Source organism: Crotalus tigris, unplaced genomic scaffold (genome assembly GCF_016545835.1).
Source record: "Crotalus tigris isolate CLP2741 ecotype Arizona unplaced genomic scaffold, ASM1654583v1 scf7180000017801.1383879, whole genome shotgun sequence".
Lineage (NCBI taxonomy): Eukaryota > Metazoa > Chordata > Lepidosauria > Squamata > Viperidae > Crotalus > Crotalus tigris.
In genome coordinates, this window is record NW_024096646.1 from 50,295 (window position 1) to 155,647 (window position 105,353).

Consider the following 105,353-nt stretch of genomic DNA (forward strand, 5'->3'; position numbering starts at 1 on the left):
GAGGCTTCCAGCCAGAGGGGAAGATGTTACCCAGCCACATCTGGAAGGCCGCAGGACCCCCAACTCTTCTATACGTTAAAGAGGGGCTTGGTGGGGGCACAAGGGAGTCAAGGAGGGGCTGAAGAAAGAGCTCACATTTGGGGAAAGGAGATGGAAAAGGGGGGGTCTTGTTTTGGGGGGGTGACCCCAGCAGGCAGCAACATGGCTGCATTGGCCTTCAGCTCTTATGTCCCCCAGGGTGGCCCACTTTGGGGTGAAGGAAGACAGACAGCCCTGATCCTGAGTGGGGAGGGAAGTCCCAAGTCTGAAATCTCCCAGTGGGGCTTTTTGCCTAAAGCCAAGTTCTCCCCCAGGAAAGATTTCCATTTGGGGCCTCCCGGGTCAGAGAGAGAAGCAGAGAACTGCAGCTGGTTCCATCTGTCTCTGCCCAAAGTCTCCCTGGAGGATTCGGCCAAAGAGCAGAGCGGAAACTTTGAGGATAATAATAATAATAATAATTCTCCCTCTCACCAGAGATCCCGGCTAATTCAACTTGTTCTGGGACTCAGAGTTTGTTGGGCCCTTCTCTGGAGAGGAATGGAAGGGGAATAATCCCCAGAGGATTCAAAATGAGAGGGCAGAGCTAGAATTAAACCTTTCAGCAAGAATTGAGAGGTTGGGAAGCTCCATGCTTGAAATTGGCCCCAGAGGGAATACACGGCACCTGTGGCTGAAGAAAAAGAAAGCTGATATTTGTGGGCACAGCGGTTAAAGAGAAAACCCCGGGGACGACTTAATGCCTGAACATGTCACAGAACTGGAATAGCTTCCTACTGAGTTAAAAACAAAGTTTACTTTATTTTGAAAGTTAATGCTGAATATAAAAAGACTGATACAATAGTGGGACCAGGATAAAATAAAATAATTAAAAAATCTGCTAGTTAAAAACTAGTCATCAGGACATAATTAAAAAGAATCACACCCATGTACAGAGAATGAGAGAGAGAGAGAAATGAGAGAAATAAAGGATGTCTTTCAGCCCATGTAAGGAAGAGAGGGAGGGGAAGGACCCATGTTCCACTGCCCCTCCCTTCCACACATGGGGCCCTGAGGGGGGAAAGCAAAGCCCAGACGTGTCACGTTGCCCATAGAAAAGGCTCAGGAAGGAGGAGGGGAACTGGGGGAACCCTTCACTCCCCCCATTCTGGGAAGAGGCTAAGGTGGATGATGGGCTTTGGAGTTGCATTTCAGGGGGAGAGGCAGCCAAGGGGGGTTTGTGAGGCTCCGGTTCCCCTTCGTGTCTTTCCAGGAAAGGCTCCTGGGGGGGAGAAGCCATGCAGGGCCTGGGTCTCCCAAGGGGGATCCGGCTTTGCTGGGGAGGGAAAGGCCGGGGGGTCTCCCTGGAGGGGCCCTCTGGGGCTCTGAGGAAGGGGCATCCTGGGGGTCCCTCCGGCCGGGCTCTCCTGGGCAGCCCCTGCCCCCCCCCTTGCCCAAGCCCCCCCCGGAGGAGAAGCCCTCCATTGCAGGGATTTCTGGGGGGGGGGAAAGGCCCTTCCAGGACTCCAACCTCCCCTCCCTCTGCATCTCTGGCAGTTTCTGTCTCTTTCTCATCACAGGAAAAACTCTCTAATTCTCTCCCCTTATTGGACGTTTTCCTCTCCCCCCCTTTTTGTCTTTGCTCCTTCAGCCTCTTCTCCAGGAGTCTGATTGGTGGCTGAGCTCCCAGGCAACCCTTGTCTCTTCCCTCCTGCTTGATTGGCTGCTGCTGGGTTGCCACGACGACAGGGGCAGGCCAGGACTAGAGGCAGCCACTAGGGAGAGAGAGGGGCGGGGCTTTTGTCTTGGCTCAGAAGTGGAGGAGTTGAAGGCGAAATCTTCTCTTTTAGGAAACTCTGATCAGATGCAGCCCAGAGTCGGAGAAAATGAAAGAGTATTTAAATATATATCTATATCTCTATATCTCTATCTCTATCTATCTCTATCTATATATATCTGTATCTGTATCTGTATCTCTATATCATGTTTATCTATATCTATCTCTATATCTCTATATCTATAGCTATATCTCTATAATTAAAATGAAGGAAAAATTCAAGACTTTGACAGAAGGAAAATATGAAATGGAAACTAAAAACAGACAAAAAGGAGGAAGACGCAGTGAAATTGGATAGAATAGAATAGAGCTGGAAGGGATCTTGGAGGTCATCTAGTCCAACCCCCCTGCTCAGACAGGAAACCCTATATACCATTGCGGACAAATGGCTGTCCAGTCTCTTCTTAAAAACTTCCATGTTGGAGCATTCACCACTTCTGGAGGCAGGTGGTTCCACTGGTTAATTGTTCTAACAGAAAATTTCTCCTTAGTTCCAGGTTGCTTCTCTCCTTGGTTCATTTCCATCCGTTGCTTCTTGTCCTTCCAGGTTCTTTGGAGAATAGCTTGACCCCCTCTTCTTTGGGGCAGTCCCTGAGACAAACCCCTGACATTAAAGGAAATAGAGCGGATAAAGAGCTTATAGAAATTAGAGAGCTGAAATAGAAAACACTTTGCATTAAGATTAATTTTGCTATTAGTTGAAAGCACTTATATTTTACCATTCATTTTTGAAGAAATGTGAAAGCTTTCCTTGTGTGAAAGGAAAATGTCTCCCCAGCCACTGTGGAGAGAATAACAGAATAACAGAGTTGAAAGGGACCCTGGAGGTCTTCTAGTCTAACCCCCTGCTCAGGCAGGAGACCCCAGGCCCTTTCAGACAAATGGCTGTCCAGTCCCTTCATGCTATGGAAGGATTGGGGCTCTTGGGGCCTTGCGGATGTAGTTCAGTAACAACTCTCCCTCTGGCTGGAAGCTGGAGCCATGGGGGGGTCCCATGGAATAGCAGGAGGGGCACCACTAGGCACCCCAGCCAGGGTGGTTAGCAATTATGATTCTACTACACAATTTGTGGTAGCTCTGTGGGTGTCAGTCTAACACTTGCTGAAGTAAGAAAAATAATCAACAATCGAACAAGATAAAGCAGAACACAGGGACACCAAACTATAAGCACATGGAAGTGTTTTAGGGAAGACAAACAAAGCCTCAGAGATGGGAATGTCACAGGTTCCGCAAAACACCAAGTGCATCTACACAACCAGAGGAACTGCCACCAGGTCCCCCTAAACCAACTTCTGGGTGGGTGTGGCAAGAAATCAGCTCACACCATCCAATGCACTGCGGGTGCTGCCACCATCTCAACTGCAGGCCTAACAGCACAATTGTTTTATTTAAACCAAGAAATACCAAAATTTAATGGTTCTCATTGTATCAGTATGGAAAGACAACACAGAAAGAATCAAGGAAACTAAAACTTCTACTCACTCTACAATTTTCTCTCTCTGTGTCAATGGTGCTATCCCAGGCTGTCATTTTCCTGCCTCTTAGCCAGCTATCATGCAAAAAATGATTTTTCCAGAAAAGGTAGAAAATGAAATTTCACTTCAGTTACAAGGAATTATAAAATTATCTCCAAATTAGGATTAATACATGGAGATCTCATTGAAAAGAAAATCCCAAACTCTTAACATTGCGCTGGGTTCAAGGATACTGAGGGCTTTCATGGAGCTAAAGCACAGGCAGCCCTAGCGTTAAGGGTCACCAACATAGAATGGCACCAAAGTCCATAACTCTGGGTGACCTTCCCTAGCAGCCTCTGGAGGCAAGACGCCCCATTGAAGGACACTTTCCTGGCTGTTGACCTATCTCCATACATCATGACTTTCTGGACATGTCCTAACAGGAAGGACTTAGACCACTAGAGAACACTGCCCCAAGGGGTCTATCTGTGACTTTTCTCTAACGGGCTTTTCTCCAGCTACCCCTCCTTACATGGAAGAAGCTCAGGGTCCCAAGAGCAGAAGCTCCTTCTCACTGCAATCATCACCATCCCTGTCTCTGAGACCTCTTCTCCTAGGTCTCCAGTGACTGCCCTTGATGTAAATATCAGACTGGAGCAACATGGAAGGGATCTTGCATCAGAAAAGGATAAAAACTACAGGTTATGCTTTTTGTGGCTCACATTACAGGAGAGACAGGAGCTGTGCTCTTGAATATATTTTCTCTCTCTTTTTCAGGTGAATCTTGGTTACTCTGTTTGAGTCAGGAAAGCCACAGGATATTCCACCCTGTCAGAGTGCTTTGAATTCTTCTAATTCTTTTTTAGAAAGAGGAAGGAGATTGATTCCACCCTATGAATTATGGACCTCCTGCTTCTGCTTCTGATGCTGTTGGTGTCCCAGACGCTCTCTGGGAAGCTGAGAATGAAATGCCCACTGAATTTGGACCACCAGGATGGAGAAAAGCCATGGAGCTATTATAGGCCAGGAGATCTTCTCATTGGTATAGTCACCACTGCATCAGGAATAACACCTACCACATTACCTTTCACCAAGGCTCCTTCTAGTCAGATTCAGTTGTAAGTCATGCGATGGATTTTCATTCCTTTCATTTGCAGTTCTAACACTCTTCTCCTTTTCTTCTTTTTTTACTTGCTTTTATATTGCAGGATCTGACAAATTTTTTGAATCCATTTGATTAACACAGGCTCTCCCTTTTGCCTTACATTCTGAGAGTAGAAACATGAGGCAAATGAAACCTGAAAGAAGTCCACATTATTTTCCTCTCTCTATTCAGTCCTAAATTCATGACTGGAATACTTATTTTGGTTGAAAGTAATGATCAAAATGGTTCTAATTTCCTCTGCCCAACCATTTCCCTATTTTTATAGCCGATTGATATGCAATGTCTGATATTTAAAGGAATAGAAGATGACTTGTTTTTAGAACAGCTTCTCTGGGTCACTTATCAAAAATCTCCTTCCTTTAAAGGTGGTTCTTCTTTAATAACTGAATTAGTCTTGGCTATGAATATTAGTACTGCTAAAAATAATTGTATGTTTCTGATTTCTTAAACCTTTTTGAGGACTATACCCATCATCAACACTAACATTATTAAAGGGTGATGGGTGACTTTCATTTGACTCTGGTTTTAGATCAATATTGTCTTATGTTTCAGCTACTTTGTAGAGAAAAAAGACGATTAAATGGAGAAAAAGTATTATTGTTGTTGCTGTTGATGATGCTAATATTAACATGATCATTGTTTTACACTAGTTTAATCTATGGATATGTATTAATACTACGCATGATTTGCAATATTGAACTGATGAAGGAGAATCCCCAGTTGCTGCATAATCTCACACTTGGCTACAACATCTATGACAACTATGATAACACCCTTGGCACTTCAGATGCTTTGCTGGATATGCTCTCAACTGGAGAAGCCAATGTTCCCAACTACAGCTGTGGAAGGAAGGACAACCTTTTGGCTCTTGTTGATGGAGATATCAGAGACAGAGCCATCCAGATGTCAACATTAGGAGGCATCTACAAAGTCCCACAGGTTTGTGTTTGTCCTTCCCTTTCTATAAAGTGAGTGGGGTGTTGGTGTGAAAGCGATAAATCCAACTGTGTCTTCTCTAGGTAATTCAATATTATTTTGAATAATAATATTGATAAGTCTATACTTTGAAAGGCACTTTGCTCCCTTCCAAGAAAGGGCACCAAGTTAATAACGCCCATCGGACCGCAAAACCTTCTTTCTCCCAAACAGCCCATCTCCTCTCTGTTTCCAAAAGCTTTCATGAATTGTAGGCATAGGGCTGCAGATCCCCCCCCCCAATTATTTTTGTGGGAGGACTGTACCCACTGCAACATCACTAGCATCAGGTTGGATGATGAAAGTTTCCTCAGGATCAGGGTGTTTAAGACCTGGTTCTGTGGCAAATAATCTTTTCACCATGGCATTTGTAAGTGTTATAAATAAGGATTGGGATATACTGTTGGGAGGAAGCAATGATCAAAAGAGACCTGTCTTTTCATGATATCATCCTAATTGCTTAGAGGCTTCTGCTGCATACTTGTGAAGGGGAGTAGAGGCTCTGTGTCTAAACAAAGAATCTTCTGTACAATAGGAATGTGCAGTACTGATGGGAAACTCACATTTTTTTTTTCATGGTCTTAGCCAAAATAATGATATCCTCAATCATGAACAAATCTCAGATTTTTAAACAGAGTCTACGGGATTACCTTTCCTACTGATGATAAAACATATATGTATTATGAAACTTTTGGGGCCACTAACATTAACCAACCATTTTATTAAAAATCTACAAATATGTTAGGCAATGTATCAACTTTTTTTTGCCCTAAAATTCTCATGGTAAAATTCATCACAAAAGGTTTGAAGAGCAATATGGCCTCTGGAGAGGATTTTTTACCAGCTGAACAATTCAAGAAATATCTCAACAGGTGGAACCCTCCATTGACAGATACATTTACAAATATAAATAATATCTGCCATGCCCATTTGGGTCAAGGGTGGCAACTGTAATTCTTTTATAAAAAGGGGAATAAAAAGGATCCTAGCAATTCCAGGCCCATTTCTCTAACAGATCTTGTGACCAAAATATCTGCAAACTTCCATTTGAAAATAATTGATAGTAAGTGGATGAAAAGTGCATTCCTTGTAGAAGAACCAGCAATCTTTAGGCCGATGTGATCCACTCTTGACAATTCTTTTGTCTTGAACCATCTAACTATAAAAATATAAATCAGAGGAAATAATGATTTGCTGCTTTTATAGCATTTGACACAGTAAACAAAGAAATATTATGGAAGAAATTGACTGCCCTTAAGATGGAGCTCAGGATGTTGACCCTGCTCACACCTTTCCTTACCTGGGGGAACTTTAGAAGGCACAAATGAATGCACTGTTAATTTCTTTTTAAAAAATCATAGGTATGCGGCTTCCTTAGACTGAATAATTAAATACAAAATACCAATGTTACCATTATGCACTTATATTGAGCTGAACTTTGGGATTTAATTTATATCACCAGTAGAAGAAATCCAATCACATCATCTGAGAAGTATCTTGAGGGTGGATGAAAGGACTTCAGCTGCTGCCCCCAGAGCAGAATTGGGAATTTATACAATTTATAAAATTGGGGCATATAATTATTTTTAATAAAATTAATGGGATGGAAACAACTACTATTACTATTACTACTAATAGTAGTAGTAGTAGTAGTAGTAGTAGTAATAATAATAATAATAATAATAATAATAATAATAATAATAATAATAATAAGTTGGAAGGGACCTTGGAGGTCTTCTAGTCCAACTCCCTGCTCGGGCAGGAAACCCTATACCATTTCAGACAAATGGCTGTCCAATCTCTTCTTAAAAACTTCCAGTGTTGGAGCATTCACTGCTTCTGGAGGCAGGTGGTTCCACTGGTTAATTGTTCTAACTGTCAGGAAGTTTCTCCTTAGTTCTAGGTTGCTTCTCTCCTTGGTGAGTCTCCATCCATTCCTTCTTGTCCTGCCTTCAGGTCCCTCTTCTATGTGGCAGGCCCCTGAGATATTGGAAGACTGCTATCATGTCACCCCTCATCCTTCTCTTCATTAACTAATAAGAGTCCCCTAGCACTATTAGAACAAAGAAATTTCATTTAAAACATTCTTAATTTTATATTACAAACTTTTTTGCCACTCAAGAAAACAGAAAAAAAATGCTTCACAAAGAATCCAAGGTGGTCAAAATAGAGAAAGGTAGGGCCATCTTCAGTAAGGTTGGCACACTGAAAGGCATCAACTGCTACAAATGTACTTCCAAGTATTGAGTTCAATCTTCCAAACTCCTTACAATGAATATTCTTGTATTTGTGGAGCTCCAGAAATAGAAGATGTAATACATCTCTTATTTTGAATGACAATTATTTAAGAAAGAGGGAGATCAATATCTTGGACTGCACTTTAAAGAAACAATTTATTATGATCCTAATATTTAAAAAATGTATTTCCTCTGTGCTCAGAATTCAAAAATTATATATAATAAAGCCTTTTTTGGAAGGAAATTATGGTCTGATTGTGGTAAATTCTGGGGTTATAAAGAAAATGTCAGGGCCCACTTCAAGACCTCATCCCAAGGAAGCAGAACTCAAGGAAGCAAACTCTTCCAAAGGAACTTTTATTAGGAGAAGCTGATGGCAGGCATACTAGACAGGATCTGAGGTTTTCCCTTACAGATCTGTAGGTTAAAGTGTCCCCAAGCAAACCCCACCCCATAGGTCATCTGGATGGTTCAAACCGGCCAATCCCCAGGTGTTAAGTCCATTAAGTCCATGGGAAAGGGGAGATAACATCAGGCCGGCTCTGGTGATAACAGCAATGTTTAGGCGGTTCTTCGCACCTTCTCATGAAAGCGGAGAGATAAGGCAGTTGCCGGAGGTTGCATTCCTTTCTTCCTCCCCCCTTTGCTAGCTGACAGCTAGGGAGAAGAAAGTACACAGAAAAATAATGCAGGAAAGCGAAGTGTTACATTGTAGTGATAGAGGAAGCTAAGGTAATAAACCCGCAATCACTCCCCCCTCCCCTCCAGGAGCATGGCAGAGCCCAGGGAGAGAAGAGAATGGAATTTGGGTCAGGGAAAGAAGGAAAACATGAAAACAGAGAGATATGGGTTCTGACAGAAATACTATTTTCATTCTTTATGCTTATTCTATTATAATTATGTTTCTAAATTCTATTTTTACATGCAGTTGTTAATGTTCTGTGTTTTATATTCTGTATCTTGATATGGCCTAATGACTAATCAACCGGAAATGCTCTAATTTGTGCATGAGAAAAAAGTTGGATTCATTAAAAGCTAAAAATTGGGACTAGGTAGGACCCCAAATATCACACAGAAATCTTCATTGGTTTTTAGGTCAATGATATAATTGCTTCAGAGGCTCTGGGTGATAAAAGTCAATTCCCTTTTTTCCATCCGATGCTCCCCAAAGAAGGGATCACTTATCCAGCAATTGTCCAACTGCTCCTTCATTTTGGATGGACCCTGATAGGTCTCTTTGCTCCAGACACAGAGAAGGGAGAGAATTTCATGAGGACTTTTACTCCAATGCTTGTCAAGAATAGAATTTGTGATGTTATATCAAAACGATTCTCAACGACTGGACGTAAAGAATTCCTCATGGATGCCCTCTCTCAGTGGAGACAAGTCAACGTCTTTGTTCACTTCACAGAACTTGGTTCCCTTTGGGACAGGATTCTTCCCTTCCATTCAGCACTTGAAGGTTTGCCAGGACCCATTGAAGGGAAAGTCTGGATCATGACGACGATTGGAGTATCTTCAATGAGAAAGGGTAGGCATCTCAAGCACATCCATAGTATTTGGAACTTTCCCTTTCAGTGGAAAAAGAGTTGGGAAAATGCCTATAAAACAGATTTCTTTGTGGAACCTGAATTTCAAGCTGAATATTTTCACTGTTCTCTTTCAAAACACACCTTTTTTGTCAAAGGCCGGAGAAGATGCACCCAGAAAGCACCAGTGGAGACACAAAAGAAAAAGAATAGGATGCGGATCGCAAATTTCAGTGATACTTATAGCGTCATAAAGATTCTGGCCCATGCCTTAAGTGCTGCATCCAAAACCCAGAGGAGAAGGAAGAAGGGTGAAGAGAGGTTGGGGGCTCCAAGGCTGCAGCCATGGAAGGTATGGGGCCCCAACAAGGATCCATCAAACTAAATTAAGAGCCGAGGTGGCGCAGCAGTTAGAGTGCAGTACTGCAGGCCACTTTAGCTGACTATGTTCAGCAGGTCAGCAGTTCAAATCTCACCGGCTCAAGGTTGACTCAGCCTTCCATCCTTCCAGGGTAGGTAAAATGAGGACCCAGATTGTTGGGGGCAATGTAAATATATATATACATTGCTTACTGGTGTACACCGCTTAGAGAGTGCTTGCACTTAAAGTGGTATATAAGTCTCATAAATAAATAAATAAATAAATAAATAAATTCCTTTTCAGGGTCTTTTGTGCTCTCTGGGCTTGGTGGTTTAAGAACATAAGCTTCTGTACAATATCTCCTACTTATCAGAAGAGTGCTCCGTTCTCCCTTCAAAAATCAAGGCCTTTTATAGATTAAGGAGAAACTTCCTAACAGTGAGGACAATTAACCAGTGGAACAGCTTGCCTTTAGAAATTGTGGGCACTCCATTACTTGAGATTTCTAAGAAGAGACTAAACAATCACGTGTCTGAGATGGTATAGGTTCTCCTGCTTGAGCAGGGAGCTAGACTAGAAGACCTCCAAGGTCCCTTCCAGCTCTATTCTATTCTATTCTATTCTATTCTATTCTATTCTATTCTATTCTATTCTATTCTATTCTATTCCAACATGGCTCTTCTGCTTGATGTCTTTCCTGAAGCCTTAAAGCAGCTCCTTCCACTGGATCATTAATGACATTATCGACAAATTAATAATACGGTTATTATCATAAAATTAACATATTACTATTTTATGATAATCAGTAACCATTCTACGCATAGAATAATGTAAAAAAACTACAAATGAAATATTAATACAGATTATAGCTGCCATTCATTACATTCATACAATCATGTATCAAGTGCTGAATGTTAATAATTAGTTAATTTCCTATTTAATTTTACTCATGCGCCTCTCTCTAACACAAAATCATATTTTTATTTTCTGGAAGCTGTAAGGCCCTGCCTCAGCTGAATCTCTCAAGAAAGCAGAACTCTTGGAACTGGCATTGTTTCAAGAGGAACTTTTACTGAGAGTCAGTGACAGCAAGAGAAGGCAGGCAGAATCTGAAGTTCCTGGGTAAAATTGTTAGGCTAAACCCCATTGTTCAAACCCCCCCCCCCAACTACCCAGTCCATAGGAGCCAATCCACAGGTGCAAAGAGGTTGAGAGAACTCCAGAGGGAAACTGGAATAAGATGGTCCCAGGCATCTCTTCCTTGGTGAGGTGAGGTAGATGACATCGACCAGCGGAACTGAGTCAACAAAGCAAATCTAAACACATCACAGGAGAGCTCCAAAGGTCCCCCCTCCCATCAAGATGGCAGCATCCTGACAGGGATCTATAGGGACCTGAAAGAAGCTGGGAAATTTTAAAAGAGACCAAAATAACTTTGTCCAAGTGTTATTATAATTTTTGCATCACAAAATCATGATTTATCTACTTCCTTTATTAATGATATATAGAAGAAACAATGAGCAAGGTCTAATTGTTTTTCATAACTCCCCAATTTTATCAGTAATATTAATATTTATTTAAGAACAATTTTTGAGACAGTTTTCTCCACTTAATTATCTCATACTATCCAGCACTCAATTAACTAGATCCCCACTGATCATACCATGAAGCATTTTGTTAATTCTTTGCTAAAAAGAAGTTATACTACCAGCACTCACGCAATCTGTTAAGGAAGTCTAATGATAGGTGTGAATGAGTTCAGAGGACCAGAGAAAGAGATGCAGGGAAGGGGCAGATAAGATGGTTGGGAGGGGGGCAATCCACAGCTGCGTAACTAGCAAAGAAAGAAACTCAGAAAAAGTCCTCCCTAAATTTTTTGACTGTCAAAAGAGATGGTGAAAGATTTGTGCTTCCACACTGCAAGATTTTGTTAATATAGCCTTACAATAAAGTAGAATTACTTCATCTAATCATTTTTCCTATCTCCTCTGCCTGAATGAAGATTAGCCTTGCAACTTTCTTCTTAACAAATCCTTGCTTTCTGGTTATCACCCTAGTGTTTGTAAGGAGTTTATGAATTCTCTAGTTATTTGTATATTTTGTTTACTTGATTGGTGACCTTTGCTAGATTGTTATATATGATGGACAGTTTTTGTCAATTACATTTTGACAATATACATTTTATCAGTATACTACATGATTTAGAAATATTGCTGAATCTTTGTACTTTAATTTTGAAGATAATGGACAGAATTATAATCTGGATGTAAGTAAGTAAGCAGGGAAAAAAATTAAACTGTGGCTTATCCATGGTTACTATAATGAGATCTGAAAACCAAAACCAAAAAAACAAGCCGCACACATCTCAGGAAACTTATAAAATATTTTTCTGCAGACTTGTTTAGGGTTTTATGTTTCCACAATAAATTGGACGATGTTCCTGAATCTTTAAACTTAGAAGGCTAGGGGGGAAAAAACAGAAATTCTGGCTCATCTGTAGTTATTGTCACTCTAGATATTCATGGAATGATAAACACAATTGTTTAATATTGTGTTAAATGATCTTGGTCTCCAAAAAAGGAACTCTTCTTCTGCCAAAGCTTGCACACATTAGTATCTTTGTTTCTAAGTTCAGTTTCATTTATTAAAAAATAATGTTCTCCTTAAATCCCATTTAAAATTCTTCAAAAAGAACTTGAACTTTCAGTGTACTTTGAAGATGTAATTTTTCTATGTTACTGCTGGAAATGGTATAGAATATCATCAAAGAAAATGAAAAGACTCCAGATTTGAGGCCTCATTTCAGATAATAAAGGGCATTTAGCCAGTTTTTTCTTTTTTTATCCCAACATGATAGGAGACAGTTATAAGACTTTGCAGGTGTGCTTTCAAAACAAAGACAGTATCTTATGAGGGGAAATGCCAACATTATCAAGTAGAACTTATGATAGAAAGAGTTTTGCTTACATTCCTTAATTAGTGTTCATTCTTTTATGGTGTTTGGAAAGTTTTACAGAGAGAGGTGATACCAAAGGGAAGACGCAAGAATGGAAGAACAGCAATATTTGCAATATGACAGAGATTAAAAAGAAAGATACTCAAATTTGGTAAATGTGGCCAAAGAGATAATTCTGCTTTCATTTGCAGTATTGGTAACACTTGTTCTCCCAACTCACAATATTTCCAGTTAAACAACCATAGAAGAAAGATTCAAATGTAAAAATTGATAAGAGATAAGAACCCAAAATTTCTGCTTTTAAATTCCTGGATGTTTCCATTCTAGTTCCATCCATTTCTAGAGAAGAGGAAATTGTACAATCTTTCCCTGATAAAAATGTACTTGGATCAGAATGGAGACCTAGTAGCAGATCTGATAATCGTTAGTAGTGTGGTTCTTCCCAAGGAGGATCCCATCAACAAGCGAATGGGGAGTTTTGAAAGACAAAGACTTATAATCAACCAAGATGCTTTGTCACAGTTAAAGTTGCTCAACAAGGTGGGGAAAATATTGATGTCTTTTGTCTTTTTTCCAAAGCTGTTTCAAGTGGGCTAAACCCAGTCAAAAAAATGGGTAACCTTCACTGAGAATTGAATGTATGGAGTAAAACCTCTATAATTTTCTTAGGCAGATAAGCATGCTTCAGTTCTATTGACCAAGGCTTCCCTTCTGATGCTGTCATGCTGAACCCTGTTGTAAGCTGATCCAAAATGAGAGATGGGGTGATTATTATTTAGGACACAAATCATTGCCTTTTAGTGTCTTTCAGCAATTCAGTTTTACCATAAAACTGGTGAGACAGGGACTCATATGCTGGAGATTTTGGTATTAATAGCTTTAAGTTCGCTAGTTTTTTGTCTTCAAATATCAAAGGTAAAGGCAATTCTGTTGACCAGTCCCTCTGATTTGGACTGAATCCAATGAAATGGAATCAAGACTGGATGAAGGTCCTGTTGGTCCAATAGTAAATAAGCTTCATCTTGCCTTGATTGGAGTCAGGGGTCTCCCAAAATTGCAGGCCCGTTGTTTGGAGTGCTTTTAATCAGCTGAGAACATGCTTATAGCTGCCTATCTCTAACCCCAGTGGGATAGTGGAATTTAGGAAGAAGGTCCAAAACTTCAGTTCACATGAAATAATAATGACTGATATGATGTGAGCGCATTTATGGTTAAATTTATTTGCTACCCTTCTCACCATGATAATGGCTTGAAAACTGAAGTACTGAAACATGACTTTGGTGAAAAAGAAATCTTGATATCAGAAGTAAAAAATGGCAGTTTTGAGGGAAATATTACTTAGATTTGGGTGCTGGCTTGTAAGAGTGCACTTCATCTGAAAATCCCTTGAATGCAACTGTTTATCTTGATTGTTAGCTGCCTTAGGACACATTGAGAGGCTACAAATCAAACTAATAATAAATATGACTGTGTATATTTACACAGTCAAATTATGTCACGTAATTGTATTCTCTCAACAGAAAGGAACTTGTGTTGGATACCTTGTGTTGAATATCCCTATCCCCACAGGGCTCACACTCATGACCCGTGTGGTGCATCAAAAAATGCCCGACTCACCCTTATTGTGGAACACATTCTCACGACCTCACCTCCATCTCACCTTATTATAGTTTTAGAACCTAGTCAGCCAGTTTTAGTTTTAGTTCACCAGGATGGCAGCCATATAAATTGAACAAATATATACATAAATAAAGAGCATCTTTAAGGTCGACAGCCCTTTTTTGTGAGGAAAGTTCCCTTTTTATCTTAACTGGAGATAATTTTGGACGGCTTTCAAAGGGAAGCAGCTTTGCAATGTTTTATGTACTCCAGAAGAAACCTTTCCAGATCCTACTGGTCAAAAGTTTCTTTCTTCATCACAGTTTTATTCTAGTATAATAGATCCAATGAAATAAAAATTTGATATAGATATTGCAATAATGTTCATTCTAAAATTTAGTGTTTGTGGATATTTTAAAATCAAGCATTTATGAAGAATGGAGGAATGCATGTTAATTCCACAATGAGGAGGAACCCACCAGTTGCCATTTAATGCTTAAATGTTTTCTCAGTTTCATCCCTCCAGACTTTGTTAAGTGGAAAGGTATTTTATTGTAATCTGATAAATCAGAAGAAAAAGGGAGGAACTGAATGAGGCATCTGCCTGCAATTGTCTCTCCTGCAACCATTTGGAAGTGGTCAGAGATTTCATATTTGCCTACGTGAAGCCAAGAGACGACTTGGCTGATGTTCATGTCTACCTCCATCTTACATGGATGGTGAATCGTAACATATTTTCTTTGGCATTTCTTCTTTCTCTTTCAGTCTCTGCCTCAGTCTAAATGTGCAGAAAAATGCCATCCTGGATTTGTCAAGCAGGCTCGAGAAGGAGAGCCATTTTGCTGCTACAACTGCATTCCTTGTCCAGAGGGGACCATCTCCACTCAGGAAGGTGGGTGACGCCATAGGGAAACTTTGATCAATATGCATGTTAAGGACACATGTAAGTTTGATTGTTTAGTTTTTAATTTTCATGGTGTCTAATTTCTTCCATAATGGGAAGGATAAGAAAAATATCTTGAAGGATGAGGTAAGAAGAAGGATGCTGTGGATTGCATGGGAAATCTCTTTTTCATTTTCCAGTTTGGATGTTTCCGTCCATATTTAACTTTCTTAGAAATATCTGTATTCTTTGTAACTTGAGGAATTATTTTAGATCAATGAGTTTTGTTTACCTAAACCAACTTTACATTACAGGCTGATAGATGCATCGATCAAGCATTCATTTAATCAGTTAATCTTTAGTAAGCTCATATATCCTTATAAGCTGCAATATCTAATTGGGAGGAACAATAGAGGGAGAGATGTTGGGTTAAAGGAACAATGAAAATCAAACAGAGGATTCAGGATTCACCTGGAATTTACAAATAGTCCAGAATGCAAAGGCATGCACAGTGTTGAGTTTCCATGTGTTCTTCTATAGGACACCCCAGCTGTGCAGGCTCCACAAAATCCCAGTTTCTTTCCAGGTGCAATTAAATTCAACTTTCAAACCCTCCATGAGACAGAATCGGGGTATCTGCAGGGCTCTCTTCTTGAGGATATCTGGTTCTCCCACCAGAGCATATAACAATTGGCATGCAAACAATCTGTTCTGTTAAATGATTCCCACTTTATGGATCACCAGAAGCCTGCCTTTTATGGAGCACTTCCTGCCTTATTGGACCCACTCCCCCTTGAAATTGAATAGTCCGCATCCTCTTAAACCTCTGGAGACTTACAATTTCTCCCAACCATTTTATAAGGTAAGGTCAGTGCAGGATAAGAATCTGGTGGATTACCTCAGAGAAGGGAGGATGCAGCACCAGATAGATTTTCTTTTAAATTTATGTTGTTGTTGTTGTTCTTTTTATACTTCTATGTATTGGGGATTTTTTTTGCTCTTGTTGTGTAAGTATATTCCATTTACTGAGACTTTTCTGTCTCTCTGTATCACATCTTATCCAGATTTTCTTGAAATTTGAAAGACTATAAAAGAAATGTTACTTTCTTTTCTCAGATACCACAAAATGCACTAAGTGCCCAGATGATCAATATCCAACTGAGAACCGAGTCCAGTGTATCCCCAAAAGAATAACTTTCCTGTCCTATGAAGAACATCTCAGCATCATCCTCATCTCCTTTGCTCTACTCTTGTTCCTAATCACAGGCTTTGTTTTAATCATATTCATTAAATACCTTGAAACTCCTATTGTCAAAGCCAACAACCGGGACCTCTCTTTCATCCTCCTGGTCTCCCTTCTGCTTTGCTTCTTATCCTCCTTGTTCTTCATTGGCCGACCAAGAAAAGCCACCTGCCTTCTCCGACAAACAGTGTTCAGCATTGTCTTCTCAGTAGCCGTGTCTTCTGTGTTGGCCAAAACTATCACAGTAGTGCTGGCATTCCTAGCCCCAAAACCAGGTAATAAAGTGAAAAGATGGTTGGGGAAGAGCTTGGCCAACTCCATCATCTTTTCTTGTTCTGCTGTCCAAATTCTCATCTGTGCCATGTGGTTGGGAGTTTCTCCCCCATTTCCTGACTCTGATCTGCACTCCCAGCCTGAAGAGATTATCCTTCAATGCAATGAAGGCTCTGTCACCATGTTTTATATTGTTCTTGGCTACATGGGCTTCCTTGCTACAATTTGCTTCACTGTGGCTTTCTTGGCCAGGAACCTGCCTGGAGCTTTCAATGAAGCCAAGCTGATCACCTTCAGCATGCTGGTCTTCTGCAGTGTCTGGGTCTCCTTCCTGCCCACCTACCTGAGCACCAAAGGAAAATACATGGTGGCCGTGCAGGTCTTCTCCATCTTGGCCTCCGGTGCTGGACTATTGAGTTGCATCTTCTTCCCCAAGTGCTACATTATCATCCTGAGACCAGATCTAAACACCAAGGAACATCTAATGGCCAAAGCAGGGGAATGATTGTGAAATTGTATCTTAGGCTGGTAACTTCTAATTATCCATTATTATTGGTTATATATTCTTTGTTTGGATTTGCTTTGCAACTTATGCTTATTAAAACTGAAGGAAATAAATATGTGAAGTTTGTTAGTTAAATTAAAATTCAAGATAATCATCAAATACATTAATAAATAAATAATAAACAAACAAATGAATGAATGAATAAATATGTTTTTTAAACTATTGGTTTTCCTCCTTTTCCTCAGCACACATGTCAACCAATATTTGGCTTAAGCCACTCCTCAAGACAAGACCTATATGATTCATTTCCTGGGCTTTATAATGCTGTAAGCTTGGCGGATATCTTCAAAGATAATTAGTGAGGTCTGAATCTCATCTCTTTCATAGTTCTTTATGAATTGGTATTTCCATTCCCCCACATTATGGGTCCTACTGGAAAGAAGAGAGTAAGTGAAGATGACATGGCTTCCTTCTTCATGGCTTCCTCTCTCTCACAGCCTCCAGTTCCAGCTTCTCTGGGCTGAGGTGTGGACAGACTTTCTGACTTCTGGTGAGGAATTTCCAGTAGCAGACATTTATTTATAGCCTGTAACTTCCTGACAGGTTTGGCATATGGGTATTTAAGACAGTTGGATTGAAGAGGATTGAAGATAAAATTTATCCTGGTCTGGCTTGGAGAGTCAGTAGCTCAACCAAGCTGAGGCAAGTACAAGAAGGCCATGGATCAACTCCCGGATTGAAATGAAAATCAACTTTACTAAAGGTGTTGAAAGAAAATACTGTAAGGTTGGAATAGAATAGAATAGAATAGAAGGACCTTGTAGGTCTTCTAGTCCAGCCCCCTGCTTGAACAGGAGAACCTATTCCAGTGATGGTGAACCTTTTAGAGACCGAGTGCCCAAAAACTGGCACTGCCTCAGCTCCACCTCAGCCCTGCCCTCAACCCGTCCCCCACCCTGCCTGCCCGCAGGGCCACTCACCACCTCCAGGGTCCGCTGCAGATTGCCCAGGCAGCCCAGCAGCGCTATGGCGGTCATGCCCTTTGCCTGCACTCTGCAGCATCAACTGTGCACGATGGGGTGTGAGGGAAGAGTTTTGTCTATGCTGCTTGGCTGCCATATCATTGGCTGTGCTGCTCCGTGTGGGTCATACTCAGGGGCGACTCTCCTTCAGGGTGGCTTCTGGAGAGGAAGGGGTCACGGGGGAGGTGAGGCTGGGGCAATGGCATGTGTGCCCACAGAGAGGGCTCTGAGTGCCACCTCTGCTATGGGAGCCCAAAGTGACCGAAATAGAAGGAAAGCAAAGAGGCAAGCTGTGGAGGAGCAGCGGTTGGTTTGTTGGGACTGAACGGCTCTGTATTTCTGGAGATATTTGTACCCCTTTTTGTTATTCAAAATAGACATTCGTTTTGCAATTTCGTGGCCGTTCGCAAACAGAAACTTTACCCCGATTTTCGACTCCCCTCTCCCTTTCCTGTTGAAAGGTAACTAGCCATAGTTAAAGTATTAGGAAACTATACCAAAGCAATAATTGATGAGCTTAATGCAGTGGTGGGATTCAGCCAGTTCACACCACTTTGGCAGAACCGGTAGCTAATTTTTTGTTGCCCAGCCCAGAATGGACTTCCGGAAGCAGCATCCACACATAGGTTCACCACCACTGACCTATACTTTTTCAGACAAGCAACTGTCCAGTCTCCTCTGAAAAACCTCCAGTGATGGAGTACCCACAACTCTTGGAGGTAAGCTGTTCCCCTATTTATTTGTCCTCAGTGTCTGGAAGTTTCTCCTTAGTTCCAGGTTGCTTCCCTCTTTGGTCAGTTTCTATCCATTGTTTCTGGCCTGCCATTTGGTACTTTGGAGAATAATTTGACTTCACCCCCCTTCCTTGTGGCAGCCCCCCAAATACTGGAATGCTGCTATCATGTCACCCCTATTTCTTCTTTTCTTTAGACTTGCCAGACTCAAGAAAGGAAGAGTGGTTGAGAATCATGCAGGGGCAGGACCCCAAAAGAAGTGCACACTTCCTGCTGAGCCCTCCCAGAAAAACGCCCCCTCTCCCCATCCAGACCCACCGATTCTGCCTCTGGGGCTGGGAGACTCCGCGTCTTTCTCCCCTCTCTTTGGGGGCTCTTGTGGGGCAGCATCCAGGGCCTCTGTTGGGCTCCCCCTGATACTGCTGCTGGTGGGAGCACTGGCCCAGATCCCTGGAAGCCAAGGGGGGAAGGAGACCCCCGGTAAGGAGGGGGCTGGGCTGGGGGGAGGATATGGTTGGGAGGCACCCCTGATACTCTTGGGGGAGGGGGGAGGAAGAAATCTGCTGGATCTCCAGACATACTTTGGGAAACTGGTCGAGGGTAAGAGTGGTGGAAATCTGCAAAAGCCTCTATCTCTGCATGGTCTCCTCCCCCTTTCTCCCCACATCCCCCCCAGGGGGACGTAAGGGAGCCGCTCTTTCCCAATTTTAGCCGAGGTAGGGAGTCGCAGCCGGGCTCGTCTCTCGGTCTCCCCCCCCCCCAATATCTGGGTCAGAGTCAGCTGCATCGAAAGAGGAAGGAGGCGGAAAGCGAAAGTAAAAGAGGGAAACTTTCCGACCTGAACCCACACAAAGAAAAAGATGCATTTTAGCAAATGTATTTTTGTTTCTTCGGAAACTTCACTTTTTCTTCTGAATCTCCAATTTGAGGCTTTGAAGGTCCCGCAAGAGTGGGCTTCGGTCCCTTCTGGGGGAGACTCTAGATTTGGGGAGGAGACCAAGAACCCCCCACCCTCCATAATCCCCCATTGCTCAGTCGGGACCTGGAGGGGAGGGGGGAACTGAGGGAGGAGGACGGGGGGGGCGGGTCTTAATTGGGGGATGCTTTCAGTCTTGGGGGGCTGCAGCTCAAGGGGGTGTTTCAGAGCAGCCCTGCAGGGGAGTTTGGATTTCATTTTGCTCTCCCCCCCCCCCGATCCCGCCTAGGTGGCTGCAGGGAGAGAGGCACACAGCCAGGGGGGGACTTGGGGGTCTCTAAAGCGGCTGATTGAGGAGTCCAGCCCCTCCTCACCGTGATTTTCCTTCCCCGCTTCGCTTCCAGAGAACTGGCCCGGCGCCCCCCCCCAGCAGCAGGGAGAGCCCAGGGTCGCCCCCAGCCCCAGAGGTGGAATCGGGGGGGGTTCCTCCGAGAGTGGGCGGAGGAGGCGTTTTCCTCGGAATTCAGAACTGGAAATGGCCTGATAGGAGAGGAACCAATGGGAAGTCTCCCTCCTGCAGCATCATCGGTCTCCAGGCAGAGTCCTTTGAGACTTCACCCACCGGCAGACACAGCGAAGGCGATCCAGGGAGGGATGTCTCACCCCCCCCCCCATCCCCAGGGAGGCCGCCCTGCTCTCCGCCCTCCCTCCCCGGCCCTGGCACCTTTTGTTGAGGGGAGGGGATGGACGAGGGGAGGAGTTTGTCTGGAGGGGAGCAGCCAGGGGATCAGGGCTCCAAAGAGGGAGGGAGGGAGGGGTGCTGGGTGCGAATGGGGCAGGAGCCTCCGTGGCTTGTGAGGGGCTCAAACGGGCTCCGATCCTGGAGAAAGAGGCCCCGGATGAAGCCAGGAGACCCTCCAGCTCCAGCAGCTTCCCAGCCACGGAAGAGGCTCTCCAGGGGAAGCAGGAATTGGGGGTCTCCCGGGGGTCCCCTCCCTCTGGCTGGGTTTGGAGAGATTGAGGAGGGGGTCCTGCCCCTTCCCCTCCCTGGGATCTGCCCACCCTCCTCCCGAACTGCTTCTGGCTTCGGATCTAAACTAGCCTGGATAGTCAATCCAGAGACAGGGTAGGCCTCAATTTGGGGAGGGGGAGGGGAGGAGGGAGGACTCTCTGGGGGGGGCAGGAAAGAGGAGGAGGAAGAGGAAGGAAAGAGGGAGGAATTCCAGGATTTTTCCTACCATATAAATTTTATTCTTTTATAGCAAAGTGAAGAGAAGGGATTCGTAGGAAGAGTAATGGGGATGAAGCTGCTGTGGGTTCAAAGAGGGGAGAGATTTGGGGTTCTGGACTGGCAGGCAGGCCCAGAGTCCCTGGGGTCAGTCTAGATGGTCTCCACCCCTCCCTCCATAGAAAAGGAGGCCCTGAAAGGAAGATGAGGGTCCTCTCAGCAGGAAAAGCTCCAGGCTGCCATTCTACTCCTCTCCCTAATCTAAAATCTTGAGCCTCCATTTTTCAGAGGTTGCAAAAAAGACAGAAATTCTTCAGCTACTGAAAAAAAAAAACTTCCTTTCCCACCAGGAATCAGGAAGGAGTGCTGAAGAAAAAAAGAGATGGGGAGAAAATGAGAATACAAAATGAAACCTTCAGTGTAAATAACTTATTATTCCTCTCTTTCAGCCACCCCCCACAGAGAGGCCCACATTGCAGGGGTTTCGTTGATAGGCAGGGGCAGAATGAGGGAGAATCTCCCATGTCAGGGAGGAAAAGTCTGGGAAGGACCAGCAATTCATCTCCAGAGGCTTGTGGAATTTTTCCCAGTTGACTTAATTGGGGAGTTAATCAAGAGATAAGCCCCCCCCCCAGATGGTTCATATGAACAAAGAAGATGGGGCCAGGATGGGGAGTGGTAGCAAAGCCGGGTGTCGCTTTGCCAGAAATTGTGTGAAATGTCACAAGGAGACTTCCCTTCTCTTTTGCAATTTCCCAAAACCTGGAAATCTCCTGGGCCAGATTTTAGTGTTTATGTGTGTGTGTGTTTGTTTTTGATTGCAATGTATTTTTAGGTCTCTGAAAGGAAAAGCTGCCCAAAACTTCAAAAATTTGTGTTATCCACAGCTAGGAGGTTTTGTTCAGGAACATTTTTTTTTAAAAAAGGGTCAATTAAGGAATATTAAAGAAACATCTATAACTTGAAGAGAAACTCACCTGGAGGAGGCTGGATGGGAGTTGCTGGAAGGAGAAAAAGAGCCAATCAGGACCCTTCATGGGCTGGAGGACACATGGGGTCCCCTTCCCCATCGATAACCCATAATAGGTTGCAAGATGTTGACTTATACAGTAGACCCTCAAAGAACAGAATTTCCCAAGCAAATCTCCAAGGGGGCCTCCTTGCCAACTGCTAAGCTTGCTGAGAGGCCTCCCCTGGATGGTCCCCTCCCCACAATCTCTCATCCAGCCCCCCAGACTCACCTTTCTTGCTCTTCAGGTGGAGGGAGAGCCCCATGGCAAAGAAGATCACCCCGATCACGGCTGCCACGATCCCCGTCCAGAGTTTGCTCTTGGCAGAGTTGGAGGATCGGGGCTCTGGGGATGGAGAAGGAGCCTCACTGAGTAGGAAGATCAGGGCCAGCTTCCCCCCCAGGAGGGTCCATCCCAGTTCCCCCCACAGGGAGGGTCTCTCCCCCCTTCTCAGGGCAGGAGGGGGTCCCCAGAGCAGGAGGGGAGGGAGGGGAGTGGCTCACCCCACTGGACGGTGATGGGGGCCTCCAGGCTGGCATGCTCCACCTGGCAGGTGTAGATGTCTCCACGCTGGGGCTGGGTCTCCAGCATCACATGGAGCTGGTAGGTCCAGTCTCCATTCTGGAGCTCCTCCCCGAAGGCCACGCCCTCCTCCTCCGGCCGCCCGTTCTTCAGCCACCGGACCTCAATCTCCACAGGGTAGAAGCCCCTCACGATGCAGAGGAGCATGGTGTGGGGGGAAGCGGGGTCCAGCTTGGTGGGGGAGATGGAGACGGTGGGCTTGGCTGGAGGGGAGGAGGGGGAGGGGGAGAAGGGACATGGGGGGGGAGACACAAGAGGGGCCAGAACAGGAGACCAAGTTGGTTAGTTCAGGCCAAGAGCCCTTTTCAGTCCTGAAAATAGTATTTGTTTTAAGTCATTTCCAAAGCAAATTGCAGCAAGAAATTAAACAGGATCCTGAATGATGGAAAAACATAAATCGTTCCTGGTTGGGATCAGTTTCCATCATCAAATTGCACAAGTGCAACAGAAATAAATACTGGAAACACCCCGGAATGGAAGGAATTTCCTGCCAGATTTGGGGGAGACAGAAAGAGACCCAGAAGACGGGGAAGACACACAGCATGCTTTGGAGAATTGCAGGGATCCCATTCAAAAGAAAACCACATTTTTTAAAAATAGGTAGAATACCGGAACATTTATTTATTTATTAAAAACTTTTGCCACCATCTCATGATAAAATGACTCTAGGCAGCTTACAGCAGGGCTTTTCAACTGGTGGTACATGTACCACCTGTGGTACATGAGCACATGACAGATGGTATGCTGCCCTGCCCAGCCAAGTGTAGTGGGAAAGGGAATGAGCCAGTGCAGGCAAGGACTTACTGTGAGAGAGTCCTCTGGACCTGCAGAGTGGCTGGGGCGAGGCAAAGGCCCCAGGCTCACTTCCGGCTCATCCCCCTCCCCCATGAGAAAGGAAGAGGAGGGGGCAGAGACAGGAGAGGCTATAAAAGGAGGCAGTTTGGGTCGGGAGAAGGAGAGAGAGAAAAAGAAGCAGCCTTGGGAGGAGGAGGAGTCAGCTCTAGCTGCACAGAATGGAAAGAAGGAGGAGGGTGGGGGAGAGGAGAGGAGATCAAGCAGGCCTGCCACAAGTGGATCTACAACTTCAGGGGCAGCCACCTGTGCTGGCAGCAACCAAGAGGCAAGGAACGTAGGGAGGAGGGGTTGCTCTCCATGAGGAATGAAGAAAGGCAGCAATGAAGAAAGGCAGCAATGAAAAAAGGCAGCAATGAAGAAAGGCAGCACTGGCTGGAGGTGAGGCAAGGAGGGAGATGGAGAGTGGAAGGATTCTTTTTTTATTATTGAAGATTTTTAAAATTTTACAATAAAAACCCCTTCCCCAATCCCTCCCAACCCACCCCAAAACCCTTCCCCGTTCTTCCCAGAGCTAAATACAGGCTTAACTAGATCTTAAAAGAAAAAAAGTTTTAAACTCAAATAAACCTTAAGCAAATATAATTACACTCAATAAACAAATTGTAAAGTACTTTAACTCCATTATATATAAAAAATAAAAAGAGGAAAAAAAGAGAAAATAAAAAAATTAAAGAATAATAACAATTACACTTCTAAATAATATCTTAGACTTATATAAATTATTCAAAAGCTAGATAATATTTTCTTATATCATACTTATATTGTATAAAATTTATCCATCTTTTCCACACCAAAAGATACTTCTCTTGTGATTGATCTTTCAAGAGTGGAAGGATTCTTATATGCTTTGGTGACTTTGAAGTTCTGGGATTTGTGCAATGGGGGCTTTGTGTTCTTAAGGAGTGTTTGGCAATTTCTATTTGGCTGATGGCTGATGTCTCATGTTAGCTTCTACAGCTCTGCTATTTTTAGGTGTAAGTTTTGCTGCAAGGGATTTTGAAGTATTTTTCTCCTGAATGGATTTTGCATGTAGCATTCCTTTACTTACGAATGGAGCCATTTGGGGAGGCTGCCTTAGCCGGCAGTTTGGGTCGGAAGAAGGAGAGAGAGAAAAAGAAGCAGCCTTGGGAGGAGGAGGAGTCAGCTCTAGCTGCACAGAATGGAAAGAAGGAGGAGGGTGGAGGAGAGGAGAGGAGATCAAGCAGGCCTGTCACAAGTGGATCTACAACCTCTGTGGCAGCCACCTGTGCTGGCAGCAACCAAGAGGCAAGGAACATAAGGGGGAAGGGTTGCCCTCCACGAGGAATGAAGAAAGACAGCAATGAAGAAAGGTAGCACCGGCTGTAGGGAGATGGAGAGTGGAAGGATTCTTATGTGCTTTTGTGACTTTGAAGTTCTGAGATTTGTGCAATGTGGGCTTTGTGTTCTTAAGGAGTGTTTGGCAATTTCTATTTGGCTGATGTCTCCTGTTAGCTTCTATTGCTCTGCTATTGTTAGCTGTAAGTTTTGCTGCAAGGGATTTTGAAGTATTTTTCTCCTGAATGGATTTTGCCTGTAGCATTCCTTTACTTACAAATGGAGCCAATTGGGGAGGCTGTCTTAGCCAGCAGCCATACTTATTACATTTTTTTTTCTTCCTTAAGTGCCCACTGGGCTCCTTAACTTTCCTTTCTAGCCAGTAGCTAATTCTTAAAGGGGAATGTGCCTTTTTAAGCTAGTTCCCTCAATGGCTTTTCTGTCTCTGGAGGCTTTTCCTTGTTCAATGAATATATGAAAGAAGGGAAACGGGGGGGGGGGTCAAATTCTTCCTTCAGAAGGAGATGGGAATGAGAAAGAGGGAGGCAGGGAAGGAGGGAGGGAGGGAAGGAAGTTCCGCCTTACAACTTGGCCACCAGCAGCCCTGCCAATGGCTTTGCTTGTCAAGAGGTTGCAGAAGGGGATCACATGACCCTGGGACACTGTGACCATCATAAATATGAATCCATTGCCAAGCATCCAAATATAAATCACATGACCCTGGATCTGCTGCAATGGCCATAAGTGTGAAAAATGGTCATGTCATTTCAGTGCAATTGCAACTTTGAACAGGGTTTTCTTTTTTTGGTCATCAAGTGTTTGACACCTTGCTAGGTGGTACTCAAATATTGCCATATCCTAAAAGTGGTACAGTCAGTGAAAAGGTTGAAAAGCCCTGGCTTACAGCATTAAAACATTAAAATCCTAACAGATAAATATTTGTATAGCAATCAAAATGGAATTCCCAGTCAAGATAAAATTATAGTTAAAAGATGGGGAGGAACAGGAGGTGTGAGGGGGGAGGGGGGATTGCCTCTGAATTCAACAACTACCTCCAGTGTGAGGCTTCCCATTAGGACCCCCTGATTTTGACCCAAATTTCACCTAATATGTGCTTGAACCTTTGTTTTTTCCTGCCTAGGTGTAAGACTTTGCTTTTGTCCACACTGAAACTCATTTCGTTGGATAGGATCCCTTGTTCAAGTCTGTCCAGATCTTTTTGGTCCTGAGTTTGTCTTCTGGGGTGTTGGCTGCTTCTGCCAGTTTGGTGTCCTCTGTGAATTTGATGAGTTCCCCTTCAATTCCCTCCTTTGAGTCAGTGATGAAGATGTTGAAGAGTTTATTAGGCCTCAGACGGAGCCTTGTGATTCCCCACTGCTCCCTTCCCTCCATGCGGATGTGGCGCCTTTGAGGGCTACTCTCTGAGTAAGGCTTGTCAGCCAGCTGCAGATCCATCTGGGGGTGATGTTGTCTAGTCCACAGGAAGAAGGTTGGGGTCTCCTCTGTCGGATGCCTGGCTGAGGTCCAAGGATGCTCCGTCTACAGGAAAGGAGCCCTAATGGGGAGCAGCCATTTTCTCCCCATAATTGCTGGAATCCTCTTGAGGAAGAGCTTCTTCCCCCCCTCCCCCGAAGACTGACAGACCCCGAGTCCCCCTTGCGGAGCAGGAGGGACGGAGGAGCTTTTGGGGGATCTCAGGGTCTCCCTTGTGCTGAGGAGAATCCTTCCTGGGGGGCCTTTGGGGAGATTCAAAGGGAGACCCCCACAGACCATCCTCTCCCTGCCATTTCCCCTGGGGAAGGAGGTGGGGAGGGGTCCCACCCTCCTACCTGGGATGGGGGGGCAGGGAGGGGTCTAGGACAACTCAGCCAACTCAACGTGGCACAAAAGTTACACAATATGGAAGAAATGGAGAAAGAGAATCAGGAAAGGAAGGAGGCCGAGGGAGGAGAAAAATGAAATGTGAAGGACAAAAATTTAAAAAATATTTTAGAAATTATTTTAAATAATTGAATAAAATTGTTGAACTGTCCTGCAGTGAGTTGCCCCATTCCCAGACAGGGGTGGAGGGCGGAAATGATGGATCTTACCCCCCTGCCTGGGATGGGGGGGCAGGGAGGGTCTAGGTCTAGGCTCAGGGCTTTGCTTGGGGGGCACAGAGGAGAGGCCAGCCGTGGGGCCGGTCAGCCTCCTGAGCCCTCCCCCCTGTAAAATTAAAATCCATGATAAAAATTCATTATCATTCCTGCCTTTTAAATCTTAAATTGTATAGACTATTTTGGTGGTTTTATATTTTATGTGTATACACGCAAAGTTCCTCTGAGAGAGAAAGAGATGGTTTTAAAAGTTGATAAGTAAATCAATAAAGAAATATTATTGATTTATTAATATAAAATATTATATTGAAATGTTATATGGGATATAGATTATATTGAAATATATCTATATCCTGGGCAAAGGAGAGACCTTGCTGGATTCCTTCTCCCCCCCCCCCGAGAAAAATTCTGGAAAGAAGTTTTTCGGGCAGGGGAATCTTTAGATCTTGGGAAGAGAAGGAAGATGATGGGACCGATAGGAACGAGAGGAATCTGTTTCTTCCCTTTGGCATGTTTCATGGTCATCCTTGTAGAATTTCAAACTTTTTAACAGAAATTTATTTTTAAACTTATTTTTTATACCTTTTTATTTATTTATTTTTTATTTAGGGGTGATGTTATATCCTACCCTATCCAGAGGTCCACTTTGAGGTGGGTGAAGGGATTAGGAGTCTCAATAAATAGCAATAAATACCAATGAATAAATTTCATAGATCGGAGGGCATAGAATACATCAGGGGCAAATCTTTCTCCGGGAGAGTCCTAAGACATGAAATGAAAAGGGGGGTGTCCTGGCATCCCCCTCCCCCACTCACCTCTCCGGCCAATCAAGGGGCCGCCCTGGAGAGCCTCGTAGTTGCTTCGGCAGAAGCGATTCACTCTGGCCTTCCAGTACTGGAGGAGGCGCTTATCCCTGTTGAAAGCCTCCGCATCCACCTCCCCCAGCGCCGTGACGGCCTCGAACTCCCCGCGGGCGCTGTCGAAGCGGAGATACTCCTGTCAGTCATAGATGTACCTGTTCAGGAGCCTCACCCACCGCGTCCCATTGAGGAAGCAGCACTCGGCCTTCGCCTGGTACAGGAAATGGGCTGCAGAGAGGAAGAAGAGGGTCAGGAGGGACTCCAGGGCCCATGGTTCCCAGCCTCTCCTCGAGGAGGGACACAGGCTTGTCAGAGGAGGGGAGACCTGCCGCAAGAGACTGCCAGAAGGCGCCACCTGGAGGAGGGATGGGGAACTGTCGGTCCCAGCGGGATTCCCTGTTAGTGGGGGTCGGGGGAGGGGAGGAAAATGAGGAAGGGGGGGAAAGAGGTTTCTGAGGGACCGCCTCCTTCTCCCGAGGGTGGAGAAAGGCAGACAGAAGTTCAGCTGGTCCAGCACTCGGCCTAACTCTGCAGGGAACGCTGGATCCAGGTGGGGCTTCTTTTGTTGTTGTTAATTGCGAAGTCGTGTCCGACCCATCGCGACCCCATGGACAACGTTCCTCCAGGTCTTCCTGTCCTCTACCATCTTCTGGAGTCCATTTAAGTTCACACCTACTGCTTCAGGGACTCCATCCAGCCACCTCATTCTCTGTCGTCCCCTTCTTCTCTTGCCCTCAATCTTTTCCAGCATTAGGCCCTTCTCCAGGGAGTCCTTCTTCACAAGTATTTGAGTTTCAACTTCAGGTCTTGCCTTCTACAGAGCAGTCGAGGTTTTGATCCGGCTTCTAGGACTGACCGTTTTGAACGCCTTGGCAGTCCAAGGGACTCGCAGGTAGTCTTCTTCAGCACCAGAGTTCAAAGGCCTCAATTCTTTGGCGCTCAGCCTTTCTTATGGTCCAAATTTCACAGCCATACATGCAACTGGGAAAGCCATGGCCTGGACTATACGCACTTTTGTTGGCAGGGTGATGTCTCTGCTTTTTAGTATGCTGTCTAGATTTGCCATAGCTTTCCTCCCCAAGAGCAAGCGTCTTTTAATTTCTTGGCTGCAGTCCCCCATCTGAGGTGATCTTGGAGCCCAGAAAAATAAAATCTGTCACTACCTCCATTTCTTCCCCATCTATTTGCCAGGAATTGAGAGGGCCAGATGCCATGATTTTGGTTTTCTTAATGTTGAGTTTCAAGCCCACTTTTGCACTCTCCTTCTTCATCCACATCAAGAGGCTCTTTAGTTCCTCTTCACTTTCTGCCATAGAGTGTAATCTCTGCATATCTTAGGTGGTTTGATATGTCTCCCGTCAATCTTAATTCCTTTCCAACTTTGATTCATTCTAGCCCTGCCTTTCTCATGATGTGCTCTGCATATAAGTTAAATAGGCAGGGCGACAGTATACAGCCTTGCCGGACTCGTTTTCCAATTTTGAACCAATCAGTGGTTCCGTGTCCAGTTCTCACTGTTGCTTCTTGACCGCATATAGGTTTCTCAAGAGACAAATGAGATGGTCTGGTACTCCCATCTCCTTAAGAACTTGCCACAATTTGTTGTGATCCACACAATCAAAGGCTTTTGCATAGTCAATGAAGCAGAAGTAGATGTTTTTCTGGAACTCCCTAGCTTTCTCCATGATCCAGCGTATGTTGGCAATTTGATCTCTAGTTCCTCTGCCTCTTCGAAATCCTGCCTGTACTTCTGGTAGTTCTCGATCCACATATTGCTGGAGTCTAGCTTGTAGGATTTTAAGTATAACTTTACTAGCATGTGAAATGAGTGCAATGGTGCGATAGTTTGAACATTCTTTGGCATTGCCTTTCTTTGGAATTGGAATGTAAACTGACCTTTTCCAATCCTGTGGCCACTGTTGAGTTTTCCAAATTTGCTGGCAAATGAGTGTAGCACTTTTACTGCATCGTCTTTTAAGATTTTGAATAGCTCAGCTGGAATACTGTCACCTCCACTAGCTTTGTTGTTGCTCAGATTTTCTAAGGCCCATTTCACTTCACATTCTAGGATGTCTGGTTCGAGGTCAGTGACCATCTCATTGTGGTTATCTGGGACGTTAAGCTCATTCTGGTATAGTTCTTCTGTGTAGTTTTGCCATCTCTTCTTAATCTCTTCTGCCTCTGTTAAGTCCCTGCCATTTTGGTCCTTTATCATGCCCATCTTTGCATGAAACATTCCCTTCATATCTCCAATTTTCTTGAAGAGATCTCTGGTCCTCCCTATTCTGTTGTTTTCTTCTATTTCTTTGCACTGTTCATTTAAGAAGGCATTCTTATCTCTTCTAGCTACTCTCTGGAAGTCTGCATTCAATTGGGTGTATCTTTCTCTTTCTCCTTTGCCTTTTGCTTCCCTTCTTTCCTCAGCTATTTGCAAAGCTTCCTCAGACAGCCATTTTGCTTTCTTGCATTTCTTTTTCTTTGGGATGGTTTTAGTTGCTACCTCTTGTACAATGTTGCGAACTTCCATCCATAGTTCTTCAGGCACTCTGTCTATCAGATCTAATTCCTTAAATCTATGTGTCACCTCTACTGTATATTCATTAGGAATATGATTTAGTTCATACCTGAGTGGCCTAGTGCTTTTCCCTACTTTTTTCAATTTAACCCTAAATTTTGCAACAAGAAGTTCATGATCTGAGCCACAGTCAGCTCCTGGTCTTGTTTTTACTGACTGTATAGAGCTTCTCCATCTTTGGCTGCAGAGCACATAGTCAATCTGATTTCTATGTTGACCGTCTGGTGATGTCCATGTGTAGAGCCGTCTCTTGGGTTGTTGGAAAAGAGTGTTTGTTATGACCATTGTATTCTCTTGACAAAATTCTATCAGCCTGGGCCCTGCTTCATTTTGTACCCCAAGGCCAAACTTGCCTGTTATTCTGGTTATCTTTTGGCTTCCTACCTTAGCACTCCAATCCCCCATGATGATAAGGACATCATTTTTTGGTGTTAATTCTATAAGGTGCTGTAGGGCTTCATAGAACCGGTCAAGTTCATCCTCTTCAGCACCAGTGGTTGGGGCATAGATTTGGACTATTGTGATATTGAATGGTTTGCCTTGGATTCGAATTGAGATCATTCTGTCATTTTGGGGATTGTATCCCAGTATTGCTTTTCCTATTCTTTTATTGACTATGAAGGCTACTCCATTTCTTCTGAGGGATTCTTGCCCACATTAGTATACCTGATGGTCATCTGAGTTAAATTCACCCATTCCTGTTCATTTTAGTTCGCTGATTCCTAAGATGTCGATGTTCAGTCTTGTCATCTCTTTTTTGACTACGTCTAGCTTGCCTTGATTCATGGATCTTACATTCCAGGTTCCTATGGAGAAAAAATCTTTACAGCATCGGACTTTCCTTTCACCACCAGATATATCCACAGCTGAGCGTCCTTTCGGCTTTGGACCAGTCGCTTCATTCTTTCTGGCGCTACTAGTACTAGCCCTCTGCTATTCCCCAGTAGCATATTGGACACCTTCCGACCTGAGGGGCTCATCTTCCAGCGTCATATCTTTTTTCCTTTTAGTACTGTCCATGGGGTTTTCATGGCAAAGATAGAATAATAATAATAATAATAATAATAATAATAAAATAATAATAAGGCGGCCTTATTAGGAACTGCTTCCATCCTGCGACTATATCTGTAATACCATCAAACATCCACATCTGCCTATCCCAGGTCCTGGGTAAGGACTCGATAGGTAGACAAAATCCCAAATCCAGTCTGAACATCTGGCTGACTGTGCAATGATCAATAATAATAATAATAATAATAATAATAATAATAATAATAATAATAATAATAATAATAATAGTAAAGTTGGAAGGGACCTTGGAGGTCATCTAGACTAACCCCCTGCTCAGGCAGGAAACCCAACACCATTTTGGACAAATGGCTTTCCAGTCTCTTCTAACAACTTCCAGTGTTGGAGCATTTACTGCTTTGGAGGCAGTCTTGTTCGACCTGATAATTGTGACCACTGTCAGGAAGTTTTCTCCGTAGTCTAGGTTGCCTTTCTCCTTGATTAGTTGCCAACCATTGCTCTTGTCCTGCCCTTCAGGTGCTTTGGAAAATAGCGTGATTCCCTTCTGTATGCAGCCACTGAGATATTGGAATACTGCATCTATGTCCCCCCTGTCCTTTACTTCGTTAAACTAGACATACCCAATTCCAGCAACCGTTCCTTATATGTTTTAGCCTCCAGTCCCCTAATCATTTTTGTTGCTCTTCTCTGTACTCTTTTAGAGTCTCAACATCTTTTTTTACATCATGGTGACCAAAACTGGATGCAGTATTCCAAGTGTGGCCTTACCAAGGCATTGTAAAGTGGTATTAATACTTTACGTGATCTTGATTCTATCCCTCTGTTAATGCAGACTAGCACTGTGTTGGTTTTTTTTGGCAGCTGCAGCACACTGCTGGCTCATATTTAAATGATTGTCCACTAGGACTTCGAGATCCCTCTCACAGTTACTACTATTGAGCATGTGCCACCTAGTTGTACTTGCTGCTTGGTTTTTCTTGCTAAATGTTAGACCTTGTTTTTTTCACAGTTGAATTTTCATTTTGTTAGATAGTGCCCAGTGTTTAAGTCTGTCCAGATCCTCCTGTATCCTAAGCCTGTCTTCTGGAGTGTTGGCTAGTCCTGCCAGCTTGGTGTTGTCTACAAATTTGATGAGTTCCCCATCTATCCCTTCGTCCAAATCGTTGATGAAGATGTTGAAGAGCACTGGGCCCAGAACAGAGCCCTGGGGCACCCCACTATACACTTCCCTCCAAATAGATGCAGTTCCATTGAGAACCACACGCTGAGTATGGCTGGTCAGCCAGCTACGGATCCATCTGGTGGTGATTCTGTCTACCCCACATTTTTCTATCTTATCAAGTAGTAGGTTGTGATCTACTTTATCAAATGCCTTACTGAAGTCCAAGTTAATTATGTCTACAGCATTCCTCTGATCCACTAATTTTGTCAGTTGGTCAAAGAATGCAATAAGATTTGTCTGGCATGATCTATTTTTGATAAACCCATGTTGGCTTTTAGTAATGACTTTGTTTGCCTCTAGGCGTTCGTTGATTCGTTGTTTGATTATCTTTTCCAGGATCTTCCCAGGTATTGAGGTCAGGCTGATAGGTCTGTAATTTCCTGGATCCATTTTTTTCCCTTTTTTGAGGATGGGAACTACATCAGCTCTTTTCCAATCTTCTGGTAGTTCCCCTGTATTCCAGGATCTTTGAAAAATATAGTTCAGTGGTTCCGATATCACATCTGCCAGTTCCTTGAGAACTCTGGGATGTAATCCATCTGGTCCTGGCGATTTGAACTAATCTAGGCTGGACAGGTGCTCACTAACCATTTTCTTGCCTATCTTAATTTGTGTTTCTGTTTTGTTTTTTATGGCACTATTTTTGATAGGTTGGTCTGTTTTGTCCCTTTGTGTAAAGACAGATGCAAAAAATGAGTTAAATAGTTCTGCTTTCTCCCTGTTGCTTGTCACCTTCTTGCCACTTCCACCCACTAATGGACCAATCATTTACTTCACTTTTTTCTTGTTTTTTACATGTTGAAAGAAGCTTTTTTTGTTATTTTTGACTTTGGTCGCAAGCCTTAGTTCATTTTGAGCCTTGGCTTTCCTCACTTCATCTTTGCAGGCTCGGGCTATTTGCTGATATTCTACTGGAGTGGTTTGCCATTTCCTTCTCCAGTGGATCACATTTTGTCAGAACTCTCTGCTATGACCTGTCCGTCTTGGGTGGCCCTGCACGGCATAGCTTATAGCTTCATTGAGTTCCGCAAGCCCCTTCACCACGACAAGGCAGTAATCCATAAAGGGGTTTTTATCATTATAGTTCCACAAATTAGCTATCATATCTAATAATAAAAAAGCATAGGAAAAATAGAAAAAAATAATAGAAAGAAACAAAAAGAAACCAAGAAAAAGAAAGAGAAAAGGAAGATCTATTATTCCAAAAAATATATTCTTACTATATTTCAATATTAAATTCTAAATCTTATCCTAAAAACACCTTTTAAAAATCCAAATCCAAATCAATCCACATCTCTATAAAGCCATTGCAACCCATAAATGTAATCTTAAATTCTTATTCTAACTTTCTTTCTGTTCCAAACAGGTTTCCATAGTAAGGCCTCTAAGTCCGCAAATAAACTTCCCTCCATTTCTTGCCGTAACGCATAAATCAGGGGAGAATCTCCCATTGACCATTTTAATAGGCTAGTGAAAAAGTTGTAGCGATTCTCAATAGCTCATGGTTGAACATCCATCTTCATCTTTTTTAAAGTTGCATCTAGTTTAATTACAGTCATTTTTGAATCATCCAAAGTCTCAATAGATTGTCTATAAAATAATGTAGTCTCTTCTTTAATATTATTTTGCTCTCCTCCTATTGGTTTTTTATCTGTCAGGTAATCAGTTGGAGTCTGGAGATCAGCTTGCCCTTCTGGGGTAACATCCTTAGTTTCTGTGCTAAAAGTCATTTGTTCATTAGCATCAAAAAAATTTTCCGGTGTAGGTTGGTAGTCCTGATGTAAGTTTAATTCCTCCATCTCAGTAAATTGTGGATAAGGTTGAAGACGGGTCTCTTGAGTATATACCCCTTCTGCTGTTTCTTGGCTTACAAAGTGCTCACTTACACCTTGCGCTTTGATTTGTCGTTGACAAATAATCTTTTTTGTATAGGCAATTATTTGTTCAGTATTTTCAAGAATTTTGTCCAACATATACTTGTAATTGAAATCTGGACAGAGTTTCTCCATTTCAGTAGTATATAAAGCCATTATTCTTTTGGTGGTTATCCAGTATCAATATCCGCTTCCACCCAGCTATACAGCTTCTTTATCTTTCCCTTTTGAGATAATTTGAAGGTCAAAGTCAGACTCATAGTCCAAAGAAAGGAAATAACAATTGCAGTAAATAATTTCACCATAAGATGTCCCCAAAGTGTTAACCAGTTGTTCAGTCTTTCCAGACCCCCAATAAAAATATTTTCTTTCCTCTTTTCCTTTATTCCTTCTTTTCTTTAGTTATAAAAATAGTAGAAAATAGAAAAAAAATCTCCAAAATGCTAGCATATTAAGTTTCTATAACAGGGATTTTAGGACTCCCAAATATTCAAAAATAAAATCAACCATTAAAAAAGTTAAAATTAATTTTTCTTTTGTTCCAAGGCTTTTCTTCCCCCACCAACAAAGCTGCTTTAAAAAGATAGGGAAATGATTCCAAAGGCTTTTCACAGGAGTAAATAGGAAAGGGAGAGGCAAGGAAAGCTCTCACCGAATCTTCCATGGTGGTTCTATTTCACTTAGATGTTCTTGTGGCTTATGGCTGGTGCAGCTAAGTGATCAGCCATTTTACTGACCGATCTTTACTCCATCGGCCCAAAGGAGCTTGCTTGGACTGCAGAGGCCACCGCTGCCCCTCTGCAGTCAAACAGGCAGCCTCCTCAACGGTGGTCGCCCCTCCAGGGCGACTTTTGACCCAATCAATGGTCTACCGACGGGGGAAACTCGGCTGGCAAAGAGACGAGTCTCTTCACACAACCGCAGCGCTGAGACCCAGAACCGGAAGCCCAAAACCTATTAATTTTGATGGAAGAAATAACATATTTAATATGAAGGGATTTTTGTCAGAAATTGCATCATTTACTCTATGCTTATTTCAGAGAAAAATGAATACATTTTAAAATTGTATTTCCATTACCTTAAAAAGTAAACTTAAGAGTTCTTATATTACTATTTATTTCTCATATTTATTATTTTTACAAAAAACCTATCCAACACACCTTCCTTCTCCTATTTTCCTCACAACAACCCTGTAAGGTAAGTTGGGCTGAGAGTGAGAGACTGACACAAGGTCATCCAGCTGGTTTTCATGGCTAAGGTAGGACTTGAACTCAAGGTCTCCCGCTTTTTAGCCTAGTGCCTTAACCACTAGACCAAACTGGCTTTCATCGACAAAACTAAATTGTGGAGGAATGGTATATTATGTCATTTACTCAAGATCTTTTTGCTTGCTTTCCCTACAGTAAACCCTGTGCTTATATTCTACAAAATAACAACCTATCATTCTCTTACTTGTATGACAAATTAAATTGAGACACCTTTTATGTACTGTAGAATGCTGAGAATGTCCACTGAACAGGATTAGGAGCTTTTTTTTTTTTTAGGGTTCTTAAGGATAAATGTGTCTTAAGTTGATATCAGATAGGAACACTACTTATACCTGTCAAATCCACCACTCTCCTTATTGAATTGACAGTAATTCCTATAGACGTCTGTTTCCCATTGGTAGTGTATACCAGACATGATCTAACAACTAACCATAGAACACTTTTTCCCTGCATTCAAAGGAGGTAAAGAAAGTATCTAATGATGGAAGCTAGCATGGTGTTAAATATACATTGAAAGTCCAATTCATGTCCACTTTATATCAGATATGTTCTCTGATGTGGGATTGATTTCACAGCCCTTTATCTGAATAAAACAATCCGGCTGAGATCTACATATATAGGTCTGATTGGGGTAAATTGTAGGGATGACTGGAAACATGATATTGCATTCCTTATTTATCCCTTTTTATTTGTTGTAATTTCACTTTTACATGTGGTTCTATTGTGTTGTGTTTTATGTTTCCTTCTGAATGTTTTATTTTGTATTTTGGTGTGGCCTATGGGCTAATCAGTAACAACAAAGGTTGGGAATGATTTAGGTAGAAATTCAGTAATTCAATCTGTGAATAGTCGAGTTTGACTTGAGTATGAAGCAGAAGTTTCTCTCGAAGATAACATGGTCTGGACAGAACATACATCAGTGCCCCCTAAGAGTAAACTTAGATTCCCTTATTGAGTTATTGAGATATCAGGAATGCCATCTCCCATGTCAAAAGGTTAATTTGGACCAGTATGATTAGTTAAAATGGAGAGACTTAAAACTGAAGGAGTAGAGGTAGGTCCTGGCTAGGGACAGATGACGTCTTTGAGGAACCCCGTACTTGTAGGTGGTTTCAAAAGTTAGCATCTCTTGACTATCCAGGAGGAAAACTCCCAGTGTGATGCTAGTATTACGGGAAATGTCCCATCACTGAAAGCTACTTAAGGGAAGACATAACCACTCTTTTCATCTAAGATATTACTCTGATTATTCTAATATTTGGTCAGTAAAATTACTTCTGGCACTTGGAGCACCAGTAAAAAATACCAAAGCCAAATTGATTCAGATCAACAAAAATAATAATAATTGATACAATTTTCATAAGGTTCCTCTAGGTGTAGCAGATTAAAAATCTAACTCAAATAAATATAAGTTATGCAGGGGACTTTTTTATCTCAAATTCATTGTTCTCATTTTGATGTATTATTTGTTTTCACAAGTGTTCTTGGTAAAGTTATGTTAGTCAAGAAATTTTGAAATTCTTTTTTTTTTCAAAACAATTTTTATTAGTTTTCTATTTTACACCAACACAGCTTGAGAACCCACATGGAAACATGGTGATTTATTCAAAAAAAAAAAGCAATAACATAATACATATATACCCAGTATTTCTTAAAATTTTCCCTCTCTATCTATATAGAATATTATAATCAAATTAATACATTTTCAAATGAATTCATTCATCCCTATATCTAACCATCAACTACATTAATCAATAAAAATTTTAATCTATAAAATTACATTTCTTAAGAACATTATAATCAAGTCAATATCTTTCTAAAACCAATTCATTCACTAATATAACATTTCATCCAAGCTATATAATTAAAAATAAACTAACATTCTCTGTCTATTTATATTATTATAGGCTTATTAAAACATTTCTAAAACAAATTTTCATTGAATATGTCACTTTATATGAATTTCATTAATCAATAAAAGTTTACAAACTCTTTATCCATCCCCAAAATCCTGTACTATGCTTTCTTAATTTTACAAATATTTAATCTTAAACTAATATATTCATTTACTATTCAGGTGCCCCAATTGTTTTTTTTTTATTTAAGCATTATTAACTCCAAAAATAAATTCTTCTCTTTTTCATCAATCTTCTGTTGTTTTTCACTATGTCTCCAAATCTCTAATAATTAATTCCATCATTTCCCATATTTCAGTTCTTTTCTCATTATACCATCTCTAATAATAAAAACATATAAAGCCCTTTTAACAAAATCCAAGTCCAACTCAATCCAAATCGCTGTAAGGCCTTTACCACATTACTATAATCAGATTTAATATTTGTATCTTATTCTGGGTTTCTTTCTAGTCCAAACAGGTTTCCATAACCAGGCCTCCGCCTGCCACACTATACACTCCAAAAAGAAAGCTCCCCTTATACATTTTGTTAAATTAGTATAAAAGTTGTAATTAATCTGAACGACTCGTAGCAGAACATCATTTCCCCTTTCTTTTAACATTAAGTAAATTTCACTTAAAATCCTTTCTTTTATATTGTGCTCTTTAATCACGTTTCTCTTCTTCCCATGTTTTTTTCTCTATCTCAAATTCAAATGGTATCTGCAAACCAACTTGTCCTTCTGAAACAAGATCGTCCAGTTCCTTATCATAAGTCCTTTGTCCATTGATATCAAATCTTTTTTCCAAAATCAATTGATTGTCCAACTGTGGATTTATTTCTTCCACCTCGATAAGCAGGGCACAAGCCTCTTGTGTATAAATTGATGTTTCAATTAGTCCTTGTCTTTTGCCTTGTCAAAACAAAGAAATCTCCTTTGAACAGGCAATTATCTTCTCCGTATTTTCCAAAATTTTGTCCAAAATATATTTATAAGTAATATCTACACCGGTTTCTTCCATTTTTATTATCTTTCAAATCCTTATCCTTTTAAAGGAGACTATATATAAAAAATGATCACAATACCCATCTCCTCCCAGTTTCCTTGCCTTTTTCCTTTGTACAAAATAAAGGCTTTTCCAGTGAAGAAAAGGTAACAAGTTCAATGAATAAATTTGTCAGAGTCAAAAAGTAACAGATGTTCAATCCTTCCAGACACCATAAAGGTAAAAGCAGACAGTATTCTCCAAATATTATAAAAAACTTTCTTGAGGCTCCCAATCTCTAAAGATAAAATCAACAATAAAACAAAAATAAATTTAATCCTTTGTGCTTCTCTTCCCCCATTTAAAAAGCCGCTTCACCAGAAAAGGGAGTAATTCCAAAGGGAAAAAAAAACTTTTCACAGGCATAAAGAAAATAGAGGTAAAAGGAAAGTCTCACCGAGTTCTCCACGGGGGTCTGTTTGCTTAGCTGATCTTGTGGCTTGCGGTTGGCGCAGAATTGCATTTTTAGGGCTGCTGGGGATGGTAGTCCAGTAAGGTCTGGAGACACACACAGATGCCCTCCGACGGTGAGGGAGGCAGGCCGGGCAGTGCAGGGGAGGCTCCAGCACGGCACGGAGGGCGGCCGGGGGTGGAGCATGGCCGGGCAACCAGGAGGTGTGGGGATTGGCTCAGCGCCGCAGCTCAGCTCACCTTAGCCAGCAGCAGCAGCAGCAGCGCGTTGCCCGAGCAGGGCGGGAAGAGAGGGGGTGGTGGTGGTGGCAAATCATGAAAGCAGCGTCCACACATTCAGGGTGCAAATGACTTGGACCATTTGGCTCCCCCACCCCTTTATTTACTGATCTGCCACAAGCTTGTGCAAACAAGCCCCAAGGAGTTCTGAATGAGCGGTCGTTTAAAAAAAAAAGCTTTCAGCAATGAGGCAGAAAGGGAAACTCACTCACGGCTCTTTTTTTTCCCTTTCTCGGCGACTGGGAAGGCAGTCTCTTTCCTCTCTCTTTCTTTCCTCTTTCTCTTTCTCTGTTTCCTCCCTCTTTCTCTTTCTCTCTCTCTTTCCTTTCTTTTCCTCTGTTTCTCTCTCTTTCTTTCTCTCTCTTATGGCAGTATCATCAGGAGTCCCCACCGCCCCTGGCCTCTGCGCGTCCTCAGCCGAACAGGCGGGGAGGGGGAGGATGGGAGGCAGCAGCTCCGACGGCAGCGGCAGCGACAGGGCAGCATTATCGGGGTCCCTGCCGCCCCTGGCCTGGCCGCCATCCCCACTGGGACTCCGCGCTCCCCGGCCTCACCCTCCGCCCATCTATGGAACCGCGGTGGAGGCAGTGCCTGCCTGAGCCACCTGGGGGGGCAGCAGGAGGCAGGAGAGGAGGAGGGTGAGGAAGCAGTTGCCCTAGCCAGGACTCCATGCTGCCCAGCTTCACCCTTCGCCCATCCAATGGAGCTGTGGTGGGGGCTGGTGCCACACGGCCCCTGCCAACCCCTCGTCCAGCCCAGCTGCTCCCCCCAGGCACCCCTCTTGTCCCGGCACCCGCCCAAGCTGCTTTGGGGTTAGCAAGAGGAAGAAGGGGAGGAGGAAGGGGAGGGCAAGGAAGCCACCTCCAGCGTTGGGCCCCAGGAGGCGGCTCTCTTCTCCTACCTTTGCTGCATCTCCTTCTTCCTTCCCAGCAGCCTGGATTCCGGTGCGCCTTCCCGGCCAGCAGGTCCAATGGTCGGACTGGCTGGGGATCGCAGGGGGTGGTCTCCCTTGGGCCGCGGCTTGCGGGAGGGCTGGCCGACTCAGTGGAGCCTCCAGCGGGCTGCTCCCAGCAGGGATCCTGGGGCTTCCCTGGGCGGCTCCAAGCCACGAGGCCCTGGCCGTGCTTCTCCCAGGGGGTGGGGTACCCAGGCGCAGGGCCAATCAGGAGCCCTGCAGGCGGTAAGTACATCTGAGAGAGAGAGAGAAGGGAAGCAAAAGTGCCTGTCTCTCTCTCTCTGCAAATGGCGGAGGCCGTGTGGAGACAGATGCAGAGCGGTGTCTCGGTTCCTAAGACCATCGGAAATATGTTTTCCGATGGTCTTAGGCGACCCCTGTGAAACAGTCGTTCGACCCCAAAAGGGGTCGCGACCCACAGGTTGAGAACCACTGCTCTAAGGAGTCTACTGGCAGGGGAAACTCAATCGGCGAAGGGACGACTCCCTTCGCCCGACCGCACCGCCGCAAACTGGAACCGGAAGCCCAAAAATTTTTGAAATTCTATAGTTCACATTGTTGTGATAGTTTGTCAAGGCTATAACCTCTTGCCCTATACCCAAGAAAAAAATAAGATAATTTAATGCTCTATCTTGAATTCTCTGTGTACTAGTAAAACCTCTTTAAAAATCCCAAACGCTGTTTAATATAAGTTCATGAAAACATTTTTTTCTGACAAAAATAAACAATATTTTTAAAATAAGTAGAGCTTTTTCATCCAGGCTCAGCAATAATTCTGGATAGGATTTTTTTTTTATTGGTATTGTTGCGGCTATGTTAGAGTGCCTTACTCAAATTGAAAAACAGATCCAATTTCAAGAGTATTATTTTTCTCCTAGTATATTATGGTATTCATCTGCTTTTGTGTTTGTGTACATGTACTGGCATGACTTCAACTTAGTCTTGATTCCTAGCCACTGCCTGGGCAATTCCATGAAATCTTTTTGGGTAACATTTTTCAGAAGTGGTTTGCCTTTGCCTTCTTCTTGAGGCTGAAAAAGTATGACTGGCCCAAAATCATCTAACTAGCTTCATACCTAACATAGAATTAAAACTCACAGTCTCTTGGTTTGTAGCTCAGTACCTCAGCCATTAAGCCAAACTGGCTCTATGTGTAGAGATGCCTCAGGATGTAGGCTGTACTATGGGTTGACATCAGCACATTATATTCTGACATCCAAGCTTTGGTTATTGGATGGTTTACAACAGTGGTTCTCAACCTGTGGGTCGGGACCCCATTTGGGGTTGAACGACCATTTCACGGGGGTCGCCAAATGCAGTCTGCCATTTTTTCCCCCTTTTCCTTAGCTGTGCTACTTCCTTTTATTCTATTGGCTTTTGAAAGCCAATAGAATAGACTCTCTTGAATAGAGTCTAATTCTATTGGCTTTCAAAAGCCAATAGGAATTGTCCAGGCTGTCTCTGCCCTGCTGAGCCCGCCAAAAGTCCCATTCTGCAAATGGTGCTGCAAGCTGTCTGCAGCGAAGGCAAGCTGTCTGGAAGTTTCCACCCCTCCCTGCTGAGCAACTACTAAAAATGTAAGTAAAAGAGGGCCGGAGTGGGAGGTGGGAGGCCGGAGGGCACAGGAGGGTTGCTGGCGTGCGTGGGGCCCGGTGGGTGCCTTACCTCCCTTGGGCTGGGCCAGCTGATGGCCCAGCCGGTGGTTGTCCTGCATCGTCTCTTCCGCTTGCCAGCTACGCCTCAGCCGGCGCAGGGGGCGGCACCACGCATGTGCGGCGCTCCCGGGCAGGGAAAGTCCTCGACTTATGACCAGTTGGGTAGTCCTCGACTTACGACCGGTTGGGGGTCGTGGCATTAAAAAGGTTGAGAACCACTGGTTTACAAATTATAATAATTAAGTAGTGGCATGCTATTTATTCACACAAATGAGTATATACAGCGAATATTTTGGTAACTAATTTTGTAGAAAAGAAAGAGATGCTTGAAACAGTGTTTTTTAAATATTTCAGGAGTCTCTTTCACAATATCCATTTTGTGAAACTGCCAGATATCTCTTCCCCACACTTAAAATATTCCCATTGGCCTATCCCTGTCGCAGGTTAATTAAACATTGCAAAAGGAGACAATCTGTAGCCCTTCCAAGAGTTTTTACTATATTGCCAATGAGCTCTAGCTATCAAGATCAAAGATAAAATTGTGGAAATTATAATCCAAAATATTTGGAGGAAAACAGCCGGCCCCTTTTACATTATAACCACAAATCCTTATAATATATGTAATATATAATAATCCATATCAGCCCACAAGTATAAAAGAGTGACTAATAGAAACACATTCTGTTTATAGGGTTCTTTTTAACAGAATTAGAATTTATTTCACTTTATATTTTCACTTTACAGTTTATTTGCTTGGGCTTCAGGAAGATATGCCAAGCTACTGACACCTGATGAGCACTAAAACTAAAATTAAATCTAAAACATATTAGTTTTATGAAACAGGCTCTTCATTCAGCAAAGTAATCTTATGGTCAGCTACACTTTGGGTCTTGGGGAAAACCACTGACTTAAAACAGTAATATTAAATATATAGTTACAGAGGATGCTACTTCTGTTCTCCATCTGAGCTTGGCGCACTTAGAGGAAAGAAACACTCCTGTGTGAATGCTGTTTGTTGACTTCAATTCAGCATTTAATATAATCATTCCTCAGCATCAGGTAGACAAACTGGGCCTTTTAGGCTTCAATACTTCTTCGTGCAACTGAATTCTTGATTTTCTCATTGACAGGCCCCAGTATGTGCGAGTTGGGACTAATATTTCTAACACTATTTTCTTGAGCACAGGTTCTTATCAGGGTTGTGTCCTAAATCTGCTGTTGTTCACCTTGTTGACCCATGACTGTGGTACCAGGTTTGCCACCAATCATATTGTGAAGTATGCAGATTATAAAACAGTAGTGGGCCTTATTCAAAATGACAATGAGGGTGCTTACTGCAAGGAAGTAGAGGTTTTGGTGAACTGGTGTAATAAAAACAGCCTCATTTTAAACTTAGGAAAAACTAAAGGTTTCTGGGTGTGTAGCTAATAAGTACACTAGCTTGGTCACTCAACAATGAGACACTGGTGAAGCAGGCACAGGAGCACCTGCATTTTCTGCGTCGCATGAGAAAAGCACATCTTCCTTCCTCAATCCTTATAACTTTCTACAGAAGAACGGTCGAGAGCATCCTTTTAAATGGCATTATTGTCTTATTTGGAAGCATTACTGCTTCAGACAGGAAGGCGGTGACGAGGATGGCAGAAAAGATTATTGGCAGTTCATTTCCTTCTATCCAGGACAGAGCATATAAGTGATGCTTGAGCAAGGTCCGCAGGATTTTCTGGGACACTACATATCCTCTTCACGGCTTGTTTTCCTTGTTACTTTCTGGAAGGAGGCTTTGTGGTATCTGAAGCAGTATATCCAGATTCAGCCACAGTTTTGTTTCATATAGCATCAACCTTGTGAACTCTCAAGTTGCCTCTTTCCACCATGTATTCAAAATGTATAGTGATTAATATATAGTGCCCATAGTAAAAAAATAACAATAAAGGTTATCTTATCTATGTAAGAATCAGGCATAATTATGAAAGTGGACAATTGTAGAATATTAGTATCCACACAATCATGTTTTTCTTAAATTTGACCTTTTATTTTTCAGCATAACATTGCACTGAAGTATTTTGAAAAATGAAGAGGACTAAAAATATGTATCACTTTATCTGCTGCATATTGAGGGGAGATATTCTAGATATTAAACAAGTGAAAACTGTTCTAGTTTTCCTAAAAAAGCAAAAAAGAATTCAGAGGCAAGACTAATAAAGATCTATTTTATTCATAAAGAAAAACAAGTATCTTGCATTAAAAAACATTACCATTCTGTTTTATACAGTCATATATTTTATGATAATATATTCTATTTGACACTAAAAAAACTCTCACCCAGTGCATACTGCCATCTACACCATTCTATTAATACTCTGTACATGTTTGTTGTATGTTATAATTATATTAATAAGGAGATGAGAAATTATTAAGTCTCTAGATATTAGTGGTTTATAGCTCCAGTTATTCTTAAAACCTAAGTCTGACAAGAAGTGGAATCCAGTAGCATCTAGAAACCTACAAATTCCCCATCTATGACTAGTTTACAAATACAATAAATGTTATAGCTGAATGAGATGTGGAGTTATCATTTTGTTCTCTAAAATACTTGAGGAAAGAATACATTGAGCTTGGATGGATAAGGATACTCTAAATTATTGTTACCCTCTTCAAGACATGAAACAAGCAGAAATTGATGTTTGATGTATTTACATTTCAGAAAATACTTTGCAAGCACAAAATTGCTTTGTAGTGCACAATGACACTGCACTGGACATGCCGTTTTGAATGTTACTTGCTAGCAGGCTGTTTTGAATAATAACTACAGCTATCAAATATTGCATTTTGAATAATAGCTAAGATCCAGCTGCTCATTATATGAAATAGCCGAGCTTTCATAATACTGACAGAAACTTTGAATTTCAGATTCATAGGAGCCAGTTTGATGTAGTGGTTAAGGCACCAGAAACCAGGAAACTGGGAGTGAAAACCAGCTAGGTATCTTTAGGCCAGTCACATTTTCTCAGCCCAACTTGCCTCATAGGATTGTTGAGGGGAAAATAGAAGGCAGAGAGGCTGGAGAGGAGACAGCTCCCTTGATCATCTTGATCTATGTAAGGTAAGTGACCTGGTCGGGGAGGGAGAGGGAGAGGGGGAAGCATGAGGTATCTCACAGAGTTGGGGGAGACCTTGGGTGGCCGGAAGCACTAGGCCACCCCATGGTCTTCCCCACCCTGAGATATCTCATGCACTTAATGATCCACATATTCAATTAGCGAATGCGTGAGCGAAAGTTCAAGTTATGTGATTCACTCCTATGAATCCTGGTTACAAATGCAACATCCGTAACTTGAGGATTACCTGTAGTTACGTTTGTCACCTTCAGTTATTTAGAAAAACAATAAAGGTGGGATAAAAACAAATTTAAATCTTTTGTGGGACCTAAGTATCTACTTGTAATAGGACAGCAAAGACTGTTCCTCATCTGCTTTAGGGTTTATTCTTTGTAAAAATAGAAATTGCCAGGGGTGGATGGATAGTGAGTATACCAGAACGTAATACAGACAAACATACACAATAGAGTCAGTAAGAGATTAAGGTGCTAGACTAGGACTGATACAGCATGACTTTCAATAGAGAAAGCTTCATCCCAAAGCAGATTGTTTCAGACTGATTTTATATGCACTCCCAAAAGCAACATAAGCCTATCATATTATTTTCTAACATAAATGTATACAATTAAGAAGCAACTACATTTTCCTGTAACAAAAAGTACAAATGAATCAAAAGTGCAAAATACCGACTGTGCTTGCATTTCCAGAACTTTAGAGATCATTACATTAATGTATAATATGGTTAGGTTTTTATAATTTTTGCAGCTTTGGATTCCAAAAAAGTACATTAATCAGACAATATGTCTAATTAAAGCAGCTATGACTTTTGAATCATAGTGTAATATTTTAGTCCAGTTCTTCTCAAGTTTTGCATTCCCTTCTAGAATTGTAGCCAAACAGTAAATTATTACAGTTGATCAACTCACCTTGTTCATATTGGGTATTTTCAATTAGAATTACAGTTAATATTTGGAATATTCAGATGATAACTATTTTAAAACTAAAGGTTCATTAGGAAATGACTTTTGTTCCTTTCCTAGAAAAGTCTTTTTCCCAATATATTTTTAAAGATTTATATACACTCCTCGCACATACAAATTTAAGGCAGCAAACATACCTAATTCTCCTGCCTCCATTTTCCCCACAACAACTGAGAATGACTGCTCCAAAGTCATCCAGCTGACCTTCACGTCTAAGGCAAAACCAGGGATCTCAGTCTCCTGGTTTCTAGACTCAGGCCTTAACCGCTACACGTAGTCTTTGACTTATGACCACAACTGAGCCCAAAATTTCCACTGCTAAACAAGACAGTTGTTAAGTGAGTTTTGCCCCTTGTTATGACTCTTTTTGCCACAGTTGTTAAGCAAATCACTGCACTTGTTAAGTGAGTCACATATTGTTAAGTGAACCCAGCTTCTCCCAATGACTGCTTGTCAGATGCCAGCTGGGAAAATTACAAACAGTGACCCCAGGACAGTGCAACTATCATAAAGTCATTTTGTTAGAGTTGTTGTAACTTCAAATGGTCATTAATTGAATGGCTGTAAGTCAAGGACTATCTGTAGACCAGACTGGCTCTCAAAAATAAAACAGAACACAACAGTTTTCAGTATATAAAGCAATAATAAAAGATTTGTCCCAGGCTACACTTTTATTATAGCATTCTCATCTTTTTGTAAACTTCTGCTGTTCCATTAGATAGTCCTTGACCTGTGACTCATAGCTTAGCAACTGTTCAAAGTTACTGCACAGCCCCCAAAAGCTACTTACAACCGACTGCCGAAGTTATGGCTCCTGCAATGCCCTCAGTCTTCTGCTCTTAGGGCTGACCGCAGGGATCTTGTAGCATCCCCCTGCTTGTTTCCCACCCCCGTTCCTTTCCTTGGATTCCTGCAGGCCTTTGGCCTGCTTCCCATCCCACCAGGTCCTATATCCTCCTCCTCACTCACCTTTCAAAGATCTCTAGGAAAGGAGGACAGGCTTCTCTGTTCCAGGGCTATGTGGTGCGACCCCAGAAACGGCTGCCATTTTCCAAGCAGCCACATTGAATTGTGGTGGCTTGAAAAATAATGGCTACTTTCAGGATAGTGCCATGCGGCCCAGCAATGGAGTGCTTTGCTTTGCTTCCCTAGTACAGCATTCTGCAGCCCCAAAGAACATGGTGGAATACTGCAGAGCTCGGGTTAGGGAAGCAGAACAAGCTGCTCTGTTGCTGGGCCATGCAGTGCCATCCTGAAAGCAGCCTGTTCTCTTTTCCTAACCTGAGCTCAGAGATCTTTGAAAAGTGTGCAGTGGTGACATGAGGTGGGGAGGAGGGTGTGACGCTTGGTGGGATGAGAAGCTGGCCCAAGCTCAGCAGAGACTCTGAGAGGAGGAAAGCAGAGCATGGATGTCTTAGGGGATGGGAGAGGCTTGGAATCCTGGAACAGGCCCTGTGCTAGGCCTTCCAGAGCCTTCCCAACCACCCCGAGTGGCATGATCTATTGAACAACCACATCAGGGAAAGCAGGGGCGAAAGGGTTGTTAAGGAAGCCTCTTCCCTTAACTGCCATTATGACTTCCAACCATAATAACCAGTCTCTATTACAGTCTGGAGTTCAGAGCTACCTCTATATAGAGCTGATAGCATAGAATCTGGAGCATGGTGACATGACAAACTAGTCCAGCCATCCATAGCTAATCATAATCCAACTAAGTTGAACTAACCCATAATTTCAAGTCAATATTAGAACTACAATTTAAAACATAAGGAAACATTTGGATGAGATGATAGCATTTCTCACTAATACCCTATCTTGGTTTAAACATGGCTATTTTTACATCACCAAGTTAATATTCAGTAAGCATTTATCCTTAACTAGTATTTGAAAGAAGGGGATGATGTTGATTTAAAAAAAAATCCCCATAATGCTTTGGAAGTTCTGTCTTAAATGTGTTTAAAACTTAACAAAAAATATATACAAGTTCCAAGAAAGTTTACAAATCAAGTTGCGAGTAACACTACATCTGCACTGGCCAAAATAATTAGAAAAGAAACCTCTTGTATAAATTACTGAATCCTGAATGAAGTAAAAAGAAAAAACTTTCGAAGTACAAGAGCCAGCCTGCACTGAGTTAGGTAATACTTATAAACTTAACAACTTGTAAAATTCTCGGGTCTTAATAATTTTGGAGTATCAGTAATTTGCTCAACTGTGAATGTAATTATAGTTAAATATTCATTAAGTTTTAAAATATGCAGAAAAATATAAAAATGTATGTGACTATTAGAAACAAAATCCCATATGGAAATTTAAAAATCCAGAATCCAGAAAAGATACAATTTGGTTTCTCAATATTTACCAGATCAAGGAACTTCAATGTTCATTTGATCACAAAAAAGCAAACAGTCTCTTTTAATACTGACATAATCATAAGGACATGATTAATTTTCTAGCAAAAAACACTGTATCTGTCTGAATGAGTTCATTTGGTATAAATAGGACAGTTCGCTTAAAGATTGCACTGTTAATTCCAAACAGCCCTTTAAAGAAACAAATTGTGCATAGTATGTATGTGTACACACACACATAGAAAGAGAGAGAGAGAGAGAGAGAAAATAAATCTGGAGATGCCAACATTAGCAGACACTCATTATCTGCCAGTCTTCTTTACTATGCTTTTCTTTCTACTGAATGCTGTGACCCCTCAATATAATCCAATCCATACTCCAACTGGCCAGCGTAGAAGGAGGCAGTGCATGGCAGCTATAGGGGAGAGAATATCTGCTCTGCTCGGGAGGGTCCACTCTGCTGGGAGCTGGACAATTTTAGATTCATCCATAGACAGTGCATTGCTTTTGGAATCAGTGCATTTTAAAGTAATTCATTTGTTATCAACAAAAATACTTAATTCACGGACGTTGAACCAGCTTGCTTTTGTTCCCATCTTGTTCACTAAGTTTGAAGTGTGTGTAAGCTAGAATGCCAAACAATGTGCATGTAATTCCAAGGCCTTGATTAATTGACAAAGAATCCTTAAATAAAAGATATCCTCCCATGAGAGTGATGCAGAATTTGAAGTGTCCAAACATGTTGTATCTACATAACTGGGTTAAGGAACATAATTAATCCAAAATAATCAAATACTAAATCCTGTGCCAGGTTTGGCTTCTTAAGTCGTACTCTTATAAATGTAAGCTATGTTAGAAAATACCTCCCTCAAGAATAATTGGAACTCTGCTTCATTAATATAGGTTATAGTAATAGAATTTTGAAAGCTTAATAGCATTTTCCTCCCTTTCTCTTATTGCCAAGCAAGTTAAAATTTCATTATAAAATTTTCTTCTTCTCCTGAGCTTAAATAATATTTTTGTTACTGTTAGGGCCGTGGTGGCGAACCTATGGCACGCGTGCCACAGGTGGCACGCAGAGCCCTCTCTGTGGGCATGCGAGCCGTCGCCCCAGTCCTAGGCCTTCAGCTGAGTTTTATAAAACCTTTTCGCTTTAGGCCTCCACTGCCGTGTGCAAAAAAAAAAAAAGATTCAATCAATTTCAACTTCTTGTGGGGAAAAAAAAAAGATCTCGCAAAGTTGGAATTATTGTTTGAACTTTTTAGTCCCACCTAGTCTGCCGTTACCACTGCAGCCATGCCCACCCAATAGGCACACCCACCCAATGGGCCACGCCCACCCAGCACCCGATGATACATAAGTGAGTTTTGGGTTGCAGTTTGGGCACTCGGTCTCTAAAAGGTTCGCCATCATTTGCAGGGGTAGGCAACCTTGCCTCTTTTATGACTCGTGGACTTCAACTCCCAGAATTCCTGAGTCAGCTATGCTATGCTATGCTGACTCAGGAATTCTGGGAGTTGAAGTCCACGAGTCATAAAAGAGCCAAGGTTGCCTACCCCGTGCTATGGCATCCTTTTGCCAGGGTCATCTCCATAGTTCCTTATTGTATACAATCGTTCTTAAAACTGCCTAAAACTGAAAGCAAGATTTTCTCATGTATCTGTTAATTCATTTTTGGCTTTAAGGAAAACTTCTCTCACTGCTAACAATACAGGTAGTCCTCGACTTATGACCACAATTTTGAGTCCAAAATTTCTGTTGCTAAGTAAGACATTTGTTAAGTACATTTGGCCCATTTTACAAACTTTCTTACTACACTTGTTAAGTGAATCATTGCAGTTGTTAAGTTAGTAACATGGTTAAGTGAATCTGGTTTCCCAATTGACTGCTTGTTAGAAGGTTACAAAAGGTGATCACATGATCCAGGGATATTGTAACTATCATAAATATGAGACACTTGCCAAACATTTGAATTTTGATCATGTGACTATGGGGCTACTGCAATGGTCATAAGTGTGAAAAATGGTCATGTCACTTTTTCAGTGCTGTTGTAACTTTGAACAGTCACTAAACAAACTGTTGTAAGTTGAGGACTGCCTGTATTCATTATATATATATTTTCAATAAAAGATTCATCATTATTTTACTGCTACTTTAGAAAGTAAATCCAAGAATTGGAGATGAGTCATTCCCTCATAAAACAATGGGATTCCTTAACTGCTTTTATTTTATAAGATTATAATATTTCAATGTATAAGCAAAATTATAATAAATTAGAATGGAATGCATATAATTTGAATATAGTTGTAACACTGACATGCAATTAATACCACGGTACCAGAGATCAGATTATACAGCATCATTAAGATACCTAATTAAGACAATTCACTCTTAACAATGTAAACAAACTTGTTGAAAGATCCTAAAATGTAGTGTTTAAGTCCAATACAATATGATTCTACACTTTCTGAAAGTTTTACTTAAAATAGTTTATTGGTGACTCACCTGATGTTTTCCAATTTCTACAGTAAATAAGTTTGCAAAACTGGAGCAATAATTTTCCAAGTGAAAGGATACGTCACTGGTGAAGTATTCCCAATAATCCAGTAAATAGACAAGTTCACCATAAATGCTATTATTCCAGAGACCAGCACCATAGACTGTGGATTAGGAAAAGAAAGCACTTACATATCACTGCAAATGATTTTTAATAGACAATATCCTCTACAAAGTGACATAGATGGTTGCAAATGGTATCTTTATCATTGCCTGTCCAATCATTTCATAATCACAGTAAGAATTACAACCTTGTAACTTATTGGAACTTGTGCAAAGGTTCTCTTTGTCATGGAACCTTACATCTTGTATGCTAACATCTTGGATCTTCATCTAGCATTGCTGTTCTGAAAGTTGGCGCCTGTGTTTGTAAACAATTAGATCTGATTTTTTTATCCTTAGCTTTCTCTATTTTGAATTATTATTCAATTTGACGTTAAAAACCTGGAAGCATTTTTCTTTGAACATTTAATTGCAAGCTGAAATACGGAGTATAAAAGTTAACAAAACTATATAAAAAGGGTTCAATAGATTGATATTTCACAATATCTACTTCTAGGAATATCTTAAGTACCATCTCCTAAGCAGTTTTATTTATCATTTACAGAAGTTATAAATTATACCTTTCGATTACATCATGCACGGATAAAAATATAAATTAAAAGTTAATTTTTATTTTGAAAAAAAATATGTTCCCACAAAGTATGGAGTAAAAATAAACATTAAGCAGGAAGAATGCCATTACAATTGATAAATGACCAACCATCAGAATATTAAAACCTAATGGTAGTATAGTCTTTTTTGTTCTTCCAAAACAATATAATAAGGAGCCCTTTGATTATTCTTGGAAAACAGTGTGCGGCCCAATCCACTGCCTGTTTACTCATAAGTAATCTGTTTGCTGTCTGTTGTTTCTGTTGTTGTTGCTGCTCCCAAAACTTTTACTATGAAGCTGTCAAAGAGCCAAAAATAGACAAAATTCAGGGCAAGAGAAGAACAAAGGAATATCCCAGGCCGTCCCTCTAACCAAGACATGTAAATGAATCAATCAAGACACAATCAAGCAAGATTGTTTCATTGTGTGCCTTCAAACAAATGCCAGAAGAAGTTTGAAAAGCAATATACTATATGCAGTCATTATTAGTTGGACTAATTTATCTTAATGCATAAAGTAAAGATTATTTTAAAAAATAATTCAGTAGTGGATGATCTTTTCATGCAGTCCTTCAGTTGTAATATCTCACAACTGAAAATTCAGTGGCTAGCAACTAAATAATGGGAAACACTGATTCAATTTAGAACTTCCAAATTTAGGGTTATATTTGCCTATATTTGAACAGGAATGTTTTTTGTTAAATTTTAAGAGCAGTTAGAACAAATAGAATGAAGAAGAAAAATAAACAATTTACCATAGCAGAGAGAGTCCAGGGGCCAAAAATTCCACCTTCTCCAAAGACTGGTTCAAAGAAGGGTACAACACACAGCAACATGCCACATGACATTGGTGCTTGATAGTATAGTAGCTGCATGGAATTTACCTGTAGTTCATGTTGCTTTGCTCCTACCCACTGAAACAAAGACAAATATATTAATAGTCTACATATCTAACCTTGATATAAATTACAATATGCCTACTAAAATACTCCATTGGTATGTACTTTAAAAGCATGTATAGCCCAACCCAATTTATTCCAATTGCACAAGACATCTAAAGCATCTGAAAGAAAAGACAATCCGTTTCTTCTGTTTGTACTGATACAATGGCATAAAAATCAGTGTCTAGATTACAGATTCCTTAAAATGCCAAAAAAAAAAGAAATGGAATAAAATATTTCGAAAGCAAACAAGCATCTTAATATGCAAGCTTGCTAGCAATGAAGTGTTATTCAGGCAGAGAAAACGTGAGCTAAAATTTTTGAACTTGAAGTTGATGCAAGCTACAACTGCATAATATGGGTAGGAAACAAGAAAATATAATTCCAGCTATGACCTTCATGGATAGCTCTAGAATAAATTTCCCTAGTGTGGGCATCTTCCATATATGAAGATTTCAACTCCCAATATTTTTAACATTGACCATGCTGGCTGAACAACTCTAGGAGTTATCAGCTTGGGAGGAAGCAGGGCAGTGGTGTAGGTGGAAGACTTCCAGGTTCCATTGTTAATGTGAGGACGAATAGCCTGAAGACCATGGAAAGTGCAGCAAGAAAGGACTCTGAGGCATAGCATGTTTTGTTGCTGAATAACACAGGAGAGGCAGCAGTGGCTCCATGGGCGAAGATGGTGGCTGTGCAGGAGGCATTGTTGACTGTGGCACAAAATGAGAGGAAGTGAAAGAATGAGAGCTTGCCAGAGGTGCAGTGCATGCCCTGCAGCTTATGTTGGACACACTCCTGGACAATCAACCTGAAGCTCGCATTGGAAGCTGTTGGCCTGTTGCTGCGTGGAGAAAGCAGAGGGCCTATGGGTACTACCTGTAATGATTTACTGCTCCCAAAGTCAGTAGAAAGTCAACAATAAGTAAAGACTTCTAAAAACAATCACTTACTGTTTTGTTTAATTATCTTTAATGAAAATATCATTTTAAACTTTAAAATATCAGTTATTTTTATTGCTCTGAGGAAACTCAATTTAAAATGTATGTTTAATGATAAAACCTCCACTTACTCTTTGAGAAGTCTTTTTAACTCCCTTTCCATTCTAAAAAAAGGAAATATCATCTATCTCTCACCCAAAAATTATGGGAAAAATAATGCATATAAATATGGATGAGTGCCTAATTACCCAACCATTACAACAGAACCAACACAAGCTATGAAACGGAATTAACAACTATCAAGTAGTAAACAACAGCGTAATCAAGGAATTACCAAGAAAAAATCACCATCAACACTGACAGGCAAGCAAACAGAGAGCAAATCCTAATCCCTCCCAACCTTGAAGATGTTACCTAATAGGGCAGTGGTGGCGAACCTATGGCATGGGTGCCAGAGGCGGCACTCGGAGCCCTGTCTGTGGGCACATGTGCCGTTGCCCCAGCCTTGCCTCCCCCCACGACCCCCTCCTCTCCCTGAAGGAGAGTCGCCCTCGAGCGTGGCCCACATGGAGCAGCACAGCCAAGGACATGGCAGCCAGGTAGCGTAGACAAGACTCTGCCCTCACATCCCATCATGCAGTTGATGCTGCAGGACGCGGGCAGAGGGTGTGGCCGCCATAGCGCTGCTGGGCTGCCTGGGCAATCTGCGGTGGGCCCTGGAGGCGGTGAGTGGTCCTGTGGGCAGGAGGGGCAGGGGATGGGAGGGCATAGCGGGGGCGGACCAGGGAGGTGGAGCAGGGTGGGGTCAGTTTTTGGGCACTCAGTCTGGTTCGTATCACTGTAATAGGGTAACAAAATGTCTGGAAGCAAACAACCAAACTCAAAGAATACCAAGGACTCCACAGTTCATCCCTGAGCTACATATATTCTTTTCTATTGAAACTAGGGTGAACCATTATCAAGATGTTCAAAACTGTTCAAATGGTTAATAGGCTATTCACAGATAAAATATTTGACATTATTACAATGTAGTTTATTGCAGTTTATTGTTGAGTACAGAACAGAATAAGCAACAGTTTCTCACCCATGTAGATCATCACACAATCCTACAATATTTTTTAAAACCCGGTAACTCCACTCTTCATCAATGAACTCTTCAAATATTTTAAAGCCATAGCCAAAACAACTTGACACCAGATTGGGATGAACTCAAGAATGCATATATCAAATACAATTTATATATTTATGCATAGAGCTACCTGTTGCTTTCCAACAGAAAATAGTTTTTCTTACAGTTAAATAATACATATTTAAATAAGAAAGTTATGTACAACAAATATTTCCTACTCAAAAGACTGAAAAATACAGAATAGATTACATAAAATATTGTTCTAAGTTTGCATTAAAAAACATATTTAACTTACCACTTGATAAAGAGATGTCACTATAACACCAAGAGCAGCAAATATCATCCCAAGAAAACTAAATTTCATGTCATAATAGGAATTTAAAAAAACACCTAAAGTGATAGGAATCTGTGAAAGAGAAAAAAGAAACATTTGATGCTTAACTATTCCAGTATTATTTCTTAGTTCTGAAACAGTCTTCCTAAACTTTTTGGTCTCTAAATGATTAGAATTTCTACAGCCTCTAGCCAGTATAAACAAGACAAGGAGGCTAGCAAAGGCTATATTCCTAGCTTTTCATAACATCTTGTCTGACAATTTTTTAAAAAGATATTATTTTGGTTTTGTGATTGAACCTGATAAATACTGGTATATTCAAATTTTAGGATGAAAAGGGGGTGTTTACATTCTATAGTTTTGAGTCAAAGCCCCTACATAGTTAGCCACAATCAACTATGGACATTCATTATTTTACATTTTTATATATATTTTAATGTAAGACACAGCAGTACAGCCGCCTTCACCAATTCTTTACTTTTTAGGCATGTTGGCTTTCGTAATCCCTACTCGACACATCTATACGATCTAGAAATTATAGACACTCTAATCCATCAAATCTAGGAGCATTAGACCTGGGAAAGCATTTAACTGAATCAATTATTTTTAACCAACCTTCATACCAACCAAAAAGCCATCCTGTCTACAGTGCACACTATTTCTGGCAATACTTCACTTCCAGCATTTCTCCTTGCTCTAGGATTGCAGCCCATTACTTTGGGAACCCTCAGCATGCGCAAGCGAGGGCCGCCCTCGGCTTTTGCCCACCCGTCCTCCCCTCACACCCTGCCCTGCTTCTCACCAAAGTGAGCTTGATGCGGGTGGTAAAGGTCTTGCCGTAGGCCACACTCTGGATGAGCACGATGACCGGCGTGGTCATGGCCTTGGCCAGCTGGTAAGTGCCGACCGTATTGTTCTGCAGAGAGAGGTTGGTGAAGACCACGAAGCCACAGAAGCTGAGCGCTAGGGAGAGGATTTGGCGCGGCCGCAGGCTTTTCGGGACGAAGACGCCCAGCGACTGGCACACATATAGCCCCAGCCAGGTGACGGCGAAGTGCACCAGCGTGAGGCTGAGATTGGGGAAGCCCATTCGCACGTACAGCCACTTGTTCAGGAAGACGATGCAAATAGACGCCACCAAGTTTACTAGCAGCCCCGCCGCCAACCGTCCACGCTCTGGAAGCCACCCTTCCATGCTCGAACCTCTTCCCAGTTCCACGTCCACTTCCTGGGGAGCAGCAGCAGAAGCAGCTACCGCTCCCGGGCAAACAGCTGGCACAACTGTAGCCACGGCCTCTTCTTTGCCCGCCCACGTGACCCGGGCGCAGGAACTTCCGCTGCTGCAAGAGGCCTGTCCTTCCTCGGCAGAAACCCACCTGGTAAGGGTCTCAAAGCATCTCGGGGCCGGCTCTGGGCTCCGGCTATTGTTGCACTGGCTGATGTCATCGTGGCTCAGCGCGAGCTGCCGGCAAATGCAGGCCAGTCTCGACACTGGTCGCCTTGCACTTGGGAACGGTGAGGTCAGCCCAACCCGGCGCCGGGTGAGAGAAGTCTGCCTATGAGGTAGGAAAGAGGATGTTTTTCGGAGCCACTAACTGTAAAGGCAGCGGCGCAAGTCCCAAAAGGCTGGAACTGGCCATTTAGGAATGTAGATGTAGAAGCCATCATCGCTTTTCTATCTCCGTTTGCGCTGAATTGACACATATTTTGTGACTGAACGAATGGTGCGAACACAGCCAGAATACAGAAAGAATCATCCCCACGATTTCAGAGACATGGCACAAAGGCAAAATCGCTTCAGTTCCTGGTGACTTTATGAATACACAAAACAATCCCCGTTGGGTAATCCTTTCAGAGATATTTCCTCACCTGGAGAAAAAGAATCTTGGGCAAGTAAAAAAGCAGTAGGAGCAGGAGTGACTTCTTCCCCAATTACTTTCCTTTGGGAAGTTGGAAGGGAATGAAATGAGTTTGTCAAATTTCAATCCCAGGGGAGTAATGGGCCCCAGCCACAACTTTGCTAAATTAAATTCCTGAGACATTCGGTGCTGTCATGACTTCAGAAGAGTTCACACCTCCTGCTTGCATCCCCATTGATTTCTGGGAAGTTGCCAGAGAACATTCTATACATGTAGTCCTCAACTTAGAAAAGTTCACGTAGTGATCTTTCAAAGTTACAATGCACTGAAAAAAGTGACTTATGACCGTTTTTCACACTTGTGGCTGTTATAGCATTCTGTGATCACATGATCAAAATTCAGATGTTTGGCAATTGACTGATTTATGACAGTTGCAGTGTCCTGGGGTCATGTGATCATCTTTTGCAACTTTCTGACAAGCAAAACTCAATAAATCTTGCTTAGCAACAGAAATTTTGGGCTCAATTGTCTAACTTGAAGACTACCTGTTTAATATAAGCTGTTTTCCCTCTCCTCATGACCCTCAGCAAAACCATTATGAAGCCTCCTCTAGTGCAGTGGTTCTTAACCTTTTTGAACGAATTGCCCCCTTGAGCCAATGAGGAAGTTGTCATCTCCCCCCTCCCCCAACATAACCTCTCAATTACAACATAGGAAACAATTCTTCAATTTATGCAAACACTTCCTTTGTTTTCTTTAAAATTGTCATCAGGACATATTGATGCAAATAATTTATTTCCAGTCTTTTCCCCATATCTCCCATATTCTGGCCAATGGCGTGCCACTGTATGGGTAGAGAGGCTGCTGCGCAATGCGCATGAAGATAAGCAATGCGTCTTCACATATGTATGGCATTCTGTACTGATGCTAGCGGAGGAACATTTGAAAACACAACTCAATCCACTAATAGCGAGCGATCTGATGTTTTTGTACGACATACAGCGATTCACTGTACGAAAAAGTCTCAAAAGTGTCCCCAACACTTCTCGCTCCATTGCCCCCTTTTTGTTCCTTTGCCCCGTTGCTCCTTTTTGTTCTATTGCCCCCCTGAAAAATGAAATTGCCCCGTGGGGGGCAATATCTCCCAGGTTAAGAACCACTGCTCTAATGCATGGAATTTCCTGCCACTTTGCTGGAGGGGGGGGGGGGAACCAAGGAAACTTCAGACCAGGGAGGAAAGTGCACCACTGCTCTACACTGCAGTCTATCCCCAAGGGCATCTTCCTCCAGGGAGGAAGGTGGCTCATCCAGTGTCAGCCAGTGTTCTTTGGCAAGCCCTACATCTCCAGTAGGCATCTGAGTAGCTCCCCTGACCTTCGTTACTCACCATTAAGGGATTTCAGATTTTGGGTTGTTTCAGATTAGCCAATTGCCACTCACCCATCAGACCTTGCCACCAGCCAGTTTGGGTCTGTCAGTTAAAGAGTGACAAGAATGATGTCAGGGATTATCAGTTCTTGTCCTACTCTTGGGCATATGGAAAACAAATCTACACTTTTCCGTGTGACAACACTCAAAATATTGGAAGATGGTTATGATGTCTCACCTTGGTCTATTCTTTAAGCTAAATATATTCAGTTCTTTTAATTGCTCTTCATAGGATTTAGCCTTCAAGTCATCTTTGTTGCTGTTATCTGCACTCTTTCCAATTCCTTAGTATCCTTTTTATACTGTAGCAACCAAACATGCTTTGTCAATGACTGCAAACCTGGTACTTGTTAAGAAGTTACCTGGGTTGCTAAGCAGATGGGGTGAAAAATCTGCTTATTGAAGGATTTCAGCTCCATTCCTGCAGGCTTCTGAAGGGATTCCCCTCCCTTCCATGCATGAAGGGAAAATCCTTCAGGGGACTGTTTGGCTGTTCCTGCAGCTGAAGGGTATATCCTTTGTGGGGCTGGAGGGGAAATCCTTTGTGAGGCTGTGGGCAATTGGCCATAAATGTTTGCCAAACACCCAAAATGTGGTCATATGACTGAGGACTCCCTATGATGTGATGTTTTATAAAGGCCAGAAGCGTTTTATTGACCGTACAGCACTTTTCTGATGCTGCTGTTAACTCTGGTTATTAAATAACAAGTTCTAGATTGAGGACTAACTGTATTACTTCCTTGTTACATCTATAAGCCACTTCACAATCTAGCAGGTTTATGGATGCAAACTACTTCCTACATTTAAGCAATATAAACCTTATTACAAAATTATTATAATTTTATTGAGAAAAATACAAAGTGTTATCCATGCAATTCTTTATTTTACATATAAAAAAATCCAAACTGCTGTGTGCCAATGCCAATGTAATATTCAAATATTTCCACATAATGGAGGTTGAATCCAAATGTTCTTTATTTCATGGAGGTCAAGAATCTGTGATTGAAATCTTATATTCATTTGTATTATTAATTTTATTTATATTACTTAGAACAATGCAATTAAAATTGAATTTCATATCCAAGAGGATCAAGACCTTGATCCAGAAGCATGAGGGAAGATTCTCTCAACTTCTGTAAGAGTTTCTGGAGTTCCTCCTTGGAAAATACCTGTAGGATAGGAAATAAAAATGTTAAGTTTAACTACAATTTGAGATAAAATATCCAATCTTCTTTGCCTGGAAATCTGATGATCAAAGAGAAAACTATTTTAATGAAGTATTCATTCCGCTTCTTAATTCTCTGAATTCTGTAACAACCAGCATGGTAATTCAATTCATTTTTGTGGTTAGCCTACCAATATCCTATTTTATTCAAATGCTTAATTATATTTCATATTTTATTAAAAATTGGAAAAGCTAGCTTATTTGTACTTTTTAATAGTTTGTCTCTCATCTTTGGAATTTTCTACACAATACCATGGACAGTGCAATTAAAGAGAGAAGCAGAGCATTAAAAAGCAGCCCAAATATATTACCATATAGACCCAAAGGTGCTTTTTTCATGAGGCAGTGAGCCATTTGCAGATCTGTATATTGGGGAACAAAACAACCACTTCATAAATGCATACCACAACATAAGAGAACAAACCCATCAGAAGAAGATTCAGCAGTCCATCTGCATTTAAAAGACAAAGGCCACTCTTTTGAAGACAGCAAAGACCACATTCCGGACAGAGAGGATCGCTGGTTTGAAACAGGGGTCAAAGAGGCCATCTATGTCAAAACTGAACAGCCCTCTCTCAACAGAGGGGGAGGGATATGACCTCCAAGGTCCCTTCCAACATCATCATCATCATCATTATCATCATCTCCAGTCTACAACACAATCCTTTCAACAGTTCCAAGAAGGCTCCACACCCATTTGCTCCACTCAGGTGACCCTGAGGACACAGATAAGTCTCCAGGGGTTTGAACGACTCACTACAAGAATGCAAATGGCCAGCTGTCTACAAGGAGTTTAAATCCTGCCATTTCCCACCATCCAGTCAGAATTGAAGAAACTTCTGGGATAAGAAGTGAAACATCTTCAAGAAAAAAAAAGTTTTAGTTGCCTCGTGAAAAAAGGACCTTTGGGACAACCATGACCTGAATGACTGACAATGTCCATAGACATTACCATATAGAGTTTGTGCCTATCTGAGGCAATCAAGTCGGCAAGTCTTAAATCTTCCTGATACTGGCCAGTGCTGTACAAGACTGTATGAAGGAGGAAGCACATCATTGGCAAGCAGAGTTTTCGCAGCATGATCATTTGATGAGAACGTTCAGGGTCATCTTCAGTATCCTTGATGAAAAGGTATAGACATGTATTAAGCCAAAGTCCTATACATAATCTTAACTACCCCAACCTTTGAAAACTCACCCACTTTTAATTAGAGAAAAAGTGAGTAAATGTTAAGTTGTGCAATTTTTCCAATTCTAACCCACAAAAACTAACCTGATTACAGGACTATTAAATTTGCCTCTTCACTTTAGTGTAAGATAGAAGTTAATTTTAAATCAGAGCATATGTGATCTTGCAATTCCATTTCTGTTTAAATGCAGGCACTATTTACACGGTTAGTTTCCAGTTTCTCATGTAATTATGTAATTATGATTACTTAGAACAGTGGTTCTTAACCTTTTTGAAGGAATCGCCCCCTTGAGCCAATGAGGAAGTTGTCATCGCCCCCCTCCGCCAACATAACCTCTCAATCACAACATAGGAAATAATTCTTCAATTTATGCAGTTTTTTTGTTTTCTTTAAAATTGTCATCAGGACATATGATACAAATAATTTATTTCCAGTCTTTTTCCCATATCTCAACTCTGTGAAAAATTTTGGTGCCACCTGTCACTTTATTCCCAAACTTCGTGATACATGTATTTCATTATTATCTTATTTATTCAAGACACTTAAATGTAATGACCACTGAAAACAAAATTCAACTGCAAGAAAGTGAAATGCCCGAAAAGAAAAACAGTAACATTTAATGATTGAATTACAAGTGAAATTTAAGATGCAAAAAGAAATATAAAAAGGGCATAAGAACAAACCGCAATGCAGGAACTAAGAATTTCAAGACGAAAACTCTGAAACTAAATTAAAATTCGAGGAAAGTATATATAGTCACGCACACTGTAAAAAGGATTAAAAAGTCACAAAGAAAATATAATATCAAACTGGAATGCATGCTAAAAAAGTACAATACAAAGAGACACACAAAACAGCATGCGATGTTTCGAAAGAAGCACTCCCTCCTCCATCACTGCCCATTCTGGCCAATGGTGAGCCACTGTATGGGTAGAGCAGGGGTAAGCAACCCAAAACACTCAAAGAGCCACTTGGACCCGTTTCCCACCGAAAACAAAACACTGGGAGACGCAAAACCCTTTTGACATCTAAAATGAAGATAACACTGCATATATCCTTTTTTACCTTTATTATATATATATCTTCAGTGTTCTCTTCATTTTAGATGTCAAAAGGGTCTCTCTCTCTCTCTCTCTCTCTCCCTCCCTCCCTCTTTCTGCCCTTGGTCTGCCAGTCCTCTTCCCCCACTCAGTGTGTGTGTGCGAGAGAGGGGGGGGGGAGAGAGAGGCACTTGCGCTTCCTCTTTCTCTTCCTCTTTCTTTTTCTCTTTCCCCTCTCCCTCTCTTTCCTCTCCCTTCCTCCCCCCTTCTTTCTCCAGGTGAGGAGAGAGAGGGGGGGAGAGAGAGGCACTTGCGCTTCCTCTCTCTTTTTCTCTTTCCCCTCTCCCTCTTTCTCTCTTTCCTCTCCCTTCTTTCTCCAGGTGAGGAGAGAGAGGGGGGAGAGAGAGGCACTTGCGCTTTCTCTCTCTTTCCTCTTTTTCCCCTCTCCCTCTCTTTCCTCTCCCTCCCTCCCTTCTTTCTCCAGGTGAGGAGAGGGGGGAGAGAGAGGCACTTGCGCTTCCTCTCTCTTTTCTCTCTTTTTCTCTTTCCCTTCTCCCTCTCTCTTTCTCTCTTTCCTCTCCCTCCCTCCCCCTTCTTTCTCCAGGTGAGGAGAGAGGGGGAAGAGAGAGACACTTGCGCTTCTTCTTTCTTTCCTCTCTTTCTCTCTCTTTTTCTCTTTCCCCTCTCCCTCTCTCTCTCTCTTTCCTCTCCTTCCCTCCCCCTTTTTTCTCCAGGTGAGGAGAAAGAGAGAGAGAGAGAGAAAAAAAATGAAAGGCAGAGGGCACCGAACGGGTGGGGAGGGGGGGGGCAGGAGGCAGCAGAAGACTCCGTTGCTGCTGGAGGCACCCAGCTTCGCTGCCCGCTGGGCCTGTAGGAACGCCCCGGCTCACAGTCACGTTGGCAGGCCATCCCACGTGCCGCTGGCGTCCCTGAGCTCAAGTCAGGGCCATGGGGCATCTGCAGAATGCCCCGCCCATCGGCTGCATCACCAAGCCTCCCCTCGCGCCGCCAGCGTCCCTGGGCTTAACTCGCAGGGCATCTGCAGAACACCCCCATCAGCTGCTGGAGGAGCTGGGGCCGCTCTGCAATGCACGACGCTCCCGGCCATCCGCGACCCACCAGCAACGCCCAGGGAGCGATGCCCCTACCGGCCACCACCCCAGCCAGGACTGCCGCCCGGGGAGCAACAGGAGGAAGAAGGGGAGGAGGAGGGCAAGGAAGCTGGCGCCGGACGCCAGGAGGAGGCGCTCCCGCGGGTCTGGTTGGAAAATGCCTCCCCCTCCCTTTCTCTCCCCATCTTCTACTCACCTCTCAAAGCAGCCAGGACTCTGCGCACCTTCCCGGCCAGCTGGGCCAACAGTCCTATGGCTGGGGATCACAGGGGCAGCTCTCCCTCAGGGCTGCGGCTTGCAGGAAGGCTGGCCCGCTAGGCTGAGGCTCTGGTGGGCTGCTCCCAGCGGGGATCCTGGGGATCCCCTGCGCAGTTCCCCTGCCACGTGCACTTGGTATGGGGCGAGCCAGGGAAATGGACTTCCTGGCTGCGCTTGTCCCAGGAGGCGGGGCACCCGGGCTCAGGGCCAACCAGGAGCCCTGTGAGGGGGCAAATCCGCATCAGAGAGAGAGAGAGAGAGAGAGAGAGAGAGAGAGAGAGAGAGAGAGAGAGAGAAGCACAAGTGCCTTTCTCTCTCTCTCTCTCTCTCTCCAAATGGCGGAGGAGGCTCGGAGCCGCAGGGGCAGGCTCAAAAATGTCCCCAAAACTTCTTGCTCCATCGCCCCCTTTTCGTTCCTTCGCCCCCACATCGCCCCTTTTCATTCCATCGCCCCCCTGAAAAATGAATTAAGAACCACTGACTTAGAATAAGAGTTAGTCCAGAGGAAGTAAACTCTGAGTACTACATAGCAGCTTCCTAGTGGGAAAAATGCAGCTATTCCATTATCTTTTTTTCTATTATTATCTAAGACTAGCTTTAAATGCATATTTGACATCAACCAACCTCTCTGACATCAACCATCCATCCTCCATCGATAAACAATAAGACGTTATACATTTTTTCTTTTACATCAGCTGTAAGAGCATCTAAAAGACCTTTCCAAATGCCATAATCTACCTGAAAAAAGATAACAAGAAAAAAAGATGTGAAACCATATAGCAAAAAAAAAAAAAAAAAGTTAAAATCCTAGTTTAAATTTCTGGTTATGGCTGGCCTGAAATATATTGATAAGTTTATCCACACTTTATCCGTTTGGATAAGGTATTTATGGATAAGATTTATATTTCGGCAGGCTTTCTGGGGTTTTTCCTTCCCTTTTTCTTTTTTTTTCCTTTTTAATGATTGGAATGGATGTTTTAATTTTCTTTTTTTTTGTTGAAAGGGAAAATAAAATGGCGATCGGCTTTTTTGGATTTTAGAAGCATTATTTTTGTTTAACTTTTTCGTTTTGTCTTTTGTATTTTTTTTTTTTAAAAAAAATGGAATGGATTTTTTTTAATTCCCTTTGATTTTATTTGGATTTTTAGCTTAAAGATTTATTTTTATTTTTATATTCCTTCTTATTTTTTTTTTCCCTTTTGCTGAAAGGGAAAGTAAAATGGTGATTGGCAAGCCTTTAGGTGTTTTTCTCTATCCTCCCCCCCCTTTTTTTTAATGATTGGAACGGAATGTGGATTTGATTTTGATGTTGGGTCTGGAGAAATATTATTATTTTTGTTTAACTTTTTTGTTTTGCTTTTTGTATTTTTTTTAAGAAGGAGTAAAGATTTCTCTAAGAAGGCTCTAAAGGGTTTAGTATTTTTTTTTTCGTTATAATGATCTCCTTTTGAAGGATTATTTTGAATTTTTTTTTTCTTTTGGATTTAACCTTTCTTTTTTTTGTTTAATTTTTGTAATTTTTAAGAAGGAGTAAAGATTTTTTTTTTGTAAGATGGCTCCAAAGCGTCCAGGGACTCCTACAGTTCCTAAAGTGGCTTCTTCTTCAGTCTTATCATCAGTGCAACAATCCAAATCAATAGCTTCACCCTCTTCCTTGGTTCAGCCAATAATTGTGAAGGATTTGCAAGATATGATGGGAAATGTTATATCTCAAATTAGGGTAGAAATGAAAGAGATTTTAGAGGAAAATAATAAGATTTTGAGGCAGGAGATAGTTTTGGTTTTAAAAGGAGTTGCCTCTGTTCTTGAAAAGCTGAATTCCCGTGTGGAAGAGGTAGTTGAAAAAGTGGAATTGATGGAGGGAAAATTTGAAAGTATGGAAAAAGAAATGGAAAATGAGATTCTTATGCTTCAATATGGACAAATGGAATATGCCCTAAGAATTAGAGGCTTGGGAGAGTCTTTGCAAGGAGATCTGAGAGAGATGGTTGCAAAGGACTTTGCTGTGATTTTGAATAAAGAAAAAGAGGAAATACTTGGTGAAATTGAAAAATTATTTAGAGTTAATTCTGTGGTGGCAGTGCAAAAGAATTTGCCAAGAGATGTGGTAATTTACTTTGGGAAAAGATCCCTGCGCAATGAAATTATACAAGCTTTTTATAAGAAGAGATTTCAAATTGCTTCACAAGATGTTATAATCCTAAAGGAGATCCCATCTAAAATTTTAAGAAGAAGAAAGGAGTTTGCCTTTTTAGCAGATGAACTCAAAAAGAGACGAATTTCGTTCAGATGGGATGTTCCGATTGGAATGGTGGTGAACTACCGGGGGATACATTATAGACTTAATACTGTTTTTCAAGCAAAAGACTTTTATACTTCGGTCCTGGGGGTATGTTCATCGCCATCTATTAAGTTTAAAGCTTTGGAAGAGAAGAAGGTAGAATTGCAGTCTGAAGAGCCTGTACTTATGAAAATTGGGAAACCTCAGTTTGAGGGGTCTCAACAAGTTGAGATGGAGGAGCAGAGGATAACCTGTGCAACATATAATAAAGAAAAGGATCAATTGCAGTCTGAACTGCTTACATTTATGAAAATTGGGAAACTTCAGGGGCCTCAACAAGCAGAGATGGAGGAGCAGAAGACAACCTGCGTAACATACAATTGTAAAGAAAAGGATCAACAGAAGAAGGTCAAGGAAGTTCCACAAGTATTGGTTCCTGATTCTGCGGGAGAAGCAGGATTTACAAACTTTTTGGAGCAACCTTTAAGGGTAGAATTGCAGTGTGAAGAGCCTATATTAATTAAAAAGGGGAAATTTCAGTCTGGGGGGCCTCAACAAGTCGAGATGAAAGAGCAGAGGACAACCCGTTCAACATATAAACGTAAAGAGAAAGACCAACAGAAGAAGGAGGTTAAGGAAGCTTCACAGTTATCGGTTCCTGAGCTGGTGGGAGAACCAGGATTTACAAATTCATTGGAGCTATCTTCAAGGGCAGATTTTAAAGCATTTCTTTCGAGGTTTATGGACACGAGAGACTGATACCTTTAAGAGACTTATGGATAAGAGAAGGAATGTGTTTATTGTGGAGGAATTTGTTATTGGTATAATGTGGTGGATGGATTTGTTATTGGTAAAGATTTAAATGTTTATAAGGGAATTCTAATGTTTTAAGTAATGTTCAAATTTGTGTTTTGGAGGGAGTTTATAAAGAATGATGGATAATTTTATTATTATTATTATTATGGAGATTGAATGAAAATTTCAGATAAGAAGTTTAAGTATTTAGTTTAAAGTATTTAAAGAGTATTTAGTTTTAATGGTATTTTTTGTTTGAGGATAAAGAAAGAGGGAGAAATTAGATTTTATATTGTAGGTATAGATATTCAAAGAAACTAATGTTTAAATTTGTGTTTTGGAGGGAGTTCATGATACTAGAAAATGTTTAGAGTATATTATAATGTGTTTAATGATTGTAATTTTTATTTTTTTAGATTAATTTAATGTATTTAGATTTGTTTAGGATTTATATGTGTTTTAAGTTTTTCTATTTTTTTTTTTGAAAAATTTTAAGTAAGCTTGTATTCAGCTCTGGGAAGGTTGGAGGAGGGTTTGGGAGGTTTGGGGAGGTGGGGGAGGGTATGGGAGGGTGGGGGGTTTGGGGAGGGGATTTGTTGTAAAACTTAAAAAATTTTCAATAAAAAAAAATTAAAAAAACAAATAAAATAAAATAAAAAAAAAGATTTATATTTCAATATATTATGAATGAGTCATTTTTTCATATATATTTACCTCATATTTCTTCTCTTTAAGTTCATGGGCAACTTTTTCTGTGAAACTTGCTTGTGAAAGCTGACCTGGCTTCTGTGGAACTGAATTCATGTGTTTAAACCACTCATTAAAAGCTTCATGGGCTTCCTATGTTGAATTGGAAGTATGTAGTTATTATCAAATACATAAATCTAGAAATATGTAGGTTATGCATTTATGAATTTTGACATCTCTATCCTTGACTATTTAAACAGATACTTTAAACATCTAACTAGTTTAGAGACTGTGTTCCCTCTTCCTTATTAGTTGATAATAGAGAGCTAAGCCTATCCAACTCAGTTGAACTTATTTAAAAAAAGAAAACAGAACCCACTCAATTTGGCTTAATCTGAAATAAGATTCGATCTCAGAATGCAATAAGATTTTACTTACTATCGCTGATCTCTGGATTAGCTTGTTTATTAAAATAAACTACATATTTGAACAGCATATATTTTTCACACCTAATATTAGAGCACTAACATATTTTTGGAACTAGGAGATAGGTTGTCCTCTTTGGAACGTAGTTACATTCTTACCAGGTGTGCTCTAATACATAAATGTTCTCTAATAGCATTGTCATCTTCAGCCGGAAGTGAACTCTCCATTCCTTGTTCTTCCCACTGATTGTATATTTCAGCTATAGAGTCTTGTGGAATTTTTAGAAATACTTCTGTGGCTGCTTCATGCTTCTTAGATGCTATAAAATATTATTTAAGAACATAAGTTGCTTTCAGATTCAGTAGGCTTTATTTATTTGTTTAGTTTCAAAATCATGGATAATACTGCAGTACCTAAGAATTTTCTCATTATAGCATTGCTTTGCTTAAGTGCTTCAGCTCTCTGAGCAGGATCAAATACTAGCCAGTCAATCACATCAATCTTCAAGTGATCATCCTGGAGGGAAAAAAATCCTGTGTTAATATCTAGGATAATCAAATGCACTAAATTAGCTTTTAAGGCTAGAAAAGAGATTTGCTAAGACACTAGTTACAATCTAGATATTTTAATTGTGCATTATTGGAGAATCACAAGTACCTGGCATATTTTGAGTTAATCACAATTTATATTAAATGATATACTTGAGTTTTTCGCATGTTAAGAACAGTGTACAAATGTAGAATCAGGATTGCTATTTTGAGCCATTAAAAGCATTTAAAAGAAGTGCTTGCCAGTTGGTTGGAACCCAGACATGCAAAGCATCCAATGAATTATTATAGCAATTGCCACTTTTGCAATTACTTTTATTGACCAGAAGCTGTTGGAAGAAAAGCAAAAGCTATGCATGCAAAATCATAGAGGAAAAGCTTCTGCAACTGATAAAAGTACACAGATATACTGGTTAATATTAGAGACAGAGCACATGAGGTACCAACACTCACCTCTGTTGTGCCCGTCTCTATTGCAAGATCATGATGGAAGAACTCACTAGTATCTTTTTTGCAAATATTTTCAACCACTGTTTTTGTTATAGTTGCAACGTCCAAACCTGCTTTGAAAAAAAGAACAAAGATTATATACCAAGAGCAGGAGGGATTTATAAGATTTGTGGGGATAAGAAATGGCATTAAAAAGAAACACTGAAACTGACTGAGTAGTTTTCTATGAGATGAAACTAAATTAACTTTAAATGGAAATATTGTCTTAACTTCATTTACAATGGTAATTTCTTGGAGGCAAAATTTCACTGCAGATCTTTTAACCAAGTAGACATTATGGCACATTAAATAACTAATATTATAAAAATCATTTCCATTATTAACATTTCAAGCTACGACTAGCTGAACTGTACATATTCTGTTCAGAAATATTACAATCATATTCATCCATTTACAAATAGCTGCCAACCAGGGAAAGAGTTAAATGTTTCCTAAAAACATGTCCAACTCATCACATTTTTTCTAACCTGCTTCCTTGGCAAGCTCCAGACAGTGGTGCCGTTGTTCGGTCTCTATGACATCTTCCAAGAATGCAGCATACTGAGCAACTGCTACATCTTGAGGCAGGTGGCTGACATAAAATGCTATGAGATCAGTGTGCTTCTCACATATTAACCACTGGAAAAGAAAACAAATGCTATTCTGGGAGACAATATAAATATTACTATAATATCTAAAATATAACAGTAAAACAACACAGTAGATACAAATGCATATATATTTACACTTACTTGAAAGGTAGAGTGAATAGCAATGCCTCAGTATACCTGTGCCATTAAAATCTAATAATGCCTTATTTCAACTAATTTGATGATATACTCCATATGTAAAAAAGGTCATAAATGTGCAATTATATAAATAGAGGTAACATTTTGCTCTTTATTGTTTCCATTTGTGCAAATACTGAAACAGATTTACCTGAATGTAGGCCTTTAAAATATCAATTGATACTTCCTCCTAGATGGGAAAACATATGCTTTAATATCATTGCCTAATTATATTAAGGTATAAGGTTAACCGTAATCTATTATAATAATATCTAATTAATATTAAAACTGTCATTTAGCTACCATTTTAAGGGATATGAAAATGCTTTCTGCAACTAGTTCTCATATTTTAAGACACATCACTGGAACAGGAATGGTAACTTTTTATGATCACATTTAGAAGATTTTGTTTGTTAGCTGTGACACTCTTTCTATTTTTTTTTGCTAATTTATATACTTTCAGAATGGCTGAATAAATAAATGCATTTACTTTGGTTTGAAGCCCCAAAGTACGGAAAAATAAAATGAGATGAGTCATGAATCGAAGAAGATGCCCAGGGAGCATGTTTCTGCCTTTGGAAAGCCATTTGTAAAATTCATCCATAAGACCTGAAAAATAGTAGCAAGAAATATAAAATAATTACAACTGCCCATCGCAGAACTAAAGAAACTAAATTTCCCCCATTAGCTCCTCTATTCATCTGGGATATACCCATTATTCTCAGCCAAGTTTATCACAGCAGAACAGGAAAACATATTTCCAAAAAAGCATAGGCTGAAGCCTTCTACATTTTTATTTTCTATGTGCTTTGATTAAGCAGTTGAATAAAGATGTTGGCACTTTAAAGTATGAAACTAATTTTAATTTAAAAAATCTTATGGGCACCCAAGTATGTTTGGAGGCACCAAGTTACATACCTTTAATCTAATGTTTCAAAAGGCAACATAGTCACAAGTGCCTCCTTTTTGTATCAACTGCACCCCCCTCCTCCATCTATAAATATTTGAAATAACTACAGATTTTTCTTTCTTACCCATCTTTTCTGCAGAGAATAAGTAACTAAATTCTTAAAGCCTTTTAACTATGGCTACTCCATAACAGCACTACTAAAAACACAGGGAACTGAGAATGAAAAAAGACCTAGTGCAAAACTTACCATCCACATATCCTAGGATAACAAACTTTTGAATCATATGATAGTGCTCTTGATTCTCTTCCAAAACTCTCTGAAAAACAATTTATATATTTATGAAGTCATAACATATAATCATAGAAAATTATTTGTAACCAGGATAATTAGGCATCTTTGAAAAAGATAATTTTGCAGCATGGTTATGCTGAAGGACAACATTTCTGTACAGTAATAAGATACATTTACCGGCTGATTCATATTCCATTATACATTCATCAGATGGTTTGCTTGTTCTGATTTAATGATGTGTAAAAACCTATCTGTTATGATCAAATTCGATGTGCAAGTGGTTTGTTCAAGCTTATCAACATACAATTTAAATATCCTGTTTTAAATATGTGAACTCATCCATTGTATAAATGATAATAGATAAAACGGTATGTTGTGGTCACTGCATCAGATTTTTTTAAAAAAATAGTTTAATCTTTTTGACTAATAAAAATCTGTTATTGCAGAGTAAGACCAGGGTGATCCAATGTATTTATTCATATTCAGTGAACTATGCCCAAAGTCTTTCTCCCAAGTAAATGAATACATTATTACAACTTTATCTGGAAGCTTGTCCCTGAGGTCCCTACAAGTCTCAGTTATGAGAAAATACATATAAGAGTAGGTTATGACCTATTCCTTTAATTCTGAAAAAGCCTCTGATTTACCTTTTTGTCTGTTGCTTGAAGTTCTTCAAATACTTTTTCTAAAGTCCAGCTTCAAACAATGAAGAAAAATATAAGCAAGAAAAATGGCAGTTAGCATTGCCTTCAAAACTTCATAGCAGGAAAAGGAAATGTTGGTTAAGTTAACAGGTTTTGAAATAGTGAAAAAAGGTTAAATATTTGGGAGTATATATCACAGCCTCTAATGTAAAATTGTATAAGAATCATTATAAGACATTATGGGCAAAAGTGCAAAAGGATTTAAACCAGTGGTTCTCAACCTGTGGGTCGGGACCCCATTTGGGGTCGAACGACCATTTCACGGGGGTCGCCAAACAAGGCTGTCCGCCATTTTCCCCCCCTTTTCTTTGGCCAAGCCCCTGGCACCTGGTGATGTATAAGTGGTTGGGGGTCACCACAACATGGGGAACTGTATTATGGGGTCGCGGCATTAGAAAGGTTGAGAACCACTGATTTAAACGAATGGAAAAAATTACAATTATCTTTGCTGGAGAGAATTTCAGCGATTAAAATGATGCTAATTTAGATGAATGGCAGAAGGGCATTAACAAATTTATTTGGGCAGGGAAAAAACCAAGAGTTAAGTTTAAGATTATACAAGATGTATGGGAAAGAGGAGGACTTAAGGCACCTAATTTAAAATTGTATTACTATGCGGTGGTTTTAACTTTGATTAGTGATTGGCTTAACTTAACAAATAAAAGTATACTTTCTCTTGAGGGATGGGATTTACTATATGGATGGCATGTGTATTTAATTTATAATAAAAAAGTAGATCAGGTTTTTAAATCTCATATTTTAAGAATTGCTTTATTGCGTGTCTGGAAGAAGTATTATTATAGGTTGAATTATAAAATTCCAAGCTGGGGGATTCCTGGACACGCAATAAGAAGGGGTATCTAGAGGTGTGAATTTGGATATGATCTTTTATAAGGAATTGCTTAACTTGGTAGGGAAGGATTGGCAACTAAAATCTTTAGTTGAGCTGAAATAAGAAAATATTGTACTCTCTTGGTTTCAATATAACCAATTGTTAGTTAGGTGGAATTTAGATCAAAAGGTTGGTATTTCCTTAGAGGATGTGAATTTGATAAAACAGATTAAAGATCAAAATCGAGCACATATAAAGAGAGTCTATAATGTTTTAATAGAACTGGATTCTGAAACGGAGTTAGTTAAAGACTGTATGGTAAAATGGGCTCAAAATATTCAAGAACCAATTCTATTGGATACATGGGAGACAATTTGGGTTAGAAATGTAAAATTTACTCAAGCTCAAAATTTAAGAGAAAATTTTTATAAAATGTTTTATAGGTGGCATCTGGACCCACAAAAGTTGTCTTATATGTATCCTAATTTACAGCCCAAATGTTGGAGATGTGGAAGCTTAGATGCAACTTATTTTCATATCTGCTGGACTTGTAGAAATATAAAAGCTTTTTGGATTAAGATTTGGTGGAACATTCAAAAGATTTTTAAGAGAAAGATAAAGTTTACGCCACAATTATTTCTGTTAGGCGTTATTGAAGATTGTGATGTTAAAGAAATTAATTTGATGTTGAATCTTATAACAGCTGCAAGATTTTTGGTCGGGCAATATTGGAAGAAAGATTCTTTGCCCACTATGGAAGAATGGACTCTTAAGGTGTCTAATTTAACAGAAATGGCGAAAATTTCTGCTTATTTGAAGGACCATTCACAAGAAAGATATATTTCGGTTTGGAGAAGATGGATAGACTATATTCAAAATAAATATGGAAATAAAAAGTTTCATTTACTTTTTGAATAATGAGTATTATTATTATTACTAGTATTATTATTATTATTATTATCAATAGTTTATTATAGTGGAATTTTTATTATATTGTATTGTTTAAGAATTAGGATATTAATTTGTTTATGTTATTATGCTTATTTAGAATTTGTTTATTTTATGTTAAAAGGGAGTTAAAGTGTATTATGGATTTGATTTTTATATAGTTGGTTAATGTTATTTAGATTATGATTGTCATATTTGTAACCCTGTATTCAGCTCTGGGAAGTGTGGGAGGGGGAGGGGGTGGGGGTGGTTGGGGGTTGTTTTGTTGTAAACTTTTGTAAAACTTTTCAATTAAAAAAAACTTCATAGTAGCTATTAAACAAACAAAAAATAACAATCACTTAAATATGAGCCAGCAGTGTGCTGCAGCTGCCAAAATAGTCAACACAGTGCTAGGCTGCATTAACAGAGGGACAGAATCAAGATCACGTGAAGTATTAATACCACTTTACAATGCCTTGGTAAGACCAGACTTGGAATACTGCATCCAGTTTTGGTCACCATGATGTAAAAAAGAGATTGAAACTCTAGAAAGAGTACAGAGAAGAGCAACAAAGATGATTAGGGGACTGGAGGCTAAAACATATAAGGCACGGTTGCTGGAATTGGGTATATGTCTAGTTTAATGAAGAGAAGGATGAGGGGGGACATGATAGCAGTGTTCCAATATCTCAGGGGCTGCCACAGAGAAGAGGGAGTCAAGCTATTCTCCAAAGCGCCTGAAGGCAGGATGAGAAGCAACGGATGGAAACTGACCAAAGAGAGAAGCAACCTAGAACTAAGGAGAAACTTCCTGACAGTTAGAACAATTAATCAGTGGAACAACCTGCCTCTAGAACAGTGGTTCTCAACCTGTGGGTCGGGACCCCATTTGGGGTCGAACGACCATTTCACGGGGGCCGCCAAACAACGCAGTCCGCCATTTTTTCCCCCTTTTCCTTAGCTGTGCTACTCCCTTTTATTCTATTGGTTTTGAAAGCCAATAGAATAGACTCTCTTGAATAGAGTCTAATTCTATTGGCTTTCAAAAGCCAATAGGAATTGTCCAGGCTGTCTCTGCCCTGCTGAGCCCGCCAAAAGTCCCATTCTGCAAACGGTGCTGCCCCAATTAAGTAGTCCTCGACTTACGACTGGTTGAGTAGTCCTCGACTTACGACCGGTTGGGGGGGGCCCCGGCATTAAAAAGGTTGAGAACCACTGCTCTAGAAGCAGTGAATGCTCCAACAGTAAGTTTTTAAGAAGAGATTAGACAGCCATTTGTCTGAAATGGTATAGGGTTTCATGCCTGAGCAGCGGGTTGGACTAGATGACCTCCAAGGTCCCTTCCAACTTTTGTTGTTGTTGTTGTTGTTGTTGTTGTTATTATTATTATTAACAACTCACTTTGTTTCCAAATATTCTCTGGGGAGTTCTTCCTTCTCCTCTGTGTTCATTACAGTAGAACGGATTTCCTGTTCAACAAGTGTGTCTACCATGACCCTGAAGTATGCCCAAACAGCATCTTCCCAGGTATCGCAAACTGGAAGAAGCTTTAAAGTTACAAAGAAAGCAAATAAAAACCCAGCAAATTGAAGTTTTGGAGAAAGTATAATATTAAAACAACCCAAGCTAGCCCTATTTAACTATGAACTATTAAAACATGCAATGAGAATGACTTGCAGCAAACTTTAATTTAAATATTTCTTCTCCCCATAAGCATGGCTAGAGAGGAGGACCTGGAAATTCTTGCCAACTACAGTTAATATTAGTTACAATTAATTTCAAACAAATCAACTTATTGTTAAAGATAAGATTCTTCTCAAAAGAGAGTATCACATAGAGGTAGTCCTTGGCTTACAACAGGGTGCTTAATGACTGTTTGAAGTTAAGACAGATTCTCCAAAACTACTTGGGACTTGGTTTTAAAGTTGTGAGAGTTATAGTATCCCCGCAGTCATTCACTCTTATGACTGACTGCAAGGATGCTGCAACACTCACTCACCCACCCATCCCATTCCACTGGCTCTCTGCAACCACTCATCTATCCAATAGAGATCAGACGGTTATAATGAGTGCAAATCATCTTTAGGTTGCAAACCATCAGCTTCCTTCCCATCCAGCAAGGGGGGGGGGTCAGGGCATTCGGAATTTGCAAGCCTCCAGTGAACAAGGGGAGATCCCATCCAAGGACTTGCAGAATTCTATTCCAGGGTACCAGCAACACCCAACTTACCTCTCTGGTTTTTTTTAGCTTCTGATAGAGACACCCAATCCAATCCAGGATTAGTTTATTACAGACGAAGCAAACTCCCTATTCTCGCAACACCGTCAAATTATTTTTTTAAGAAGGCTTCATTTTTCAATACAGCTTATGAAGCTGGGGGTAACCTTGGGAGGCCTAGAGCAGCCAATCCTGAGCCTATGTATGCTTCTCTGGGCTTCCCCTACCCCCAAGGTGCCCCATGCTTTGTTAAACGACTCTCCTGTTTGTTTAACGTTTGCATCAGATAGAGCAAGAAGTGGGGTCATTAAATGAAGTGGTTTTGTTTAATGACTGTTGTGACATGCAACTGTAATGGGTAGGCTCCATCTCGAGGATTACTTGAATGGTCTTGCTTGTAAGCTTCAGAAGCTAGAACTATGCTACTTTTTATTTGTAGAATCTCTGGCTTGCAATTCCATTATATGACTCAGAATGATAACAAAGCGTTCAACATTTCCAACGTTACTAAAAAAAAAACCATATCATACCTGTTTGAGATTCCCACTAAGTGCTGCATAGATTGCTCTCTCATACTTGTCAAACTGTTCCTAAAATATTCAATTCATAAATATTGTTTGATGTCATTATATTTAAGAAATATAATATTATTACTAAAGCATGGCATTCAATCACATATGAAGCAATCAAAACAATAAAATAGCCTAAGCAGTTTCTGTCGGTAAGATAACGTAAGAGGATGTACTTGTCCTGCCAAAATATGAAATCCCTAAGATTGGGGCTTGCATGAAAAAAAAAAAAAAAAAAAGGGCCAAGTAAAGGCTGAAATTTAAGGCAATATGCCTAAATTCTATTTCATCCACTTGTCGTGAAAAATTATATGGTTGAACAATTACTCAACCAATGGCAATATAGTGAATGAACATTATTCTGAGAACGGGGCCAATGCTCAGGCTGATGCTAATTAGTGAAATATTGCAATGCATCAGGGCTCATCTAGTCCAGGGCTTTTAAACCTTTTCACAGACTGTATCACTTTTAGGACAAGCAAGGTGTCAAAAACATAAATAATAATAATAATAATAATAATAATAATAATAATAATAATAATAAGAAGAAGAAGAAGAAGAAGAAGAAGAAGAAGAAGAAGAAGAAGAAGAAGAAGAAGAAGAAGAAGAAGAAGAAGAAGAAGAAGAAGAAGAAGAAGGAGAAGAAGGAGAAGAAGTTGGAAGGGACCTTGGAGGTCATCGAGTCCAACCCCCTGCTCAGGCTTAAAAAAAGGGGGGGGGATTTTGGGTTTTACTGATTAGATTCATTTGTTGTTATAGAAATGGCTAGTTTATAATATTATGGAAAAGTAAAAAGTTGAGGTTCAATATTAATGCTTCCTTCTACTGCAGCAGAGGAAGACTATTCTTTTTCCCTTCTCCCCCTCACTTTCCCCCCTTTTTCCTCCCCACTGTGTCCTACTATTTGCTTTTGTATTTTTGTATTTTATTCTATAATCTAATAAAATATTACAAACTGTAGAAAAAAAAAAAAAGAACCAGTTTTAATTTCTTTGGTGGCTGTTCCTTTGTTGAATCACTTTCCCTTTTCGCTGACAAATGTATGATGAATTTATCCATGTTTATTAATACGCACCACTACCAGCTAGTTCAGGGGTCTTCAAACTTGGCTTTTTTAAGACTTGTAGACTTCAATTCCCAGAATTCCTCAGCCCTCATGGCTGGTTGAGGAATTCTGGGAGTTGAAGTCCACAGGTCTTAAAGTGGCTAAGTTTGTAGACTCCTGAGCTAGCTGGTTGGCCCTTCTGAGCTCTTCCGCAGTGTAGTAAGAATGCACCCCCCCAATCCCTTCCCTGTATCCTTAAAGACACAGGAATCAAGTGCAAAGCAAGAAAATAAAGAAACACAAACTCTGTTTTTTCCCCCCCCTCTTTAAGCGGCCTCAGGCTTATGTTGCAATTCTATACTGAAAGGCTCAAGCAATTTTGAAAAGCTTTAGCTTTAAATTAAGCCTGTTTACCTTCAAATAATACTTTCTAAAAGCCACAGACAGACTCAATTAAAGGGGGTAAAACTAATTATATTTGTTTAAAGGGATTAAACCTTTCCTGTTGTCTTTTTTCCCCTTCCCCCACCCAAACCACGTTCTTTTATAGCCTCTCCTCTCTTTCCCCCCCCTTCTTCAGTTCACCTCCAGCTCTGAGCTGCTGCTGGAAGCGCCAATCAGCTGGAGCCCTGCAGGCTCCTGGGGTTTCTGCTGAGCCCAGACAGTTCTGTAGCTGCAGCTGCCTCTTCCTCAGGCTTGGCTCATTTCGGCTCATTCCCCTCCCCTGCTACACTTGGCTAGCAATCGCGTACCACCTGCCATGTGGCAACGTACCACAAGTGGTACGCATACCACCAGTTAAAAAGCCCTGATCTAGTCATCAGATTTCCCTACAATGGCCAGAACTACCATTCTCCAAGAGAAGCTCCATACTCCTATGTACTCTGCCATCACCTGCTTCCCATCCTACGAAAACCAGTATGCATAATAAACTATACAATTCCAGCCTTATTAAGATTACTTTAATTTTGCTATATTTTATTCATATAAACAAGAAATAAGAACACTTGATTCATTCTATGAAATGTGCAACATGATTGTACATGACCTCCACCAACCTGGTGCCTGCTGGCTGGAGAATTCTGGGAGCTACATACAACTGGAGAAAAATGATTGGGAAAAGATGCTCTATAGGAGGAGAGCATACAACATTTAATTATGAAAAGTTTTAACCCTGGGATAAGATGCTCCAAGTATTGCAGAAGGTGTGCAAAAATACTCTTACATTCACATAATTATAAAAGTCATACCAAAGATATGCTTATACTACTACTGGCAATATTAGAAGTGAATGGTAGAAGATTTGTAAGTTTCTTACTTTTTCTGCAAGTCGCCAGCAACTTATTTTCCAAATGCACCTGTATGGGTTTCCTTCTACTGGCTCTAGCTCTTGCCCTGTTTGTAAGAAGTAATTTTATGCAGTGGTGTAACGTGAAGCATTCTGAACAGGCAACCTGTCTCCCTCAACCCTAGAAAAATTCGTATCATTTCATATAAGAAAGCTCCGGGACAATACAGCTTTAATAGTTGTCTAGTCAAATCATCTCAGTTTTTGCATAATCTCTCTAGTCTATGGTTACATCCAAATTCTTGGTTAAATGAGCAGTTTAAAACCAAGCTAGAAGCCCACTTCTTAATTTTTATTATTTATTATTTAAAATTATAGACTTTCATTTTGGATGCAGTAACTGAGGTTGCACCAAACTAGGAAAATGTTCTCTAAATTAAATGTAAAAGGAAAGGAGGGAGGTAGAAAGTATACAGCTGATTATGGATCCTTCAAATTGTTACTGAGATGTTAAAACTGAAGCAGGCAGTACCTGGAAACTGTGATAAATCTTTAAGAAACATGGCAAATAAGAAATCTAGACTCTTTATATTAGGGGTCCCCAACCCCCGGTCCGTGGATCAGTACCGAGCTGCAGCATGCCAGCAACTGGGCCACACAAACAAGCAAAGCCCCATCTGCGAGATGCAGGCAGAACACAAAACCATGCACTCTCTGGTCTGCGGAAAAACCTTTCTCCACAGAACTGGTCCCTGGTGCCCAAAAGGTTGGGGATCTCTGCTTTATATCAAGGAAAATTTGAGATAAGGCTAGATTGACTCTTTTATTTCTATTATAATTAACGACTTTACATTATACTTGCTAACTTTATTTTATGAATATGTACCCTTGGATGAACTGAAATAAATACTTTTTCCTTTCCAAGTGCACAGTTGTAGAAAATAGCTAAGGAAAACATGTTAAAATAAAGAAACAAAACGGTGAACCTTGACATGTTTTGTTCTATATGTGCTTATGCCATTTTTCACTTCAATACCTCCATTTATGTTAGGATCGTGATACAGTTTCCACCCTTCAAGTGTTGCAGCTCTCCACGCCTGGCCACACCTTTTGCAGAGTCTTTGGGCCTGAATCCAGGAGAAAGAAAGATTTTGCTAGAAATCATTTCTAATTAACATATGGTAATCTGTATCAAAATAGAATACTAGGTCTTTATTTTTAACAAACTTTTGTTTGTACATTTACTCTAAAATTATCATGGTTCATATCTACTCAATCAAAGAAACAAGTCCTATTATTCAAAGTTCTGGCCAATGCACCAAGGATTAATGCAGTTTAAAATGTGAACACTTTATTCCAAGCTTTTTATGTAATTAACAAAGAAAATATTAGGTGATTTTTGCCAATTAAAATTTTACTAGTTGCTTAAGGAATTAAATGTTGTTAATTTGTATATATTTATTTATTAAATTTCTATGCCATCCATTTCCCTTACAAAATGACTCTAGGTAGCTTACAAATTAGTTAATATTGTTAAGCAACAAAAGCTTTTTATTATTTCACAGATACTGTTTATGACACAAATTCACAATTCCACTGAAGAAATAATGCCACTACAGCAAAGTAACTATGATTCTATAGCTATTTGCATAATTCTGTATTTGAGGCAATTTTATATTTTGTGTATGTTTAAAAATTGTTATTCCGCCTTTATTATTTTATAAATAACTCAAAGTGAACATACCTAATACTCCTTCCTCCTCCCATTTTCCCCACAATAACATCCCTATGACATACGTTGGACTGAGAGAGACTGATTATAGCAAAGCTATCCATCTATCTTTCATGCCTAAGGCAGGACTAGAACTCATAGTCTCCTGGTTTCCAGCCTGGTCTTTAACCACCACACCCAACTGGCTTAAAGGAAAATATAAAATTCCATTGGCTTACCTCATCTGTCATTCCTGCTCTAATGAGAGTAAAAAGGAATTTGAGCAATCGTGTATCATCTTCACGATCCAAATCATCAAGTGGCATTTTCTGTCTTACTGGAGCATCTGGGTCCTAAATATAGAAATCAAACAGATTCTTTTATATAACAGATTTTTAAGGTAAAGTAACAGTAGGCAATTCTATATAGTAGTGTCCTCTGGATTACCTTGCAATTCTACTCTTTAAGAAATTAGACAAGATATTTAAAAACCTTGTCATTAATTTACTTATCCATTACAATGCCTGCTTCTCTTTTTGATACTCATGTATCAAAAATTCAGTTCTATCACTACTTTCTTTTAAGTCTTCTCTATCCTAAAATTGTTTTTCCTTTAGAGATAATGCTTAGCCTATCTTTTTTAAACTCTTTTTTAAGGTATTCAGGAAAAAGCCTGACATATTTCTAAGGATTCTCCTCAAACAAAAACTGTGATTAATTATTCAATTAATATTTAAATACAAATAGTTAAAGACATTTGTTAATGGAGCATAATATTCAGAACAAGTCATTTAAAGGTAACTGATTTCTTTAACATATATATCCATGACTAAGTTTTAGTTATTAAACCTTCAGATCCTATTGTTTCCTTATTACTATTAGTTGCTCCAATTAATTATTTTTTCTAGCTCAACAGTCTTATTCTTTTGAATTAACTTTCTATCCACCTTCCATTCTATTCTGGTTTACACTCTAATTTTTCTTTCTTTCATTTCCTTATTATATCTTATTACTACGAATACATTTAATTATTCCTCATAATGACTAATCTATTCAATTTGAATGTGTATTAAAGCTGAATATAAAATATTGTCTATTGCAGTGATGGCGAATCTTTTAGAGACCGAGTGTCCAAAAACTGCCCTGCCCCCGTTCCACCCCCCTGCCCGCCCCCGCTCTGCCCCCCATCTCCCACCCCGCCTGCCCATAGGACCACTCACTGCCTCCAGGGCCCACCGCAGATTGCCCAGGCAGCCCAGCAGCGCTATGGCAGCCACACCCTCTGCCCGCGCCCTGCAGCATCAACTGCATGATGAGGTGTGAGGGCAGTCTTGACTATGCTACCTGGCTGCCATGTCCTTAGCTGCGCTGCTCCGTGTGGGCCACGCTCGAGGGCGAGTCTCCTTCAGGGAGGCAGCTGGAGAGGAGGGGGTCGCAGGGGGAGGCAAAGCTAGGGCAACGGCACATGTGCCCACAGAGAGGGCTCCAAGTGCCGCCTCTGGCACCGGTGCCATAGGTTCGCCACCACTGTTCTATTGTAATGGTACTTTAACAAATTGATTTTTATGTAAGAACGTTTGGTAAATATTTAATTTAGATATTTAAGGTTTGGAATTGGTGCGTTATACTTACTACTTCAGTCACTAATGGACGTAAACTCCCAGTGAATGTGTTTAATTGCCGCTGTTTCAAAATGTGTAATGTATTCTCCCTAAAAAAAATTCATCAACAGCATTTACTAATTAAATATTCTTATGTTATAGTTATCTAGTGTTATATTTCAATAGCTCATATCCAAACAGCCAAATGAATGTCAGGATGGGCTTTATTACATCCACTATCACCTATCTATCCTTAGTCTTTAAGGCAATAATGTACTTATTTTCCACAACCTTTCCATGTTTATATAGTTTAAATTGCAATTGTGATAACTTATCTCTCCAGATATTGTTCCCACACAGAGATTTATATTGGAGAAATACAGTATATAGCTCCATAAACAAAACAAAAAGACCAAAACACCTACCAGCAATCAACACCCAGTTGAGCACAGATTGACACCAAAATTAACATCAGACCAACAATTAAGAAGCAAACAATACCCCAGTCGAGAAACTGCCAAACAAGCTAATAGTAAACAGCCCAACCAAAGAACCACCAACACCACTCCCACCAACAACGACAGGGCAAGCCACTAGAATATAAACTGAGCGCAAACCCCACTCCCTGCTAGCAGTGATAATGTTACCTAGTTTGGGTAAGAAAACAGCCAAGTTCAGAGAGCATCAAGGACCCCTCATTTCAACCCTGAGCTACGAATATTTTCCTCTATCAATATATAGCTCCTTTTGTTTAGAATGACAAAATCTTCTTTATAAATCAGCCTAAATCGCTTCAGAGACACATTTGCTCTCTTTCCATTTACCAGAACTCAAATAATTTTTCACTCATATATAGTTTATTACTACAACCTACTTTCTGGCAGTAGAGCAATTATCTCATACTTCCTCTTATATTGGCATATAAAATCAATTTATAGATTGATTTTTATATCTAGATCCTCCTAGATTTACATCCTCATATGACATGTAGATCATAGGGTTTGGATAGACAGAAGACAGTTTGTCTCCAATTGTTTCTGCCTTTCCAGTACATTCCAGCAGAGTGGGTGCACTCCAGGTCCCCTCCTCTAAATATTGTGGAACTTAAGAACATTCCTTCTCTGTTGCAGCCCTCACCCTCTGAAACAGCATCCTCCCAAAGAGAAGAACTTGGCTCTTTCTCTTGGGTTCCAGAAGGCTTTGAAAACTGGGCTTTGGACCCAGACCAGGGGTTGATGCTTGCTATTTGTTTAATGGTCCCTGTTTTCTTTTGTGGGCTTAGTTATTACACTATTTTAGCCCAGCTTGCCTGCTAATTTAATAACTTTAGTTGCTTTTATGTCTTTAGTTTTGTGCGCTGTCCAGTCTCCACTGGTAGTAAATTCCAATAAATTTAAATAAATAAATAAAATTACGAGTATATTTATCTATTTAAATAGGAATACATTCAATATCAGTTCAAAACAACATTAACATATCATATAAAAATATAATTTATGCCAGAACAAAATTTCCAATATATTACTACAATAGTAAATATATCTAGAGATATTGGTGCCTTTTAGAAATGGCAGAAGCCATCTTACTTCTGCAATTCCAAGACAACAGATACCTGAAATAAAAGTAAATGCAAGCTTCTTGTAGCTGCTTTTTCTGTAGCTGAAGGTAAACCCAAACAAGAGAAGAGACTTGTGATGTATCTCAATAGTGTGAGACATAACACATTTTAATATTTCATGAACCTTTATCAGTTCGATATATACTCTTTTAATATGTGCTATAAATTAAAATCCAGTTATGGAAACAAGAGGTTATCACAACATTTGGCACAGAGGACATGGGTTTTACATGCTTGTAATATATGGATTACCTAACAACAATTATAGAAAAAAATAACTATTTGAAATAGTTTTCAACTGTAAACAAAATATCAATTATAAATGCTCATGAATGCTCAATAGTAGGTCAGTAACTTACCAGTATACAGACTTTGCATAAAATTCAATGTTATCAGAGAAGTCTCCAATTTCATCCTTTGCAATGCTCTCTAACCAGTCTACTACCAACTGAAAATTAAATTTAAAAATAATTTCAAAAACAGGATAATTTACCTCCTACAACACTCTACTATGGGATAGTAAAAAAAATGCTTAAATACAATTTTTACTCAAAGGTAAAGTTCATTAGATTTAGCTATATTTTTCCTAAATATGAATTGAAAGGACAACAGTCTATCTCAGATCACTTCCTCAATTCCTCACACTCATCCATCCATTTAAATTCACCTTTATGACTGGCTTTTTCAATGGTCTTTTTCAAGGTCATGGGGTGAAGAGAAATGCAATGTTGCTGTTTTCCCTTAGCTGCTCTGGTGACACTGACTGTATAAAAACATGGCATTTTCTGAATAAATTATAAGCATTAACAGCAGAATGGTAGACTGCTATCTGTCAGTCCCAGGAAACAGCACTGAGAGAATTTCTGTTCAGTTCCACATCACAAGTCTTGTGAAGGCACTCAACATTTCAGCACTTAACCACGTTATCTTATTTTGCCATACCTGGCTTTGTCGCACCAACGAATCTCTCTGGAATAGATTGTTCACGACAGTCTTTTCACTGGCATTTATAACCTATGGAAAAATAAATCCATTTTCAAATGACTGAAACACATTCATATAATATTTTATATCTTCCATGTTTATTTAGTAGTATCCATCTATCAGAACAATGGCCCTCTGCAACAAACTAGACTACTACTCTTATAGCACCTTCCAAATCTGCTTGTGGAGATGAAATCCTGAAGTGCAGATTGGGCAAGAGGGAAGTGAAAGTTCTGTTTCAGAAACAGAAGTATACGGTAGTGCTACCATTTGCACTTTGGGGCTTTTTAAGGCAACATCTGAAAAAAAAATATAGCTGTTGTAATTATTCACTTGCATTGTTTTGTCCAGTTGTATTAGATATTTTGAAGACAGTGATATTTGGCTAAAAAATAATATACTTTAGACTTTAGAAAATGAGTTTGACAAAACTTACTGCAAGATCAAATATAGTTTCATCTTCCATAGCAGACTGTATTCTGTCTCTAGGTTTAAAAGACCAATATGATAGATTAACATTAAAACATATTTACATACACACACACACACACACACACACACACACACACACACACATAGTTTGTGCTATGTGTTCCACAGAGCACAGCTTTTCAACCTTTTCACAGATTGTTCCACGTTTAGGACATGACAATATTAGAATACCACCAGTGCTTAGCAAGGTGTCAAAAACTTGATGACTAAAAAAAAGGGAGTGGGGGCTGGGCTTTACTGATTAGATTTATTTGTTGTTATAGAAATGGCTAGTTTACAATATTATGGAAAAGTAAAAAGTTGAGGTTCAATGTTAATGCTTCTTTCCTACTGCAACAGTGGAACTCAGAAGTCAATGCCTTTTCTTTCCTTTTTTCCTTCTCCCCCTCATGTTTCCCTTTTTCTCTCGCCCTTTGCTCACAACCCCCCCCTTACACTTTGCTCACAAAAGCTTCTCTTGCTCTCTTTCACTCACTTTGCTCGCAAAAGCTTCTCTCGTTCTCATTCACTCACACTTTGCTCACAGAAACTTCTCTCACTCTCATTCATTCACTTTGCTCGCAAAAGCTTCTCTCACTCTCATTCACTCACGCATTGCTCGCAAAAGCTTCTCTCACTTTCACTCACATTGCTCGCAAAAGCCTCTTTCACTCACATGTTGATCACAAAAGCCTCTCACGCTTTCACTCACACTTTGCTTGCAAAAGCTTCTCATTCCCATTCACACTTTGCTCACAAAAGCTTCTCTTGCTCTCATTCACTCACTTTGCTCACAAAAGCTTCTCTCGCTCTCATTCACCCACTTTGATCACAAAAGTTTCTCTCGCTCACTCATTCACATACGTTGCTCACAAAAGCTTCTCTCGCTCCCATTCACTTATACTTTGCTCGCAAAGCCCTTCTCTTGCTCTTGTTCAGTCACACTTTGCTCACAAAAGTGTCAGAATCCAATTATATTTCATCTCTAGTTATCAACTATGGAAAACCCCATTCCTGCCTTCTCTGGATTCTGTTATAGATGAAGAGAAGTGGGTGAACAAAGGGGCTTTATGGCCCTCACTTCCTTCAGTACACTTCAAAGAGACTGGATGTGGATACCACCAAAAGGACTAACCATAACAATGGGGCTATTACCTTTCATTTACTCCTCTCTGAAGTCTACCTCCTGTCGGCAGTGCGAGAAAGGGGGTGGGAATGTAATGCCTGGGACTGTTGCTGGAAGAAGGGGGTGATGGGGTGGGGCTACTTGGGAAACCCTTAAAACCTTGAATGGGAGAACTTGGACCCCAAGTCCTGTCTAGAACGCCTGCAACCATTTTCTCTTAATAAAGGATGCCTGTTGGAAGAACTATTCCAAGAGTTCTGTCTTCTTCATATCTGGTGGTCATGTAAAAATATAAAAGCTTTTTGGATTAAGATATGGTGGAATATTCAAAGAATTTTTAGAAGAAGGATAAAATTTACCCCACAATTGTTCTTGTTAGGTATTGTTTCTGATTGTGATAGTAAAGAGACTATATTGATGTTAAATTTAATTACAGCGGCCAGGTTGTTAGTAGGGCAATGTTGGAAGAAGGAATCTTTGCCTACTTTGCAAGAGTGGTTTCTTAAAGTTTCTTATTTGGCAGAAATGGCAAAGATTTCGGCTTTCTTGAAAGATCAATCGCAAGAGAAGTACCTCCTGGTATGGAACAAATGGATAGATTTTATACAATATAAGTTGGATATTAAAATATTATTTAGTTTTTGAATAATTTATATTTAAACTTTAAGATATTTCATAGATATTTTTTTTAACTTTTTTTTATTTTTATTTTTTTTATTTGAATTTTTCTTTTCTGTTTCTTTTTCTCTTTCTTCTTGTACTCTTTTTATATATTGTTAACTATTTTATAAGTTGTTTAATGCACTTAGATTTGCTTATGGTTTATATGTGTTTTAAGATTTTTTTTTAAATTTTTTTTTAATTAAGCCTGTATTCAGCTCTGGGAAGGTCGAGGGAGGGTAGGGGAGGGTTGGGAGGGTTTGGGGAAGGGAATTTCTTTTTGTAAAACTTAAAAATTTTCAATAAAAAAAAAGAGTTCTGTCTTCTTCATTCACACATTGCTTGCACAAGCCCTTCGCTCGCTTTCACTTACTCTTCACTCACAAAGGCCACTCGCTCACTCTTTTTCTCCATGTGTTTTTTTCTCTCCCTCTCCTGCCAAAACCTGTTCCTTTTATAGCTTCTCCTCTTTCTGCCCTCCTCCTCTTCTCTTCCAGGTGCACCAGAAGCTCCAACCAGGATACAGCTGCGCGCTCAGATCCTGGGGCTTCTGCCGAGGCCTGCAGCTCCAGCTGGTCTCCTCTAGGCCTGCGTCGCTTTAGCTCGTTCCCTCCCCCGCTACATTTGGCTAGGGGTTGTGTACCACCTGCCAGGTGCTAAAATACCACTGGTTGAAAAGCCCTGACATAGAGGGCTTTAAAACAGTATTGCTGAAACCTCCAAGAAGGTTAATACTTTCTTTCATGTTTTTCAAATTATGCAACACAAAATTTTATGCATCTACTACATTCTGCATTGAATTATCTATCACCCAATCGCCAAGATAAATCCACTTTGACTGAAAACATACTTCCTAAGCAATAAATGCAGTAGGACTGAAATACAGACAGGATTGCACTGCAAATTTATGAATAACATACTTTTCCTGAATAATGTTCTTTCTAAGACTGAACAAATGAAAGTTTTCTTAGTGTTTCTTATAAATTATTTATTTCATATAAAAGAAACATTTATTTTTATTCAAATATAGACTATAACACAAGAAGGTAATATGCTGAGGAAGGATTTGAATGGCTTTTAGAGAGTTACCTGTAAATTGACGACAAGAGTCTCCATGTTACCATTTCCTGCTTTAGAAGCCACAAAATACTAGCAGTTTTGGAAAATTTCTGTTGTCCAGGAGTTGCTCGATACACTATTTTTTGAAGAATGTTTAGCTGATGTTTGAAAAACAGTGAAGAGCTACTTTATTTGAAGTTTTATGTTATTCATTATAATTTATTATATTGTTTAGCATAAAGTAACAATTTATCATTTACTGTATTTTGCATTTTGAGTATGTGAGTATATTCTTAGATGGTGGGATGCAAAGAGCAGTTTTCAGGCTTGCAGGATAATTTTTAGAAGAAAGTTCCTAGCTTGCACAGAATAGCACAAACAAGCTTGGACTACAATTGGGCTTTGATTCTGTAGCAATAGCTAATGAGATTCAAAACTGACTGTGCTATTCTTATCATTAGCAGAGAATGCTGTATGTGGCATGAACACTACAAAGACTATTAATCTAGTCTATATCTCTATGTTATTGATTACTTTATCTTACTGTTTTCACATAATTATGTAAAAGCTCTGATTGATCAAACTTTAGATAATACAAATCAGTATCTATAAGCCAATCTAGTTATGATCATTATCTATGGCAGTGATGGCAAACCTTTTAGAGACTGAGTGCCCAAACTGCAACCCAAAACCCACTTATGCATCGTTGAATGCCGAGTGGGCGTGGTCCATTGGCTGGGTGTGGCCAATTGGGTAGGCATGGCCAATTGGATGGGCATGGCTGCAGTGGTAACGGCAGACTGGGTGGGACTAAAAAGTTCTATCAATCAATTCCAATTTTGCAAGAACTTTTGTTTTCCTGCGAGAAGTTGAAATTGACTGATTGAACCTTTTTTTTTTTTGTACACGGCGGCGGAGGCCTAAAGCGAAAAGGTTTTATAAAACCCAGCTGAAGGCCTAAGACTGGGGTGACGATGCACGTGCCCACAGAGAGGGCTCTGAGTGCCGCCTGTGGCACCCATGCCATAGGTTCGCCACCACTGATCTATGGAAAATTCTTGGATTGTAAAAAGTGTAACTGAAGGTCCTAAGAACTGGATATTTCTTCATCTCTACTTTGCAGCATAAATCTCAAAAAAAAAAGAGCAAGCAATTTTCCTTTCAAAACAAGCTTACAAGCAAAAGTCTGATAGGAAAAGTACAGACAAAGGGGAAAAAGATAGATAATAAAGTTGAAATGGTGAGTAATATTTTTAACTTTTCTTTTAAACCACATATTTCAAGTAGTTCTATCTTTACCCAATGAAAACTGGCAAAGTGGCTCTCGTGATTACCTACAAAGTGTCCTTCCTACAACATTTAATGAAGGCCAAACTTACTTGCTTATTCTAAAGAATTTTGGTTAAGCAAGAAATCATTGAATAACATAATAGAATTCTATATACCTGGTTACTGCAAGTACCTTCATATTCATCTATAAGTTCAAAAACAGTATTTGAACTATGCTTTAACAGGGAATGAAGAAAGTCAGGATACATGCTCCGAGCAGCTAAAATCACAGAAAAAACGTGTTCATTAGTATGATTTGTTTTATGCAATTGTTAATTGTTATGGCTTTACATTTAGACTTTTAATCATAATACAGATCATCCTCAACTTATGACCACAATTGAGGCTGGAATCTCATTTGTTAAGTGAAGCATTCATTAAGGAAGATGCTCATGTGACTGCTTTGCTCAATGACTGCAACCCCAACTCTCCCAGTTGCGGTCATTAAGCAATTGCACAGGGGTACCTTTGAAGGGGGAGAGGCCCAGTGCCCATTAGCATATGGAAACATGTCATGGGCCAGGAAGCTTCGACTGGCTACAGGGACTAATGGCATACAGAAACTTGTCACAGGCAGGGAGGGTAGGGCCCTCTCCTTTCCCAAGTCTATTTACTTTACCTTTTTCTACAACTGCTGAAAGAGGCTTTTTAGACTTCAAAACAATAACCTTTGCAGGCTTTCTGGCCAGAAAAGAGCCTTTCTAGCCTTCAAAATAATCACTCTGCTAGGTTTCACATTTGCTGGTCAAAAACATCTTCACTTTGCAGGCAAAGGCAATCATTCTGAAGGCTAGAAAGACTCTTTTCTGGCCAGAAGGCTAGCAAAGGCTTTCTTTCCCCCCAAGAAATTGGTGCCCTATTGTTATTACCCAAGAGAACATATGAAGAAAAGCTTGCTCAGTTTCCTTCTGTTCACTGTACATTAAACTCACAAAATATGTATTTTTATCTGCTTTTTTCATAGGCTCATTGGTCAATATTGTTAAACTGTTATTCAAATAAAACATGAAGATATTCATCTCTTACCAGCTTCCCCAGGGTCATCCTCATTCACGAGGACAGCACTCTTTGTGACATCTTCTGCTGCACTATAATCTAAGTTTGTGAACATGACTGAATGTGGAGGTGTAAGTGCAGCTGTCCAGTCACTGTCATCTAACTAAGACACAGAGAATTTTATCAGTATCAAGGCAAGTTTGTTTTCTAACTGCAGTCTATTTTAAGATTCAATGAAGGTAATAGTGCACTATAATCACAATTATAAGTTGGAAAAATGCAAGATAGGTATTAGCTTTCACATAAATTATTTTTAGCAAAGCATTAAAATGTATTTTATTTAGACTCAGAACAACCTACATGGCCATTATGAGGCTAGAATCACATCCTTACTGTCCATGTATTAAAATGTCATCTAAAAATTCCTTTTATTAGCTGCAAGAACTTTTATTTCAACCAATATAAATGTCACATTATTACATATCAAGACAAGGTTTTGTGATTAAAAAATAAAACCAATCAATTAAGTAAGGATAATATATCTTCCAAAACAGTAACAATAACACCAACTCTCTTCCCATCAAGTTAAAGACTAACAAGATTTTGCAACCTTCAAAGTGACAGAAGAAAATAAGTTGATGCATTTCTTTATTTATTTATTCAATTTTTATGGCCGCCAGTTCAAATAAGTGCTATGGGTGGTGACCAATAAAAAAAATCAATTAAAACCAAATACAAACACAAGATAAAAATAATATATATAGCAACTGAGAAAAATCAGAACCCTGTATGTTAATATAACCAGGAAACAGGGTGTTTCACACAGACGAGATCCTAGGCCTGGACACATAACCAGTCTTCAAGGTCTTATAAAAGCCAACAGAATCAGGGCCAATGAGAAGACAGGTACTTGGAGACTTCCGGTTCTGCGCGCAGCGAAGCAGTTGAGGGGGTTTGGGACTCCATGCCCTCCAACTGAGTTTCTTCCTGTTAGGGGACCCTAAATGGGCTAAAAGCTGCCCCGGAGAGGTGGCAACGAAGGAAGGAAGTCCCAGGGACCGCGGAGAGACGGCAGTCGACCCTATCGGTCCAGGAGAAGCCTTCCAGAAACCAACAGGAGAAAGACTAACCTAACTCCATAGTCTAGCCCAAGCTATGAGCAACCGAAGTCAAAAGCACTATTTTAAGCTGATCGTAAACAATGTGCTTGAATCTAGGTAAGAACATTGCTTTTCTCTATCCTACCTATCAACTTTCCTGAAGAGGAGAAATTCCCAAGGGGGGGGGGGAAAAAAAACATCTCCAAGAGAGTGAAGGAGGGGATTTTTCGCCCCACCCTTTTGCTAATGGAAGCGGCGAACAGAATCTTTCATGGAGGAATAAAATCTGAAAAATGAACCAGTGCTGACATCTGCTGGTGGATGAGGATTATGACAGTCATGGTAAAATCTGGGGAAAAAACTAATCTCTACTTGTGACCTTTAAAGCTTTAACAATAGAGAACAGCTTTGTAGATAGTGAGACTTACAAACCTGAAGGAACAACAACAACAACAAAAAAAAACAACAACAACCTTTTCTGAACTCTCTGGACTTTAAATATTTATTCAACTCTAAATCCAAAGCTATTTCCGGGGGGGGGGGGAGATGAAATCTGGACTTTTGGTCATCATGGAAAATCAGAGATTTATAAGAAATACTTATCAAGAAAAAAATGAATATTTTTCAAGAGGAGATATATGATATGTTGCAACTAATTCAAATAACAACGATCTCAAATCAGAAAGAAATCCAGAATAACTTTGAAAATATAAATCAACTCATTTCCAATTCAATTTTATATCAAAAAACCCCTCAGGAAAATACAGCAGAGAAGGAACAAACAAAACAGATGACTCAACATAAATTCAAGGATAGAGACTTAAAGATGGAATACTACAAAACAAAGGAGTATGATTTAATCCAATTGGGAAAAATTTACAAGAAATACTAGATTTGGAAAAAAAACAACTTATATTTCAACACTACAAAATGAACTTGAGGACAAGAAAAAAGACTGGATAAAACGTACTACAGAGATACCAGAGAAAACACTAGAACTGGAGAGACAAAAAGTGACAAGACAAGCAGAGAGAAAAAGAAGGAAAAAGATTCCAAATAAAAATGAGTGGGCAAATGCCTTTAATAAAGATATTGATTTACTTTTTATATCTACAGCAACATTTACGAACATACGGAAAAACCTTTTGATTCAGCAAAATACATCGATCAAGGAAGATACTGGGCAAAGGAAAAAGATTAAGGTGGAAATCAAGAAAATAGATGATGGGACTTTTCAGAGAGAATACTTTAAAAAGAAACGTTTGTTTGAATATGGTTAAAGAAACAGAAAAAATTTGGAACATATATGCTATTCTAAGAGGGATGAATTCTCTAAATAATATAGTATGCTTTTTTCTCTTTTGTGTTTTTTCTTGATATGAGTAATAAAAAAAGTTGAAATGATTTAAGTAAAGGAAATGTTTTAGATATTTAAATGTGACTGAATTTAAGAAAATTATGAAAAAATGTTTTGAATAAGAGTTAAAGGACTAGATGACTAGAGGTATTGAATGGAATGTTTAAAGATTAAATATATTATTAATTATGGTTAAAAAGAATAAGAAACTGAGGAAATAAATATATATTAGCCTAGGAGGGATATAAATTTTAAGTAGTATGTTATTTCTTATGTTTCTTTACTCTTGCTCTCCTTTCTTTTTCTTTTCATCGTTTTATCTATTTCTTAAGAAATGTAAAAGTGTGAGATGGCTTATACCAGTGGTTCTCAACCTTTTTAATGCCGCGACCCCCAACCGGTTGTAAGTCGAGGACTACCCAACTGGTCGTAAGTCGAGGACTACCCAACCGGTCGTAAGTCGAGGACTTTTCCTGCCCGGGAGCGCTGCACATGTGTGATGCCGCCCCCTGCGCCGGCCGAGGCGTAGCTGGCAAGCGGCAGAGACGGAGCAGGCCGACCACTGGCTGGGCCACCAGCTGGCCCAGCCCAAGGGAGGTAAGGCACCCGCCGGGCCCCACGCGCACCAGCAACCCTCCTGCGCCCGCCGGCCTCCCACCTCTGGCCCTCCTTTACTTATATTTTTAGTAGTTGCTCAGCAGGGAGGAGTGGAAACTTCCAGACAGCTCGCCTTCGCTGCAGACAACTTGCAGCACCGTTTGCAGAATGGGACTTTTGGCGGGCTCAGCAGGGCAGAGACAGCCTGGACAATTCCTATTGGCTTTTGAAAGGCAATAGAATTAGACTCTATTCAAGAGAGTCTATTCTATTGGCTTTCAAAAGCCAATAGAATAAAAGGGAGTAGCACAGCTAAAGAAAAGGGGAAAAAAGTGGTGGACTGCGTTGTTTGGCGACCCCCGTGAAATGGTCGTTCGACCCCAAATGGGGTCGCGACCCACAGGTTGAGAACCGCTGGCTTATACAGAAAAAATAGAGTTAAATTTGTAAATGTAAATATAATTAATTTTTGAGAAAATCTTCACCAGTAAGAATATCTAGAATTTAGTGAGAGAAATAAAGTAAAATAAAGATTGTAACAGGATCTATGATAAGGCAACCAGAATGACTGAACAGAGAAGAAATATTATACTGATATGATTATTATTTTTAGGAATATTGGAAAAAAAATATGTTCAATTGTTATTTATCAAAATATAAGAATTGTATTAATTCAATGTTTGCAAAAGAGGATATTTGGGGGAAAGAGGAAATCAACTACAATTATTATGTGGAATGTGGATTATAGAAATTAATTGTTAATGATTGTTTTACAAATGTAACCCAGACAACACACTGTTCACCAATTAAGTGATTTATGTTTTTTAAAAAATTCAATAAAATATATTACAAAAAAAAGAGAGAGAAGACAGGTACTTGGCAGAGAAGGCATATCTCCTGGCCCTGCTAGGTGACATTCCTTGGCTGACAGGACCCTGAACATGGGTATCCTGCCAGACCAGATTGAATGGTTAGAAACAACTTGGGAGAAGACAGTCCCTCAGGTAACCCAGTCCCAAACCATGAAGATGATAACCAGCATTTTGAATTTCACCCAGAAACACACAGGCAAACAATAAATGAAGCAGTGGTCTTACATATGTTGGATAACTGACACCATTTACTACCGTGCAGCTTCATTCTGGACCAGTTAAAGTTTCTGGATGCTCTTTAAGGGTAACCCCATGTATAGTGCACTGCAGAATCCAGATGGGCAGTCACAAGGCATGAGTGACTGTTTATACTTTCATTTAATAGCAACATACTTGCTAGCAGTAACTAAAGTCATCCTATCTGGGCTGTAGAAATTCAGACAACCAGGAGACAATAGCAAAGAATACTGATGGCCTGGATTTTGTAGTCAATGCAGAATAGCCATGGGAATAAACTATAGCAACCAATCATATTCCTCTATGTCATAACCATCTAATGGGGAAGGGAGGGGCTTTCTTGAATATTTTCAACCTTTCTAAATCCTAGACAAATACTGCAACATAAAATCCATAGTAACTACAGCGGTAATTATTTCTTTACTTAGTGACCAAATAACTCATTCATAAAAACTACAAAATACTCTTACCCTGCTATCTTACCCTGAGGAATAGTTAAGCTCCAACAAGTTCTTACAAATTTTTTCATATTAACTTATCGAAATTTAAAGACACATTGGAAAGGGGAAACCCTCCAATGTTGCCAGGGCTCAATATACATTTTAGCAAGAAAGTATGACATATTGCTTGGAGAAAAGAATGTAGTGAATGTCCTACTTGGATGAAATAAAAAACAGGTGTCACAAACTGATCAGTTTTGGAGGTGGAAGGACACAGTGCAGAACTCATTACAGGTTCCATTTGTACTATTTTTTCTCATAGAACCATACATAGCAATCTTTCCAAAACTGCTTATAGGAAGAAAATTAAAAGACTCAAATCTGCTATTTTATGCATATTTCCATGAACATGTTAAGTGCAGTTGGATGAATTTCTGAGATTACCACTTTGTGATAATAATGGGTTAACACATAGTAGTAGTAGGTGGCTCAATTATCTTATGCCCTGCAGTCTAATCATTTCTGTTTAGTAAGCTCTTACCACAGACAAATTATCAAGGTGCCCAGGAATCTTCACAAAGTAAGGTGATTTCCTCTCTGTGCCTTGGTTGGTAGATATATTTGACTGCCTTGTGGCACTTCGGCTCTGTGGAGTAACTGGAAAAAATGTTTTTGATTATTTTTCTAAAAAACATATACTTTTGTGTTTAACACTTTTATTTTGAAAAAATGAATTCTGGATGACAAATAGAATACAGTAAATTTAAAGGACTATTTTATTGAAGGAATTTTATTATATGCTACCTGTAATTTTTAATATTTATAAGTAGAAATTAAATATAAAGAATCTTACCAAATTGAGAAAACAGCCCTGGAGTCTTGGGAATTGCTAACCCTCTTGTTGACATGCCACTTAAACTGTCATCCAGGATAGCCAACACTAAGAAAGGAAGCTAAGCTAAGAAAATGCATATCAGGTTTTGCCTCATCATATAGAAAGTTCTTCTATCAAAATTTGGTAAGCAGAGCTATCTTTCATCAGATCCTGCAAATGCCATTTTTCCTAGTTGGTTAGCTACTGACCACCAAGCCAGATGATGCTATGCACAATATTTGTTTTTTAAATAAAAGCCTTGTTTTATTCCATTAACTGGGAATAGGGATAACCTGATCATTAATGGCAGAGGAAAATCAAATTCAATTGTTCACATTTTACTGTCATGGTTCCAACAGATGAAGAACTTCGAGGCATTGTTTACCTTAAAGAATCTTTATTCAAGTACCATAGCATTGGCATGTACATAGTCAAAGCTAAAATCTGAATTCCCCTCCTCTCAGCACATAGTATCAAAACACAATTCCCTCCTCTAATTAACAGTCATAAATCACATTCTCCAATTAGTTTGAAATGCAGGATTTCCCTCCAGTTCTTCAACTGCCATTTCTTATCATCTCTTATTTAAAAAAAACCTTGGTTCTCACACTAGTTACAATACTGTTATGTCTAACTAAACTCCCATGCACATTCCTCCTCCTCCCCAGTATCATCTAATTCTAAGAGAAGGAAAATGGCTGCATCCAATGTTAGCAGCATTGACATTTACACAATACCACAAGCAAGAAAGCCACATTATAATTAGTGCAGTAAAACAACAGGCATTCTGTGATTTTTTTTATTACAAATTGTGTGTAGTAGTTTGTGTATTAGATTAAATTGGCAAGAAATGTTTGCCATCTAATTCAGGGGTCCCCAAACTGGGTCCGTGGACCAGTACTGGGCCGGGTTATGCCATCAACTGGTCCGCACAAACAAGCAAAGCCCCACCCACAGGATGCAGGCAGCACACAAAACCACGCACCCTCCAGTCCACGGAAAAACCTCTCTTCATGGAACCGGTCCCTGGTACCCAAAAGATTGGGGACCTCTGATCTAATTCATTCTAATACATTCCAAACAAGAAGAAACATTGAAAAATGTTAAAGATTGAAACCACATAGAACTTTGCATCTATATGAATTATGAATATATATATATATATATTTCTTTTTAAAGAAAAAGACACTATTTTGCAGCACACAAAAACAATGGGCATCTCTCAAATTACATCACAATTACATCATATAATAAAGGATACTAGAAACTTTTTTTTGAGTATTTTGCTTTAGAACTGGCTGAATCATTTCGTGTGACGATGTATTCTGAAAATCATTCCTGAAAAGATAAGAATGAAAATTATTTTGAACTTTGCTCAATATTTTCTCGTCACAGACATAGGATGGATAGATTTGTCTCCTTTTGATTAAAAAAAAAATATTTGGGAAATTTAAGACTTAAATGTATTCCTCAGCAAGTCTTTTTTTCTTCATGCACACAAGCGGTTTTCATGATCAATCACATTTCTATGTCAAGACTTATACAGTCAATGAGGGGTGAGAGCCTTATTCTGTTAAATCCAGCTTCTGATTTATGTATGTTTACATGTGTGCACATGCACACTCTGCTCCCTTCGGGATTATAATATGGAATTGGAAAAGGGTGAAAAAAAGCATAATCATCAAGACGATGAAATAATCCTTGAATAGGTTTTAATTGTTTATCTTTTTTATCTAAAAACAGTAAAATAGATATAATCACTGTGGAATTACATATTTCTTAAGTTAAAAATATTAACTGTTCTTAGAATCTTGCCAAAGTGAAAATAGCATGATATAACAAATGTGATATTCCATAGAAGGCACTTCAACCAAATAAAAGCTTCCCCTCTGACCAGTTATCAAAAAGCAAGGCATCTAAAGAATAGCTTCAAGATGACAGTCCTAGCAGAATGATGTGGGTGGAGGAGGTCCACCATTTTTGGTTCCTTTGCCATATATAATTTTGGGGTGAGGAGAAGACTTCAATTTCCCGTTTTTTATAAAACATGGTGTTAGACATGCCACCCAGGCCGCTAAAAGTATGCCATTAATTGACAATAAAAATTACTCCTAGCAACTTTGAGTTTAATATAAAAAGGTAAAACCCCTTTTCATAAGGGTTTTAAATAAAACAAACCCAGTAATAACAATAATAAACCTGCTACTGTGCCTCCATTATGCAAAATCTCATTGAATAATTTATGCGATAATAAATACATCCATTTGTAAGGTCCCCACAGAAGCCTTCATTAGCCTAGGGCCAAAATAGCTCACCGGTCCATTTCTGCATTTGAGGCCAGCGGATCTCCAATCTGAGTCCAAACTGCTACTTGAGAGTTCCCGCTTCTGGAAGTTTAGGTACGGAGACAGGAAGGGAAACACACTTTGAAGGAAAGGGGTGGAGTTGGAGCCGCGAGACGATATCTTTGATTCTGGACTAACCGCCTCGTGAAAACCCTGTTGCTTTTCTGTAACGTTCCCAGAATGCTAATATGCTTCCGGTTTGCAGAATGGAAAATAAATCTATTAATCCGTTATCTGCTTTGAGAAAGGCACGGTTATCGAATTCTTGTCCTCAGATCAGCAGATAGAGCGCCCTCTACCGCTTTGGAGGATTATATCCTCGTCTCTGAACATCGATGGGGTCGATCTGCTTGTTTCCTGTTGTTGCGATAGGCGATAATTTGACGCCCGCTAGATTTGAACTGTTTGGGAAACAACATTTGAAGATCGAAACAATGGGTTATCATCTGGAGTATGTGTGCAGATAGATTCTTTATTACATTTCGAAAATTTACTATGAGAGAGTGGATTTTATCTGCAATAGTCTGGATTAAAATAAACTACCTTTATTATTTTTATAAATAACTCAAAACTGCAAACATAGCTAATATTTGTCCTCCTCATTTCCCCAGAACAACAACCCTGTGAGGTGGGTTGGGCTGAAAGAGAGTGACTTGACCAAAGTCAGCCAGCCGTCTTTCATACCTAAAGTGTGACGCAGTCTTTCAGTTTTTAGCCTGGTACCTTAATCACTAAAGCAAATTGGCTTTTTATTAAAAAGTTAAATCACTGGCGACCAGATAAGGCTGCAAAAATCCAGCTGATAGGATAACATAAATAATACAATTCCCTATACTACTATGTAGTTAACATATTTTTGCCATCCAATTAAGTACTTGGAAACAAACCCAATGAACTAGATACCGTTTGGATACTCTTATGCTAAGAGGTTGAAAAATATGGTATTTTTCTTTAATTAATTTTAATTTAATTTAGTCAATTTAATTTTAAGATGTATCTGTTTTACTGTTTTTAGATTTTCCCAGGTAAAATGCCTACTTGTAAGCCCAAACTTGTGTGTGGAGTGGGGAGTTACAATAAAATCATGTAACTTAAAAGTTATATACATGCTCCTTATTTATTTAGTCTTGCTTCAGTTACCACAGTTCTTTCACAGTTCTTTGAATGAATAAGCTGCTTAAGAGTTAACATGAAGATAGAAATAAAATAATCTGATCTAAAATATAGCAGCTTGCATATAGAAATATGGTAACAGGTATAATAGTATGTAGCAAGTCTCTCATAGAAATGGTGTATATAGTTTGTTGAAATATCATTTCAGCCTTTTACCAGGGGAAAGCAATAAATGGCACTTTTATGCTAACATTTTTATCATTTGAATCTAGCAATATCAGTTACATTCACCATCCAAAATAATGCTTTTTTTAAAAAAAGGCTGCTTATAAATTCCACAGACTAAATAAGACAAATAGGAATACTCTCTTTTGCTTTAATAAAGCATGGAATACAGAAAATATTTTGTAAAATCCAAATGGCAAAAGTAGATGGCAAAGTTTATAAGATATCCTACTACAACAGGAGTGTCAAACTGCCAGCCCGTGAGCTGGATGCGTCATGCTGAAACTGCGCCCACCCCATTGCAGGCAATGAAAAAAAAGTTGTGATACGTTGTGACACGTCACGTGACGTTGCGAGTTTGACAACCCTGTTTTACAATGTAATTTAATTCTAATTGTGATACACATTTATTTGTATTCACGTTAAAACAATTGCTGAATCCAAACCACAAGTTTGATGTTTTGAACAGATTGTTGTTCCTCAGGGTTTTAAGGGCAGATACATCTATAGCAAATTAAATCGACCTGACATTATTAGAAATAATAATTGTTAAGTCTAAAAGAAAAGTTCTTTGCCCAGAATTCAGAAGCATTGTGAAATTTTATATATAATAAATTATGTATATTACATAATTTCTATTTTTATTTGGTCCTACTTTCAAAGGTAAGAATTCCAACCATAATCCAGTTAGACAGCATAGTATCAAGTGTTTCACCTTTCTTTTAAAATGGAAACAAAGTATTGAGTATTTTGCCATGCAATTAACATTCATTTTTTTTGTTAGCCAAGATTCTAGATATTAACTTTGTGATAACATTATAAAATAAAATGCAAACATTGCTCCTGTTTCTTACTATTGCATTTTTGTGGCAAAGGTAAATTAATGATGTAGTTAATAACTGGATTATTGAAATCTTTCTGTATTGCAAGGTACAAGTTTTTCAAACATTGTGATACCATAATCCCCTAAATGACTTAAAATATACTTCTAAATACCATGCTGGAAATCTCTAGCCATCAGAAAACTATCTACCAGTGGGTAGTTGTATTGTTTTAGCTAGGTATCACTCAACATTCCCCAGGAATTTACTTCCTGTTTTGCCTGCAGTTGTGTTTTGCCTCTGCATGCTTGATGAGATGTACGAAATCCTGTAATTCTTCCAGCTGCTGGCATTTGAAAAACCTCAGTAAAATCTAGATTTATGAACTATGTAAAATCTGCCTAGGGGTTTTAGTGTGCACATTTCAACTATTGCACATTACTTCCTAAAATGATTACAATTCAACTAAACTAGTATTTCTACAATGGTAGGAAAGTTAATGTCAACTTTCCCTCCCTCCTTGCTGCTAGATTAGAAGCAGTTAATCCAAAGAAACAAGTTTAAAAACTCTTAATAGTATTTATTAAAAGGTTAAGTTTACAAGACAAGATTCCAGTGAGTATTTTACTTTTAAATGGTGTGTGAGTGAGATTTATGGCAGCAAACTTTGTGTTTTTTCCATTTTTCAAATACAGTGGTTGAAGGCTTGTCTTTTGTGAAGGAGATATTGTCTGAATATGCTAGTTGCTCTGGTCCTGCTCATCTTTTCATTATTATAAGAACCAATTATATTTCAGTACTTTGTCTTAAGATCTCTTTAAATTGTAAAGAATGATTGTAAAGAATGAAAAGGCTATTTTTTCAATGCATAGAAACTCTGTAAAATGATCTAGAACAGGGGTATCAAACTCGCAATGTTACATGATGTGTCACAACATATCGTGACTTTTTTTTCCATTGCCGGCAATGGGGTGGGAGTGGTTTTGGCATGATGCATCCGGCCCATGGGCTGGGAGTTTGACATCCCTGATCTAGAACATAATTCAGATGTCAATGCTGCTAACATCAGATGTTCTTGCTTGACAATATATGAAGATGCAGACATTTTCTATTTAACCTGTGTATTACTTTTAGAGTAAAAATTAGATGGTGCTGGAAACTTTTCAAACCGTTTAGGGGTCCCAGGCTCTAGTCGCTGTTCCTAAACTAAAGGAATAGACTGACAAAGATTCGGGGAAGATCTCATCATGGAAGAAGAAAAATTGCCTGAGGCCAGCACCCCGGCAGCCACAGTTTCCCCAGGAGGGGGGGAAACGACAGCAGCAGCAGCTTCCACAGAGGGGGGAGCGACAGCCAGCAAGCCGGTGGAGAAGGAACTTGCAGATTTCCCAGCTGGGAGCAAGACCAAAGCAATTAGGAGAGCTGATTTGGTCATCAGACTGGGATAAGCCCAGCGGAGGCTCCGGAGGCTTCGAAACAGCCTTGCCACCCTCAAAAACTTTGAAAGCAGATGAGCTGGAGCCACAACAAAGGGATTCTTGCATATTGCATCCCCCACACCGATGGAGAGCTGCCAGGCCGTCTGCCACTGAAGACTCAGGTGAGTGGAAATATCCGTCTGCAGCTCATAGTCAGTCAGCAGAATATTTGGCAGAAAGATTTGAAGAATTAGAAGTGAGAAGCGAAGAACAGCTCCTTCTGAGAGAGGCCTCCAGCCCCTCCCTCGCAGATCAAACAGCCTTCCAGACCCTGGGGTCCCCTGCCAAGGCCTCCAGCCCACAGAGAGAGAGAACCCCAGCCTGGGCCCCCTACAGAAATGGGGAATTTGGCAGCCTCCACAGATGGGAGGTCAGCCACCTCTGAGCTTGCATCAACCAATAGAGGCCTTGAAACAGCTTAGGGAAGTACAGAAGCCAGGAGAGCAACAGCTGGTGGGCCCACAAATGAGGGAGATCCAGCAACAACCCCCACTCATCCAGCAACCATTGAAAGGCCTGCAGCAGCAGAGGGTGCCACCAGCCCCTGCAGTCCAACAGCAGAGAAGACCACTGCAACTCCCACTTGCACAGCCACCATTGAGGGGCCTGCAGCAGCAGAGGGCACCACCAGCCCCCGTAGGCCAACAACAGAGAAGACAGCAGCAGCCCCCACCCAGGCAGCAACCTTTGGAAGACCTCCAGCAACTCGAGAGGCCAGTACTACCGGTATTACAACCACCGCAGGGTGGATGGCCGCAGCCTCCGAATGTGCAATCCCTGGGCATACGGCAACAGCCATGGTGGGGCCAGCTGCACCTGGGGGTATCACACCAACAATGGAGAGCTCAACAGCCGTTGCATCAGCAGCCAGGATGGGCCAGCAGCAATTGGGAGGGCCATGAGCGCAGTGGGGAGCCCAGCAGCCGTTGCACCAGCAGCCAAGGTGGGGCCAGCACCAACAGCCACAGTGGGGGCTGCAACAGCCTATAATTGCACCACCCTTCAGAGCAACCTTCGATGGGGACCCAGAGAAGCTGATTTTTTTTCTTAACCAAGTACACTCTCACTTGAACCGCTGGGCCTATCTCTACCCGGACCCAGGTGCCATGGTCAATGTGATTGCGTCCAGCCTAGAGGGAGAGGGATCCGAATGGCTGAACAATTTATATAATGAGCAAGCCCCCGAATTGGAGGACCTCCCACCTCTTCCTCTTAGGGCTGAGATAAAGATTTGAGGACCCATCCATTGGCCTCAAAGCAGGAGAACAAATCCACAAAATAAAACAACCCAGACAACAACCCCCCCCCCCGAAAACCTCCAACGGCTATGACTGCTGAAAGGCCCAGGCCACCTGCAGGCCCACCAATCACATGCTTCCGATGCGGACAGCAGGGACATCGAGCAGCGAACTGCCCAGTTCCCTACCCCCAACAGCAGAGCAGACAGGGACCTGCAGCAAGGAAAAAACCTGATCAGTAGCCAACAAGAGAAAAATCTAACTGGATCACACAGGAACTGGTTGCCCAAATCACATCCCCCACACAGGAGGACGCCGGGACTAAGGCTGGATCCACCCCTGCTCTGCCCTCTTTCAACAGCGATGACGAAGGAGAGAATGGCCCGATGGTGGGTCGACACGTCCCATCTTTTTCACTGCCTACAAAACTAATAAGCCCTAAATTGGGAGCACAGGAAGATTTAAAAGTGCTAGTTGATTCTGGATGCTCCCAATGTATTATTATTTTGCCCTTTGCCATGAAATTGAGTATACGAGCAAAATTGCTCTCCAAGCCTGTGAGGTTTGAGCAAGACTATAAGGGTCTCAACGCTGTGAGTGTGGAAAACAAATACCCCCTCCCCCTCCTAAAGGACTTATTAACCCATCTGGCTAAGGGGAGTGTCTTCACTAAATTAGACCTGAGAGAGGCATATTACCGAGTGAGAATAAAAGAGGGGGACGAGTGGAAAACTGCCTTCAGCTGCCCCATGGAGAGCTATCGATTCAAAGTCATGCCATTTGGACTACAGGGGGCCCTAGCCGTATTAATGCAGGTGATTAATGAGGTCCTACATGATCACTTGTACAAAGGTGTTCTGGTGTATCTTGATGATATCCTGATTTATAGCATGAATATGACTGATCACATAAAGCTGGTGAGAGAAGTGTTAAAGAAACTATTGAATGCCAAGCTTTATGCCAAATTGTCAAAATGTGAATTTCACCAGACCCCATTAGATTATCTTGGCTACAGAATTTCCAATGAGGGCATAGAAACGGATCCAGCCAAGGTGAAAACTATAATCTAATGGCAGCCCCCAAAGACCCGCAAACAGCTCCAGAGCTTTCTAGGTTTTGCCAACTTCTATTGTCAATTCATCCCCTCTTTTGCCAAGATTGCCCTACCCCTGATAGAATTACCCAAAACAGGGAAAAGAGGAGGGATGCTGCGACTGGGCCAACCACTAGCATGGACGATGGGCTGTCAAACAGCTTTTGATAATTTAAAGAGACTATTTGCTGCTGAACCGGTCCTAACCCCTGCCCAGGGGAGCCCTTTGTAATTCAAGCCGACGCCAGCGATGTGGCAGTTGGAGCTGTATTACTGCAAAAGAACAAAAGGGGGGTCCTTCAACCCTGCGCCTACACCTCTAAGAAATTTACTGAAAGCGAGTGGAGATGAGCAATCTGGGAAAAAGAGGCCTTCACAATTAGGTGGGGGCTATTAAACTGGCGACACTATCTAGAGGGGAGCAAGGTGCCTTTTGAAGTATGGACAGATCACAAAAACCTAGAGGCACTGAAAACTCCCTGCAAATTGTCCCCAAAGCAAGTACGGTGGGCACAGTACTTTAACCGTTTCAACTTCACTCTATAGTACATACTGGGAGGAAAAAACTTCCTAGCTGATGCGCTATCGAGATTGCCCCAGTACAAAAGTGAATGCGAAGAGGTTAATGAGGCAATTATCTCCAGTCCACAGACTGCTGCTCAACTCATGCCTCGTAGAGTCCCTAATCCTGATGGCCCTGGGGTAAAGAAAATAAAACAAGAGCTCCTCACTGATCAATGATAATCAAAGATAATCAAACCTCCCTAACGTGCAGGGATGACTTGGCTTACAAAGGAGGGGAAACTATATTTGTCTGAAGCCCTCTGTCTTAATGCTCTCAAACACAGCCATGATGTTAAACAGGCTGGACACTTTGGATATCTAAAAACTCTACATCTCATCCGCCGGCAATTTTGGTGACTGGGGCTGAAATGGGATGTGGAAAACTATGTAAAAAGTTGTACTGTTTGTCCCACAATGAAAAAAATCCCAGGGAAAACCCCTGTGTTACTGCAACCAGTGGCAGACCTTTCTCAGCCATGGGAATAGCTATGGACTTTATAGTAGACCCACCTGAAAGTAGAGGAAATACTGTCATATGGACTGTAATAAACCTGTTCTCAAAGCAGGCTCATTTCATTGCCTGCAAAGGACTCCCATCTGCCCAACGACTGACCAAATTGTTCCTGAAACATATCTACCGGCTGCATGGCGCCCCTAAGCGAATAATTTCAGACAGGGGGGTGCAGTTCACAGTGAAATTTTGGAGGAGTTTTCTTAAATTAATTGGATCATCCCAAGGCTTATCATCTGCTTTCCATCCAGCTACCAATAGGGCTGCAGAATCTGCTAACAAAATGGTGGAGCAATATCTCAGATGCTATGTTTCCTACCAACAGACAAACTGGACTGACCTCCTGCCTTTCGCCGAAGTGGCTTACAATAATTCTGTTCACAGCAGTACCGGCTACACGCCTTTCAGAGTGGCCACAGGAAAAGAGTTCAACCCAATACCTGAATATCCTCAGTTGCCCTCCACCTCCCAGACACTTGATCAGTGGGTGAGGAGGTGGGAAGAAGTTTGGAGAAACATGAAAACTGCGTTAAAAAAGTCTTCCGAGACCTATAAAAAGCAGGCTGATAAAAAGAGGGCTCCACAAAGAACATTGCAAGTTGGGGGAAAGGTTTATCTGTCAACTAAATATTTAAGCCTCAAATTGCCCAGCAAGAAATTGGGACCAAAATTCTTGGGGCCTTTTCCCATCGTAAGGATCATCAACCCCGTCACAGTAGAATTGAAACTCCCTAGGCTTTTAGGAAGGATTCACCCTGTCTTCCATTGCAGCTTGTTGAAACCTTATTGGGGCTCCACTTTAAGACCTCCCCCTAAGAAGGCACCCGGGCCTCTCATAGTTGCAGGACAGACTCACTATGAAGTGAAACGTATTCTTGACATTAGAATTTTTAAAGGAAAGTTGCAATACAATGGGATACCCATTGTCTGAAGCCACCTGGGTGAAATCCAGTGAGGTGAAAGCTTACACTCCTCAAAAGATTTCATGCGAAACACCCCAACAAACCAAAAAATAGTCCTTAACATATGCTTTTGTTTACATTACATATGTCCTTTTTGTAAGAGGGGCCGGATGTCAATGCTGCTAACATTGGATTTTCTTGCTTGACAATATATGAAGATGCAGACATTTTCTATTTAACCTGTGTATTACTTTTAGAGTAAAAATTAGATGGTGCTGGAAAGGAGG

At 40.4% G+C, this 105,353-nt stretch overlaps 3 protein-coding genes and 1 long non-coding RNA gene across 7 annotated transcripts; 1 reads left to right on the top strand and 3 right to left on the bottom strand.

Annotated features, from left to right (window-relative positions):
- Positions 1-21,820: 21,820 nt before the first annotated feature.
- On the bottom strand, positions 21,821-45,879 carry LOC120307691 (DLA class II histocompatibility antigen, DR-1 beta chain-like). The gene is made up of 5 exons (XM_039342695.1): positions 45,871-45,879; positions 27,590-27,770; positions 22,449-22,730; positions 22,177-22,290; positions 21,821-21,936 (listed from the first exon to the last, which is right to left on the bottom strand). Exons 1-5 carry the CDS (start codon positions 45,877-45,879, stop codon positions 21,890-21,892), a joined length of 633 nt encoding a protein of 210 aa, XP_039198629.1. The 3' UTR covers positions 21,821-21,889.
- LOC120307685 (solute carrier family 35 member E3-like) lies at positions 37,468-56,055 on the bottom strand. 3 transcript variants are annotated; one of them, XM_039342678.1, is made up of 5 exons: positions 55,633-56,055; positions 54,792-54,902; positions 52,241-52,399; positions 50,781-50,935; positions 37,468-38,781 (listed from the first exon to the last, which is right to left on the bottom strand). In XM_039342678.1, exons 1-4 carry the CDS (start codon positions 56,023-56,025, stop codon positions 50,798-50,800), a joined length of 801 nt encoding a protein of 266 aa, XP_039198612.1. In that variant the 5' UTR covers positions 56,026-56,055; the 3' UTR covers positions 37,468-38,781; positions 50,781-50,797. The 3 variants fall into 3 exon arrangements, with proteins under 3 accessions (XP_039198612.1, XP_039198611.1, XP_039198610.1); XM_039342677.1 differs by lacking the exon at positions 37,468-38,781 and adding an exon at positions 44,041-49,023 and having other exon boundaries at positions 50,853-50,935; positions 52,370-52,399; XM_039342676.1 differs by lacking the exon at positions 37,468-38,781 and adding an exon at positions 44,041-49,023 and having other exon boundaries at positions 50,853-50,935.
- Positions 56,056-56,290: 235 nt separating this feature from the next.
- LOC120307686 lies at positions 56,291-89,405 on the top strand. The gene is made up of 3 exons (XR_005556607.1): positions 56,291-56,393; positions 88,098-88,214; positions 89,268-89,405. It is a non-coding gene; the product is annotated as an uncharacterized LOC120307686 (long non-coding RNA).
- Positions 58,940-97,321, bottom strand: NUP107 (nucleoporin 107). 2 transcript variants are annotated; one of them, XM_039342674.1, is made up of 28 exons: positions 97,092-97,321; positions 96,038-96,114; positions 94,756-94,842; positions 94,444-94,559; positions 89,330-89,462; positions 88,420-88,523; positions 87,005-87,132; positions 84,095-84,143; positions 83,617-83,688; positions 83,034-83,122; positions 81,088-81,166; positions 79,695-79,808; positions 78,781-78,871; positions 77,775-77,851; positions 75,373-75,432; positions 74,026-74,171; positions 70,806-70,854; positions 70,114-70,183; positions 69,447-69,565; positions 69,108-69,146; positions 68,657-68,807; positions 68,133-68,242; positions 67,545-67,647; positions 67,290-67,450; positions 66,733-66,858; positions 63,567-63,680; positions 60,295-60,462; positions 58,940-59,286 (listed from the first exon to the last, which is right to left on the bottom strand). In XM_039342674.1, the coding sequence occupies exons 1-28, from the start codon at positions 97,097-97,099 to the stop codon at positions 59,179-59,181; spliced, it is 2,748 nt and encodes a 915-aa protein (XP_039198608.1). In that variant the 5' UTR covers positions 97,100-97,321; the 3' UTR covers positions 58,940-59,178. The 2 variants fall into 2 exon arrangements, with proteins under 2 accessions (XP_039198608.1, XP_039198609.1); XM_039342675.1 differs by having other exon boundaries at positions 68,133-68,239; positions 97,092-97,319.
- Between the last annotated feature and the right edge of the window lie 8,032 nt (positions 97,322-105,353).

What these genes read in the sequence shown, in the direction of transcription:
- NUP107 (XM_039342674.1), bottom strand. An exon ending in AAGGTACTTGCAGTAACCAG is followed by an intron (nt 87,133 to 88,419) that starts GTATATAGAATT and finishes TTCAAACATCAG; the next exon opens with CTAAACATTCTTCAAAAAAT. An exon ending in TTCAAGCAACAGACAAAAAG is followed by an intron (nt 70,184 to 70,805) that starts GTAAATCAGAGG and finishes ATTGTTTTTCAG; the next exon opens with AGAGTTTTGGAAGAGAATCA.
- LOC120307685 (XM_039342676.1), bottom strand. Translation starts at nt 56,025, where the DNA reads ATGGAAGGGTGGCTTCCAGAGCGTGGACGGTTGGCGGCGGGGCTGCTA. An exon ending in CCCGCATCAAGCTCACTTTG is followed by an intron (nt 54,903 to 55,632) that starts GTGAGAAGCAGG and finishes TCTCTTTCACAG; the next exon opens with ATTCCTATCACTTTAGGTGT. An exon ending in CCTGGACTCTCTCTGCTATG is followed by an intron (nt 50,936 to 52,240) that starts GTAAATTGTTTA and finishes CCTAATCCACAG; the next exon opens with TCTATGGTGCTGGTCTCTGG.
- LOC120307691 (XM_039342695.1), bottom strand. An exon ending in CCCCTTGATTGGCCGGAGAG is followed by an intron (nt 22,731 to 27,589) that starts GTGAGTGGGGGA and finishes CCTCCCCTCCAG; the next exon opens with CCAAGCCCACCGTCTCCATC. An exon ending in CCCCATCACCGTCCAGTGGG is followed by an intron (nt 22,291 to 22,448) that starts GTGAGCCACTCC and finishes CTCCATCCCCAG; the next exon opens with AGCCCCGATCCTCCAACTCT.